Source organism: Hyaena hyaena, unplaced genomic scaffold, assembly GCF_003009895.1.
Source record: "Hyaena hyaena isolate Hyena2069 unplaced genomic scaffold, ASM300989v1 scaffold_760, whole genome shotgun sequence".
NCBI lineage: Eukaryota > Metazoa > Chordata > Mammalia > Carnivora > Hyaenidae > Hyaena > Hyaena hyaena.
Window position 1 is genome coordinate 827,962 of NW_024081391.1, and position 135,745 is coordinate 963,706.

Sequence of the window (135,745 nt, forward strand, 5' to 3'; positions counted from 1 at the left end):
GTCCTGGGACCACTGCATCAGATACAAAAAAAAGAAAATGGTGGTGATAAGGGGAACCATATTGTCAAACCGGCATCCTCCCCTACCCCTTTTTCCCCAGATCCCCAAGAGAATTGGAGGACTCTATCCACTCTCCCAAGCTCCTCTTCATGTTGAATGTGAGCACACATTCAGGAAGGCATGTGAACCAGCTCCTCATACATTTATCTCCCCTGCTTTTAGGCAGCAAATATTTCAACTACCTGTTTCAATTCTCTATTGGACAGTTACTCTGAGGATGAAATGCAACATGATTTGTTCATTTGATGTGATATCTCTTTGCCTACTGTTGGACACTATGAGCTATAAAGTGTATCCCTTGGTGTGAAGAAATGTTACTCAGTGGCCCAAAGTGGTACAATGTCTTCTGTACCAGTCCTTTAATAGCATTTTTAGCATTTGGGTCTACTACCAAGTATGCAAAACCCAGTCCAGCATAAGTGTCTATTCTTGTTAGGACCCATTTATAGTCCCCCAGGCTACCAGCCAATGTAGTCCACACATCAGCTGTGTACAGGGCCTTCCCCCCGGGGCATCTTTCCAAGAGCCATCTGCAATCTCTATCCCTCTTGTTAGCACTTTGTGCTGCAGAGAGTGTGAGAGGAGTATGTCTAGATTCAGCCCACCTCTGCATTGCTGCAGCACCCACATGTCCACTCGTTTCATACAACTAGTTGGCCACCTCAAGGGAGGTGCACCAAAAGGTCTACCTGGTGGTTTCAATCACCTTCTAAATCTGGAAGGGAGTTTGTCCAATGGGCATCAATATGCCATGCTTTAATGTGTTCCTTAAACTCCCAGAGTGATTTCCACATGGCCTCACCCTGTTCAGGCAGCTCCTTCATAGTCCAGTTTTCCCTTGCCCGTCTAGCTTGACCATATGGCCAGGCCATCAGCTACTGCCCATGATTCCATAAAAATCCAACCACAGGGGCTTTTAACCAGTTTTCAATACTTCATCACAGCTGGAAAACAGCATGCAATTCACCCCATTGAGAGATGACCTTCTACCAGTCTTTCCATCGGACAGTCTTAACACAGCAGCTTTTCAAACAGGATACTGGCCATTTGTTTTGGAACCAGCATCAATCTCCATCCCAACTTTCATTTAATTCCATCAACTACTGCACCTGCATATCCTCCTAATCTGATCTTAGGCCCTGTTAAGACTTCACCAACAGGTTTTGGATTCCCAGTGTACTGGGCTTCTGTGTCAAGGAGCATCTTGTCATATGTCAATGGTAATGGCATAGTCAGCAGGTGAACATCCTGGTCATCACAAAGCCAGTCCCATGTGGCTTATATATGAAACATATCAGCTGCTTCACCTGGGGTGTTCCACTTGCATTTATAGGGGACATTGGGTACTCCATCTTCTCAGGATAAATACACTTTCCAGTGGTTTCTGTCCAGTCCACCATGCTGACTGTTGCCTCTTGAATAATTTCCTGTGTATTCTTGGATCATGTATCTCTACCTTCAGTGGTTCAATGATAGCTGCAAGTCTTATGTCAATCCAAACATGATCTTCCACTTTGCAGCATTCAAAACCAAGGACACAGCCCTCAAATTAATTACTTTCATAATCCACTTCAGTAAAAGTTCTTCAGGAAGCCAATGATAACAATCTACAAAGTAAGACAACTCCTTCACACTATGCTCCTGGTTTCAGTAGTGTCTTGATTTCATCCTCCCCCGATCTTGACAACAGTTGTGGTAAGCAGACAACTTAGAGCATAATTTTCCTCCTTGTAGGCAGCTTTGAGGCTTGAGGCTGAAGCTCAGACTTTGAGGCTAGTGGCTAAAGCTCGTGACCAAGTATCAAAGGTCCGACCCACCACTTTCTTTTACTTTCACTTTGGCTCTTATAGATACTAACCAAGAGACTGTACATTTAGCATACTTCTCATTATTTTGCATTTCTTTATATATTTAATAAGCCTACTCCTTGAGAATCAAGTTCAGCACCATTTCCAAATTCTGTTAATAACTGATCTCAACACAGCTGTAGTTTCAGACCATGGGGGACTAGGTGGCCATCCAGGGATCTAAGCTTCCTTAATCCCTGCTCTTTCTTACTTTCTTTTCCCAAACCATAAGTTTCTGTGAACTGGAGCTGTTTTAGCAAATCCCACTTGTCTGACACCAATTAGTAGGATCTGTTTCTACTGACAACACTTGTGACACCAAATGTGTGGGTTTTCCACACCAAGAAATTATCCAATTCTCTGCAGATACCAAATTAATGTCCTAACTCAATTTTGACACTAACTACACAGAGCTAGTATGCTATGTACACTTCTGTCCAACTTGTCCACAAATCAGGGGTTCCCAAACCCCCCCCATTCAACTACAATAATTTGCTATAACACCTAATGAAACTCAAGGAAATACCTTACTTACTAGTAACAGGTTTATTACAAAGGATATTATAAAGGATACAAATGAGCAACCAGACAAAGAGGTACCTAGGACAAGATCTGGAAGAGTCTAGACCTTGGAGCTTGGGGTGCTCATAGATGCACTCATCAACTTGGAAGCTCTCTGAACTCTCTGAACCCCATAGTTTAGAGATTTTTATGGAAGCTTCATCATGTAAGCAGAACAGATTGTTAACTTTCTCTCTAGCCCTCTCCCCTTCCTGGAGGATAGGTGGGTAGGGCTGAAAGTTCCAAGCTTCTAATCATGGCTTAATCTTTCTGGTAACCAGTTCCCACCACGAAGTTACGCAGGAGCCCACCAAGAGTCACCACATTAACACAAAACACACTTGAGAGGCGCCACGTGCAGGAGGCCTGTAGGTCGGATGTGAGCACAAGCTAAGGGCACTGCGACTCCTGCCGGCGGCTCTGCCTCTGGGTGAGTGCGCGCCTTGTGGTTCCTGTTCTCTCCCGGCTGTGGCTGCAGCTCTGGCCTTGCCTGACACAGCCAGACCATGACTTCAGCTTTGGAAGAGCTGTAGTTTAAAGATCTAGAAGAGGTGAAGGTGCTGCTGGAAAAGGCCACTAGTAAAAGAGTACATGATGCCCTTGTAGCTGAAAAATCCAGGATTGTGGCTGAAATCAATTGTAAGATGCAGCATAAATCACAGAGAAAGGCAGAACTTCTTGATGTTGAAAAGCCAGCCACTGTGGTTGCTCCCATTACAACGGGATATGCAGTGAAAATCATTAATTCTGGATGGGATCAGTCAGATGAGTTTGTGAAAATCTACGTTACCTTAACTGGAGTTCAAGTCCCAGCTGAGAATGTGCAGGTGCATTTCCCAGAGAGGCTATTTGATTGTTTGATAAAGAATCTAAATGGCCAGAGTTATTCCATGATGGGGAACAATCTCTTGAAATACATCTCTGTGGAAGGCAGTTCAAAAAAGAAGACAGATACAGTTCCTATGTAGAAAGAAAGCAAAAAACATATGGTGGGACTACCTGACTCGGGTTGAAAAAGAATGTGAAAAGAAAGAAAAGCCCTCCCAGGACCCTGAAACAGATCCTAGTGAGGGATTGAGGAATGTTCTAAAGAAAAATTTATGAAGATGAAGATAATGATATGAAGTGAACTATTAACGAAGCCTGCATGGAATCAAGAGAGAAGCAACCCAAAGGAGACACAGAATTTTGAGGTTTTTTTTAAATCACTGGGAAATGGTGATGTGGAAATATTGATGTTTCTAATAAGGAAATGCTGGTGAGCTGAACACATAAATTTAACAAATAACAACTTCCAAAGCCTTCTAAGTAAAGGTAATGAATTCTCCCATTTCCTACTGGAGGACTTACTTAAATAAAATATGTTTATTAAACACTTCCTCCAAAGATGACTTCCATAGTAATGTGGGCATTTTGTTCAAGAAAGGATAACATTGCATTCATGTATGAAATGTAAAAAAAAAAAAAAAAGCAAGTCTTGCCTAATGATAATGCCATACTGTGTGTATATTTGTTCAGCCAAACAAAACAAAACCTATTGTTTGCCTATAAGTTCCTGACATCAGCTTCCACTAATGTAAGAATAAGTAAAAATAAAATCTGAATTTTTGCATAAATAAATAAATAGAAATAAAATTTAAAAACACCCCTATCAGGAAATTACAAGGGCTTTAGAAAGCTCTCTGTCTGGAACTGAGGGTAGAAACCAAACATATATTTCTTATTATGTCACAGGAGTGGCGAGAGAGGACATCCTGTCTCGTTCCCAATCTTCACACAATCTGTCACCGTTAGGTTTAATGTTATCTTTGTTAGGCTAAGGAAGCTCCCCTCTACTCTTTGTTTGCTGAAAACGTTTATCATGAATGAATGTTGGATTTTGTCAAATGCTTTTTCAGCATCTAATGAGATGATCATATGGTTTTTCCTACCTTATCTGTTAATATGATATATTTCATAGATTTTTCAACATTTAATCAATCTTGCATTCTTATAAATTTCATTTGGTCATGATGTAGTCTCCTTTTTATATATTACTGGATAGTTTGTTGAAGAGTGATGCATCTATGTTCATGAGGAATATTGGTATTGGTAGTTTTTTTTTTCCATAACAACTTGTCTGGTTTGGGTATATGTTAATGGTAGTTCTATTGGGTAGGGAGTGTTCCCTCTTCTATTATCTGAAACAAATTGTGCAGAAATCTACGTTTTCTTCCTTAACTGTTTGGTATAATTTATCAATGAGTTCATCTCAGCCTGGAGTTCTATTAATTGGAAAGTTTTTAGCTACAAATTCAATTTCTTTTGGGTTATCTATTTTCCCATGAGTGAATTTTAGAAGTTTGTGTCTTTCAAGGAATCAGTTCATTTCATCTAAGTTATCGAATTTATGGCAATAAAGCTGTTCCTGGTTTTCATTTATTACATTTGTGAGAGCAATACAAGTGATCCCTCTTTCATTGCAGTTATTGGTAATTTGTGTCTTCTCTCTCCTCTTTTTTTCCCCATTAGTCAGTCTGGTTAGTTGTTTATCAAGTTTATTGATCTTTTCAAGAACCACTATTTGGTTGAACCAATTTTTCCCTATTGTTCCATCAATTTCTACCCTAATCTTTAATTCTTTCTTTCTGTTTGCTTTAAATTTAATTCATTCTTCTTTCCTTTTTTTTTCTTAATGTTTATTTATTTTTGAGAGAGAGAGAGAGACAGAGCGCAAGCAGGGGAAGGTCAGAGAGAGAGGGAGACAGAATCCAAAACAGGCTCCAGGCTCTGAGCTGTCTGCACAGAGCCTAATGTGGGGCTCAAACCCATGAGTCGTGAGATCATGACCTGAGCCGAAGTCAGACACTTAACTGACAGAGCCACCCAGGTGCTCCTAAAATATACATTTTTAACTACTTGAGTACACCTTCAGAGAGTACTCTACTACTTCATGTGTGGTATAAGGATCTTAGAGCAGGATGTTCTCAGTTCCTTTCCTTCCATCCTTGGGCCACTGTTGTCATACATTTCACTCTTATCTATACTATAATCATACACAACATTATTGTTATCATTGCTTTAAGCAGGTATCTTTTACAGCAATTAAAAACAATAGAAAATATTATATTGATCTTCATTTATTTCATTTCTGATGCTTTTCATTTCATTGTATAGATTCAAGTTTCTGGGTTTTATCATATTTCTTCTTTCGGAAGAACTCCCTTTAACATTTCAGTAGAGTAGGTCCGCTAGCAATGAATTTCCTGCTTTTGTTTATCTGATAGGCTCTTAATTTTTCCTCTACTTTTGAAGGATATTTTCCGTTAATATAGAATTTAGGGTTGACAGTATTTTTTTTTTCTCCAGCACTTTAAAGACATCACTTCATTTTCTTTTTGCCTACATGGTTTCTGACTAGAAGTCTTCTGTACTTTTTAATCCTGTTCCCTTGTAAGTAATGTGTTTTCCTCCCTAATACCTTCAAAATTTTTTCCTTAGTTTTTAACAGTTTGAATATGATATGTGTAGATATGGGGATTTAAGGAGGTTTTGTTACTGTTGTTGTTTTGGTGTTTATACTGCTTCCTGAACTTCTTGGATCTGTGGTTTGGTGTCTGTCACTAATTTTGTATAATTTTAAGCCATTATTTCTTCAAACATTTCTCCCACCTGTTCTTTCTTGCTTCTCCTTTTGGAATTCCAATTAACATGCAAGGTAAACCATTTGGTGTTTGTGGATACTCTATTTTTTTTTTAAATAGAATACTATTTTTTTAATTTTTTAATTTTTTTTTATTTATTTCAGAGAGATTGAGAGAGACCGCATGAGCAGGGGAGGGTCAGAGAGAGAAGGAGACACAGAGTCCGAAGCCGAACCAGGCTTGAGCTGTCAGCACAGAGTTGGATGCAGGGCTCGAACCCACAAACCGTGTGATCATGACCTGAGCCGAAGTTGGATGCTTAACCACTGATCCACCCAGATGCCCCTTGGATACTCTATTTTTTAAAATTCATTTCTCCTTTTGCTTTTCAGTTGGGTAATTTCTAAAGATTTATATCCAAGTTCACTGATCCTTGCCTATACTATGTCTACTGATGAGCCTGTCAAAGGCATTCTTAATTTCTGTTACCGTGCCTGTATTTCATGTCACATTTCCAATTGATCCTTATAGTTTCCTCTTTTGAAAGTATCCATCTGATTTAGCATGTTGTCTACCTTTTCCATTAAAGCCTTGAACATAATAATCATAGTTATTTTAAATTCCATGTCTGATTTCATATCTAAGTCTGTTTCTGAAACTTCTTTGTCTCTTCAGACTGTATCTTATTTTTCCTTTTTGAATGCCTTGTTTTGAATGCTTTTATTAAAAGCTAGATGTGCTATACAGCACAGTAGATACTGATGTAAATATTTTTTATCCTCAAAGATGAGCATTCCTTTCCTTCTGCCAGCACTTTAGTGGGGTGGGGGTGTCTATTCATCTAGTCAGGAGCTGGGCTACGTTTGAAGTTTGCTTTTGCTATGGTTACCTGCAGGGCACTGGGGCCTCAAGTTCTTCTAGTGATACTTTGTGTTTGTCTTCCCCCTTGGCTTTGCATCTTCCCTTTGTGCTGTTCCTGAAGATAGTCTCTCTCTTGTAAGCTCTCTCAAGTTATCCCACTATTAATTTGACCAGATGCCTGTTAGTTGAAGTGGAGAAGGTTATGTGTTCTCTGGTGTTGATTAAGCGACAGTCTTAGGTAGACACTATCAACCTTGATCTTTGGATTGTGGACTTCACATGTGTCCCTGCCTCTCCTCCACATGTACTGCTGGGCCTATAGCAACTTTTCCTATCCTCTCTTGAAGGAAGGGCTTCTGTTTCTCCTTTTCCACTCTTCCATCAGTGCCCTTAGACTTTGGGTTTTAATGACCTTCCTCTTGCAGATTAAGTCTTGCCCCAGAGGGGTGGAGTTTTGACAGTGGCTGCTGTCTGTCCCCTGCACCTACTCAGCACCTCAGAGGTTGGGGAGGAGGGCTTTCTCCAAATCCTCCCTTGTTTCCTCTATCTACTTGTTGGTGACTGGTAGAGCTCCTGAAGGAAAAGCCTGTATGAGTCCAAACCTATCTGTGTCTGTAGTTCCCAATGGCTTCACCCACACTATGTCTTTATTAATTTGTTAAAAATTGTCTAGTTTAATCGTCTCTCAAGTAAGCAAACACTCAAGTCCTAGCTCTCCCTGCCAGTGCCTGTGGCTGTTTGTCTTATTGACCTCAACTCTCTGATTTGACTAAGAAAAGGCATTCGCTTACAGTTTTTCCAGCTATTTTCTTCTAGTACAGCTAGAAGAAACACTCTTGCCAAAATTTCATTTAGGATCAGAAGTCCATGAACAAGTTCTAAGCAGAGGAATGAAATAATAAGATTTACAACTTTAAAATACTGCTCTGGGGGCACCTAGATGGCTCAGTTGGTTGAGCGTTTGACTTCGGTTCAGGTCATGATCTCACAGCTCATGAGTTCAAGCCCCGTGTCAGGCTCTGTGCTGACAGCTGTGCTGACAGCTCAGAGTCTGGAACCTGCTTCGGATTCTGTGTCTCCCTCTCTCTCTGCCCCTCCCATGCTCATGCTCTGTCTCTGCCTCTCAAAAATAAGTAAACATTTATAAAAATAATAAAATAAAATACTACTCTGACTACAGTAGAGAGGAGGTGTGTGGAGAAATCAGGAGGAACTTGCTGCTCCTCCTGAAGGAGATGATGATCGCCTGGGCAAACTGGTGGCAGTGGGAATAAAAGATGGATTCTAGAGATATTTGGAAAGTAGAATAATTAGAACTTGCCAGCTTACTGGATGTGGGAAGTAAGACAGAAAAAAAAAAAAAGGATGACTCCCAGATTTTAGGCTTTACCAACTGAGTGTGTGGTAATATTTACCGAACTAGAAAATTATGAAAGAATAATAAATTTGATTACATTAAAATGTAAGAATTCTGTCCACTGACAGACAATATAAACACAGGACAGACTGGGTGGAGATACATACAATTCATGTAATTGATTAAGAATTACCATCCAGATGGCCAACAGACACATGAAACGATGCTCAGCATCCCTCCTCATCAGGGAAATACAAATCAAAACCACACTGAGATACCACCTCACGCCAGTCAGAGTGGCTAAAATGAGCAAATCAGAGAACTCTAGATGCTGGCGAGGATGTGGAGAAACGGGCACACTCCTACACTGTTGGTGGGAATGTAAACTGGTACAGTGCCTCTGGAAAACAGTGTGGAGGTTCCTCAGGAAATTAAAAATAGAACTCCCCTATGACCCAGCAATAGCACTGCTAGGAATTTACACAAGGGACACAGAAATGCTGATGCACAGGAGCACATGTACCCCAATGTTCATAGCAGCACTCTCAACAATAGCTAAAACATGGAAAGTGTCCATCCACGGACAAATGGATCAAGAAGATGTGGTTTATCTATACAATGGAATACTACATGGCAATGAGAAACAATGAAATCTGGCCATGTGTAGCAACATGGATGGAGCTTGAAGGTGTTATGCTTAGCGAAATAAGTCAGGCAGAAAAGGACAAATATCATATATTTGCACATATAGGAGGATTAGGAGGAACTTAACGGAGGACCATGGGGGAGAAGAAGGGGGGAAATGGTGGGGGAAAGGGAGAGAGGTAAACCATGAGAGACTCTTGAATGCCTAGAACAAACTGAGGACTCATGGATGTGGGGGGAAGGAGGGAGATGGGCATGGAGGAGGGCACTTGTGGGGATGAGCACTGGGTGTTATATGGAAACCAACTTGACAATAAACTATTTGTAAATTTAAAAAAATTTTAAAAAAAGAATTATCATCCAGAATGTTAAAAAAAAATTAGTAAGAAAAAGACAAATGATCTGACAGAAAAATAGGCAAAGAATATGAACAGGCAACTCATCAAGGAAGAAAACTAATGCCAAAAAAATATTATAAAAAGATACTCAACCATAGACTCTTAACTATAAAGAACAAACTAATAGTTATCAGTAGGGAGGTGGGTGGGGGAATGGGTGAAATAGATAATGGAGAGTAAGGAGGACACTTGTGAAGGGCACCGAGTGTTGTATGGAAGTGTTGAATCACCATATTGTACACCTGAAACTAATATTACACTGCATGTTAACTAACTGGAATTAAAATTAAAACTTAAAAAAAAAAAAGATGCTCAGCCTCACCAGGTGTCATGAAATACACATATAGACTTAGCAACAATTAAGAAATCTGATGAAACCAAGAACTGGTGAGGATTTGGAGCAACTGGCTCTTTCATGCATAACTAATGGCAAAATAAATTTAAATCATTTTGAAGAGAAATTTGGTCATATCTTGCTAAACGGAAGATACATATTCTTACAGATGATGCACATTTCATATCTAGGTGACTAGATATCTAGTCTCGAGAAACTCTTGTTCACATGCACAAAGGAACATAAACAAGAAAGTTGATTCGGGCATTGTTTTCAATTAGTTGAAAAAGTGAAAACCACATCCATAAATATAATGGATAAGTACATTGGGGCTTGTTTATATAATGTAATATAAATATAATGCCATAGTAAAAATAGTAAATTACTCATTTTGATACATGTAGCTTTAGTTCTTTCATTCTTACAATGTAAATATACATATATATTTGAAATTTACCCATGTTGATACATGGCACATGATATGTGTGTGTGTGTGTAGAGAAGTGTCAAAATAAAGCCAGTTGCTAAGAAGATACATACAGTTAAATATCACTTACATGAAATTAAGAAACAAATAAAATATCAAAGAAGATTATAAACATATTTGTAGAAAAATTGTTAAAATATGCAAGGAAATGATTAAATCAAATTCAGGATATTAACTTCTTCTAGAGAAAAGGGAGAAAGGGATTTACAAAGGGCCTTAATTTTACATGCACTGTTTCACTTCTTAAGCAGAACCATGGTTACACATGTGACTAGTTATATTATTACCTATTCTTTTTTATATGCCAGAAATATTTCATTAAAAATAAATTTTTATGGGCACCTGAGTAGCTCAGTTGGTTAAGCATCCAGCTCTTGATTTGGGCTCAGGTCATGATCTCACAGTTCCTAACAGCACAGAGCCTGCTTAGGATTGTTTCTCTCCCTCTCTCTCTTTGCCCTCCGTCTCTTGTCTCTCAAAAATAAATATACATTTTAAAAAATAATAATTTAGGGGGCACTTGGGTGGCTCAATCGGTTGAGTGTCCAAATTCAGCTCAGGTCATGATCTCATGGTTCGTGAGTTTGGGCCCCATATCGGGGTCTGTGCTGACAGCTAGCTCAGAGCCTGGAACCTGCTTCAAATTCTGTGTCTCCCTCTCTCTCTGCCCCTTCCCTGCTCACACTCTGTCTCTGTCTCTCACTCAAAAATAAATAAACATTAAACAGTTTTAATAATAATAATTTTTTAAGGAAACCAATAGAAAACTTCCAGTTTCCAGTAATAACAGACTAGCTCTTTCAGTCTAAACTGGCTGAAAGCAATTAAAAATAATGGATACTTTTTATAAATCATGGAAAAAACACCAGAGAGATGACAATATCATAATAAATTACCCAGAAGAGACAGTAAGAATCCAGACATAGAGATGCCAAAAGCTTAAACCCTCACTTCACCAAAAAGGAAATCCAAACAGCTAAAAAACACATAAAAAGATGCTCAGTTTCATTAGACCCCAGAGAAATACAAATAAAACCACACTCACCAGATTAGCAAAAATTCAGAACTCTGAAAGTGCATAGTATTAAATATTGGTAAGCGTGTGAAGCAACCAGAACTCCCATACACTGCCCAAGAAGTGGAAATTAGTTCAATCACTTTGGATTGGCATCAGTTTGGCATTATCTGGTAAAACTGACAATAACCTGTGGCCCAGCAAGTCCTCTCCTATGTATATACCACGAGAGATGTATGCATATTATTACAAGGATTCCTGCACAATAGAGTCAACAGAATCAGTGTTGATAATTCCAGTTCCAAGAACTGGAAATAAACCTAATGTTAATCATCATAATAATGGTTTAGTCACACAGTGGGTTATATAGTAGTGAAAACGGATGCACTATAGTGAAACATGACAATAAGCATGAATGTCATAAATATTTTGTTGAGAATAAGCAATACAGAAAAGAAAACATACAATGTGACTCCATTTGTAAAGTTTAAAAAACTAAACTACATTGTTCAGAGATGCATATGTAAGTGCTGAAACTAATGTAACAAAAAGCAAAGAAATCATCATCACCAAAGACCATGCAGTCATTGCTCTAGGAAAGAGAAAGTTTGATTGTGACTGGGGAGGGGCACATAGATGACTTCTGTGCTTCCAATGATGCTCCATGTCTTGACCTAGGTGGTATTACATCGTCATTTCACTTTGTAATTATTCACTAAACTATACATACACGTTTAATGCAATTTTTTCTTAGGAGATACATGTCACACATAAAGTAAAATAAAAGGGAACAGGTTTGGGTTAAATATGGCGACAGACCTGAGGGATCCCATTTTGAGCATTTTGAGTGTAAGATGCCTGTGAGACAATCAAATGTTGGTGCAAATAGGTCAACATCATGCAGTAACATCTTGTGTAGTACACTTATTACAACTAATGAGCCAAACTGATACATTATTACTAACGAAAGTTCATAATTTACATTAGAGTTCACTCTGTGTTGTACAGTTCTGTAGGTTTTGACAAATGTTGTGTATCCATCATTATAGTATCATACAAAGTAGTTTCACTGCCCTAAAAATCCCCTATGATTCATCTCTTCATCCCTCCCTCTCCCCAAGCCCCTGGCAACCCCTGATCTTTTCACCGTCTTTATAGTTTTGCATTTTCTAGAATGTCATAGCTGGAATCACACAATATGTGGCCTTCTCAAACTGGCTTCCTTCATTTAGCAATATGCATTAAGATTATTCCATGTTTTTGCAGAGGTGAGCTCAATAGCTCTTTTTTTTTTTTTAAACTGCAGAATACTATCCCATGATCTAGATGTACTACAGTTATTTACCCATTCACCTATAGAAGAATGTCTTGGTTACTTCTAAGTTTTCGCAATTATGAATACAACTGCTAAAACATACACATGCAGGTTTTTGTGCAGATGTAAGATTTCAACTCATTGGATAAATACCAAAGTATGCAATTGCCAGATCATATGATAAGACTATGTTTAGCTTTGCAAGAAATTACCACACAGTCTTCCAAATTGGTTATGCCATTTTGTCTTTCCATCAGCAATAAATGAGAGCTCCTGTTGTTCATATACTCACCAGCTAATTGGTGTTTGGAATTTTTCCTAATGACATATGAGGTGGAGCATCTTTTCATATGCATATTTCATATGCTTATCTGTATATCTTCTTTGGTGAGGTATCTGTTCAGAGCTTTTTGCCCATTTGGGGGGTCCATTTTAAATTGTATTGCTGGGACACCTCTCTGGCTCAGTTGGTGGAGCATGCAACTCTTAATCTTGGGGTCATGAGTTCAAGCCCCATGTTGGGTGCAGAGATTACTTTTAAAAAAGAAAATAAGTTGAGTGGTTTATTTTCATATTGTTGAGTTTAAAGAGTTCTTTGTATTTTTTTAACATGAGTTATTTATTAGATTTGTGTCTTGCCAATATTTCCTCAGTCTGTGGCTTGTCTTCTCATTCTCTTAACAATGTCTTTCACAGAACAGATGTTTTTCATTTTAATGAAGTCTCATTTATCAATTTTTACTTTCACAGATACTACTTTTGCTGTTGTATTTAAAGTCATTGCTAAGGGGTGCCTGGGTGGCTCAGTCAGTTAAGTGTCTGACTCTTGATCTCGGCTCAGGTCATGTTCTCATGAGTTCGAGCCCCACACTGGGGCTCTGTGCTGATGGCACAAATCTGTTTGGGATTCTGTCTCTCCTTCTCTCTACCCCTCCCTCTCTGTCTCTCTCTTTCTCTCTCTCTCTCTCCCTCTCTCTGTCAAAAATAAATAAATAAACTTTTAAAAAAAGAAAGAAGTCATTGCCAAGTTCAAGGTCTCCTAGATTTTCTGCTATAATATCTTCTAGCAGTTTTATAGTTTTGCATTTTACATTTAGGTCTACAATCCATTTTGAGTTAATCTTTGTGAAAAGTATAAGGTCTGTTCTAGACTTTTTTTTTTTTGTATGTCCAATCATTCCAGTACCATTTGTTGAAAAGACTATCTTTCCTGCATTGATTGCCTTTGTTCCTTTGCCAAAGATCAGCTGATTCTATTTCTGTGGGTCTATATCTGGGCTTTCTATTCTGTTCCATTTATCTTTCTGTTTATTCTTTCGCCCATCTCATACTATCTTGATTACTGTAGCTTTGTAATAAGTCTTGAAACAGGTAGTGTCAGTCTTCTGACTTTATCCTTCTCCTTCAATACTGAGTTGGCTATTCTGGGTCTTTCTAAACTTCTGACTGGATTTTCAATGTATACAAAATAACTTGCTGAGATTCGGGTTAAGATTGTGTTGAGTCTACAGATCAAGTTGGGAAGTACTGATATATTAACAACATTGAGTGGAAGGTATTTTTTTTAAGATGAGGAGAAATTTTGGCACATTAAAAAGTTTTGGGGGAAGGAAGGAGTTAATGTGGAGAAGAGGTTGAAATCTCAAGAGGGAGGGAATAATCAATATCATAAGATTTTTGAACAGGCTGTACGAAGTAGGGTTTGGGGTGCCTGTGGAGAAATTGATAGGAGGAGAGACCTTTGTCCAGTGTAGAGGAGGACAGGGAGTGAGGATATGTGTAAATTCACGCATATTTGTAAATTTAGTGGTATTTAGTTTTTTGGTAAAGATGGATGCCAGGTCAGCTGTTAAGGACAGGAAGATGACGTAGGACTTAGAAGTTTGAATGGAGGGAGTATGAGTAGTCATTACCTGGAAGGAAAGGGTATGTTGGCTAGAAGGCTGGAGCAGTATCACCAGGCAGTGATGAGGACTCGGTGACCATAAACTTGAAGTACCAATCTATGCTAACATGTGAAACTGCCCAGTGTTACTCAGACAGACCCAGTTATATGCATACAAAAGTCCATCCAGGATGGATGTGGACCTTTGTTTCCACAAAGGTGTGATTAAAGCTCAGAGAGAAGATTTTACAATATCAACAAAAGAGCGACAGAAATCGCGGTAACCTGTAGGATCTCAGATGGAAGTGAAAGTGGAAGGAGTTAATGGCTGAAAGTCAAGTGCAGAGACAGTGCCCTGGCAGTCCTGAGTGCAGACCAGGCATAGTGGGAGTGATTGAGTAAGAATTGGAGGTTGTGGTCAAAGAGTTTCCATATCTGTAGGGTGGGGGAAATAACAGAGTTTTAGTGATAATTAAATGTGACCGAATATGTGCTGTGCAAACTGTTAAACACTACACCAATGTCTGTTTGTTTGTTTCCTAGACCATAAACTTGAAGATAAGAATCAGGTGTCAGACATTCCTCCTGCTAGCATAAGGTCTAATATCTACTAGGTGCTTTAGTGAACTTATAGGAGTGTGAGGAGGATGAGTGAAGAGCTGATTTCCCTTTAAGATGTAGGCTCTGCAAGAATTTTGAACTTCCTAGCCCAGAAAGCAGTGGGTCCTTCAATATTTTTCTACACAGACTAGTTGAAGTCTGACAATGAGGTTAAAAATCAAGCTGCTCTGATAATGTCAGAGTAACTTGTATTGGAATATATATATATTCCAATATATTAGAATATATATATTATATATATATTAGTCCCTCCCTTATCCACAGTTTCAGTTTCTGTGGTTTCATTACCTGTGGTCAACCACAGTCCGAAAATAGATAATCCTTCTTTTGATGTGTCCTCAGAAGGTAGCCTACTGCTATATCACAACGCCTATGTTATTCACTTCACTTCATCACATCATGGAGTCATTTTATCATCTCACATCATCACAAGAAGAAGGATGAAAAGAGTACAATAAGATGTGTTTTGTGTTGTGGGTGGGAGCGGGGGATGGGAGAGAGTGAGAAAGAAATAGAGAGACCATGTTCACATAACTTTTATTACAGTATATTGTTATAATTGTTCTATTTTACTGTTAGTGATTGCTATTAATCTCTTACTGTGCTTAATTTATAAATTAAACTTTATTATAGGTGTGTATATATAGGGGGAAACATAGTATATATAGGTTCAGCACTATATGTGTTCTCAGGCATCCCCAACAGATAAGGGAGGACTACTGTATATATTTATAAACTCTGAACAAAACATAAAAGACAGTTGTTTGAAGATATTGGAGAGTGACCAAAAGGGTAGAAACTGGGAGAGATTTAGTGCTTAAAAAAAGGAAAACAAGGGCACCTGGATGGCTCAGTCAGTTGAGCATCCAACTTTGACTCAGGTCATCATCTTGCGGTCTGTAAGTTCGAGCCCCATATTGGGCTCTGTGCAGACAGCTCATAGCCAGGAGCCTGTTTCAGATTCTGTGTCTCCCTCTCTCTCTGCCCCTCCCCCACTTGTGCTTTGTCTCTTCCTGTTTCAGAAATAAATAAACATTAAAAAAGTTTTTAAAAAAGGAAAACATACTGAGTGAGTTCCATATTTATCCGGCATTTTGAGGTTTTCACAATATGCACGGGGAGGTGGGTGGATAGAGCTCAAGAGAAATTGGCACTTTTGTTAATGAGTCCAACTTTGGCACACTCAGTTGAGCTGGAAATTGAAAGGCACTCTCAGTAAAGAAGGAAGAAGAGGACAGCTCCCCAAATCAGCAAGCTCCTTCAAATTCTTAGCTGACTGAGGCACCTGGGTGGCTCAGTCAGTTAAGCAGTCCAACTCTTGGCTTCCGCTCAGGTCATGATCTCATGGTTCATGAGTTCAAGCCCGCATCAGGCTCTGCACTGACAGTACAAAGCCTACTTGAGATTCTCTCTCTCCCTCTCTCTCTGCCTCTCTCTCTCCCAAAATAAATAAATAAACATTTAAAAAAATTTTTAATCCTTAGCTGACTCCTGAACTATGGAGTGATACTCCAAGGAGCCAATCACATGAAGAATGTCCATCCTTCATCAGGCCTAGTCTAAGACTAACCCAGGACTAACAAGGGTCCCAAAATAATTCAAATGGAAAAAATAAATAGTCTTTTCAACAAATGGTGCCGGGACGCCTGGATATCTATATGCAAAAGAATGGAGTTCGACCCCATCTCACTCTGTATAAAAATTAATTCAAAGTAAATAAAATACCTAAATGCAAGAGATAAAACCATAAAACTCTTAGAAGGAATATAGGTATAATCTGTCTTACCCCTGTTGATTAGGCAATGGTGTTTTTAAATATGGCAATAAAAGCACAAGCAACAAAAGAAAAAGGCATAAAAATTTGACATCATCAAAAGTTAAAAGTTAAAAAGAAGCAAAAAAAAGATGAAAAACATTTGTGCTTCAAAGGACACTATCAAGAAAGTGCAAAGACAACACACAGAATGGGAGAGTACATTTGAAAATCAGATATCTGGGGCCCCTGGGTGGCTCAGTCGGTTAAGCGTCTGACTTCGGCTCGGGTCATGATCACATAGTTCATGGGTTCGAGCCCCGCATTAGGCTCTGTGCTGACAGCAAGCTCAGAGCCCGGAGCCTGTTTCAGATTCTATATCTCCCTCTCTCTCTGACCCTCCCCTGCTCTCTCTCTCTCTCAGAAATAAATAAAACATTAAAAAAATAAATGAAAATCATATATCTGATGAGGGACTTGTATGTAGGATATATAAAGGATTCCTATGACACAATTTTAAAAACAAACAGTTCAAAAATGAATAAAGGATTGGGGTGCCTGGAGGGCTGAGTCAATGGAGGGTGCAACTCTTCATCTCAGGACTGTGAGTTCCAGCCCCATGTTGAGTGTAGAGCTTACATAAAAATAAAATCTTTTTTAAAAAGTGGGTAAAGGACTTGAATAGAGATTTCTCGAAAGAAGATATACAAATAGCCAACAAGTATATGAAAAGATTTTCAATATCATTAGACTTAGAGAAATGCAAATAAAAAGCACAATGAGATACCACCAACTAGGATGACTATAATTTTTAAAAGACAGATAATTAGAGGTGCCTGGCTGGGTCTGTCAGAAGAATGTATGACTCTTGATCTTGGGGTCATGGGTTCAAGCCCCACATGGGCTGTAGAGATTACTTAAATAAAACTTTTTTTAAAAAGGCAGATAATAACTAGTGTTAATGTATACTGCTAGTGAGAATGTAAGATGCCGCAGTCATGTTGGATAAACAGTCTCACAGCTCGTAAAAAAATTAAACATAAAATTACCACATGACCCAACAATCCTGCTTCTTTTGTGTGTGTGTGTGTGTGTATGTGTGTGTGTGTGTGTGTTTTACAAATAGTTTATTGTCAAATTAGTTTCCACACAACACCCAGTGCTCATCCCCATGAGTGCCCTCCTCCATGCCCATTCCCCCTCCCCCCTACATCCATCAGTTCTCAGTTTTTGTTAGCATTCAAAAGTCTCTCATGGTTTGCTTCTCTCCCTTTCCCCCACCATTTCCCCCCTTCTTCTCCCCCTTGTTCAACAATCCTGCTTCTAGGTATACACACAAAAGAAATAAAAACATATGTCCACGCATATGTATACGAATGTTGACAACAGCATTACTCATAACAGCCCAAAAGACAAAACAATCTAAAGGTCCATCAACTGATAAATAAAATGTGGTCTAGCCATGCAATGAAATACTACTTAGCAATACGAAGGAATGACATACCATATGGATAAACCAAGAAAACATGAAGCTGAGTCAAAGAGGCCAGTTACAGAGGACTACACATTATAAGATTCCATGCATATGACATGTTGAGAATAAGCAAATCCATAGAAACAGGAAGTAGAATGCCTATTGCTTACAGCTGGGAGTGTTTGAGGGAAAATGAAGGGAGATGGCTAAGAAGTGCGGGCATTCTTGTTGAATTGTATGGTATATTAATTATATCTCAAAAAACTGGTTTTTTAAAAAAATGTTATGTGGTACAGTCATACAATGGGACATTATTTGGCAATAAAAAGGAATAAAATACTAACGCACAGTATGGTACAACACGGATAAACCACAGAAGCATTACACTAAGTGAAAGAAGTAGTCACAAAGAACCACATGTCAGATGATTCCATATATACGAAATGCCCACAACAGGCAAAGCATAGAGACAGAAAGTAGATTAATGGCGGCCCAGGGCTGGGGAGATGGGAGCAATAGGGAGCAGCTGCTAACGACCACACAGTTCCTTGGGGGGTGACAAAAATGCTCTAAAATTATAGCGATGGTCGCACAACTCGGGGAATATGCTAAACACCATTGACTTGCACACTTCAAACAGGTGAACTTTATGATATGTGATTTATATCTCAAAACCATTTTTTAAAAAATTGAGCCAAAGCACACATGTCCATATCGCCACAGGCAAGAGAGGACCCATAGTTCAGAGCCTACAGAGGGGTTGGGTTGACTTTCCTTGAAGTATGGGGTGGAGGGTGACATAGGGTAAGACGTCTCCCCATGCCTCTGCCCTTTTGAGCACTGGAGAGTGGAGGCAGCACCATGTAGTAACATGAGCAGAGGAGAAACTATCCACAGCCCACACATAGGACTGAAGCCCACGGCTTGGCTGTGAGCCATATTAATATCCCAGAGGCCTGAACATGTCCAACTTGACAGTCTCCCTAAACCAGTGTATCAGCACTGTTCTGGTGGCAGGGATCCACAAAGGACCAGGTCTGGTCTGGGTCCCCACCCAGATGGCACTGCCAGGCTCACTGGTCCAAGGCACTAGAAGGGGACTCAAAATTTGTGAGGAAGGCAGTCCAAAGCACAAAGTCCCCCGGGGTGGGGACCCTGGACAGCCTTGCTTCTGTCTAAGGGCAGTGCTGCATTAATAAAGCACATGGCTAGGGGCACCTGGATGGCTCAGTCCATTAAGCATCCCACATTGGCTCAGGTCAGGGTCTCACAGTTCATGGGTTCAAGTCCACATCGGTCTCTGTGCTGATGGTTCAGAGCCCGGAGCCTGCTTCAGATTCTGTGTGTGTGTGTGTGTGTGTGTGTATCTCTCTCTGCCCCTCCCCTGCTCACACACTTTCTCTCTCTCCCTCTCTAAAATGAATAAACATTAAAAAAAATTGTAAACACATGGTTAAAAATAAATAAAAACACATGGCTAGTTTTAAATAAATACACCTCGCTACAATTTTAAAAGCTGACAACCACAAATCCTAGCAAAGGTGTAGAAGAACTGGAAGGCTCATAAATCACTAGTGCACATCCGAAATGTTACAATTACTTCGGCAAATTCTTTGGGAGTTTCTTAGAAGGCTAACTATACACCTACCCTATGGCCAAGCAATTCTACTCCGAGGTATTTATTTAAGAAAAATAATAACCTATGTCCAAAGCACTTTGATAAGAATGTTCACAGGAGCTTTGACATGATTGGTCAAAAACTGGAAACAACCCACATTTCCACCAACAAGTGAATGGATAAACAAATTGTTGTATATTCACATGGCAGAATACACTTACCAAAGAAAAGGAATTATGGGTACAGGCAGCAACATGGATGAATCTCAAACATCCTTGAGATGTTGCCATGAGGTTGGGCAAAAGAAGTCAGACAAAGTGCACCTGGGTGGCTCAGTAAATTAAGCGTCTGTCCGACTCTTGGTTTCAGCTCAGGTCATGATCTCACAATTCATGAGTTGGAACCCTGCATCAGGCTCTGTGCTGATAGTGAAGAGCCTGCTTGAGATTCTCATTCTCCCTCTCTCTCTGCCCCTCCCCTGCTCACTTGCTCTCTTGCTCTCTCTCTCAGTAAATTAAAAAACTAAAAAATATATATTAAAAAAAAGAAGTTAGACAAAAATAACAATTCTGTGTACATGAAATTCCAGAACCAGCAAAACTAACTATGGTGATAAAAATTAGAACGATAGTTGTATTTGGTGGGATGGGGGAGGCATGTTGGAAATGGGCACACAGGAACTTCCCAGGGTGATGGAAATATTCCATAACTTGATTAAAATTGTTTAATGTGTGTGTATGTAATTGTCAAGATTCATCAGACTGTACACTTAATAGCTATGTGTTTTATTGCATATACATTACACTTCAAAATAAATGTCAGCTTCTTTAAGACAAACAAGAAAAAAATCAAGCTCTTTTCAGATGTCTCTGCATCCTGCCACACTGCATGTGTTCTCAGAAAATGCATCAAAGACAAAGAATGCGTAATCATTATCATTGGGGCATTAAAGTTATAGGAATCCTACTGCTAACAAATCAATTAAGCAGCCAAAAGGGGTTGGATTCAGCTGGCATAGGCTCACATGCTGTGGGGCAGCCCGATATGTCATAGCAGGAGACAATTTTGGAAGAGGAATATGGTCCAGAGATCACCACCAACTGCTGCAGACTTGGGAAGCAGTGATAAGATTGGATAAGGTCTGGCTTTGGAAACAGAATCCCTAAGCTGGGTAACAGCTTGGGGAAAGTGGTACAAAGGGTCAAGGGGGATGTGTTCTGGTAGGCAAGACCTCCACCAAGGTAGTCTCAAGAGAAAGCAGAATTCTCAGTTGGTGTGCGTTCAGGCTGTGTGGACAAAGACAAAGACTGACTGGGCCTTCATGCCAATCATAGGCTTAGTGGGGCTCTCCAAGGAGCCCCCAGCCTTCGAAGCCCCCTCTCCCACTCCCAGGCTTTCACCTGGCATCTACAGCTCCAACCCAACGCTCTGGGACTGAATTTGACATTAGCAAGGCCAGCAACTGGCCTGAGAACTGAGTCTCCACTTCATTTTCTAATCTCTAACTCTGCCTCCCATCCAAAATTTGTTGCTGACGCAAAGCCTCTTACTTGGACTGTGTCCTGGAAACCAAAATCACAGCTCCAGCCAGTTCTTTCAAGTCCGGGCCCTGAATCAGAGCCAGTAACAGTAGTTGTAGTGATAGCCATGGTGTGGGGGTAGTTCAGTTGCAATAACAGGATTAGTAATTAGAGTAGCAGTGGTAGTTAATGCCATAGTGATTAACATTTAATGATGCTTAACTATATGCCAAGCCCTGTGCTGAATGTTTAAATGCCTTATCTTATTTAATCCTAACAGATACCCCCATCTTACCAGGGAAGATATTGGAACTCTTTGTAAAATACCCTGTTATAACTTTGTTGTTGTTACATAAGTAAGACCTATTCATTTTAGGAAAAACTTGGAAGATTCAGGTTAGCAAAAAATACATAAAAGTCATTCATCATCATGTATCTTTTTTAAATTTTTTTATTTATTTCTGAGAGGGAGAGACAGTGTGAACAGAGGAGGGTCAGAGAGAGAGGGAGACACAGAATCTGAAGTAGGCTCCAGGCTCTGAGCTGTCAGCACAGAGCCCAACGCGGGGCTCAAAACCACAAACCGCGAGATCATAACCTGAGCCGAAGTCGGACACTTAACTGACTGAGCCACCCAGGCACCCCACGTATCTTTAAGTTAATCACTACTATGCCCTACCAGTATAAATCCCTCAATATCTTTTTTTTTTCTAGGAGAGAGAGAGAGAGAGACAGCATGTAGGAGAGAGAGAGAGAGAGAGAGAGAGACAGCGTGAGCAGGGGAGGGTCAGAGAGAGAAGGAGACACAGACTCTGAAATAGGCTCCAGGCTCTGAGCTGGCAGTCAGCACACAGCCCGACGTGGGGCCCGAACCCACGAACCGTGAGATCATGACCCAAGCGAAAGTCATACGCTTAACCGACTAAGCCACCCAGGCTCCCCCTTCAACATCTTTATAAAAACAATATTACACAGTATGTAGTTTAATCTGCTCGTTACATTCAATAATGCACTGAGCCTGTTTCTCTATTAATATAGCTTTAAAACATCATTTTAATAGCTATTTTATATTCTTTTTTTTTTTTTTTTAATTACAGAGAGTGCAGACAAGCAGAGGAGCGGGGTAGAGGGAGACAGAGAGAATCCCAAGCAGGCTCCATGCTCAGTGTGAGCCCAGCACAGGATTTGATCCCATGACCCTGAGATCACGACCTGAGCCGAAATCAAGAGTTGGACACACAACCAACTGAGCCACCCAGGGGTCCTGATAGTCTACCATTTTTAATACAATACACTTACCCAATCTCTTATTGTTGGACATTTAGATTATGTCCTTTTTTTAATGTTTTGTTGTCATAAAAAATTTTTCACAGAACATCCTTATACCTTTGAACACATCTTCATTTATTTCCTTAGGATAGATTCCTAGAACTGGGGTTGCTGAGCTAAAGAGTGGGCATTTTTAAGTCTTTGAAGTCAGACAGCCCTGACCTTGAATCCTGCTCAGGGCCTAGCCTGTGGCCTGAGGCAAAGTGCTTCTGGGTGCTGAGTTTGTGTCCTGTGCTCCTTATCACATTTCACTGTTCCTTTTTTTTTTTTTAATGTTTGTTTATTTTTGAGACCTAGAGAGAAACAGTTGAGCAGGGGAGGGTCAGGGAGAGAGGGAGACAAAAATCTGAAGCAGGCTCCAGGCTCTAAGCTGTCAGCACAGAGCCTGACATGGGGCTCGAACCCACAAACCGTAAGATCATGACCTGAGGCCAAAGGCTTACCCAACTGAGCCACCCAGAGGCCCCTCACAATTCCTACTCTTTGTAGGTCTTGCACTCTTCCCTGATTGCAAACCCCGAGGCATGGCCTGTACATATTCCTCACTGTGTGCTCACCAGTACCCAGCCCAGAGCTCACGGTCTAATCAGAGGCAATTTGGTGCTGCGAAAGTCAATGGTCTGGAAGGAAGATGCCCAGATCTCATTCCCAACAGTCCTGCTCTTGGCTGTCAGGACTCATCACCTCTCACTCTCCTTCTACACTAGCAATGCTGAGCCAATGCTTTGCAAAACTACTAGTTCTCAGGACACACCCTGCTCTTCTACATTTCTATGCCTTTGCATCTCAGGATGTGGAGGCCCATACTGTGCCTTTGTGCAAAATAGAAAAAGGCACCTCTTCTTCCCAGTGGAGCACAGGCTGGATTTCAGGCCTCACCCCCAACTTGGCCTGGCACCATATTGCATTGGCCAACCTGGATGCCATTGCTAAGGGCTGGAACAAACACAGCTAGGCCACCTAGCAAACCTCCAGGCATCCATCAAGTTGCAGACTCAAATGCTACCTCCTCTATAAAGTCATCTTACTGTAGCAGATGTAATTGCTTTTTTGCTAAGCTTGCCCTGATTTTTGAATAGCCTCCATTAAAATAATTAATTTTATTGGATTATGGCCATTTACCTATATACATCTCTATCCCAGTAGATTATCCTCAGTGTTTTTCCTCTTTTATTCCTCATGCAAAGCCCAGTTCTTGACACATTGGAAGTGACTGATAACCTTGAATGAATGAATGAATGAATGAATGAATGACATTTTATATCGCTGGTCTTCATGTTGCTTGTCTGAGAATAAAAGGATCAGAACAACAGATACCTAAAGTTCCGGCCAACTCTAAAACCCTCTTCTCCAGGGTGTCTGGAAGGCTCAGTAGGTTAAGCAACTCCCTCTTGGTTTCAGCTCAGGTTATAATTTCATGGTTCATGAGTTTGAGCCCCAAATGGGGATCCACGCTGACAGTGTGGAGCCTGCTTGGGATTCTCTCTCTCCCTTTCTCTCTGCCCCTCCTCTGTTCACTCTCTACCTCTCTCTCTCAAAATAATTAATTTTTTAATGTTTATTTTTGAGAGAGTGTGTGAGCAGGGGAGGGACAGAATCCCAAGCAGGCTACAAGCTCTGAGCTGTCAGCACAGAGCCCAATGCAGAGCTTGAATCCTGAACTGCAAGATCATGACCTGAGCCGAAATTGGACACTTAACCAACTAAGCCACCCAGGACTCCCTCAGAATAATTAAATAAACATTAGGGGGGGGGGGAAGAATTGCCTTAGGAAACCCTTCTAGAAAGTGGCATGCCTTTCACCTCATTATGTGAATCACCTATTTCTATTACTTGTCTTTCTCAGACATGTTCACAAAAGGAACATCTGTTTCTCAACACAAGGCAGCCTCTTATACATCTTGAAGCTAATGATGTTACTTCTCTTGTGAAAAGAAGTTTTACCATGTTCTTTCTCTGTCTCCAGATATCTCGTCCTTATGTGGATATTGTTAATCTCTGAAGGACAGCACATCATTTGAGGGCATCAAGCCTTTGAAATACTAACAGAAGCAGAAGTCGAGATTAGAAGTTTTTCGAACTGTAGGCATTCCTGGATCCCAAAGGGTTCACTAACTCCCTAAAATTCTATTCACAATATTGTATGCTCATGCATTTTCTGAAGGAAGATCCCATCTTTCTTCAGATCCTAAGAGGAGACCCCTTGACCCCAAAAAAGCTAAGTAAGAGCCACTGATCTGCAGCCTGGGCTAACATAGGCTGGAAATTACAGGGGCTTTTAAGGTCACATAATACTCTGGCACACTCTTTGAAATTTTATTAAAGACAGAATCCTCAACAACTACAGACTGGAGTCTTTGGGACTAAATCCCTCCTCTCCTATCAGTTGACTTCACTTAGGGGCTTCCCCAAATCCCTAGGACTCACTGAAACCCAGCCTGCACCACAGACACAGAAAAGCTTTGGGGAAATGTCAGATGACTGACACCTCTGCCCTTGTGTTTTAACAGTTAATGGCCTTGGGGCCAAAAGATTGTGTTCCTGTGAGGGCGTGGGACTCTCAGAAGACAGAATCACTATTTCACCACAAGGTGGCACCCAAAGCCCAGACAGATGGGGCAAAAAGCATCTTGCCTCGGCTCAGTAGGACTCAAGGGCAGAGTTCCCCAGGCACTGAGCTAGAGCTTGAGCTCCTGGTTACACCATTGGTCCACAAAGCCCTTCTACTCACACCCAGTTTCCCGCAGGGGGCCTTGTTGCTCTTTTTAATGCAAGGTCTGTGTGTGGTTCTTGCTGACCTCAGTCTTTTCCCTAGGTGACCCTGATGAAGATTCTGGTCCTGGATATGCACAGTGCACACACCTCTGCTCTCCGTGCCCTCCCTGGGGTCACTCCAGGGGCTCTCCAGGATCCTAACCCCTGCCTGGAGCCCTTAGTATGATTTCCTGGTCATGAGCCCAGCCCGATAGGATATGCAGATGGGATGTCATTAAAACATCTCTACAGTTGTGACCCAATCAGCCAAGAAAAAGGAAAGGATCAATATTCACTTAGGCCACAGGGAAGAATTACCAAGAATAGCTGCAGCTTGAGTGGGGATCCCAGGCTGCCATGTACTCCAGTGAGTGTGCAATTTGGATACAGAAGACAGGAAGCAAGTCTAAGACCATCAGAAGAGTATGAACATAGACAAACTTAAAAATATTAAGTTTATAAATGGCGTTGAAAACATTTAAGTCAAGAAGACTCACCTGGACCGTTTGTGGGCCCTAGGTCTGGCATCCCAAACTCAGCTCTCTGGGAAATAGACAACTTTAGCCATCATGAGACAGTAATCACAGATCGTGGTCATGCATCATCCACATGAGATAGGAAGACTGCTGCCTTAAGTGGAGAGATGTCCTTACACTCCAAGGGGGTTTGGAATTCAGTATGGTGGCTTTGTACTATGTCAGCTTAGCTAAGATGAAGCCATATTTTTTGGATGGCTCACGGTTAGAGTTGGCCACAGGAGAAATGTGTGAGAGGTTGGAAAGGTAGAAAGGCAGAACCGAAGCAGCAGCCACGATGCTGGAAAGGTCAGCTTGGGGTGCTAGCTGCTACTGCAGCTTTTACATCTCGTTGCTGCTCTTCTGGTTCACTTTGTGGACGTGGGTAGCAGCCAGTCCTGCAGATCTCTTCCCTCTAACTCCCTTCAGGCTCTAACTCCATGTATGCAGGTCCCTCTGCAGACAGCCCAGACTACAGGTGGGCGTGGTGAGGGACAGATACAGATTCCACTTGGCCCTTGCTCTCCCCCACTTCACATCCAGTATTTCTTCCCCACTGACCGGTGCTGATTTCAGGCCCACCACAGATGCAGAGGCAACAGACATCCAGAGATCCTTCACCGGCTCCACAGTCCATGTCACTCACAGTGGTTTTTCTTCTGTGGACAAACCTTCACTGATACGAATCAAATGTGATGCAGCAAATCAAACTCATGCCAAGTTTCAGATAAGTCTAAATCACTGGGAAAATCTATGTATATTTGCTATTTAAAGTCTTCATAATGCTGGGGCGCCTGGGTGGCTTAGTCGGTTAAGCGTCCGACTTTCGCTTAGGTCATGATCTCGCGGTTCGTGGGTTCGAGCCCCGCGTCAGGCTCTGTGCTGACTGCCAGCTCAGAGCCTGGAGCCTGTTTCAGTCTGTGACTCCCTCTCTCTCTGACCCTCCCCTGCTCACGCTGTCTCTCTCTGTCTCCTAGAAATAAATAAAACATTAAAAAAAATTTTTTAAGTCTTCGTAATGCTTAAAAGAATTTAACATAGCAGTGTTATAAGATTAGCCTCATTATCCTATTAAAAATGTGTAATTGATATGTGGAATCTAAAAAACAAAACAGAACCCAGACTCATTGTTACAAAGAATAGATGGGTGGTGGCTGGGAGGCAGGGATGGGGGGGAGGGTTGAGGGGAAGAAGAAAATAGGTGAAGGGGATCAAGAAGTACAAACTTCCAGTTTTAAAATAAGCCATGGGAACATGATGTACAACATAAGAATATAATCAATAATATTGTATTCATTTTGTATGGCAACAGATGGTAACGACATTTATTGAAGTGATCATTCCACCATGTATACAAAGATTGAATTCTATGTTGTACACCTGAAACTAATAATGTTGTATATCTATTATACTTCTAAATAAAGAAATAAATGGAAAGAAACAGAGGAGAAAATATAATTTGTAAGTGATAACAATAAAAATCTGAAATTTAAAAAAATGTGTACTGATTTTCAATTAGTGATTCTAAGTTGAAGCATGTAAAAGGTGTTGACTATAAACAGAATTACAATGTTTGAGGGAACTTATGATTCACTATGCCTAAGCATTTATTAGATTTACAAAAACTATTTAAGTATTTAGGAAGTTTTTCTTGTTAGGGTCAATATGCTTATCCAGTCATGCATCTAAGCACCAGAGAGAAAACCGGATATTTTATTTTTTTATTTTATTTTTTTCTGGAATTGTGATGTTTCCAACTTTTCTTTTCTTTTTCTTTTTTTTTTAATAGTTTATTGTCAAGTTGGTTTCCATATAACACCCAGTGCTCATCCCCACAAGTGCCCTCCCCCATGCCCATCATCCCCCCTTCCTCTCCCCCAACCCCATCTGCCCTCAGTTTGTTCTAGGCATTCAAGAGTCTCTCATGCTTTGCCTCTCTCCCTCTCCCCCACTATTTTTCCCTTTCTTCTCACCCATAGTCCTCTGTTAAGTTCCTCCTAATCCTTCTTTACGTGCAGACATATGGTTATCTGTCCTTCTCTGCCTGACTTATTTCGCTCAGCATAACACCCTCAAGCTCCATCCATGTTGCTACACATGGCCAGATTTCATTCTTTCTCATTGCCATGTAGTATTCTATTGTATAGATAAACCACATCTTCTTGATCCATTTGTCAGTTGATGGACATTAGGCTCTTTCCATGTTTTAGCTATTGTTGAGAGTGCTGCTATGAACATTGGGGTACATGTGCCCCTATGCATCAGCACTCCTGTATCCCTTGGGTAAATTCCTAGCAGTGCTATTGCTGGATCATAGGGGAGTTCTACTGTTAATTTTTTGAGGAATCTCCACACTGTTTTCCAGAGAGGCTACACAAGTTTACGTTCCCACCAACAGTGTAGGAGGGTGCCCGTTTCTCCACATCCTTGCCAGCATCTAGAGTCCTCTGATTTGCTCATTTTAGCCACTCTGACCGGTGTGAAGTGGTATCTCAGTGTGGTTTTGATTTGTATTTCCCTGATGAGGATGGATGCTGAGCATCGTTTTATGTGTCTGTTGGCCATCTGGATGTCCTCTTTGGAGAAGTGTCTGTTCATATCTTCTGCCCATTTCTTCGCTGGGTTGTTTGTTTTTCGGGTGTGGAGTTTGGTGAGTTTGGATATGTGGAATCTAGATTTTGGATATTAACCCTTTATCTGATATGTCATTTGCAACTATCTTTTCCCATTCCATCAGTTGCCTATTAGTTTTATGGATTGTTTCCTTTGCCGTGGAGAAGCTTTTAATCTTGATGAGGTCCCAGTAGTTCATTTTTGTTCTTGATTCCCTTGCCTTTGGGGATGTGTCAAGTAAGAAATTGCTGCAGTTGAGGTCAAGGAGGTTGTTTCCAGCTTTCTTCTCTAGGGTTTTGATTGTTTCCTGTCTCACATTCAGGTCCTTTACCCATTTTGTTTATTTTTGTGGATGGTGTGAGAAAATTATCTAGTTTCATTCTTCTGCATGTTGCTGTCCAATTCTCCCAGCACCATCTGTTAAAGAGGCTGTCTGTTTTCCATTGGATAGTCTTTCCTGCTTTGTCAAAGATTAGTTGGCTGTACACTTTTGGGTCCAAATCTGAGTTCTCTATTCTATTCCATTGGTATATGTGTCTGTTTTTTTGTCAATACCATACTGTCTTGATGATGACAGCTTTGTAGTAGAGGCTAAAGTCTGGGATGGTGATGCCTCCCGTTTTGGTTTTCTTCTTCAATATTACTTTGGCTATTCAGGGTCTTTTGTGAAAAACGAATATTTTAGATTCAGATATACAGTTTAAAAAATCTAAAAGACTCAGTGGGGCTGGGTGGCCCTGTCAGTTAAGCATCCGACTTCGGCTCAGGTCATGATCTCACAGTGCGTAGGTTCGAGCCCCACGTCGGGCTCTGTGCTGACAGCTAGCTCAGAGCCTGGAGCCTGTTTCAGATTCTGTGTCTCCCTCTCTCTCTGAGCCTCCCCTGCTCACACTGTCTCTCTCTCTCTTTCTCTCTCTCTCTCTCTCTCAGAAATAAATAAAACATTTAAAAATTAAAAAAAAAAGACTCAGTGAGCTATAGTTGTAGCTCATGAATTTAGAGTGTTCAGTTTAAGTTAATCAAACGTTAATGTTGAAAAAGTGAAGATTATTGGAGGGATTCTGGGAAGATAGTAGAGTAGGAAGCACCAGGAATCTGGCTCCTCTCCTAGACAACATCTGCGCTGGCAAAATCTGTCTGATGTAACTGTTTTGGAGTCTGTTGAAGGCCTGCAACTTCCAGGGGAAGACTTGGATGGTAAATTATGGTTAATTTTGCCCAATTTCAGCTACTATCACAGTAGCAACTATCCATTTCCTATCCCCAGCCACATGACAGGGAGCTGTGCACATGTTCCTGGAGCAGGTTGCACACAACTTAGGGGAGCCAGGCCAGGCAAAAAAGACAGCGTCTTCTAAATAGCAGCAATCTATGCTCTGATAGCTGACTGCTACTTCTGATCACAGAGGTACAGAGCAAGGGGCAGGAGGCTGCTGTTTGTGCAGCTCCCCCAGTTGTTGCAAGGTCCTCCCTCTATGGATGAAATTGTTTCAAGGGGACGTAAAGGGCCAATGCCCTTCTTGCCCTCTTCATTTTTGGCTTTTTGTCCCTTTCAGGAGTCAGGTCCTAACAACTAGCACATTTAACAACAACTACATATTTGGGAAAAACTGGAAAATGACAATGTGTGCCCAGGTAAATGCTCAGAAAAGACCTGAGGAGACTTTAGGTTTATACCTCAGGCTGATACTCAGTGCAGAGAAAGCTAACAACAATAAAAAAAACAAACAAGAACAAACAACAACAATAACAACAGACCCTGAGGAAGGGAGAGAATCTGATTTCCAGAGTTATCACATTATTAGATTCAAATGTCCAATGTTCAACCAAAAAAAATCACAATACATATAAAGACACAGCAAAGTATAGCCCATTCAAAAAAAAAAATATATCAATGAAAACTATCCCTGAAAAAGACCTAATGGTCAAAGAACTAAAGGAAGATGTAGAGAAAGTCAAGAAAATATGTTGTTGAATAAAATGAAAATTTCAATAAAGAGATATAAAACCTGAAACCATGAAGAAATTCTGGAGCTGAAAAGTACAATAACTGAAATGAAAATTTCACTAGAGGGATTCAAAGACTGATCTGAGTAGGGAGAAAAAAGAATTTATCAACTTGAAGATAAAACAATAGAAATTATCAAATCTGAGGAATGGGGGGGGGGAATTATGTCCTGTAAGACACCATCAAGAAGATCAAAATATGCATCAACGGAGTCCAGAAGGCCAAGGTGGAGGGAGAAAGGGGCAGAAAGAATATTTAAGGAAATAATGGCTAGTAACTTCCCAAATTTGATGAAAGACATAAATACCAACCTCCAAGAAACTCAACGAACTCCAGGTAAGATAAACTTAAAGAGACCCATAGGACACATATAATCAAACTTTCAAAAGCAAAAACAAAGAGAATCCTAAAAGCATCAAGAGAGAACCAAATCATCCCATACAGGGAGTGCTCAATGAGATTATCAGTAGATTTCTCATCAGAAATTTTAGAAGCCAGAAGGCAATGGGTCAATACATTCAAAGTACTAAAAGAAAAATAATCAACAAAGAATACTATATCCAACAAAACTATCCTTCAAAAGTGAGAGAGAAATTAAGACATTCTTAGGTAAACAAAAACTGAGTGAGTTCATGACCACTAGACCTGCCCTGAAAAAGAGGGAGTCTGGCAAGGTGAAATGAAAAGATACTAGACAGTAACCCAAACTGTATAAAGAAATAAAGATCTCAATAAAGGTAAATACATGGGTAATTATAAAAGCTAGTATTATCATAAGAGTGGTTAATAGCTTCACTTTTTGTTTTAAGAGATTAATACATTTAAAGAAAAAAGCGATTATTAGTGGAAAGGCTAATATTACTTTCACTGATGGTTTGTGACTTTAAATCTTGTTTTCTTCATGATATAAGAAATTAATGCAGTTTGAAAAGTTATTAGTTTAGGGGCATCTGGATGGCTCCGTCAGTTAAGCATCTGACTTTGACTCAGGTCATAATCCCATGGTCATGAGTTCAAGCCCCAAAATAAATAAGTAAACCTAAAATAAAGATTAGCTTATGTTTTGGGGCACACAGTGTATAAAATGTAACTCTGTGACAGCAGCAACTGAAAGGAGATGAGCTCTAAAGGAGCAGAATTTTTTGTATGTTATCTAAGATGGTATTAAGTTCAAACCAAAGTGTTATAACTTTAGGATGTTAAATATAAGCCTCATTTCACTATTTCACCATTTCACTAAATATTTCTCTGTATAAAAATCAACTAAGCACAAAAGAAGGCAAATCCAGGAAATAAAGGACAAAAAGGTTATAAGGCATATAGAAACCACATAGCGCAATGACAAAATAAACCCCTCCTTATTGGTGATTGCTTTCAAAGTAAATGGAGGGACGCCTGGGGGGCTCAGTCGGTTGAGCATCCGACTGCAGCTCAGGTCATGATCTCGCGGTTTGTGAGTTCAAGCTCCGTGTCAGGCTCTGTGCTGACAGCTCAGAGCCTGGAGCCTCCTTCAGATTCTGTGTCTCTCCCTCTCTCTGTCCCTCCCGTGCTCATGCTCTGACTCTCTCTATGTATAATAAATAAAAATGTTTTAAAAATATTTTTAAGTAAATAGATTAAAGTCTCCAATGAAGAGTTGGAGATTGGCAGAATGGCTGAAAACACATGATCCAACTCAATGCCGTCTATAACAGAATCATTGAGATCCAAAGACACAAACAGATTGAAAATGAAAGAATGGAAAAAGATATTTCATGCAAATAAGCAATCAAAAGAGAACAAGAATGGCTATGCTAATATCAGACAAAATAGACGTTAAACCAGAAAAAAGATTACAAAAAACAGAGGATACTATATATTAATAAAAAGTTCAATATTTCAAGAAGTTATGACAATCATAAACATTTACACACCTAATGACAGACAATCAAAATATAAGAAGCAAAAACTAACAGAATTGAAGGGAGAAATAGACCATTCTACAATGATAGTTGGAGACTTCAATATCCCCCTCACAATAATGGGTGGAACCAGACAGAGTAAGGAAGTAGAGATTTACACAACACAATAAACCAACTAGAACTAACAGACATGTATAGAATATTCTACCCAACAATAGCATACACAGTCTTCTCAAGTGTATATGGAACATTCTCTAGGATAGACCATATGTTAAGCTGCAGATTAAGTCTCAATAGATTTTTAAAAGTAGATATCATACAAATTATATTTTCTGACTACAATGGGATGAAGTTAGAAATTAATAACAAAAAAAATGTAAAAATTCACAAAATTGTGGAAATTAAACAATACACTATTAAACAACCAATAGATCAAAGAAGAAATCACAAGTGCAATTAAAAAATACTTAGAAACAAATGTAAATAAAAACACAACGGGGCAGCTGTGTGGCTTAGTTGGTTAAGTGTCTGACTCTTAATTTTAGTTCAGGTCACCATCCTATGGTTCATGAGATTGAGCCCTGCATCAGGCTCTGTGCTGACAGTGCAGAGCCTGCTTGGGATTCTCTCCCTCTCCCTCTCTCTGACCCTCCGCTGTTCATTCTCTCTCTCTCTCTCTCTCTCTCTCTCTCTCTCTGTAAAAAAGTGAACTTTTAAAAAAAATGCAACATGCCAAAACTTTGGTTTTTGGTATGTGTGTGTGTATATGTTGATTTAAACTTTTCTTTAGGGGAGGGAACATCACACTTCTACTCAATTAAGAGGAACTTTTTTAGAGTCTAGAGGTCTTTTTTTTTTTTTACACTTACCATGTCATGAATTCATAGGGAATGGGTTCCAGTGGCTAAGGCTTCTTTCTACTGGTTCTTACAAAGTATGCTTCTCTGGGTGTAGCAGGCTGGTGCTTCTGTTGACCCCAGGTACCTTTCTCTTTGACTTCCTTCTTTTTCTGATCATTTTTCTTCATATGTTTCAGGAAGCTATCTCAACTCTCAAAGTGCTTAATATTTAAGCTCAACACATACATTAAAATTCTCATGGCAAGAACCAGATCCTTAACATGTTTGTTTACAACAATGTCAACAGCATGCTGGGCAACATTGTAGACTCTTCCAATTTGCCATGGTAATATTTGTGGGACATTCCTTTTTGACTAGTGCCTATTCCCTTGATGTCTACAATGTCACCTTTCTTGTAGATTCACATGTATGTGGCCAAAGGAACAACTCTGTTTTCTAAAAGGCCTAGAAAACATTGTAGCAGGTGCCTCATCTTTCTCTTTGTGTTGGTCATTCTAGCAAATTACCAGAAGATGGTGGTTCTAGCCAAAAGGCTCATACCAAAACTTTGAGATGCAATGAATGTGGTACTAAGAGGTAAATTTATAGCTGTAAATGCTTACATTAAAAAGAAAATAAGATGGGGCGTCTGGGTGGCTCAGTCGGTTGAGCATCCAACTTCAGCTCAGGTCATGATCTTGCACCCATAGATTCAAGCCTCGCATTGGGCTCTGTGCTAACAGCTCAGAGCCTGGAACCTGCTTCAGATTCTGTGTCTCCCTCTCTCTCTGCTTCTCCCTTGCTCGCACTCTGTCTCTGTCTCTCAAAAAAATAAAATAAAACATTAAGAAAATAAGAAAAATCTGAACCAACACCTAACTTTACAACTTAAGTAACTAGAAAAAGAAGAACTGGATGGCTCAGTCAGTTAAGCGTGCAAATCTTGATTTCAGCTCAGGTCATGATCTCACGGTTTTTGCTGACAGCATGGAACCTTCTTGAGATTCTCTCTCTGCCCCTCCCCTGTTCTCTCTCTCTCTTTCTCTCTCTCAGAATAAGTAAATAAACTTAAAAAAGGAAGAACAAACTAAACTCAAAGCTAGCAGAAGAGAGGAAATAACAAAGATTAGAGCAGAGATAAACTAAATAGAAATAGAAAAACAATAGAGAAAAATCAATGAAACCAAAACTTATTTTTTCAAAAAGACCAACAAAATTGACAGTTTAGATAGACTATGAGGAAAAGACAGAAAACTCAAATTACTAAAATCAGAAATGAAAATGGAGTGTTACTACCTATCTGACAGAAAAACAGGCTATAAGAGAATACTATGAACAATTGTACACCAGCAAGTTGTATTACCTAGATGAACAAATTCTTAGAAACACAAGATCTATCGAAGACTAGAATATCCGAATAGACCTATAACTACTAAGAAGGTTGAATCTGTAGTCGAAAATCTCCCAACAAGGCACCAGGCTGGCTCAGTCAGTAGAGTGTGCAACTATTGATCTTGGGGTTATGGGTTCAAGCCCCACATTGGGTACAGATTGCTTGAAAATAGTATCTTTTTAAAAATCTCCCAATATAGGGGCACCTGGGTGGCTCAGTCGGTTAAGCGTCCGACTTCAGCTCGGGTCATGATCTCACAGTTTGTGGGTTCGAGCCCCGCGTTGGGCTCTGTGCTGACAGCTACCTCAGAGCCTGGATCCTGTTTCATATTCTGTGTCTCCCTCTCTCTCTGACCCTCCCCTGCTCACGTAGTCTCTGTCTCTCTTTCAAAAATAAATAAAACATTAAAAAAAAGTTTTAAAAAAATCTCCCAATATAGAAAAGCCCCGGACCTGATGACTTCACTGATAACTTTTACCAAACATTTAAAGAAGAATTAATACCAATCCTTCTCAATTTTTTTTATTTAAGAGGAAGAAAGGTTACTTTTATTTCCTTAAGATTTTATTTTTAGGTAATCTCTACATCCAACATAGAGCTGGAACTCACAACCCCAAGATCCAGAGTCACATGGTCTACTGACTGAGCCAGCCAGGTGCTCTAAGGAGGAAACGCTTCTTAACTCATTCTATCAGGCCAATATTACCCCGACACCAAAGCCAAAGACATTACAAGAAAAGATAACTACAGACCAATATCCCTTATGAACACTGATGCAAAAAAATATCCTCAACAAAATGTTAGCAAATAAAATTCAGCATATTAAAAGGATTATAAAGGTGCCTGGGTGACTCAGTCGGCTGAGCATCCAACTCTTGATTTAGGCTCAGGTCATGATCTCACAGTTCATGAGGTCAAACCTTATGTCAAGCTCTGAACTGACAGCAGAAAGTCTGCTTGGTATTCTCTCTTTCCCTCTCTCTGCCTCTCTCTCTCTCTCTCTCACTCTCAAAATAAATAAATAAATGAACTTAAAAAAAAAAAAAAAAGGATTATACACCATGACCAGGTGGGACTTATTCTTGGAATGCAAAGTTGACTCAACATATGAAAATCAATCAATGTAATATGCTACACATCAACAGAACAAAGGTGGAAAAAGATACATGATCATCTCAATTGATGCAGAAAAAGCATTTGACAAAAATCAACACACTTTCATGATAAAAACACCCAAAAACCAAGAATAAAGGAGAACTACCTCAACATAATAAAGTCCATGTATGAAGAGTCCACATAAATACCATACTCATGGTAGCTCAAAACTTTTCCTCTAAGAGAAGGAATTACCTAAGGAATGACCACTTTCACCACTTCTATTCCACATAGTACGAGAAGTTTTAGCCAGAGCAATTAGGCAAGAAAAAGAAATAAATGGTATCCAAATTGGAAAAAAAGAAGTAAAATTATTTTTATTTGCAGATGACATGATCTTATATGTAGACAATTCTAAAAATTACATACACACAAAGTTGTTAAAACTAATGAATTCAGTAAAGTAGCAGGATACAGAGTCAGCACGCAAAAACCACTTGCATTTCTATGCACAAATGATGACTAATCTGAAAAACCAAGTTACAAAACTTATTTCATTTACAATAGCTTCAAAAAGAATAAAATACTTAGGAATTAACGTAAGCAAGGAAGTAAAAGACTTGTACAATGAAAACTACAAAACATTGCTGAAAGAAATTAAGGACATAAATAAATGAAAGCACATTCCATGTTTGTGGATTGGAAGACTTAATATTGTTAAAATATCAGTATTACTCAAGGTGATCTATAGATTCAATGGAATCCCTATCAAAATCCCAAAGATATTTTTTGCAGAAATAAGAAAACCATCACTAAAATATATATGGAATCTCAAGAGACCCAAAGAGCAAAAACAATCTTGAAAAAGAACAAACTGAAGAACTCACACTTGCTGATTTCAAAACTTACTACAAAGCTAATGTAATCAAAACAGTGTGGTATTAGTGTAATGACAAACATATAGACCAATGGAAGAGAATAGACAGCCCAGAAATAAACCTTCATATGATTTAAACCTTCATATAAACTTTCAAATTATTTTGACAAGGGTGCCAAGACCACTCAATAGGGAAAGAACAATCTTTTGTACAAATGGTGCAGGGAAAACTGGATGTCCACATGCAAAAGAACAAATTAGACCCCTACCTGTTAACTCAAAATGGATCAAGGACCTAAATGTAAGACCTAAAATAATAAAAAAATCTTAGAAGAAAACACAGTAAAAAAAAGCTTCACAACACTGGTTTGGTAATGATTTTTTAGATTGACATCAAAGGCATAGGTAATAAAAGAAAAAATAAACACACTGAACATCATATGGTCACAAAAAGACAAATGCTGTATGATTCCACTTACATGAGGTACTTAGAATAGACAAAATCATAAAGACAAAAAGTAGAATGGTCATTGCCAGGGGTTGGAAGTAGGGGAGAACGGAGAGCTTTTGTTTAATGGGTATAGAGTTACATACAGTTTTAAAAGATGAAAAAGCTTATAAAGATGGATAATAGATGGTAAGAGTTACACAACAATGCAATTGTATTTAATACGACTGAACTGTACACTTAATGGTTAAGATGGTAAATTTTGTTATGTGTACTTTACCACAATAAAAACGTGCTCTCCAAAAGTGAAGATCATTGTCTTTGTTTTACTATATTATAAAAAATCAAACAAAATGTATAGGCTGAAATTAAAGAAAAGCCTATACATTTGAAAAGTAAGATTTTCAAATTTATTTAGATCCAAAATAGAAAAATAAGAATTGTAATTCAAACTTAAAAAGCATGAGAAAAATTAGATTTTGACATTGATTACTTTAATAAACTAATATTTGTTTAAAATTCTAGTAACTATGCATAGCCTTTTTTTCTGTGCCCTCAAATATAAAAACATACAAACTTGCAACATGTTACTTCTTGCAACCGTCCCTGGCTAGTCTGTCCCATATCTGTGACATGAAATGTAATGGGGTCTCCTCAGCCCCAGAACCCTCTGCAGTGCCCATCTTAAAGCTCCCATTGCTAACTCGGAGCTCTAGTAAAGGAGAAATTTGTCCCATATGCCTTCTTTATACCTCTTCCTGAAGGATTTCTCTACCCTTTCCCTTCCATTATTAGCTCTGTGACACTTCAGGAATCCTGAGCTCTCACATTGCCCCAACCCCTAGAAGGAAACAGCTTGATGATCAACTCCAACTCCTAGGAATATTTACTAACACCTTCTGTGGCAAGCCCTGGGCAGGGTGTGTCCCCATGTTACCACACTTAACCACTCACATCCACCCTGTGAGGCAAGCATCAGCATCCTCATGTTACAGTGGAAACAGACTCACAACTTAAGCAACTGGCCCAGCTAGCAAGTGATTTAGAAGAGAAATGGCCTTGGACACAGAGTAGGCAGCACAGATATACCTTGACTGGTCTTCCACTTCTCAAATTTTTACCATCTGGTTGATCTTTACACCCCCTCCCCAGATTCCTCTGACCCACCCCCTTCCAGCTTCCAGGACTCTGACTGTGCCTGTCACCCTCAACATCTCTCTGTAGACAAGATGCTCACCAAAGGAGGGAAGATTCTGGCCCAATTTGCAGGTGAGAGAGAAGGCTGTCACAGCCCTTGCTCTTCAAGAATAACTTCAGAGGTGCCCTTAAAACCATGAAGGTGAGGAGAGTCAGGAGACGCAGGTGTAAGAGAAGGGGAAGCCCCACCACCAACCCACTCTCTTCCTCTCCCAGTCGAGGAAGCCTTCAGAAGCAGAGGGAGTGTGGGAAAGATGAGTCAGATATATTTCCCTTTGCGTCACAGAATCAAACTCTCCATCTGTGACTTCAGATAAATCCCAAGTAAGCCCAAGCAATCACTCACAGGGTGTGAGAGCAACACGCCTACAACACAAGGCATCCCTTTCCGACTCTGGGGAAAACCACTGCCTCTCTCAAAAGCCAATATGCTGCATGAACAATGAACAATTAGAAAATGAAACTAAGACAATGATTTCATTTACAATAGCACAAAAAAAGAATAAAATACTTAGGAATAAACTTAGTGAGGAAAGTGTAGGACTTGTACACTGAAAACTACAAAATGTTGAAAGACAGTAAAAGGGACCTAAATAAAAGGAAAGATAGCTTGTGTTCATAGATTGGAAGACTTATTAGTATTAGGATGACAATACTCCCCCAAATTAATGTACAGATCTAACCCAATCCCTATAAAAATTCCAACTGCCTTGCTTTGCAGAAATAGACACAAGCTAATCCTAAAATTCATATGGAAATGCAAGAGACACCAGATAGCCAAAATTATCTTGAAAAAGAAGTCAGAGGACTCACACTTTCTGATTTCAAAAATTAATACAAAGCTACAATAGTTAAAACAGTGTGGTACTGACATAAAAACAGATATATAAATCAATGGAATCAATTCAACATTCCAGATATCAACCTATATATCTATAGTCAATTGATTTTAACAAAAATGCCAAGGGGCGCATGGGTGACTCAGTTGGTTAAGCATCCAACTTCAGCTCAGTTCATGATCTCACATTTTGTGAGTTCGAGTCCCACGTCAGGCTCTGTGCTGACAGCTCAGAGCCTAGAACCTGCTTCGGATTCTGTGTTCCCTTCTCTCTCTGCCCTTCCCCTACTAGTGCTCTGTGTCTCTCTGTCTCTCAAAAATAAATAAAAGTAAAAATTTTTTTAAATATTTTTAATCCCAAGGCCATTCAGTGTTAAAAGAAATGCCTTTTCAACAAATGGTGCTGGGACAATGAAGATCCACAGGCAAAAGAATGAAGTTGGACCTCTACCTCAAATTGTATACAAAAATGAACTCAAAATCAATCCAAAAAAATAAATGTAAGAACTAAAACCATGAAAATGTTAGAAAGAAACAGATATAAATCTGCTTGACTTTGGATTAGACAACAGTGTCATCCAACATTTTCTTTCTTTTGGAAATCTTTGGATTTCTTTTGATCCAAAATCAAAAGAAAAAAATGACTACAAAAGAAATTGGACTTTATCAAAATTAAAAATTTTATGTATCGAGGATACTATCAGAAAGTGGAAAAACAATCCACCAAATGGAGAAAATATTTGCAAATCATATATCCAATAAGGGTCTAGTATCCAGAATATATAAAGAATCTCTTACAACTCAACAAAAAAGACAAATAGTCCAATTTAAACATGAACAAAGGAATAGATATTTCTCAAAGAAGATATATAAATGGTCAGTAAGCACATGAAAAATGCTCAGCACCATTAGTCTTAGGGATATGCATATCAAAACCATAGTGAAATATCCCTTCATTCTAACTAGGGTAGCTATAATTTTTTAACGGAAATTAACATGTGTTGGTAAGCATGTAGAGAAACTAGAATCTTCATGTACCATCAATGGGAATGCAGAATGGTTCAGTTGCTATGGAAAACAGTTTGTCAGTTCCTCAAGAAGTTAAACATAGAGTTACCACATGACCCAGCAATTCCAATCATAGGTATATACCCAACATATGTTCACACAAAACTTGTACATGGATGTTGATAGCAGTATTATTCATAATAGTCAGAAAGTGGAAATAACCCAAATGTCCATCAACTGATAAATGGATAAACAAAATGTGGTATAATAATGGAATATTATTCAGCCATAAAAAGAAATGAAGTACTGCTGATATATGCTACAACATAGATAAACCTTGAAGATATTGTGCTAAAGTGAAAGAAGCCACGTACAAATGGCCACATATTATACAACCCCATTTACATGAAATGTTGAGAATAGGCAAATCTATAGAGGAAAAAAAAACAGCTTAGGGGGTTGGAGGAGGGCAGAGAGTGAAGGGAACAAGTGGGACTAACTGCCACTGAGTATGAATTTTCTTTTAAGAGAGATGGGAATGTTCTCAAATCAGATAGTGGTGCAATTTGCCCAACTTTGTGAAAACCCTAAACACAACTGAAGTGTACATTATAAAATCGTTAAACTTTTTTTTTTGAGAGAGAGACAGACAGAGAGAGAGAGAGAGCAAGAGAGAGACAGACAGAGAGAGAGAGAGAGAGCAAGCAGGAGAGGGGCAAAGAGAGAGCGAGAGAGAATCTTAAGCAGGTTTCACGCCCAGTGCAGAGCCTAACAACCTTACAACTGTGAGATCGTGACCTGAAACAAAAATCAAAAGTTGGACACTTAACCAACTGAGCCACTCAGGTGCGCCCATCATAAAATAGTTAAAATGTTTAATTTTATCTCAACTTAGAGTCAACATGCACCAAGGAGTCCTTCAGTCTGGGCTCAAGGTGAGTATAGATCTTAGAAAGGCATCTAATGCTGAAACAGAGGAGCCAAAGGTCAGCCAAGTTCCAACTTCCAGCTCACAAACAAGCTAAGAAAGACCACCTTTGAGCAGGTCTGAAGTGTCCTGAGGCTTGTTAAGGTGGGGAGACAGGAATGACTTCCCCTGCCACAAGGAGGCTTTTCTCAGCCCCTAGGGCAGATGGCGAACATCTGAAGGGAGCCACGGGATTGGCAGAGGCCCTGCAGGTTGAGTCATAAAGCAGAGGACTTTGTAAAGAGCCAAGAGTGGACTTTAGAACGCTGGTGGCGTCACAAGAATAAAGATGTCACCAAAGAGGAGATACAGCGGCCAATGATGGTAGAAGATGGTGATTGCCCTCACTGGCAATCAAAAGAACATACCCGAAAACAACAATGAGATGGCATTTTCCCCCAATTAAATTGTCTGAAATGGTTTGCCAAAATGAAATTTGGCAGGATATGCGGAAATCTGTGTTCTCACTCCGCCGCTGGTGGGTGTGTGAGTTGGTAGAGACACTTTGGAGGGCAACTTGCCAGTACCTATTAAAGTGAAAAATATTCATACCTTATGACTCAGCGATTCTAATGCCCAGGATTCTGAAGACACACTCCCACATGCACAGGGAGGTACGAGATGTTTATATGACACCATTTGTTGTAATGAAATGTTGCAGGGGGCAGCGCAATGGTCATGAACAGGAGAATGGCTAAAAAGCCTACGTACATCCATTGTCTATTTAACAAAATGAGTATCTTTATAACATAAAATGATCTCCAAGGCATGTTACTGGATTTAAAAAGCAAATTCTAGGGGCGCCTGGGTGGCTTAGTCGGTTAAGCGTCAGACTTTCGCTTAGGTCATGATCTCGTGGTTCGTGGGTTCGAGCCCCGCGTCGGGCTCTGTGCTGACTGCCAGCTCAGAGCCTGGAGCCCATTTCAGAGTCTGTGTATCCCTCTCTCTCTGACCCTCCCCTGCTCACGCTGTCTCTCTCTCTCTCCTAGAAATAAATAAAAATATTTTTTAAAAAAGCAAATTCTAGAATGATATATATGATTTATGAGAAAACAAAACCAGAAACACAAGTGTGCTGAGGCCCTTGGAGATTTCTGAGGGGAAGGCTGAGATGCTAGGTCAAGTAAGAGTCCTTTCTTTATCCAGGACACCTGGATGGCTCAGTTGGTTAAGCGCCCAATTCTTGATTTCAGCTCAGGTCATGATCTCACAGTCATTAGATTGAGCCCCTCGTTGGGCTTCACTGAATGCATAGCCTAAATAAATAAATAAACATTAAAAAAAAAGAATCTTTTCTTTATCTGGACAAAGATAAGCTTTAAAAAGCAACACATGAAGAACATAAAATCGCCAGGCTAGGGGTAGTTTCATTTCCAAGAGCTAATTTTTTGTTGTTTGTTTCATTTTTTGTTTTGGGGGGGCTATCTTTTAGCTTCTTTTTTTGTTAAGTTTTATGTATTAGGTAATCTCCACACCCAGTGTGGGGCTTGAACTTACAACCCCGAGATCAAGAGTCGTACACTCTTCAATCCGAGCCAGCCAGGCATCCCCCAAGAGATAATTTTCTAATAAGTGGAGAAAACCAATGCATGATTTGTTCCTCAGGCTTTATATATAATTCTGTGTTAGGAGAATTACTGCCGATTGTGTAATATTTCCTTTAGAGAAAAGAGGTAAACTACCATGTCCCAAATAAGAAAGGAAAAGTTGAAATCAGGTGTCCTCACTGTCAATTATCTCAGGTATGAACGAGGGGCATAAGCCCTTGCCAGGGAGAAGTAGTGACCCCCTGAGGCACATGAGGCTTTTCACCCACCTTCTGGGAGACAAGGGTCTTTTATATTGCTCAATGATATGGCTTTATTTGCTTATATATTTTTTACTGTGCTAAAATTGCATGACATGAAATTTACTATTTTAGCTGGTTTTTAAGCACACAATTCAGTGGCATTAAGTACATACACATGGTTGTGTGATATTGTGTCTTTGAGACTCCTCCGTGTTACTGGGTGTAGCTGCTTGTAGGCCATTTGTTTTCATTTCTCCAAAGTGTTCCACTGGGTGAATATTCCAGTGGGTGAACATACCACAATTTATTATTCAAACTACCATTTATGGACCTATGGGTTCTTTTTTTCCTTTTTTTTTTTCTTTTCATTTGTTATTACAAATAGTTGTGCTTGAACATTCTTGCACCTGTCTCCTGGGGCACATGTGCAAGAATTCCTAGTGCATATAACTACTGGCAGAATGGATGGGTTTTACTTATTTAATTTTCTAGAAAGAGACCTATAAATGTATTTCTTGTATAATGAAATTTCAATTTAGAAAAAGGAAAGCAAAGAAAGAAATCAGGATGGTTTCATAAAGCAAAAGAGCAGGGAACAATCTCTGTGAGATAGGAAGCAGAAAGGAAGAGGAAGAACAACTGAGACGTGTCCACAGGCTGAGCTCAGAAGGTATCATCAAGCATAAATTCAATCCAACACATGTACCGCATACCAAATATGTGTCTGGCTCTGTAAGTGCTAGAGTGAGCAGTGGACTGGAATTCAGAAGACCTGGGCTCTCTCTCAACTTTGCCACAAAGAGCAAGTAATTTCTCCTTGGCCAGTGGTTCTGACATCTGTAAGATGAGGAGATATACCTGGAGGATCAGAAACCTTTCATCCAGCTCTGCTGGTTTGGGATCCTAAGCTGGTTGAAGTAGGAAGACAGAGGCTTGCCAGGAGCAATCTAGGGTCCAGACAGAAAAGAACTCTGCCTTTCCAGGATAAAAAAAAATAAAAAAATAAAATAAAAAAATAAAATAAAATAATAAAATAAAATAAAATAATAAAATAAAATAAAATAAAATACCAAAGACAATTACTGGGTGCAGCTCTAGTGAGCCAGCAGAAATGATGTGATGGTAAATCTTTAACAGCTGACTCTCTGGGACAGGGAGCCCTTGGTTTGTAGTGGCATTTACTCATTTATGTGGTTGTAAATGCTCCAACCAGAGTCAATTTCCAGCTACCAATGTGTTCATAAAGTACCAGCTCATAAAACCTTTGACAATTTAACAATCAGGCTTTGGCTCGACAGTACTAACTAGCTCTAGCACACCTCTGAGAAGCAAACTAGCTCTGAAAGGTAGGGCTCAAATGACACCCCCATAGGCCAGAAGGAGAAATGAAGACAAATCACTCATAGGACTCAGTGCTTTAGACTCAGTTAAAGTCTGGGGAGATCGGACTTGCCTCCCCTTACTGGGAAGATCACTAGATTGGTTGTGTGTACAGTCTTCATGGGTCTGGGTAGGCAAAAAGAATCACTCAGGAAAAGAACAAGAGGAAATCTCAGGGCCCAGGAGCCCATGGTGAGGGGAAACATCTCCCTTGGAAAATCACTCTTCCACCTTATGAAGAACCTCCTGAGAACGAGTGATACTTGGAGCAGACACGCTGCACACAGCCTGGTCTGTTCAGCAAGTGGTTCTATCACTTCCATGCTCCTTTGATTCCATTCCCAGGTTAACCGGCTGTTCTTCCAATCCCCTTTCTTGAGATTTGCAGCCTCAAACACCAAGAAAGGAAGGAAAGGAATAAACATTTTTTGAGTACCCACATGAGGCAAGGCACTCCATTTATGTCATTACTCTTAAGTCTCTCAACATGCCTCATAGAACGTGACACCAGTCCCAAGTAGAACGAGACTCAATTTAGAGAGATTTCGGGACTCACCCAAGACGATGCATCTTAAGTAAGAGCTGGCAGACATGCTTCTGGACCACCCATGTGTGTGACTCTGAAAGCCGTGCTCTCTCCAACTAACCTGAGACCCTCCATTCTCAGTGGGTTGGGGGCCCAGGACCCCTCACTGTCTCTTCCCTTGCCCTGGTGTCTTTGAGAATTTCCCTTTGCTGGTTTTGCCCTTTGCTGACTCCATGACTGACAGAAAACCCTAGTAAGCGCTCCAATCTTACACATGTCAGTTTACATAATATCTGATTTCAGAAACTAGCTTTACCCTAAACCAAAATTAATTCTTTAAAGGATATATCAGAGAAAATCAGGAGAGGCAACAAGTTCTAAAGAAAATAGAGCACTCGGGAAGGGGAGGCCGACCACAGCACCCTATGAAACTGGGATTTCCAGCTCCTGAAACAACAACAAAAAAAGCCTTGAAATGCTATATAACATTCTTTTACACGCAGAGTTAAGCTCTCAACAAATAAAGGAAAATCCCAGATGCTAGAGAAGCAGGCAGGCAGAACTGGAAATTACTGGGGTAAGGGCATGAGCCAATAAGGGACTCTGGTCACCAGGGACTGAAGTTTTAACGCCCACATGGGTCCAGGAGAGAAGACATTGTGCCCCACCACACCAGAAATTGGAAAAGACACACTCCCATACAATGCTAGAAACCTTTAAGGGAAATCTAGAAAACCCCAGTCTGGAACACAGAGCCTCAACAAGGAAGCTTGCCTGCCTCTATCTCCCTTCAGGGTGGACAAAAAATTATCTTGAAAATTTGTAACTATAAGTTTGTGATCACTTAGGTTTAGGGTTCAAATTTATATAATTGTGATTGAGAAACCCCCTTCACCTCTGAGAAAATAATAGATAAATTGGTCTCAGGTCAGTACAATTCCCTAGAATGTCTGATAAAATCAACTGCAAAACCAGCTTGAAGAGACCTGCTCTCAACCTGGGCCACCAAGTATCCCAACAGAAAAAGTTTTGCTGAAGATAAACTCGTGATTCAAAATTAGAAAACACACCCAACTGGGGCACCTATGTGGCTCAGTCAGTTGAGCATCTGACTTCAGCTCAGGTCAGGATCTCACGGTTCATGAGTTCAAGACCCTAATCAGGCTCTCTGCTATCAACACAGAGCCCACTTTGGATCCTCTGTCTCCCTCTCTTCTCTGCCCCTTTCCCACTCATGCTCTTTCTCTCTCAAAACTAAATAAACATTAAAAGAAAACACACCTAACCTAGAGTACCTTTTTCATATAAATAAGTCATTAAAACCAAACATTTGAACTTAGACCCAGATCCACTGGTCACTGTATATAAAGTGTTGAAGCAATATTTTGTGAAAATAATAAAGCATATTAAATCATATTACTTTTACTAAATATATTATTACTAATGCATTGTTATACTGTGTAAAATGTCATTGTATATTATTTTAATGAAAGCGAATCTTTTATGTTGTAAATAAGTAATTATACTATTATCTTTAAATATTGTTATCCCTAACTTTACCTCATCATTTTTGTATTTTTATATGTGACTTACGTCATTTTGTCTCATCCTTTTTAATGTCTATATACTTATATAGAATTTGTATTTAAACAATGATCTATGAACATAATATACTTGAAAATATTGCATATATTTGGGGATACATGCTCAAAATCATTTGATTGATGAAGTACAAAATCAAAAAAGTTTGGAGACCACTGAATTAGAAATATACATATTTTTTTTTCCTGGTGCGTATGGGACATTTACAGCCACAGCCTAGACCACAGAGTAAATCCCAAACCAGAGGATCTATATGTATTAGTTTTCTATGGCTACTCTAACAAATTACCACAAACCGATTAGCTGAAAAGAATCCAAATTTACTATCAGAGCTCTGTAGGTCAGAAGTTGTAAATTATCATACTAGGTTAAAATCAAAGCATAAGCAAGCTGCGTTGCTCCCCAATTCTCCCTGGAGGCTCCAGAGAATCAGTTTCAGCTCCTGAGAATCAGTTTCTAGTTTCTGGAGGCCTTCCACATTCCATAGCCCATGACCTTCTTCTTCCAACTTCAAGCTCAGCAATAAGTTTGGCTGACTCCTTCTCCTGCTGCCACCCCTCTGGTTCTCTCCTCTGCCTCTCTTTCCACTTATAAGGACCAGTGCTGTTGTAATGGTTCCACTTGGATAGTGTAAGATAATCTCCCTATCTCAGGGCCAGCTGATCAGCCATCTTGATTCTGTCTGCAACTTTGATTCCCCTTTACCATGAAACATATTCAGTTCTGATGATGTACACATCATTGGAGAGCCAGTATTCTGCTTACCATATTATACATACAACTGACATTCTCTGACCACAATGAAATAAAACCAAAATTGATAAAAAGGAAACATTTTAAATCTCATTGGTCTGGAAATTTTTTTAATGTTAATTTATTTTTGAGACAGAGAGAGAGAGAGCACTCAGAAGTGAGCAAGGGAGGGGCAGAGAGAGGAAGAGAGAGGATCAATCCAAAGGAAGCTCTGCGCTGTGAGCATACAGCTCGAAGCAGGGCTCAAACTCATGATCATGAGACTGAGCTAAAATCAAGAGTTGTCAGATGCTTACCCAACTGAGCCACCCAGGGACCCCTGAAAAAAATTATTTTAATTCTATATATTACATAATGCTCACCACCAAAAGTATAGTTACCACCCAACACCATACAGTGTTACTGCAATATTATTGACTATACTCTGTATGCTATACTTTTAATCGCTTGTAAGTTATAATTTTTAGTTGTATTAGAACTGGAAGTTTGTACCTTTTAATCCCCTTCACCTATTTCACTCATCCCTCCACCCCCATCCCCTCTGGCAACAACCAGTTTGTTTTCCGTATTTCTAAGTCTGTTTACATTCGCTGCTTGTTTTTTAGATTCCACATATAAGTGAAATCATATGGTCTTTGTCCTTCTCTGCCTGACTGACTTCATTTAACATAATACTCTCTAGTTCTATTCATGTTGCAAATGGCAAGATATCATTTTTTTTATGGATGATTAATATTCCATTGTATATATATGTCACATCTTCTTTATTCATTCATCTATTGCTGGACACTTGGGCTGCTTCCATATCTTAGCTATTGTAAATAATGCTGCTATTAAACACAGGAATGCATATATATTTTCAAATTAATGTTTTCAATTTCTTGGGTAAATATCCAGAAGTGGAATTACTGGATCGTATGGTACTTCCATTTTTAATTATTTGAGAAACCTCCATACTATTTTCCATCGTGGTCACACCAGTTTACCTTCCTAAAGGAAAGTAGTGCATGAGCATTCTCTTCTCCACATCCTCACCAACACTTGCTATTTCTTGTCTTTTTGATAGCAGCCATTTTGACAGGTGAGAGGTGATATTTCATCATGTTTTTGATTTGCATTTCCCTGATGATTAGTGATATTGAGCATCTTTTCATATACCTGTTGCTCTTCTTTGGAAACATGTGTAATCAGGTCCTCTTCCTATTTTAAAACCAGATTATTTGGAGTTTTTAGTGTTGAGTTGTATAAGTTCTTTATATCGATAAATATAAAGAACTGATTGGATAAATCACTTGCAAATATCTTCTCCCACTCAATAGTTGCATTTTCATTTTGCTGATGGTTTCCTTTGCAGTGCAAAAGTTTTTTATCTTGGTATAGTCCCAGTAGTTTGATTGTTTGTTTGTTTGTTGTTTGTTTTGAGAGAGAGTGGGGAAGAGGGGCAAAGGGAGAGAAAGAGAATCTTAAGCAGACTCCACACTCAGCTCAGAGCCCGAGACAGGGCTCAATCCCATGACCCCGGGATCATGACCTGAGCCAAAATCAAGAGTCAGACATTCAACAGACTAAGCCACCCAGGTATCCCTCATTAGCTTATTTTTGCTCTTGTTTCCCCTGCCTAAGGAGAAATAGCCATAAATGTGTTGCTAAGGTTGATCTCCAAGAGATTATTGTCTAGGCTTTCTTTTAGGAGTTTTATGGTTTCAGGTCTCACATTTAGCTCTTTAATCCATTTTGAGTTTACTTTTGTGTATGATGTAAGAAGTGATGTGGACATTTTAACACTTTTTTTAGGTGTATTTATTTTGAGAGAGAGAGTGAGAGAGAGTGTGATCGGGGAAGGGGCAGAGAAAGAGGGAGAATCTCAAGATTCTCAAATCATAAAACCATGAGATCATGACCTAAGCCAAAATCAAGGGTTGGACATTTAACCAATCAAGCCACTTAGGCACCCCAATGATGTGGAAATTTTAAAATGTACTTATAAATAATATATAGTACAAAACTAAATAACAAAGGGGAAAAAATAAGTCAACATAATGAAGACACAATATAGCAAACTTATAATGTAATATGTTTTATTATTTTCACAAAATCTTGCTTCAGCTTAAGCCAAAATAGTTCTTGGGGGGAAATTTATAGCCTTAAATGCAAACATTATAAAAGAAAATTTTTAATTAATGAACTGAGTATCCAATTCAAGAAGTTAGAAAAAGAATGGTAGAATAAACCCAAAGAAAGTAAAAGGAAAGAAATAGTTTAAAAATTACACCAGGGATGCCTAGGTGGCTCAGTCAGTTAAGTGTCCAACTCTTGATTTTGGCTCAGGTAATGATCTCATGGTTCATAGATCGAGCCCCATATCGGGCTCTCTGCAGACAGCACAGAGCCTACTTGGAATTCTCTCTCTCTCTCCCTCTCTCTCTGCTCCTTTCCCATTTACACGTGTGTTTGCTCTCTCTCTCTCAAAATAAATAAACATTTAAAATAAAATAAAATATTAAACAATTAAAAGAAATAAAAAATTACACCAAAGTAAAATATAACAGAAAATAATAATAATGGAAAACCACAATGAAATCAAAATGAATTGAAGCAATTAATAATTAGATATATTTCTTGCAACTCTATCAAGAAATAAATGAGGAAATTATAAGTAAACAATAATAGAAATGAAAAAAAATAACTGTGATCTATTGGTGATTTTAAATATTTCCACCCACAAATCTAAAAGAGATTAAATAGATAATCTCCCAGAAAAATATAAACCACTAAACTGACTTTGAAGAAATTGAAAACCTGAATTAAATCAGCAGTGGAAAACTTACACTCAAAATACACACATGTGCACAACACACACACACATTCTGCCAAGACTTCAAGGACCAGATCACCCCTATTTTACATCAGCTGTAGATAAGAAAAGCTATTATGGCTCAAGAAGAGAAGTGGTCAAATCAAAAATAGGGTGGTGCCTAGAAACTTAAACCAAAAGAACAAACAGTTCTCAGGAAGTTAGAGAGCTGTCAGACCCCACATACGTCCTGGCTGAAGCTCTCCTCACCCCTTAAGGGAAACGCATCTGTATTGCACCCTATCTCTCCCCTTCATGGTGCTGCAGTAATGGCCTTTACTAAAAACTTTACATTTGTCTTTGAGATTATTTGGTCAATTTCTGATTCTGTCAATTACATGAGGGCAGACGTCACTATTTTTTTTTTCATCTTTGTGACCTGGCATAGAATGGACGTGCAAAAAATTCTCATTGAGGAGTGGAATTTAGGAGGTCAATGTGCCCTTGGGCTCCCTTAAATTTCAAATTTATAATTGTGGATAGAACTATCAAGGAATAAGGCTGAGGAAAGACCACCTAATTTTCAGCAAGTACCTTAAGTGCCAGGAGATGCCAGGAGCTGGAGATGGGAAACTGAAAAGTAGTAGAGGTTGGAAGAAATGCCCACAAATGCTTGGTCCCCTTTGAGACACAGACTGAGGAGTCCCAAGAATGCAAATTACAGAACCGGGAAATGAGCTCACCCCACTGCCCTACCCACTTGGCCACTTGGTCTCTCAAAGAGAGGCTGGGAAGGAAGATCTAAAGTGGTGGGCAGGCAGGGAGGGAGGGGAAGAGGGTTGATGTTATCAAAGAAAGGCGGGAGTGGAGGACAAAGGAATGGAGACAAATGGAATGGGGGACAAAGAAGGCTAGAAAAACTAAGGCCTTTGGCTGATAAGGATCAGGAACAGTGATTTCTGACGCCTATGTAATGTAACAGAACTTCCTTCTAATGAAAGATCTCAGAGAGAGTTTGTTCTGCTGAGTACTTTGACTGGCCATAGATTTATAAACGGCCAAATCTGATTTGGAGATTAGGGGCTGAAGACAGATGAAGTATGCTGCCAGACAGAACATTTCTAAAACGCAGTCTGTGACAGAGAAGGGCAGGGTGGCAGTGTCAGCAAGATAGCGCCTTAACTGCCTTGTAAGGTAGCAAGATCACTGATTAATCTCTGGGGGAGGAAGGACCATTGAGAATAAGAATATCCAACACAATTTTAGGTTGTATCTTTATGATATATAAACCTTCAGGGGCTCCTAGGCGGCTCACTCAGTTAAGTGTCCAACTTCGGCTCAGGTCATGATCTCACGGTTCAAGAGTTCAAGCCCTGCATGAGGCTCAGAGCCCCCTTCAGACCCTCTGTAACCATCTCCCTCTGCCCCTCCCCCATTGGCTCTCTCACATGCCCTCGTGCTCTTGCTCTCTCTCCCTTTCTCAAAAATACAAATTTAAAAAAAAAAAAAAAAAAAAAAAACCTTCAGTAAAAGCTTTGCCACACCTAGCAGGCTTCTGTTTATAGTTGGTTTGGAGGAAAATTCAAGAAAGCCCTGTGTTCCAAATTTGGAACTTGTGGCAAGGCAGCAGTGAGGCAACAACCAGAAGCACAGAAGCAGAGACAGGACTTTAGCTGAGAGAGGAGTTGGAGTGAGAGGTGACCATAACAGTGGACCCATTGGAATTTATCCAGTAGACAGTCCTGTCTCCTCCCCACTCTGTTCAGGACCTGCCCTGATTGGAAGGTGAGCAGTGTCTTGTCTGCATGTCGAGGAGCAGAGTGGCCCCAGCTGACATCCAGGCTATGGTCACTGCTCCAGACTGAGGGTGAGCCAGGCCTTCAAAAGTAATGAAAGTTAGGGGTGCCTGGCTGCCTCAGTCAACAGAGCATGCGACTCTTGATCTCAGGGTTATGAGTTCAGGCCCCACATTGGGCATGGAGCCCACTTTAAAAAAAAAAAAAAAGTAGCAAACATCATCAAAAGAAGTCTTCTGTGAATGTGTCTCTGGAGATTCAAGAAAAGGAAGATGTTGAGAAGAGAAGATGTATCTCTGTGCCAGCAGGTGTGGAGAGAAGCTGCACCCCAAAAGAGAATGTGGTAGTGGAAGATTCTGGAGGAGAGGGCAGCAGGCTGCACTCACAGGGCCTGGGGACAAGAGGAAGGACCTGGCCAGGGAGCCAGGCCAGGAGAGGCCAAGACTTACCAGAAATTGATGCAAACAGCACAGAAGACAGGAGATGAGGTCATTCCATTTGCCCAGAGGAAAGTGAGGTCCCGAAAGCTGGCTTTCCTCCTTCTGGCCAGGGTCCTCCAGCCAGGACAGCCAGGCAGAGCCTGCTCCTGCCCTTTCCCCCACGGAGAGGGGACAGTGGGCCCTAGCTCAGAGCACAAATGCCTCCCTTGCATGGCTGAGTAGCTCACAGCTAGTCAGTCCTCCCAGAGCCCCCCAGTTCCCTTTTGGGTAAGTTCTCCCTAAAGGTCCTAACTCCTCATTGTTCCTGCATGGGGTCATCCAACCCCACAGGCCCCATCTCCCCATGCCCGCCCAAGGTTTAAGATTCACAGTGAAGGGGCACCTGGGTGGCTCAGTCCGTTGAGCGTCCAACTTCGGCTCAGGTCATGATCTCACGGTTCATGGGTTCGAGCCCCGCGTCAGGCTCTGTGCTGACAGCCAGCTCAGAGCCTGGAGCCTGTTTCAGATTCTGTGTCTCCCTCTCTCTCTGACCCTCCCCTGCTCACACTGTCTCTCTCTCTGTCTCTCAGAAATAAATAAAACATTTTTAAAAATTAAAAAAAAAAATGTTCACAGTGAAGACAGTGACCATAATCTGCGGAGGGGGAGGGCTGGTAGTGGCATCACAATCCTCAGATCCCACGGTTCCCACTCTGAGGAGGGAATTCAGGCACCCTGCCACATAGGGAAAAGGATGGCTGGGTATAAGTAGTTCTTCAGATCACACTCATATATGGCTTCCCACTTGTGAGGACCCTCTTGAAGAGAGGGGGGAAAGGCAGGAGAATGGAAAATATGAAGAGAAAGGAAACAAGAGTGAGACAGAGAACAGACCTAACAAGTGAGATCACAGGAGTGTGACATTTTGCAGCCTTGTTTCCGTAGTGTAGTGGTCATCATGTTCACCTCGCACAGGAGTGTGACATTTTATGAGCAGAATGGAAAACAACGGCAAAGCCCCTGAATGAAAAGTGTCCTGGAGAAATAAGCCGTGTGTTCCCAGGACTCAAAGAGAGGAAAGTCCAGCTAGTTCCAGTATCCCCAGGTCAGAGGAAGAAGGGAAGCGATGACCCAGAGGAATCTAATCCCAAGTGCCAACGCTGGGAAGGGAGATGTCCCAGGTGCTCCAGGACACCAGGGACGGACAAAGGTGGATAAAGACGGTAGTGAGATGAGGAGGGAGGGCCGATGGACAGGCGTGATACCCATCCCACAGGTTGGCAGGAAGAGTAGATGAGATCACATGTGATCTCCTAGCAGAGTCCGGCAGAGAGGACACAGGTTTAAGTCCCTTGTTTGCAATTTTAAACAATTCTGTGACAGACTTTTGGCCATAAAACCAGACCTTGGTCGATGCAAGGGTTAGCTACAGTCCTTATTCATCCCCACTTAATTTTTTTTTCGGGGGGGGGGAGGGACAGGGGAAGAGAGAGAGAGAATCTTGGGCAGGCTCTATGCCCAGTGCAGAGCCTGACACAGACAGCTCAATCCCACAACTGTGAGATCATGACCGTGAGATCATGACCCTCGGAACATGACCTCAGCCAAAATCAAGAGTCAGACGTTCACCCGCTCAACTGAACCACCCAGGTGCCCCAATGAAACTTAGTTTAAATATTCAATAGTTTTGCTGCAGAAATGTTGTGCTTGAGTGTCAGTGCTACCCTGTCCCATGAGGCATCTTGTGATGCTTCTCCCCCAAATATGAAAATTTTATCTGATTCCAATTGTTTCAGAGAAAGGTTTGTGGACCTGTACTCAGTTCAGGTTCCCCTTCCTTCTCTAAATTGTTAATAGCTTGTAAGCTGTGAACCCGGAGTGATGTGGGCATAATGTGTACAAGTGTGTGAACAGGAGAAGTGGGTGCCCCGTGATCCAACATTCTGTAAAAGAGGAAGGCACGATGGGTTAAGTTCTTAGTGAACACAAGAGCGAGCTGGAAACCCTAGAGAGGCCAGCGTGTCAGAGGTGGTGGATGTCTTAGAAGAGCAGCAAGTCTTCCGACAGAGCGTGCCCTTTAATACTCTGCCCACACCCAGCACCCAGCACCCGACACATGGAAAAGGGGGAGGGGGTGGAAGTCACTGCTCTGAGAAAAAAAAAAACAGCCACAATAGAGCTTCAGCTGCCATCAAAGGTAGGTTTGTCACCTGGAGCCAGCAACTCAAAGAGGACCTGCAGCCGTGCCCAGAGGTGCAGCGAGCAGGTGCCAGCACCCAGCTGGGGGTGGCGGCCCCGCAGAGGCCAGCAGTCAGCCACTGGAGTGCAGAGAGAGCTCCCTGGGCAAGAGCCATGGACCGGCCACCCCTCTGCTGGCTGTGGATTCTGGGGATCCTGACAGGGCTCTCGGCCACCCCAGCCCCCAAGTGCTGTCCAGAGAAGCACTACTGGGCCCCGGGAGAACTGTGTTGCCAGATGTGTAAGCCAGGTAAGAGAGGAGCCCTTGCCAGGGGGTTGGGGTGAAGGGCGGCGGAGAGTGCATCTGGGTTGCAGCAAGGAGAGGAATCCGGTAGCACCTTGAAGAGGGCAGAGAAGTGGCCTTCCTTGGGCCTTGACCCAGACCTCTGCTCACAGGGACTTTCCTCGTGAAGGACTGTAACAGACATGGAGGGGCTGCTCAGTGTGATCCATGTATACCGGGCACCTCCTTCTCACCAGACCACCACATCCGGCGCCACTGTGAGAGCTGTCGGCATTGTAACTCTGGTGAGATGGGCAAACTTCTGGGGGGGCAAGGTGGCAGAGCCAGTGGTGGTGAAGCAAAGAGGAAGGAGGTCAGAGCTTGCCACTTCAAAGTCACTGCCAGTGGAGCCAATGCTGGGAACTGGGGTGCTCTGGACAGGGCACATACCGATGTGAAGAGAGCTCTAGTGTTACAGGGAATGGGGGAAGCAGAATTTGGGGGACTACAGAGAATGAGTGCACAACTCAGATCATGACAATATAAAGGGGGAAGTGAACAAAAGGGAGGTGGCCCTAGGGCCCAGATTTCAGATGAGCAGACCCCCCATTGATGAATTGGCTGTGTCTGAAGTGCACACTCATTTGGAACTTGGAGTACATCCTTCCTTCCTTCCTTCCTTTCTATGTTTGTATTTATTTATTTATTTGAGAGAGAGAGAGAGAGAACAGGGGAGGAGCAGAGAGAAGGAGAGAGAGAATCCTAAGCAGGCTCCACACTATCAGCATGGAGCCAGATGCAGGGCTTGAACTTACAAACTGAGAGATCATGACCTGAGCTGAAATCAAGAGTCAAACGCTTAACTAACTGAGCCACCCAGGTGTCCCATTCTTTTCTTTTCTTTCTTTTTTTTTTTTGTAATGTTTATGTTTATTTATTTTGAGAGAGAGAGAAAACAGGGGAGGGGCAGAAAGAGAGAGAGAAAGAGAGAATCCCAAGCAAGCTCCAAGTTGTCAGTATAGAGCCTGACTCAGGAGTCAATCCCACAAACCATGAGATTATGATCTGAGCTGAAATCAAGAGTTGAAGCCTCAACTGACTGAGCCACCCAGGTGCCCCTAAGGAAATAACAATACCAGCCAGTGAGTAACACCCTTTTTTTTTTTTTTTGCACAAAAGCCAATTTAGGAAAATGAATATGTTTGTGGCCTATGTTTATTTTGCAATTTTATCTTTTTTTAAATGAAGAAGTGTAACATGTGCAGCTGTTATGAATTCTTTTATTATTTCTACATCTTAGCTAGAATTTCAGAAACTGTATGCCAGCCCAGATAGAGCAGCAGATTTTAAAGTGGCCCCTTGGGGTGCCTGTGTGGCTCAGTCAGTTAAGCATCCAATTTCAGCTCAGGTCATGATCTCTGGTTTGTGGGTTCAAGCCCCACATCGTGCTCTGCACTGACATCATGGAGCCTGCTTGGGATTCTCTCTCTCCCTCCCTCTCTCAGTCCTCCCCCTCTCTTTTTCTCTCTCTCTCAATATAAATAAATATTAAATAAAAAAACAAACTAAAAAAGGTTTTGCCATTGCAAATAAGTCAAAAAACAACATCTCGAATACACAATACATATTCCTCAGTCCGCTTAACTTAAAAATATATTAATGGATGCTTTTCTCTTCTTCTCAGCAACCTCAGCAGGGTTGGAATTATTTTATTCATTTTTAATGTTTATTTTGAGAGAGAGAGAAAAGGATAAGGAGAGGTAGAGAGAGAGAGAACACGAGTCGGGCAGGGGCAGAGAGAATGGGAGAAAGAAAATCCCAAGCAGGTTCCACGCTCAGCACGGAGCCCTACTCGGGGACTGACCTCAGGAACTGTGAGATCATGACCTGAGCCGAAACCAAGAACTGGATGCCCCACCAACCAAACCACTCAGGCGCCCCTGGGAGTATTTTAGTCAAAGCCTCTCCACTCACTGTGCAGGCCCCACCAGAAGGCCTTTTCCCAGTACTGAGCCAGCCCAAACTCCCAGACCAGGCAATTCATAAGACTCAGCCCATAGGCCCCCAAAGCACTCGGGCAACAGTTGGCTGTGGGACTCCAGGCAACAGTGGCCAGGGGTGAGGTGATCAGGTGGAGGCTGAGTGAGTTTGCCCCCTCTGGACCTCAGTATTCCCATGGGTAAGATGGAAAAGTCAGCCTGGAACCTGGGACACAGGTTAAACATGGTGAAGAGAACTCCCAGGTCTCTGGATCCTCATCACTGAAAACAAGGGCACTCCTTCCACTTGTAATCAAGCCCAGCCCCTCCTTAACCCTTCCCTTCTCTTTGGGCAGATACCCTCCTGCCCAACCTGCTTCGGGGTCTGAGGTGATCTTCCTCCCCCATCACTATTCTCTTCTTGCAGATTCTTGTCCAGCCCGGCACACAATTCCTGGTAAGCCACAAGGAAACCAAATTCTAGTAGCAACTACGAGTCAGAATTCAGAAAGAAGCAGCCATCGGAGCATAAGGATAGGAAGAATTCGTGTCCCTCTCCCTTCCCTGACAAAAGGCATATGCTAAAGGAATGTTAGAGTACTAGTAGTCATGTTCAACATCTTCCAGCCTTCCTTTCTGCACCCCTCTTCTGCCTGTGGGGGCTCTTCTCCCTGGTTCCCCATGAGCGCACTGTCCGAAGGCCCCACCAGGCTCGTGCGCAAACCTGGCCTATGTCCGGGTGCTGATGCCTTCCCCAGAATCACCCTCCTCTTCTTAACCCCAACCACCTGTGAGCCCAACCGAGCCCAGAACCCCTCACACCCTCCTCTACTATAATTTATTGGCAGTCGTTCAGCACCCCACCTCTACACTTGAATAAAATTTCTATTTTAAAGGCAAAGTAGGAGCACCTGGGTGGCTCAGTCGGTTGAGTGTCCAACTTCAGTTCAGGTCATGATCTCACGGCTTGTGGGTTCGAGCCCTGCATCAGGCTCTGTGCTAGCATCTGAGTCTGGAGCCTGCTTCAGATTCTGCGTCTCCCTCTCTCTCTATCCCTCCTCCTCTTGCACTCTGTGTCTCTGTCTCTCAAAAATAGACATTTAAAAAAATTTTTTTAAATAATAAAAGCAAAGTATATTGGCAATCAAGTAACTCTCTAGTAAAGTTAAAAACCTAACAGAGGGTGATCTGGGCGGCTCATTTGCTTAAGTGTCCAAATCTTTTTTTTTACAAATAGTTTATTGTCAAATTAGTTTCCACATAACACCCAGTGCTCATCCCAAGTGTCCTCCTCCATGCCCATCTCCCCGCCCCCCACATCCATCAGTCCTCAGTTTTTGTCCGCATTCAAAAGTCTCTCATGGTTTGCTTCTCTCCCTTTCCCCCACCATTTCCCCCCTTCCTCTCTCCCTTGGTCCTCCATTAAGTTCCTCCTAATCCTCCTATACGTGCAAACATATGGTATTTGTCCTTCTCTGCCTGACTTATTTCGCTCAGCATAACACCCTCAAGGTCCATCCATGTTGCTACACATGGCCAGATTTCATTATTTCTCATTGCCATGTAGTATTCCATGGTATAGATAAACCACATCTTCTTGATCCATTCGTCCATTGATGGACTTAAGTGTCCAACTCTTGATTTCGGCTCAGGTCATGAGCTCATGGTGTGTGGGTTCGAGCCTGCGTCGGGCTCTGCACTGACAGCCCAGAGCCTGCTTGAGAGTCTCTCTCTCTCCTCCCCATCTCAAAACTAAATAAACATTTAAAAACAAATTAAAAAATAAAAACCTATCAGGGACCATAGCAGCACAATTCCTAATTGCTTAAAAACAGGAAACTACCCACTGCCATTAGCAGTAGAATAGACAACTGCATCATGGGATATTCATCATCCAGTGGAAGACTATAGAGAAGAAAGAACAGTCTATGGTTACAATGTAGATGAATTTCACAGAGTTGAGTAAGAGTGCCTGATACAAGTGAGTACACACCCATGACTACACATACGTGGTACAAAAAGAAGCAAAATCAACTCGCAGTGTTAGGAAGTCAGGCTAGATAGTGGTTATATGTGGGTGGAAGGAGGCAGTGACTAAAAAGAAACACGGCTGCTCTTGTCTGTGGGTCTGATTTGTAGCGATTCTGAAGCTTCATGCTTCTGATCTGTGTCCCTCTCTGTACATATATGAATAAAAGAGAAAATCATGCAAGCTGTTTCTATTGTTTACAGTTTGTATTTCCAAACCATGAATTTTCTAAAAGGTTTTTGTTTTTCCTTTCATGGCGATAGTAATACAGGCAGAGGCGCCGGATGACAGCAGGGAGGGGCAGGCCTTTGTATGGATGGGGCAGTCGTTCCTGGAGCCAGGTTGGGTCGGGATGGGAGCTCAAGCTAGGATTTAGCAAGCGCACCTTGCTGGTCACTGAGGCCCGAGTTTCTCGTGTTCCCCCTGCCCTCCTCTGTTGCCAGGTCTCCTCATTCGAAACTGCACCCTCACCGCCAATGCAGAGTGCGCCTGTCCCAAGGGCTGGCAGTGCAGGGACAAGGAGTGTACCGAGTGTGATCCTCCTTCAAACCTTTCACTGCTGCCTCGCCCATCTCCTCCAGCCTCAGACCCACACCGACAACCCACTCACTTACCTTACGCTGAAAGTAAGTTCCAGGCAACGCTTTGCCCAGTCACAGCGGTGAGGGTCACACCCCCAACCAGCACCCTCCCCACATGAGTGGCCCGGCCAGCTGGTCAGCCTTCCCATCTCACCCAGCGCCTCTTAGGCCTCAGGCCTTCATTCAGTCCACACTTGTGCGCTGGGCGGCTCCCTCCTGCTGCTCACCCTGTCTCTCTTTCCAGAGATGCCAGAGGCCGGGACAGTCCGGCAGGTGCAGACTCTAGCTGATTTCAGGTGGCTGCCTGCCCCAGCTCTCTCGACCCATGGGCCACGTGAGTTTCCTCCCCATTCTCCACCCCCAGAGAGAATGCATACGGGAGAGGGAAGTCAGCCAGAAAGCTCCTAGGAGTAGGGGTAAGAAGGGGGAGCAGCAGAGTCTAGGAATTAGGCAAAGACTTAGTCCAATGGTAGCCGTTGGGGGCGGAGTAAGAGAGAGTTGTCAGGATGGGTGACAGGTAGCCTGGGCTGAGGGGAGTCAAGACCTAGGCCCTCCCCAATACCCCTTGTGTGGCCCCTGTCTGTCACAGCGCAGCGGTCCCTGTGCAGCACGGACTGCATCCGCATCTTTGTGGTCCTCTCTGGAATGTTTCTTGCTTTCACCACGGTCGGAGCCCTGTGCCTCCATCGACAAAAAAAACATGGACTAAGTAAGAGACAAAACGCAGGTCTCCAGTCCTGCGCCTGCAGCCTCCCCCACTACCTCAGCCCCGCCACCCACGGCTGGGACCTCCTGGAAGCCTCCCTCGCGCCATCTTTACCCACCCTTGTTCCCCGCTTCTCTTCCTCTCCTCTTAGCCGGAACCCCCCGACAGCCCTCCCCCAAGCTAACCCTCCTTCGCTCACCTGCACTCTCCTCACCATCCCCCACCTTTACTGCGTCTGATTCTCCTCCTGCAGACAAAGAAGAAAGTCCAGTGAGACCTGCAGAGCCGTGTCCTTACAGCTGCCCCAGGGAGGAGGAAGGGGGCGCCATCCCCATTCAGGAAGATTACCGAAAACCAGAGCCTGCTTCCTACCCCTGAGCCTGCTGGGGGGCAGGGAAGTCATCACTACAACAAAACCCCAGCCTCCATCCCACCCTGTCGCCTTCCGGGGTGGGGGGTGAGACCTGGCACCCCCAGTTTCAGTACCATCCGCTCATCAGGACCCTCTCCTGTGTGCAAGCCTTGAGAAAGTGCCTTTTGGAGACTGGCAGTGACAAGGACGCGAGGGAGTGCGGTGGTGGGTGGGTCACAGGAGCCCCGGCTCCGCCAGCTTCACCCCTGCGCCGCCCTGGAGGGCTGCGGCCCTAGCTGGAAAACACGTTTTCTGCCTATGAAACCCCACGTGCTGTATCACTGACAGAAATCCGGCAAAATAAAGTGACGGCCAGCCACACGCAGAAGCTCTCCGCGCGCGCGCTCTGAAGTTCCAGTCTCAGGGCGCCAGCCACGCCGGCCTCGCGTCCCAGGTCGGAGCTGAGGCAGGAGCTCTCTCCCGGGCGGACTAGCGTCGGGGCCCATCCAAGTCGCGGAAGTGGGACCGCCAGTGGGTGTGGCACCAACCGAAAATGAAGAAAGGTCCCCAGGCTCCCGGGGATCCTGCTTCTGGCTTCGGTCTCCCCCTCCCCCCTCCCCCCTGCCCCCGACTCGGGCTCCGCTCTCGTGGGTGGGAGTCAGGGGGTGCGGGCCGTGAAGTCAGGTCTCGAAATAACGGGAAGATGTGCGGGAGGCGGGGGCAGAAAGGAGAGCCGTGAACACGACGCTGGCGCGAGCACCTAGTTAGGGGTCTCGCTCACGGGCAGAGGCGGCCGCGGTGACGCTCGCAGCGAAAGCGAAAGCGAAGCAGGCCAAGGACTGAGGAGAACGCAACAGGCGGGAAGGGCGGTTGGGAGAGCGAGCGCCCCCTTCTCCAGCCGGGACGCGCCAGCCGGCGCTGTGGAGCGGGGTGGCGAGGCGGGAGGGGTGGGAGCGCAGCCCCCATGGGCGCGGGGGAGGGGTGGGACCTGCTGCTGGGCCTGGCCTTGACCCTGTGCGGAGCTGCGGCCGACCCAGGTGAGCGGGGAGCGCGGGCCCGAGTGTGGGGAGGAGTGTTGGGCCCAAGGCGTACCGGGGAGCCACCCACCCCGAGATTCCAGAAGGGGAAGGGGGTGGGGGAGGGCCCGGCTTCCAGCAGCCTCCTAAGCCCAAAAGGAGAAAGGCCGGCAAAGTAAGGAACCAATGGCGTTGAGAGGGGGCGGAAGCCTGCGGGAAAGGCCAAAGGAAGAGAGGTCTCCTCCGTGGATGCGGTGGGCGGCCTACTGGAGACGTCACTGCCGGGGAGCAGACACCTTCCCAAGCGGAAAGCTAGGAAGTCCCCGGGGAGGTGAACCCCGGGGGTGGAGGAGGGGAAGGCCACCTGTAACGGCTGAAAGTAGAGCAGACCCAGTGGGCTGGCTGGGAAATCGGGAAGATGGCTACCAACTACCTCCCCCGCCCCCCCAAACACACACACAGGCGGCCTGTCTCCCCTTCCAGTGGCAATTTTGCTTATCTGCTTTTGCTGAGAAGTCCTTTGATAGAAGAGTTTCTCAGCTGGCTGTTGTAATAAGAATAAAAACATAAACTCCCCTGGGCAATGCAAATCCAAGATTTTGAATAATTCATACCAGGTATGTGCCTGGACTAGCAGGTGCTTCCCAGAAAGCTGGTTTGAGAAGAGAGGGACACAGAGACAGCTAGGGCCCTGGAAGAGAACTTCACTCCTTCCTTGATGATTCCACAGTTGGGGTGTGAGGCGAGTACAGAAGCAAGTCTCTGGGCAAGAGGGTGCTCACCCCAGTCTTTCACCTGCAGCAGAAAGGCAGTGGCGGGCAGTGGATGTGGTCCTGGACTGCTTCCTGGTGGAGGAAAGCAGACACCTTGGAAGTCTTGCTAGCAGCAGGACCATGGAGGACGCCCTGCTCGTGCTGAGGCAGGTACCAGTGCTGGACGATGGCTCCCTGGAAGCCTTCACCGATTTCCAAGGGGACACACTGGCCAAAGACACGCCACCTGTTACCTTCGAGGCCTCAGGTAAGAGCTCTCCACCCTACGTCCCAATCTTTCTGGGCTCCCTCCGCTGGGACAGCCCAGTTCCCAAGTACACCCACTGCCCCTGTTTCCCATGGCCCCAGGTGTTCTCAATCTAACTAGATCTCTGTGCTGCCCTTCTCCCCCAGTGAACTTGGTACAGATTCCCCAGGCCGAGGCCTTGCTCCATGCTGACTGCAGCGGGAAGAAGGTGACCTGTGAGATCTCCCACTATTTTCTCCAGGCCACTGAGAAGACAGTTTCGTTCATCACCAACGTGCAGGTACCCGGAGGGGGACCTAGTGTCTCCATGGTGATGAAGGTTCTCAGGGACGCTGAGAATGGGACTGTCTTGCACCCCACACTGAAGCTGCCCCTGAGCCCCCAGGGGATGGTTCAGACTGCAGGTGAGAAAATTAATAGTAGCAGAAATAAAGTTGTGGGTTTTGTCAAGTGGGCAGTTTATGAGGGACTAGAAGGAAAAGGAAGGGAAGAAGTCCATATCCATCCATATCAGTCATCCCAGGGTGTCCCCTAGCCTCAGTCCTTTCCCCTAAAGACTCAAAAAGAATTGGATTGGGATCATTTTCACCTCCCTTGTGTGAGGAAATGACATGCAAGGCTCTATTCACATATGCTGTCCATAGTAGTCTTATTAAGCCAAGCACCAGCTGTATCCCAGGGAAAGCCAGCCTGTTCTGGTGCTTCAGGATGATTAGAGTGATGCACATGCATTGACTCTTAGCAAAATCTGGTCCTTCCTCTGTCCCATCTGGCACATCCCAGAGGGCACAGGAAATTGAGAACATGATGATGGGCTTCTCCAGAGTTTCTCAAATCCAGTATTTTGCCTTCAAAAAGAAGACAACTAAGCCCAGATTAGGGAGCTAGCCTCTTATCCATAGAAAGCCCCAGAACACTCAAGTTTATCCTGCCATAGCAGAAAAGAGGGGTTCTCATGTCTGTCCAGTGCCAGCCAGAGTCCTGACATGGCTAGGTACTCCCCTTTTCTATCTTTCTACCTTTTGTAGGGATATTTCAAACCTACAAAAAAACGGTGACAGAATAATGGAATGAGCACCTATGTACCATTCACCTAGGTCAACCTAATTATTTTTTTAATGTTTATTTTTGAAGAAAAGAGATACAGCGTGAGCAGGGGAGGGGCAGAGAGAGGGGGAGACACAGAATCCAAAGCAGGCTCCAGGTTCTGAGCTGTCAGCACAGAGCCCAATGCAGGGCTCAAACTCATGAGCCATGCATGAGATCATGACCTGAGTTGAAGTCAGATGCCTAACCTACTAAGCCGCCCAGGCGCCCTTATATCAACCAATTATTAATGTCTTGCCACATTCTCTCTCTTGATAGATGGAAGGATAGATATCCCCCCCACCGTGAACTGAAAGTAAGTTGCAGATACTCCAGCACTTCACCCCAAATGTTTCCATGTATAGCGTGTATTGGTTTATAACACAAAGTTTATAACCAAAAACAAGGATATTCTCCTTCATAATCACAAAACCATCACCTTGGCAGCAAACCAAGGTGGGGAGCAGTATAGGGTGATGCAGGCAAGATGGGGGTACAGTGCGTAAAGACTTTAAGAAAATACTCTCACCATTACGCCACCACCATATTGGCAATTCTGAACACCGTCAGTAATAGAACACTCCTCCCTGCCAGGGCAGACCATTCTCACCATTGTTTGGTACACCACTGAGCATCAGACTTAAGAAAGGTTTTTTAATGTTCATTTATTTATTCTGAGAGAGTGGGAGAGGGAGAATGCGTGTATGCGCACATGCACAAGTGAGAGGGCGCAGAGAGAGAATCCCAAGCAGGCTCCACACTGCCAGTGCAGAGTTGGAGGTGGGGGGCTTGAACTCACGAACCATGAGGTCATGACCTGAGCTGAAGTCAAGAGACGCTTAACATCAGAAAACACCCAGGTGCCCCCAGACTTAAGAAATTTTAAAGTTGATGTAGTATTACTGTTGATATAGAGTCCAAATTCAAATTTCTTCAGTGGCACCAATAATGTTCTTTATAGCTTTCTGATTTATTTTTAAGTCCAGGATTCAAACAAGGGTCATACGTTTAGTTGTCCTGGGCCTTTAGCCTCCTTTCCTCCAGAACAGTCTTTTCCTAGCATTGACATTTTGAAGAGTCCAGGCCTGCTGTCCTGTAGAGTATCCCACCATTTGGATGTGTCTGATTGTTTTCCTCATTTGATTCAGGTTTAGTATGTTTGGCACAAATACTACCACTGTGGGCTTTTTAAAACTCTCATTCCTGGGGCGCCTGGGTGGCTTAGTCGGTTAAGCGTCCGACTTTCGCTTAGGTCATGATCTCGTGGTTCGTGGGTTCGAGCCCCGCGTCGGGCTCTGTGCTGACTGCCAGCTCGGAGCCTGNGCTTAGGTCATGATCTCGTGGTTCGTGGGTTCGAGCCCCGCGTCGGGCTCTGTGCTGACTGCCAGCTCGGAGCCTGGAGCCTATTTCAGAGTCTGTATCTCCCTCTCTCTCTGATCCTCCCCTGCTCGCTCGCTCTCTCTCTCTCTCCTAGAAATAAATAAAAGAAAATATATATTAAAAAAAAACCTCTCATTCCTATTTAGTCTTCACAGCAGCCTTGCCTTAAGCAGATGACCTTGGCAACCCTTACTGCCTTGGCCAAGGTCACAGAGCTAGTAAATGGAAGAAGCAGGGTTCCAAAGCTTTTGCTGGTATTCCAGTGGTCTCACCTGAGGGTCAACAGTAACCCATAATTTTGCATGTGTAACTTTCTGGTGAGACATCCATAGCTTTCGTCAGATTATCCAGGGGTAAATGACTCCAAAATAGTTAGGATCACCATGTGTGCCATGCTGCCTTTCCAGAACACCATTTCTTTGCAGTTCCATCTTTTTTTTTTTTAAATTTATTTATTTTGAGAGAGAGAATGAGAGAACGTGCACATAAGCAAGGGAGGAGCAGAGAGGAGAGACAGAATCCCAGGCAGACTCCATGCCATTGGTGCAGAACCCGATGTGTGGCTCGAACTCATGAACTGTGAGATCATGACCTGAGCCGAGATCAAGGGTCGGATGCCCAACTGACTGAGCCAGCCAGGCGCCCCACTTTGTGGTTCCACCTAATGGGAAATTAGCTCAGCTGGCCTCACTGTCCAAGAAGGGAGGCAGGGGGCAGGCATATGCCCACAACATGCCCACAGCTCAGAGAGCAGGTGGACTCGAGGAGGAAGTAACCCCCAGTTACCCTTCTTTTTCTCACTACAGTGGAGCTCCAAGTGACAACACAGACCCCATCGCTGAGTTTCCTGCTGGGGTCCTCAGCCTCTCTGCACTGTGGCTTCTCCGTGGCCCCAGGCTTAGACCTAACTGGCGTGGAGTGGCGGCTGCAACATAAGGGCCACGGCCAGCTGGTGTACAGCTGGACCACGGGGCAGCACCAGGCCAAGCGGGAGGGTGCCACGCTGCAGTCGGAGCAGGTACTCCTGGCTGGGGATGCCTCCCTCACCCTGCCTAGCCTCACTGTGAAGGACGAGGGGACCTACATTTGTCAGATCACCACCTCTCTGTACCAAGCCCAACAAATCATCCACTTCCACGTCCAAGGTAAAGTCATACTCAGTGCTCCACGGAGAGGGGAAGGGATATGCCTACGGAGGTGTTTTCCAGGACAGAATCCAACTCAAGGGCAACTTCTTGAGAAGCAGACTAAATGGCCACAGCCTAATAACTGCCATCTCCACCCTAGAAGTGCAGACTGTTCTCTGTCAGACTCCAGGATAATTTCATCAAGCAATTTCCCAGCCCAGGATCCTGCTGCCCTGCCCTGGCTGGCTGTCTCCAAGCACCCCTGTCCTTTTGACCACATCCTAAGAAGGAGCAGCAGCAAACCAAGGAGGGGGCCATCTGACTGGCAGCAGTATTTCATCACTGATGTTGTTTAAAATCGCAGGCTTAGGTGATGATAAGCAGCGACCCTTTAGTTGGTTTCACGGTTGCTTTTCAGTTACCTGTGGAAGATGCACCCCGTCCTGGCCTGCCTCTGGCCAGCCCTTTTGGCACTGCACTGAGCTTCCACACCCTGCTCTCACTCCCAGCAGGAAGAGAAGGCTTTGAGCAACCCTGCTGTCCAGCTAGATCCTTCTGGAATCTGATCCCTCGTTCTTTCTTCCAGCTTCCCCCAAAGTACGACTGAGCTTGGCAAACAAAGCTCTGCCACCCAGCCTCATCTGCAGCATCACTGGCTATTATCCTCTGGACGTGACTGTAACATGGACCCGAGAGGAGCCAGGTGGAGCCCCAGCTGCAGTCTCTGGGGCCTCCTTCTCCAGCCTCCGGCAAAGCCCAGTGGGCACCTACAGCGTCTCCTCCTTCCTGAAGGCAGAACCTGGCCCTGAAGGCACCACTTACACCTGCCAGGTCACCCACGTCTCCCTGGAGGAACCCCTTAGGGCCAGCACCTGGGTTGGTCCACCAGGTACCAGGAGTGCTTGTCTTTGGCCTTGTTCTGCTTCCACAGCACTTGGTTCAGCCTCCACAGCTGCCACTGCATCCCGAGATGTCATTACACGGGCTCTAGAGTACCAGGCAATGTACTAAGAGCTGGAGATCAAGGGTGATTTGTTCCTGCCCTCAAGGAGGCTTATTCAGGTCGGAGGAACAGACTAGGCAGTCAGGGAGGATGGCCTGGAAGAGACATTCACACCAAGCTAACATTCACACTAGCTCAGTGGGAAGGGAACACACAAGATGGAATTAAGGGCACATGTGACAGCCAAATTATAAGTCTAAGGAGAATGTGGGGAACTGCACAGCTAGGGCCAAGGGGGTGTAGGAAAAGAGAGAAGTGGCTCTGCAGCTTGAAAGTAATTACATTTATTGAGCATTTACATGAATCAAACACTGTGCTACAGCACTTAGCTGTGTGATCACATGTATTATCATGACCCCTATTTTACTGATGAGCAAACTGACACAGATGTTAAGAAATTTGCCCCAAGGTCACCTACCTAGTAGATGGTAGAAAAGAAAATATGAAAAATGAGCTCCCCTACGGTCTTCAACCCTCTTGGGCTATTAGTGGGCAGATCACAATGGGCCTTCGAGCTGGAATTTCATCCTGAAGTCACAGAACATCATTAAAAGGTTTTAAACAAGAGATGCAAACATTCTGGAACACTGGGCATCATTTGGTGGCTCGCCAGACTGCCAAGTTTCCCCAAAACTGGGGTTCTATCTCAGCTTACATCATTCCCCAGCTAGTCGCAAAATTCTAGTTTACCTGTCAACAATTAATCTAACCTCTCACGTGCACGCGCGAAGTAATTAAAAACGTCCCAGGTGGGAAGAGGTAGGAAACCTCGTGTGGAGGAACACATGGACATCCAACAACCTTCAACAAGTATGAGCACTGCAGCGCACGACACAAGCAGGGCACTTGCTAAGAGCTCCTTCACCGGGAATGGGGTGTCTGGGTCTCTCCCTCCCTCCCCGCTGCGTCCCTCTTGCTGGGGCAGGTGCGGGATCTGACTTGGGCTCAAAAAGGATTCCTGTCTACTAATTCCTGCCCGTGCTGCTTTCACTCTACAGAGCAGGAAACGACCTTTGGAGTCCTCTTTGCCAGCAGCCTCTTCCTTCTTGCGCTGTTGTTCCTGGGGCTTCAGGTAAGGTCCCGCTGGTCCTCAGCCCTGCCCCAGCCCCTCTTCACCTGAAGGTCAGCCAGCTGTAGTCACCTCCCCACCCAGATCAGGGATGAAACCCAAGTGTCCCGAGTCCCAGCCCATCCCCCCACCACTTTGGGGGTCACGCCAACTGCAACCAACCTCCTTCCCCTTGTTTTCTCCCAGCTCCCTCACCGAGGCCTGCCGAGACGCTGAGGCCCTCTGGGTAACCACTCTCCTGCCTCAGTAAGAAGGAGTAGCCACGTTCTCCCAGAAGGACCCTAGCTAGTGTCAGAAGTCAAAAAGGCCTGAAGAAAGGCATGAGAAGGCACAGGTCACAGGAGCTCTGGCTCTGTGCACGTCTCTGTCTGCCTTCATTGTGTCCCTGGGCTGAACACCAACGGAGAAAACATGAAGAGGTTGGGAGGGTGGTAGGAAGGCAGAGTGTCTGGGTGGAGGTTAAAAACAAGCCTGTGGTAGGAAAAGCAACTGGGAAGATGTTAGGAAAGGAGCAAGTGAGGGGCGGTGGGGCAGAGGGTGGGGGTTGGACCATCACACACAAGCCTCTGAACTCTAAATAAAACTCCTTGTGTGCTCAGAAACAAAGCTTTTCCTCTCTCCTGTCTTTCCCCACACTGGACGCAACTGAGCCCTGTCCCCAAGCCCAGCCACACTGACTTGCAGAGTGTTCAGGGTGTCACACGAAGGCCCTCAGCAGCAGCCTTGGGGCTCCACGCCAGTTGCTCTGTGTGTCCTTGAGCTGCAACTGAGGTCATGCCCCTTTGGGCATTTCAGGTCACCTACAAACTGCTCAGTCCCTCAACTGCAGGGGCATCTCGCTTCATCCATTTCTAAATTGTCAGTACAGTGGAACTCGGCCTAAGGAAACCGTACGTACTGAGGCTGCTGGGGAATGGGCATGTTTGCTGAGGCCTCACCTGCCCACCTCCCCCCCAAGATAGGACAGGCAGCCTGAGAACCTAGGAAGGAGGCAGACTGGAGGCGTCTGAGAAAGCCTGCAGTTGTTTGTGAGGTGATGTTTGAGATGCTCGCTCAGCTTCCTGCCATCGCTTCCTCTCGCTGGTACCTGGAAGAGCTGGGCTGCTCCAGGTATGAACACAGAGCAGAGACCACTTCCTCTGCCAACAAGCAGATCTTTCATCTCGAGAAGACCACACGGCACACATAAGCCAGCCTTCCGGCCTCGCACAACATCAGGCTCGAGAAGGAAAACCACCCCCCCGCCCCCAGCCCCTCCTCAGTGACTCCAACCCAAACAGCAACCAAGTCGGTTTAGTGGTAGGAATTTATATTTTTTTGCCTTTGTTCACAATACATGAAATTGGTAAATATGCCACATGCCTTTGGTGGAAGTACAACTGTTATTATTCTATACAAGTATGGGGTTAGGGATAGGAAAAAAGACAGAGGTGATGACAGACACACAGTGGAAACCCCACATCGCCTCATGGCAAACCAAAGAAGAAGGGGATGTGGGAAGCTCAGCTTCATTTGACTGCAAAGTCCCAGGGTTTGGTTGCATATTTGCTCATGCACATGGGGGGTGGGAGGAGGGGGACAGCAAAGACACAGAAGAGGGTACAGGGTGGGGTGAGAAAGAAAGTAGGAGGGCAAACATCCCCAAAAGAACAAAGCCAGCTACATCTGGTGGGCCTCAGAGGGACAGAAACCCAGGAAAGAATTCCCGTGACAGGGCTGGGTGGACCAAGAGGGTGAATTTGCTCCAGGCTTGGGACACATCGAGGACACTGGTGGTTCTTCTCCAGCGGTGACCCCCTGCATTAGGCAAGGAGGAGCCCAGAGGAGAGTGGAGACCTTCGAGGGGGGCCGTTGGGAGGGTACACTGACTGCTTTCTTCCAGCTCTTCAGTCCTGCCCTGGGGCAGGACGAAGGGAATGCAGGAAAAGGGGCGAAGGGAGAGGAAGGATGGTTTTGCGCCGTGAAATGCTGCTGCATGGAGAGTGAGCATCCAGACCCAGCCCAGCCCGCCCTCTGCCTCTTCCTGCTCGTGGGCCAGATGAGAGGAGGAATCAAGAGTCATGGGTGCTCCCCCTCCTGTTCCCAGCCTGCTCTCCTCCCCTCACACTGGGTCTGTTCCACTCAACGCCCCAGCCTGAAGTCCAGCAGCGGCCGCCTTGGCGTCTGAAGTCTGACCCCACACAGCATGCGGAGAGGAAAGGAAAGGAGGCAAAGTGGCATTCAGATGGGTGCAGGTGGTTCAGAAGGGGGACACAGTGCAGGAAGGACAGACAGGTGGCTCTCGGTGACAGGGCCCCATGACACAGCAGTACACAAGCACACCTGTCTACGGACTGTCCTGCCTCCCACGTGAGACTGGGCTGGCAGGGATACCAGACTTCTCTGAACACTCAGAACTGACTACCCTCAGGAAGGACTTCCTGCCTCATCCATGCCTTTGGCAAGTAGCTGGGAATAGTGTAGAGGAAAGGAGTTCCTGAGGGTCCAAGGATCCTCATTCCTAACACTTCACACTTTATCCACGGGAAGGGAGGAACAGGACCCCCCTCAATAAGCAGGCGAGAAAACTTCCAAAACTTCCGAGCTTGTTATTTTCAAATTAGGCCCCTGACTCATTGTCTCTCTAGAATTAACGTGCACTCTCCCTTTATCTATGCCAACAATTAAAATGGAGAGTCCCAAGCTTTGGCTCTATGGAACTGTCTGGTACTCTCAGAAACAACCCAGAATGCTCCAGAACATGTGGACGAGAGACAGCTCCTCGTAGTCATGAGCTTATGGGGCTGCTTCTAAGATAGGAATGAAGCCGGTACTTTTGCAATTAATGTGTGTGCTCTAGGTCTCCCAAAAACAAAGCAAAAGGTTGTAAAATCCCTGACAACATAGAGAATCTTGGACGAACAGATCAGAAACTACTGCAAAAACAAGCTTGACTTCCTAAAAGGGTATCATCGCACCAGGACCGAGTCGGCCTCTGGGCCCACCCCAGGATCCTCTGAGGGCCTGGCCTAGGGGAAGAGCCCCACGTGGCCAGGGCGGTCTTGAGCGAGCTGCCATTCTGCGAGCTATTCGCAGCCTCTTCCTGCCACTGGCCTGGCCTTTCCTGGTGACACCATGGGCACCAGACACCCTTCTCCTCCCCCGGTCTTGGCACCTTCCTGGGCACATGACCCCAGCCACACCCCTTCCTCTTCTCTTGGCCTCCCATTCTTTTCGGCTTTGGGGGAACTTGAGAGAGTACATAAGAAGGGGGTAGGGAGGAGGTGCCAGCTGTTGCTCTTCAGGTAGTTACTCTAGGACCACACCACGAGCAGCATTTCTAGTGTTGAGGGACACGGTGCAAATGAAAGCAACAGAAAACGAGGAGTGGGCAACGGAGAAGCCTGGACGGGGTGGAGGAAGGCAGATGCGGACGTTTGTTGAGAGAGCAAACAGAGGGAAAGAAACATGAGACTGGATGGCAATGGAGAACAGGGAAGGGGTGGTACATTCTCAAGTAAAAAAGTAGACTGGACACAGGAATCAGGAAGTCCCAGATGGAAAAGAGAAAGAGACAGGAGAAAACAAGAGGGCAAATTACATCAAGTTACTAGACAATCAGGCCTTTCCGTTGCATGTGTTCTATCCCCATGGTCTCCCTCTGACCCCAGCCAGTGACAAACAGCATAGCCCCACTTCCTCAGGACAGGGAGGACCATCTTCCCACAGTATCTTGCAGAGGGAGGGCTTGTGCACCAAGGAAGTCCCTTGCCCTTGCCCTTCCTCCCTCCCAAACCAGGTGATGACCCCACAGCAGCGATCTCCATACCTCAGTCAGAGCAGCCCCACTCCCCAGGCAGGCAGGCAGGCAGGGCTGGGAGAAGACTCCAGGACCTTCCCACCTCTTCACCCCACCAGCAACCTCAGCGATACTTACTTACAATAACTACCACGATGATGGCACAGATAGCTCCCAGCATGATCATCATCTGAGGAAACATTGACCGAAAATGGGCCCTTGGATTTGGGGAAGGAGGAAAGACATATTCCCACTAAAGATGTGGGATCAGAACTACCTCTGTCCTTGGGACAGTGGAAGAAACCACACGTCACCCAGGAGATCCACAGGCAGGACTCTCTGGGAGGACCCCCCTCTCCTAGTCCCCATTAGACAACCGCCCTGGTCCCACACCTGAAGCTTCCCAGAAACATCCCAGCATCTGCAGCCTGCTCCGTTTTGTTTAGCTCCTGTTGCCTGAAGGCCTTGAAAGAAACCCAAGTGGAGGTGTAGACAGACGGGATCTTTAGCCAGCTGGTTCGATTTTCATCATGAAGTGTTCAGCTCATTGCTAAAAGCTGGCGGGTATTTAAATATATATCTAGCCAAGCCACCATGTTGATGTTAGCTTGGGGGGGGGGGGGAATGGCCGGGGAGGTTTTTCCAGGGGTCTTTCGGGGAAAAGCAGCTTGACTGACCATTTCCAAGCTCAGTGTATCACTGTCCCCCAGTTAGTGGTTCTGAATACTCTAGCCTACCCTGGTGGCCAGCGCCGGTAATGCATCTCAAGGAGGCGTTCAGATTTCCTCCCCAGAGTTCTACAGGCAGAGATCCTGTGCCACCAGAGGCAGGGAGCACCCGAATGTATGTAGCACCTGAGGCCCAGGAAGTAAAGGCAGAGAGAACAAGAAAACTCACCTTGCAGTTTTTCCACCAATACTTCCTCTTTAGCTTGGCAGCACTGCTCTCAAATCGTGATGCTCCCACCTGCAAGGCGTCAGCTCGGTCATCCAGCTGTGACAGGATCTCATCCCTCTTCAGGACCTTGTCCACATTTACACGCATGATGTCCACCACCTGAGGCGGGCGGCAGAAACAAGGCCAGTAAGCTTCCCTGCTAGAGACAGGGGTGAGAACAGGAAGGGAATCATAAGTCCGGCCCCGTGTAACTCAAGAATGCCTTGCCCTTCTGGTTGAAAAAAAAAAAAAGGAAAAGAAGTTTCTAAACTTCTATCAGCTGGAAACTCCCAGAGACAAAGCTCTCCACTTACTTCCTCCACTTGTGCCTGGGTTTGCTGTAGTCTTCTGTTACTGGTCGTATTAGGAGGAGGGCCAGGGGGACCCCCAGGGGGGCCCCCACCGGGGGCAGCCCCTTCTGCCCCTTCAGCGGGTGGCTGAGCTGGAGCAGACCTGTGGAGAGAAGTGGGCCAAGCACACAACGTAACCGAGACAGAAAGGAATCACATGCATTCTCACCCCCGTCACCAACGCAATGATGATTAGGTTACACGCAACTACAAAGGATTCTAACTTTTTGACCGACACCAAGTAAGAAGATGCAGCATGGAGGAAGAAGCAAAAGACGAAAGATCCCATAACAACACTTCAGTGGAGCTCAGGGACATCCAGGATGGCATCAAGAGATCCTGCTTGGGGCTATCCTTCGACCCAAATTCAAATATCCTCTGGCACAAAGGCTACAGAGACAAATGTGCCAGCCTTGGACTAGATGGCACTTTCCTGTCAGAAGCCTTTCATGTGAAGTCAGACTGGAAAATTCCTATCCAGATTAGGAGAAATTCACACAAAAGACTAAGCCCTCAGGACAAGTCTGTTAGGAGCAGCTCTTTTACACAAAGCCTGAAGAAAAGGGGATCTAGTTAACAGTTGTTTCACACAATGATTGGCATATTGGGACTGCCCAGGGACAACCTGGGAGAATCACCGAAGGCAAAACTTCTGTAGGTGGAGTTAAGTCAGGGCTGTTCACTTGCTTTGTTTGGGGCAGAGAAGATAGGAGTTCTACTTCGGTAGAACTGGGGGCCCAAAGTAATTGTGTCAGTTATGAAACTGTTCCAAGAACACAGACAGGAAGCAAAAATATGGGTAATGGTCCCCAATGTACATGCATCACAAACATCATGTCCCTTCCTTTTCTAAATTTGGCATCAAGTCCCAGGAGGCTCCCCTAGTTCTTTATGTCCCAAAGAGAAATCTTGGATTATACTACTATACACAGAGATGGTTCTTACTTTCCCTTAGCCTTAGAAAGGATGAATCCAGTGTGAGGTCTTCAAGAAAAGCTCCTTTCCACGTCCCAACAATGGAGGCTAAATTCATCTCCTAAAGAATTTCTGGAAGTCTAACCTAGGGCATGAGATTTTTCTCTCCCAAGGAGGAATCCACTGGCAGTGGGAGATTCTCAAACTTGATGGAGAATAGAAGTTATAGTAAGAACTCAAACAGAAGTAGAATCTCACAAAACATACCTCACAGGCCCAGTCCAAGAGCAAAAGCATTAGGAATTAAACCATCACAAGTCACCAAAAAGGAAATGCCCTGACTATTCACAATAGAAAACCCAAAAGTTCTTCCTCCCTAAGTGAATTTCTTTCGGTCTAAAAAAAATAGAGAGTAACTCTTCAGAAAGGCTTTACCCGCTGATTATACCCGGCTCATCCCCATTCAAGAAATGGCTTTCTCATTTCACTCTAAAGCCAAGGGAAGCAAAGAAATACACGAAGCCATGAGGGCCACAAGACTCTTGTGTTACTACTGAGCTAAGCAATCTAGTTCTCTGAAGGTGGAAAATTCACTGAGTATGTAGCAGCCGGTATTTGGTCTTGGAAGCAGTCCAGGACAGTGGACCAATGACAAGATTAAGGTCAGAAATCTTGTGATGCCCTGCTACTCACCATGCTCCCTCCATCTCCTCCAGTTCATCCCACATGCCTGCTATTGGGAACCAGTCCGCTGAGAAGGATCCCCCTTTTCCCCAAAGTGGGAGAAAAAAAATGGAATCTTAGGGCTTGGCCAAAATCCATAAAATATCACATATGGTTAAAACTGTAGAAATCAAATAAAGAAAAACGAAATGGTTATAAAGCATCTGAAGGGACCATTTCACTTACTATTTGTTGGGAGTTGGTAACACTCAGCAGTAAAATATCCAGGAGTAGTCATAACCCATATGTAACATTAAGTAAATCTTCTCCCTTTTTTGTCACTAGGAGAAGCAACACAAATATTATCTAGGACCAAGCCCGAACCCCAGACAGTAATAAGAATGAAAAATCTTGTTTTTAATTCACTGTGGTCCTGACAGGGAAATAGTTGATTCGTCTAGCCACAGTGCTCCCTCAGGATCTTGGGAATGAGACTGATGTTGAAGACGGTCAGACACTAAATTGAATTGTGGGGATCCTCGGTTCCATTTCTCTTCCAAATACTTGGCTAAGAGTCAACGGCAGGAAAACACCTCCCCTATACAGGTGGCCTTGAGATGAATGGCTGCTTGGAATCACATGCCACTGCCCCTTGGGTCTTTCTGAGCTGCTCGCCTGGCGCCAAAGAACTGTCAGGTAAGTTTCGGGACCTTTGCTCACTGCCAAGAGGGGCACGGGGGAGGTGGCTAACACGTCACAGTCGGGGTGAGGGGCCATACATAAATCCAGAGGCTGCAGAGCAAGCCAAGTTACTAACTGGCAAGTGCACTACTCATTACTGTTTCCAGAGGCCGTAAGTACAGATTCAATCAGACAACAAGAAAGGGTCCCAAACCCCCTCCCCAGTGTCTCCACGCCCCAACTTCGCCCAGTCCCGGGCTTCACTACTATGGAGACCTGAATGAAGCGCCCCGCAGGCGAGAGAAGACAGTGCAACGAAGGTGGGACCCCCGCGCCCCGACCCCGCCCGTGGGGTGCTGGCTGTGGCTGCTGCAGGAATGGGGGTACTACCCTTCCTCCCCAGGGGTGGCCAGGTCTGGGGGCGATGCGCGGCGGTGCTTCCCCGCGTCGCCGCAGCTGCTGCAATGCGCCATTTTTCGTCCCGCAGAGTCTGGCGCTGAGGGTGGGGAGTTGGCAAAGAGATGTCGAGCCCCCCACGCCAGAGTCAACTCACATTTCTGTGGCGGCGGAGGGCTCCGTCTTTTCTCCCGTGGCTGCGACGAGACAACAGACGGGGGTTACCGCTGCGGGTGAGGTGGACGCAACTGCCGCGCTCCGCCTCCCCGTGACACCAGGGGCTCTAGCTGCGGTGGAACTGACCGCAGCTGCCGCGCGGGTCCCACACTTTATTAGTGTCGGCCACGCCTCCCAGTAACGTTAACAATCCCGAGGCCCAATCCGAGCCCAGGACAGGCGCCAGTCCAGAAGCCACGCCCGAGTAAGGCCAAGCCCGCCCCCGTCCCTGCAAATTGGCCAATCCCAGCTCTCCCCTCTCATTCCCGATTCTGGAAAGGGGCCGTTGCTGAGGGGATCGGTTCTCTGACCACTTCAACTATAGTTTGCTTACCAAGTCTAACTAAGCGACTGGGCTGGATGGAAATACGCGCCAGGTCTCTGGAAGGGAGGCCCCAACAGTGATTTGGGGTACCTTTTGGGTACCTACCAGCCAATCGCTGAGCAGTGTCTGCAGCCCGGGCCCGCCCCCGGCCCCCGGCGCTCGCAGCTCCAGCCAATCACAGCCGTGGGCGGGCCCCGGCTCGCAACGGCCAGGAGCCCGGAGTGCTGGGTGTAGAGGCGGTTCGGCGGTCAGCTCGCAGCCAGGGGTGCGGACCTGGCCTGCGCCCGCCTTCCCTACCCACCTCTCACAAACAACTCCGAAGTGCAGAGTCCATAAAGGCTGAGCCGCAGATCCTCGGGATCCAGTACCAGGAGTGGGGTTTGGTCCCTCCAGAGCAATTATGAGGGATAGCCAGCAAGCTCCTCATGCAATGAATTACCCTAAATCGAATTCCTCCTGCAATCCCACCAGGGTAAATTACCATGCGGACTCAGTTGCCCAAACCAGAAACCTAGAAACCACTCCAGATTTCCTTCCTCGTTCACCTGTACCCCTCCTCTGATAATTCACCAATTTGAGTGGATCTTTCCTTCTTAGTTTTTCAAGAATTCGTTTCCCTCTTATAACTGCCCTTCTCTCACTTTAGACTATTATCCCTTGCCTGGATGCCATCTGTTGTAAAATTTACCGTTATTTTACCTCCTGCTAAGAAAAAAGATAACAAACTGACACAATGCTTTCTTATCACTTAGAATTTTTATTTCGTATTTATTGGAAGTGTAGAATTATATAGATACCGATTTACTCTTGTAAAGTTCACTCTTGTGCATACATAAAAAGGAAATTTAAAAAGAGCAACGTGATAACAGTATTCCCAAAACTTAACTTCAGAGCCCGACTCTTCTGATTCTTTCTTTTTCTCTTTTCTTTTTTTTTTCTTTTTTCCTTTTTTTTTTTTTTTCTTACTCTTAAATGTACACGATTTTCACACAACGTAGTCCTCTGTGCATGGCATCAAGGGCTTTGGTGATGCAGCATTTCTTAAAGGAGTGTTCCTCTTCTGTCTCCAGAATTTTCTTCCAAGCCTTAGGCACCCATTTGGCAAGTTTTGATTCTTTTGAGTAGGTGTGACAAATACAGGATGACTACCCTCTGGCTAATAGTTACAATGAAGCATTGCAATTTAGATTTTTTACCATCTTTTTTTTTTTAATTTTTTTTAATGTTTTTATTTCTAGGAGAGAGAGAGAGAGAGACAGCGTGAGCAGGGGAGGGTCAGAGAGAGAGGGAGTCACAGACTGAAACAGGCTCCAGGCTCTGAGCTGGCAGTCAGCACAGCCCGACGCGGGGCCCGAACCCACGAACCGCGAGATCATGACCTAAGCGAAAGTCGAACGCTTAACCGACTAAGCCACCCAGGCGCCCCATCAACCATGTCTTCTGTATCTACAGATTTTCATACAAGCTCTTCTATCAGTTATTGAGAATGAGCTATTGAAATCTAGAAGTACTAAGTTGTCTGTTTTGTTTAATCTTTTCATATTTGCTTTGTGTATTTTGAAGCTCTGCTGCTGGGTATATAAACATTTATNCGAACCCACGAACCGCGAGATCATGACCTAAGTGAAAGTCGGACGCTTAACCGACTAAGCCACCCAGGCGCCCCTTACCATCTTTTTTTAAGTTTATTGATTTTTGAGAGGGGGAGAGTGAGAGAGAAAGACAGAGCGTGAGTGGGGTGAGGGGCAGAGAGAGAGAGACACAGAATGTGAAGTAGGCTCCAGGCTCTCAACTGTAAGCATAGAGCCCGCTGCGGGGCTCTAACTCCTGAGCCATGAGATCTTGACCTGAGCTGAAGTCAGATGCTCATCTCCCCACCCCCCCACCTCCTGCCCCATTTAGATGTTAAAATTAAAAAAAAATGCCTCCTAGAATCCATGAAATATATCTTTCTGCTTCTAGTCTTGTTCTCCCTCATATCCATCCTCTTAAGAAACCAACAGGATGAGTTATCCAAATGTCACAACCCTGCTAAAGCCTCAAAACCCCACCAAATCTCCCCTGGGGGAAAAAAAAGCCTTAAAATCACTGAGTTTTTAAAAAATTAAGATCACTGGAAAAAACTTAAAATCACTGAATTTTTTAAAAAATTAATATATTTTGGGGCATCTGGGTGGCTCAGTCGGTTGAGTGTCCAACTTTGTCTCAGGTCATATCTCATAGTTTATGGGTTTGAGCCCCATGCCAGGCTCTGTGCTGACAGCTCAGAGCCTGGAGCCTGCTTGGGATTCTGTGTCTTCCTCTCTGGTCCTCGCTGCTCGTTCTCTGCCTCTCTCTGTCTCTCTCTGTCTCTCAAAAATAAATAAACATTAAAAAACAAATAAAAATAAAAATTTGTTTTTAAATTTGTTGAAAACAGAATTATAGATTCACATGAGGTGGCCCTCAAAAGAGCACGGGTCGGGTTCCCCCATCTCCCTTCACCTTGCTCTCCCAGTGATAGCAGTACAGTATTAAAGCCAGGAAATTGACATCGGTGCAATCCACAGAGTTAATTCAGATTTTCACCAGTTTTACATGCATTCATGTGTTTGTGTAGATTCTTAAATTTAGATTCCTGTAACGACCACCACAATCACGATACAGAACTGTTACATTACTACAAGACTCCCTTGTGCTATCCATTTATAGCCACACCTACCCCCATTCCTAATCTTTTTTTCCCATTTTTGCCTATGGATGTCCCATTGCTCCAGGACCATTTGCAGAAAAAGCAATCCTTCCTCCATGATACCCTTGAGATCCATCCAGTTTGTGTGTATCAGTAGTTTTCATTGCTGAGTAGTATTCTGTGGAATGGATATGCCGTAATTTGTTTAACCATCCACCTGATCAAAGGTCATTTGGACTGATTTCAGTTTGAGGCTATTCCAAATAAGGCTGTTATGAACAGTCATGTACATGTGAGTTTGCATGAACACAAATTTTCTCTGGGACAAAAGCGCAGTTACTGGGTAGGAAGGTAATTGCATGTTTGGTTTTAGAAGAAACTGCCTAACTGCTTTCCAGAGTTGCTTTACCATTTAAAATTCCCACCAGTAGTATAAGTGGGATCCAGTTTCTCCACCTTTTCACCACTGTTTGGTGTTGTCACTATTTCTTTTTTATTGTAGCGACTCCAATAGGCAAGTAGTGATATATCACTGTAATTTCTTTCTTTTTTCTTTCTTTTCTTTTTTTTTTTTTTTTTTTTAAGTAGGCTCCATGCCTAGTGTGGAGCCCAAAATGGGGCTTGAACTCACAACTCTGAGATCAAGACCTGAGCTGAGATCAAGAGTCAGACACCCAACCCACTGAGCCACCCAGGCACCCGGTGTCATTGTAGTCTTAATTCTCATTTCTGCGATGGCCGATTATGTTGAACATGTTTTAATCTGGTTTTTGCCATCTATATATCCTCTTTGATGAAGGGTCTGCTCCTATCTTTTGCCCATTTTCTTTTTTTTTATTTTTATTTTATTTTATTTTATTTTATTTTTTTAATATTTTTATTTATTTCTAGGAGAGAGAGAGAGAGAGAGAGACAGCGTGAGCGGGGGAGGGTCAGAGAGAGAGGGAGACACAGACTCTGAAATAGGCTCCAGACTCCCAGCTGGCAGTCAGCACAGAGCCCGACGCGGGGCTCGAACCCACGAACCGTGAGATCATGACCTAAGCGAAAGTTGGACGCTTAACCGACTAAGCCACCCAGGCGCCCCCTTTTTTTTTATTTTTAAAAAATGTTTATTTATTTATTTTGAGAGAGAGTGCACATGAGCAAAGAAGGGGCATAGAGAGAGGAGAGAGAGAATCCCAACCAGGCTCATGCTGTCAGTGCAGAGCCTGACATGGGGCTTGATCTCACGAATCATGAGATCATGACCTGAGCCTAGATCAAGAGTCGAATGGTTAACCTACTGAGCCACCCAAGCACCCTGCCCATTTTTAATTGGGTTGTTCATTTTTTTACTATTGAGTTTTGTGAATTCTTTAAATATTCTAGATAAAGTACTTTATCTGACAAGTGCTTTCTCCTGGTCTGTTATTTGCCTTTTCATCCTCTCAAAGGGATCTTACATAGAGTGAAGGTTTTCAGTTCTGTTTATATCTAATTTATCAACTTATACTCTGATGGATTATACTTTTTGTGTGAAGTCTAAGAACCTTTGCCTGGCCCTGCATCCTGATGATTATTTCTTATTTTATTTTCTAAAAGTTGTATATTTTTGTGTTTCACATGTAAGTCTGTGATCCGTTTTGAGTTCATTGTCATATAAGGTGTAAAGTTTAGGTCAGAGTTCATTTTATTGCCTATGGATGTCCATTGCTCCAGGACCATTTTGAAAAGCAAACCTTCTTCGGTTGAATTGCTTTGGCACCTTTATCAAAAATCAGTTTGGTATATTTGGGCAGATCTATTTCTGGGTTCTCTTCAGTTCCACTGAGCTATGTGTCTTTCCTTCTGCCAATAACACACTGTCTTAATTACTGTAGCTATAAATAGTAAGCCTTAAGAGTTATTTCTCTCACTTTAGTGGGTTTTTTCCCAAAATTGTTTTAGCTATTCTAGATTCTTTGCCTCAAAAGTTATCTTTAAAATGCATTTATGAGCTGACAAGAAGATAAAGACTGTGTAGACCAAAAACTAAGTCAAAGCTGCTATCCAGGAAGGTAAGCCGAGCACTGAAGCCTGTTTTGCCTTGAGGGCATTTGCTAAAAAGTTGAACTTAGGCATGCTGATGGCCTCACCAGGTGCCACCAAGGCGTGGAGACAGAGCTCAGGGCTTTTCTAGGATTGGAATCTAACAAAAGATCCCCACCATTAAGTCAGAACCCCTATGTCCTTGTTTAAGAGCGGATTTGAAATATTCTTACACCCACACTGACCCTAGGGGACTTCATAGAAAATTGCTTGTCTAGGGTTGCCTGGATGGCTCAATCAGTTAAGTGCTGACTTGGGCTCAGGTCATGATCTTGGCTCAGGTCTTGATCTTGCGGTCCATGGGTTCGAGCCCTACATCGGGCTCTGTGCTGACAGCTCAGAGCCTGGAGCCTGCTTCAGGTTCTGTGTCTCCCTCTCTCTGCTCCTCCCCCACTCTTGCTCTCTCTCTCTGTCTCTCAAAAATAAATATTAAAAATTTTTAAAAAAGAAAAAGAAAATTGCTTGTCTGGAGCCTAGGTGCCCAGTGGAGAACTTTTTAATTTTATTTTTTCTTGTAAACACTAGTAAAGAATTTATAACCATAAGCTGTGACTTTACTGTCTGAATTTTTTGTTGATCCTAAGAAAAAAATGGCAAGAATTGAAGGTGGCTCTAGGTTGACAGTCCCACCAAGCACCCGGCAAAAGTGATGCAATTCTCCCTGGATAAGCTCATCTTCAATCTAGGCCTTGGGGAATTTCCACAGATACAGTTCCAAAAAATATAAATTGTGGTCAAAAATTGCAAACAAATAAGGAACAAAGTTCCAAGAGCCAGAGCCAACAGAGATAGGGATAGAAAATAAGAAATAAAGTTAGAAAATCAAGCCAAATAGCCCAATGTCTGACTATATAGGAGTTTTAAAAAGAGAAAACAGGATATGAGACAGAGAGACATTATAAAAGAAATGCAGGGACTCCTGGGTGGCTCAGTTGGTTAAGCGGCCAACTTAGGCCTGGGTCATGATATCATGGTTCATGAGTTTGTGCCCCTCATCGGGCTCTGTGCTGACAGCTCAGAGCTTGCAGCCCACTTCAGATTCTGTGTCTCCTTCTCTCTCTGCCTCTCCCCCGCTCACACTCTGTCTCTCATTCTCTCTCAAAATAAAAAAAATTTTTTTAATTTAAAAATAGAAGAAATACAATAAAAAAATTCCTGAACTGAACAAGTCTTTCTGGATTAAACAGTGCGCTATGTGCCCAACACAATGAAAGAAAAAAGAAGAATATCAAGACACATTTTTATGAAATTCAAATATTATGGAAAAAGAGAAGAAGCTAAAAGAATTCAAAAAGGGGGGGAGTGAACAGGAGTCAGAATAGCATCTCAATACTGCATTAGAAGATAGACGACAATGTGGCAGTGCCTTTAAAATTCTGAAATTTAAGGGACACCTGGGTGGCACAGTCGGCTAAGCGTCTGACTTCGGCTCAGGTCATGATCTCACGGTCCATGGGTTTGAGCCTCGCGTCGGGCTCTGTGCTGACAGCTCAGGAGCCTGTTTCAGATTCTGTATCTCCCTCTCTATCTGACCCTCCCCTGTTCACACTGTCTCTCTCTCTCTCTCTCTCTCTCTCAGAAATAAAATTTTTAAAAAAATTTTAATTTTAAAAGAAGAATATAGAATTCTTTCAGCATCAAAATTCTTATGTCTCTATTTAAATAGGCTACTACAAGATGCACTCTGACAAACAGGAAGGAAAAAGGCAATCGATGTAGGGAACAGAATCCTGGATCCACACACACAATTAATGAAAGAAAACCCTTGGTATGAAAGCTGTGCTACAGAAAAAAAAGAAAGAAAAAAAGAAAGCTGTGCTACAGACCCTGAAACAATGTGTCCTGACTGAAGTAAGATGATGGAAAAACTGCAGGAAAGTCTCTGGAGAAAAAACTGATAAAGTATCAACCATGTTTAAATATTTGAAAAATAAGGGGCGCCTGGGTGGCTCAGCCTGTTAAGAGTCCGACTTTGGCTCAGGTCATGATCTCGACCCCCATTTCGGGCTCTGTGCTGACAGCTCGGAGGCTGGAGCCTGCTTTGGATTCTGTATCTCCCTCTCTCCCTGCCCTTCTCCTGCTTGCACTCTGTCTCTGTTTCTCTCTGTCTCTCTCTCTCTCTCAAAAATAAATAAACATTTTTTTAAAACTTTAAAAAGAAAAGAGTCTGACTCTTGTTTTTGGCTCAGGTCATGATCTCACGGTTCATGAGTTCGAGCCCCACACAGGGTTCTATGTTGATAGTGTGGAGCTTGCTTGGAATTCTCTCTGCCCCTTCGAAACTCACACGCTCTGTCTCTTGAAAACTAAGGGCTGCCTGGGTGGCTCAATAGGCTAAGCATCTGACTAGTAATCTTGGCTCGGGTCATGATCTCATAGTTCATGGAATCTAGCCCTGGTCAAGCTCTGTGCTGTAAGAGCCTTTTAGGGATTCTCTCTCTCCCTCTTCCTCTGCCCCTCCGCAACTCACAAACACTCACTCTCTCTCTGAATAAATAAAAACTTAAAAAAAATAAATAAGGGGCACCTGGGTGGCTCAGTCAGTTAAGCATCAGACTCTTGATTTCAGCCCAGGTCATGGTTTCACGGTTCATGGGTTTGAGCCCCAAGTTGGGCTCTGCACTAGCAGTATGGAGCCTGCTTGGGATTCTCTCTTCCTCTCTCTGACCCTCCCTACTCAAGCTGTCTCTGTCTCACTCAAAGTAAAAAAATAAAAAATAAATCTTAAAAAAATTTTATGTAAATAAATATTTGAAAAATAATAAGAACACGTATTTAACAGGTCCAATGGGACGTAAGGAAAAAAATAAAACTAGATACATAGAAAATTATACAAAAGAAAAAGAGGCAATTATTAACTTAAGAAAAAGCAAAAAGTTAAATAGGAAATATAAGTTACTTTACATTATGTCAATTGATTTTCAACAGGGTGAGAAGACCATTTAATGGGGGAAGGAATAGTTTTTTCAACAAATGGTGCTGGACAACTTGATGTCAACCTGCAAAAAGATGAATTTGGATGGCTGACTCCCTCCCACCATACACAAACATTAACTCAAAGAGTACCAAAAACTTAAATGTAAGAGCTGAAACTGTAAAAGTCTTAAAAGAAAACATAGCTCTATGTCTTCATGACCTTGGATTAGGCAGTGATTTCTTTGATATGATAACAAAAGCACAAACAACAAAAGAAAAAGTAAGCAGGGCATCAGCAAATGATGAAACTTTTGTACTTCAAAGAACATGATCCAGAAAGTGAAAAGAATTCACAGAATCAAAGAACATATTTGCAAATCAAATGTCTGATATGGTAATTGTATCTGGAATATATAAAGCACTCTTCCAACTCAATTATAATCTTAAAAATTTGAAAACAAAGGATCTAAATAGACATTTCTCAAAAGAAGATATGCAAATGACCAATAAAGCACAAGAAAAGATGCTCTATATCATTAGCCATCAGGGAAATACAAATCAAAGCCACAGGGAGACACTACTTTATGCCTACTAGGATGGCTATAATGAAAAAAAAAACAGATAATACCACATGTTGACGAGCATGTAGAGAAATTAAACCCTTATACACTGCAGGTAGAGATACAAAATAATGCAGCCAATTTGGGAAAAGTTGGCAGTTCCTCAAAAAGTTAAACATAGAGTTACCATGTGACCCCGCAATTCCACTCCTTGGTATATACCCAAGAGAAATGAAAATGTCTACACAAAACCTTGTTACACGAATGTCCATGACAGCATTCTTTCAGATACCCACCAAGCACCTGGGTGGCTTAGCCGGTTAGACGTCCAACTCTTGACTTTGGCTCAGGTCATGATCTCATGGTTCATGAGTTCAAGCCCCACATCAGGATCCACACTGACAGTGTGGAGGATGCTTGGGATTCTCTCTCTCCCTCTCTCCCTTCCCCTCCCCACTTGTACTCTCTTTCTCTCTCAAAATAAATAAATAAACTTAAAAAATTTAAAAGAATAACCAAAAAGTAAAAACAACCTAGATGTCCACCAACTGATAAATGGATAAATATGAGGTGGTATATCCATACAATGGAATATTATTCAGCAATAAAAAGGAATGAAATACTAACATATGTTTCAACATGGATGAACCTTGAAAGCACTATGCTAAATTTAAAAAGCCAGTCACAAAGGATTAAATATGGTATGATTCCATTTAGATGAAACATCCAGAATAGGCAAGAATCTATAGGGGCAGACAATGGGTTTGTGGTTGTCTACAACTGGGAGGAAGGGGGAATTGAGGTGGCAGTTAAGGGGCATAGGATTTCATTTTGGAGTAGTGATGAAAATGTTCCAAAATTGAGTATGATGATGGATGTACGACTCTGAATATACTAAAATCCACTGGATTGGTTGAATTGTATTTCAGTAAATATGTAGAGGTTTTCTGTTTAAGTTTTTTTCTTTTTTTAATGTTTATTTGTGTTTGAGAGAGAGTTAGGGGAACAGAGAGAGAGAGAGAGGGAGAGGATCTGGAATGGGCTCTGAAGTGCTCACAGCAGAGAGTCCCATGTGGGGCTTAAACTCATGAACCATGAGATTATGACCTGAGCCAAAGTCAGACACCCAACTGATTGAGCCACCCAGCCACCCCAAGACATAGAGTTTTTAAATAAGAAACATTAGTTATCCCACAGTACATTAAGTAGTAAACAATATTTACATAGTCCTAATAAATGTAAATACTGTCTACTAATTTAAGCCAAAATGCTGATATAACTATGATAAAGAGGAATGAGGGAAAGGGCTATAAGAAAGGAGAGAATTGCAGAGTGTAAGTCCAGTTTTCTGACAAGATAACTAACTGAGGCCACTGACTTTCTTTTCCAAAATCAAACCTGGAGAATCTATAAAAGGTAAAAGGAGGCATGAATTTCAGGAAGTAACAACAAAAGCACAAGAATGTCTTGGGGACACCAAGTCTATTGTTATGGGTTGAATTGTGTCCTTCAAATATTTTTATATTGAAGTCCCAAGGCACCTGGCTGGCTTGGTTTGTGGAGCATGTGAATCTTGATTTCAGGGTTGTGAGTTCGAGTCCCACACTGGGTGTCGAGATTACTTAAAACTAAAATGTTTAGGGGGGCCTAGGTGGCTCAGTCATCTGACTTCAACTCAGGTCATGATCCCGCGCTCCATGAGTTCCAGCGCTAAGTCAGGCTCTGTGCTGACAGCTCAGAGCCTAGAGCCCGCTTCACATTCTGGGTCTCCTCTCTCTGCCCCTCCCCCACTCACGCTCTGTCTCTCTTAGAAATAAACATTTTAAAAATTAAAAGAAAGAAAATGTTAAAGAAAAACATTTTTATGTTGAAGTCTTAACTCCCAGTTGCAGATGTTGATTGCAGATGTAATTAGTTAAGATGAGGTCATATTGGAGTAGAGTGGGCTGCCACTCTGGTATAACTAGTATCTTTATAGAATGGGGAAATTTAGAGAGACACACACAGGGAGAATGCCATGTTGACATGAAGGCAGAGAGTAGGCTGATATGTCTATAAGATAAGAAACATTATAGAGCGCCTAGGTGACTGTCGGTTGAGCCTCCCACTTTGGCTCAGGTCATGATCTCATGGTTCCTGAGTATGAGCCCCACACTGGGCTTGCTGCTATCAGCGGGGAAAGCCCACTTCATATCCTCTGTCCCCCTCTCTCTCTGCCCCTCTCCCACCTGTACTCTCTCTCCCAAACTAAATAAACGTTAAAAAAAGAAAAAAACAAGGAACACTGTAGATTGCCAGCAAACCACCAGAAGCTAGGAGACAGGTATGAAAGAGATTTTCCCACACAGCCCTCATAAGAAACAACCCTGCTGACACATTGATCTCAGACTTCTAAGCCTCTGGAAATGTGAAACAATGCATTTCTATTGCTTAAGCCACCAAAGTTGTGGTATTTTGTTATGGAAGCCCCAGAAAACGAGCACGTGTAGCTATCCTAAACTACTTTATGTCATGTATCCCAAACCAGCAACAAACATTATACATATACTTTACATATTCATTATACATGACTATGTAGTAGATCTGAGACTACCAAAAGGTACTTAAGGGTTCGTAAAATTCCATTTGTTATTTTTAAAAAACTGATAAATGTAAGAAACCAACAGAAGTAAATAAATGTGAATGTTTCTTAGAGTATGAATCCCCCTAGGGGCACCCGGGTGGCTCAGTGGGTTACGCAGCTTTTGGCTCAGGTTATGATCTCCCAGTTCATGGGTTTGAGGCCCGCATCGGGCTCTGTGCTGACAGCTCAGGGCCTGGAGCCTGCCTCAGATTCTGTGTCTCCCTCTCTCTCTGACCCTCCCCTGATCACGCTGTCTCTCTCAAAAAATAAACATTAAAAAAGAGAATAAGAATCATCCTAAAGACAAAAATAGATTATTGTTTTTCTGAGAGACCACATGATTTTTATCCATCAAAAGATATTTTGTTTCATTTTTTTCTTCCTTTGTCCCCTATGCCCCTCCTGAGCCATAAATATTAGAAGTTGTTTGAGATTTATAATTCTGTTTTTGCAAAATGTGTGCTATTTCTGTGCATGTTTTTCTAATTTACATACATGTTTTTAAATCTCATTCTATTTCTTTGCCCCACTCAGATCTATGTTTGTTTTTTTAATGTTTATTTATTTATTTTGGTGCATGCAAGCAGGGGAAGGGCAGAGAGAGAGGGAGACAGAGAATCCTAAATAGACTCTGTGCTAGCAGAGGCACCCAGATATAAGTTTTAAAGATTCTGGTTTAGGGGCACATGGATGGCTCAGCCTGTTAAGCGTCCAACTCTTGATTTCGGCTCAGGTCATGATCTCACGGTTCATAAGATCAAGCCCTTGAGTAGGGCCCCACACTGAATGTTTGGGATTTTCTCTCTCCCTCTGTCTGCCCCTTTCCTGCCTGCGTGCATGTATGCACACGTGTGCGCTCGCTCGCTCTCTCTCTCTCAAAATAAATAAACAAAATTTAAAGATTCCTATTTTAGGAGCACCTGAGTGGCTGAGTCAGTTGAGTGTCCAACTCTTGATTTCGGTTCAGGTCATGATCTCACACCTTGTGAGTTTGAGAGCCACGCTGACAGTGTGAAGCCTGCTTGGGATTCTCTCTCTCTTCCTCCCTCTCTCTGCCCATCCCCTGCTCACACTCTCTCTCCCTCAAAATAAATAAACATTAAATATTTTTTAAAAGATTCTTGTTTTAGACAATGAAAAATCATGTAATTTGTAAATGATTACAATTTGATAAACATTAAAAATGATCACAATTTGATCTCTTTTCTCTTGATCCTCATTTCCACTCTTTGTTTTCTTTCTTTCTCTCTCTTTTCTTTCTCTCTCTCTCTTTCTTTGTTTCTTTCTTTTGTTCGTTCTTTCTTTCTTAACATTGACTAGGATGTTCAATACTAAGTGTAGCAATAATAGTAGGCATCCTTGTCTGGTTACTGATCTTTTTTTTTCTTTTAAAAAATTTATTTATTTAAATTCAACTTTGTTAACATATAGTATTGGTTTCAGGAGTAGAACCCAGTGGTTCATCCCTTACATATAACACCCAGCGCTCATCCCAACAAGTGCCCTCCTTAATGCCCATCACCCATTTAGTCCATCCTCCCACCCGCCTCCCCTCCAGCAACTCTGTTTGTTCTCTGTATTTGTCTCCTATGGTTTACCTCCCTCTCTGCCTTTGTCTTATTTTTCTTCCCTGCTCAATGTTCATCTGTTTTGTTTCTTAAAATCCATATATGAATGAAATAATATATTTGTTTTTCTCTGACTTATTTAGTTTAGCATAATATGTCTTATTACGGATCTTAAAGGGAATGCATGTCTATTAAATATTTGGTGTTGATCTCTAATACATAATCTTTACCAAGTTAAGGAAATTTCCTTCTGTTCCCAGTTTAACAGGTTTTCTTTTTTTAAAATCATTGAGCTAAAACCTTCACCTTACATAACAGGAAGTTAATAAAGTCTAAAGCTGATAAATCACAAAGAGGAGCAGGGCATATTTTTTCAAATTATGATAATAAATACCAGAATAGTTCAAAGAAGTGAAAGTCTTTCATTCTGGGAAGCTAGTTTGGAGGGTAGAAAGGTGAAGCGGGGGACTGTTTTTGTCACACAACTTTCCCTTCTTTTTGATTAACTATATGCATGTTACTTTGATTTTTTTAATGTTTTATTTATTTCTGAGAGAGAGAGAGAGAGAGAGAGAGAGAGAGACAGAGTGAACAGGGGAGGGTCAGAGAGAGAGAGGGAGACACAGAATCCAAAACAGGCTCCAGGCTCTGAGCTGTCAGCACAGGGCCCGACATGGGGCTCGAACCCACGAACCGTGAGATCATGACCTGAGCCGAAGTCGGACACTTAACCGACTGAGCCACCCAGGTGCCCCTTACTTTCTTTTTTTAAATAAAGCTTAGTTTAGAAATATATCAAGTCTCCTACACCATTTATTAAATTGAGACATAATGCATATACCGTAGAATTCCCTCAGTTAGCATACACTTGTTTTTTTAGTGTATTCACAGGTCGTGCAACCGTCACCGCTAATTCCAGAACTTTTTTTTATCATCCCTAAGAGATTTGCATCTGTTACCAGTCATCTCTCATCCCTTATCCCTTATCCTATCCCTGGCAACAACTAACCTACCTTCTGTTGTAGCAGGATTCTCGCACACAGAGGCTTTTCTTTCCAGGAAGCAACTTTTTTCCTGCCGGCACTGCTCAGTTGGGTTCATATGCAAAGAATTGAGCCCTGAATGCCATGTGGGCTCAATTATTTTAATATATCTTCTACTTTTTTTGTCTCCCACATATGGTAATACCACAAACATGCAGTCTGATTAAGTGGTCTCATGTTATAAGGTCATGAGGGATGTTGTCGCATACGTGCATAGCCAGGTTACCTTGAGATTTTTTTTGTTTTTCTATTTCCTTAGGGTGGGGACCCTGCCACACTCTCTGTAGATTTGCCTATTCTGAACATTTCATATAAATACATGCCTTTTATGACTGACTTCTTTGATTTATTACAGTGTTTTCAAGATTCAGCCATGTTGTTAGATGTAGCAGTACCTCATTCTTTTTTATGGCTGACTAATATTCCATTGCATGAATATACATTTTATCAGTTGATAGATATTTGGGTTGTTTTTTCTTTTGGGCTATTATGAATAACAATGCTATGAATATTTATGTACCACTTTTTGTATGGACATATTTTCATCTCAGGTGGGTATATATTTAAGAGTGGAATTGCTGCGTCATATGCACCACTGATCACTCCTCTTCCCCACTTGAAATGTTCTACCACTTCTTTCTTTCCTTACTGAAATCCAACATCTTTTAGGAACCTCTCCCGATTACGCCAAATACAATCTCTTATCTAGATCATTTATCTCCATACCAGTGGTTTCTAAACATGGCTAATTAAAATCACCTGAGATTTTACAATTAAAATTGTCTAAAATTATGAGTCATACTGTGGAAAAGTAAAAAGCAGGAAACAATCTAAATATTAAAATGGAACTAGTGAAATTATTATGGTATAGAATGTGAGGATACAAAATAATCCAAGTTGTATTAAGTGACTAAGCAAGGTGCAGAACAGTGTGTATAGAATCCTCTTTTCAAAAGGAGATATATAGTTAATACGTGAGTATACGTGTACTGTTTATATCCAAAGGACTAAAAAATAAAAAATAAAAAAGAATAGTGGTTGCCTCTGCAAAGCACAAAATAACAGGCCATGAGAAAAACTCTTCACCTGATTACCCTTTAGTAATTTAAAATTTTTCCATTGTATGTATGGATACATTTTTTAAATGTATTTTTAAAAAAGTAGATGTACAAGACTCAGCTCAGCTCTACAAATCACAAATCTTTGGGGCCAGGGACCAGGCTTTTGAAATTGTGAAACTCATAAGGTGATTCTGATGATCAGTCAGGCTTAAGATGCAAACCATTCATATGATACTCAATGCCTTATATTAAAGTGTACATGTGAAAATATAGCTTTCTCCCCTAACTAGAAAAGCATGCTATCTATTACATTTTTCCTGCATATCTCAGCTTAGAAAAGGTACCCAATGTTTTTGATTATAATAATGAACGAGCATATTTCTATTTATGTTACACTTCATTCCAGTGTGAAAATGTTTTCAAAAATACACTTAACAGCATTATAGCAATTAAAAATTACCACTTTCAACACATGAAAAGCCCAAAAGTACCAACAATGTTTTTCTTTTTTTTTAAGTTTATTTATTTTGAGCGTAGTGGAGGGGCCAAAAGACTCTCAAGCAGGCTCCACGCTGTCAGCACAGAGCCTGATTCCGGGCTCTATCTCATGAACCATGAGATCAGGACCTGAGCAGAAATTAAGAGTCCTACGCTCAACCAACTGAGCCACCCAGGCACCCCTTTTCTTTTTTAAAGGCTATAGGTATGGCTAGTCTGCAATGGGCAAGTGGTTAAGTACAAACCTAAGACTATAAGACTTAGGGATGAGCCAGAGTTTGTAGTCTACCTGAATGAATAAAAGTAGCATCTAGAGTAAAATAAAGTGTGTGCATAACAGATTCCAAAGAAGCCCCATTTTATTACAGAGAGTATACAAATCCTTTTCCTTAGAAGGAAAAATACTGTTCCCCTTCCCCCTCAGTGACAGATGTGTGTCTTCCACATTTCCCAGCTTTTCTTCTACCGGTGCTTTCCATGTCGGTTCAAGTGTTTGTAGAGGTAGCTGATGCGTTTGTTAAGCTTATGCAGGTCATCAAGGAACATTCGATTTCCAACCATTTTCTTCTTTCGGATACAACGTTGTAATTCATTCCCCTTCCAGCCTCGAAGCCATCTGGGGCCCCTGATAAGTTCTTTGGGGTGCATTTCAAAGTCTCCTGTGTAATGTGAGAGAAGATGTTACTTCCAAGACAAGAGGGAACCCAGCCTCTCCACCAGCTAAACCTTTAGCATGCAGTTGCATTTTCCTGAGCTGAACTTATAGACAAGTTGCACCTACGTGATCAAGAGTACAGACTCTGGGGGCGTCTGGGTGGCTCAGTCGGTTAGGCATCCGACTTCGGCTTGGGTTGTGATCCCACAGTTCGTGGGTTCCAGCCCTGTGTCGGGCTCTGTGCTGACACCAGCTCAGAGCCTGGAGCCTGTTTCGGATTCTGTGTCTCCCTCTCTCTCTGACCCTCCCTTCCTCACGCTGTCTCTCTCTCTCTCAGAAATAAATAAAAACATTAAAAAGAAAAAAAAGAAGAGTACAGACTCTGGAGCCAGACTGCTTATGGTTCAAATTCTGGCACTGCTACTTATTTGCATTGGAAAAATCACTTAACTCCTCTGTGCCTCAGTTTCCTTATTTATTGTAAGGATTAAATTAATACATGTAGTGCACTCAGAACAGCGCCAAATACAGCGAAAATACGCATGTTAAGTGTGTGCTCTTACTACTGAGCACATTACCATTCCTACACTGGTGAAAAAAAGACAGTCATTATGGAAGAACTGCCATTCTGAAATTGTGTACCATGATCCCATGCTGTCATACCCAAAATCCCAATGTTGTCATACACCCCGAACATGGCCCTCTTCTCATTCCAACGATCAACCACTTTGGGAGGCGGGAGGGTGAGCCTTACGTGGAACATTCCAGGAATACCTAGGGATGGGGAACAAAGGGAATGAGTCTGAGCCGCTTACTGGCAAGCAGTTCTCGGGGCGATTTCTACGTCGGCCACTTACCCAGAGAGAAACTTCTGCAGGATAGGGGCACCCGGCCCCACAGGACCCTACCTGCCCCCAAAGAGAGGCTCCCTGCCATTGCTCTGGTCTCTGTCCTACAACAGCACACCGCACAAGCCTAAGAGTAGGGCCACACGTGGCCTCCGAGGAGCTGACAAGGCCCTTCCGCACTACCGGCACAGGACACTACATGGAAGGCGCCATCTTTGACCTCACGGATATCTCCCAGCGCCAGGCCCGACTTGCCCCTCCTTCCCCAGCCACAAGCCCCGCCCTCCTGGTTCCGGTGTAGAGAGGCCTTGACACCCCTCCTTCCCTTCCCGCCCCGGGGCTTCCGGTTGGCGCGCCGTAATCTTTAAGAGTCGGAAGACCTTAGGGATGCGTTTCGTCGTAGTCCAGGACGCCCCAAAACTGAATTTCAAGAAAACTCACCCTTTTCTGGGGCGTCCCTCAACTGTGAGGGAGATGAAGGTACAGACTCTGGAACCCAAAGCCTCCTTTTTCTGTGTCTCACAGCAGTATTGTGCTGTAGCTGTTTTTATTACCCCTCTTCTACTGGGGAGGAAATGTGAGGCTCAGAGAGTGAAGTAACCTGCTGGACGTCACATAGCAGAGGAGATGGAGGAACATGGATTAGAGCCTAAACCTTCTAACTCCCGGCTTGGACTTGCCTCCCGCCCTAGGAGGGGTGACTGAATGGGTCACTAGCCCAGGGGCGCTATTACCGCCTAACTAGAGCAACAGAACCAGGGAGCCGCAGAGGAAGTGGGGCGAGCAGGGGATCTAGGCCCCGCCCCGCCCCGGCGGCGCCGCCGACTTCCTGGCTCCTGAGGTGTAATTGGCCGTCACTGCAGAGAGTGAGGCGATTGGCCTCCTAGCGGCCGTTGCGATTTGAACTCTACGTTTGTGGCTTTGCCCGCGCGGCGCCTGGCCCGGAGGCGGGTTTTTACCTCCGCCTGCCGGGGATTGGCCGGTTTCTCTGCCCGCTTGAATGCCGCGGTGCTGATTGGTGCGTCTTGTGCAGGCCCTGTTTTTTTCCTTCATTTCGGCCCTACGTCCTGAGTCGGAGGAGCGGCGGGTAAAGTTCTTTTCCGAGGTGTGGTGTTAATGGGCAGCGGGGAGTGAAAGACTGGGAAGACGGGGGACGGGGCACTATGACGCGGTATTAGGCTGCGATACGAGAGGCAGGGAGTTCCAGTGCGTACGTTCTGGCGGTAACATGCAGTAGAAACAGTTTTACAGATCCGTACGGAATATGGGCAAATCGCTTAACCTTTTTTTAACTTCAGTTTCCTCATCTGTAAATTGGGTTCTAGTATTACGCATTCCATGAGATTGGTTTTTGGAGAACTAGATCAGATATGATATATTCAAATAGTCTTATAAGAACGTGACACGAGTAAATAGATGTTAAATGTTAATACTCTCCCATTGTGGCGCCAGGACACGCACTAGCCCATGCTGGCCCACTGCTCTAGCTTTGAGTGAGCAGTACGTAAGCTTTGTCCATAAAAATGGAAATGCTAACTTGATGCATTGATATACCACTTTGCATATTTAAATGTTCCTTGAACATTTTCATATCCTTTGACTCATTTGATCCTCAGAGCAACTTGGTAAAATAATCAAAGATTGGTACCTCCGTTGTGCAGGTGAGGTTCAGGGGGTTACATGATATGACCAAATAGCAGAGTCACAACTAGAATTAGATTCTAGTCCAGGGTTGCCTCACATCCTTTTAAGGTAATGTTACCACGGTGGTATAAGTTTTGATATAAGTGTCATATATTGGAGGGCGGGGGAATAGCAGAACCAGATAAAAAGACAGGCCTTGGATATAGACCTTGACCTGTTTGCTGTTTGGTTTCTAGCCCTGTGAGCCAGTGGCAGAAAGATGGCTCCCCAAATGTATGAGTTCCATCTCCCTCTAGCCCCAGAGGAGTTGTTGAAAAGTGGAGGAGTGAATCAGTATGTTGTGCAAGAGGTACTGTCCATCCGACATCTTCCATCACAGCTTAGAGGTAAGACTCCATAGCTGCTACTGTGCCTGGCGCTTCAGAACAACCACCCCCCATGTAATTATATTATTGGCCTTTTGCATTACACCACTAAGCTCCGAGAGGGCGATGAACGTGTCTTTCCTATTCACTGTTTTCCTCCTAGCATTGCTTGGGATGGATTACATAGAGTATACACATTGACCTCCTTTTCTCAATCATTCAAAAAAGAGGCTTGGTGTACACAGCTACTCTTTAGAGAAAAACTTATTTTAGATCTGTACTTCTTACCATGAGCCAAAATTAAGTTCTGATGGATTTTAAAGTTCTAGGAGAACGTAGCTTTCTCAGAATGTGTGGGGCTTGACACAGATAATACTTTTTTAGAGTCTAGATATCTTGTTTCCAAGGATGTGCAGTAATCATAAGGAAAAAAACACAGCTACAACACTGAACAGTATATCTACAGTGCAGTTTCCCATTGAAACCTGCAGACGAACAAGATAATTTATACATTAGCAGCAAGACCGTGTAATGTCACTGTACTTACTGGAAGTGGTCTTGTACCAGCTTGTTTTGGAGAGGCAGAGGTATATAGAGTAGAGATTAAGATTCTGGAGCCACGCTCTCTGAATTTGAATCCTGGCTCTACCACTCTCACCTTGGACGGGTTGCTTATTGTCTACCTGTTTCCTCATCTGTTAAGAGAGGGACGCTAGTGTACTTCATTTATTATTTCCTACAACAAGAAGTGTTGGTTAATGCAGCAGCTTGGATAATTTAACTCCAGCTTGTCTCCCTTAGCCATCAGGGTTGCTAGATGCCAGCTCCTTGCTCTGATGTCCAGAGGTAGTAAAGGTGATTTTTTTTTTAATCTTACGCTTTTGCCTTTCTTCTTTCTTTTTTTAAAACTTTACCAGAAGCCTCTCAACAGACTTAGCCAGAATTGGATTTTGCCTATTTCCCTAACTAATTACTGGTAAGGGATATGGATTTACCCAGATTGTCTAAATTGATAAATATTATTATCTAAGAGCCTCCCTAAACCTAGACATATCACTATTTCTGCAAAGAAAGCAGAGTGTAGAGGTCAACCAGTAGCTGGCAAGTCAACAGAATCCACTATGGTGGAGATAGACTGTTTTTCTGTATTGTGTCGACATACGCATCACCAGTTGCACAGGCTGCACAATGTAGTAAATTATTCTTCAGCTATTATAATGCGTCATTCTTTAAATGAATAATTACTCTAAGAGTTCTTTTTATAATAATTGCATCGCTTTTGGCGTTTAGTACCCTAACTGTAAGTTCTGCAAGATCAAATCATTTAATTTGTTCAATAAGTATTTACTAACAATACGCTGTATGCCAGGCACTGTTCTGGGTACTGGGGATACAACAGTAAACGCAACAGACAAGTTGACAAAATTCATCTCAAGGTTCTCAACAAGGAGTAAATAAATAAGGACGATGTCAGATGGCTGTAAGTGCCAGGGAGAAAAGTAAGCAAGATAAACAAGATACAGTGTCGCAGGTTAGGAACTGCATTTTATGTTGGATGTTCAGAAAAGATCAGTGACATTAGAGCAGAGACCTTAAAAGTGGAAGACATGAACTATGCAGATTCTCAGAGGCCTTCTAAGCAGAGAGAAAAGCCAGTGCCAAGACTCTGAGGGTGGGAAAATGCCAATATGGTTGGAGTGGAGTAAGCTAGGGAAAAAGAAGTTAGATGTGATTTGGTGCAGATTATTCTAGAGTCTTGTTCCTCACAATGTGGCCTTCAGACCAGCAAATTAGAATCGTGATTTAGGAATTTATCAGGAAAAAAAAAATCCAAGATAAAAACCATCCCAGGAGTACTGAATCTGAAAATCCATTTAAGAGCATCCCTAGATGCACATTTAAGTTGGAGAAGCACTAATCTGGGGTCTTGTGGATCATGGTAAAGGTTTAGCTTCAGTATGAGCACAGGAATGATACGGTCTGATGTTTTAAAAGTATCACTATTGTATTGAACAGAAGAGTGTGACGGGCAAGGGAAGAAACAGGGAGACTGACTGAGAGGGTAATACGGTAGTACCGGCTAGCCTGCCTTGCCTGGAGTGATAACAGTAGAGCTATTCATAAAACGTTAGGTTCCGAATAGATGTTTTTTTGGTTTTTTGTTTTTGTTTTTTATTCTTGAAAGAGTGCAAGCGGGGGAGGGCCAAAGAGAGGGGGGTACAAAGGATCTGAAGCAGGCTCCATGGTAACAGCAGTGAGCCCGATGCAGGGCTCAAATTCAAGGGCTATGAGGTCATGACCTAAGCCGAAGTTGGATGCCCAACAAATGAGCCACCCAGGCGCCCCAGGTTCTGAATAGATGTTAAAAGTAGAGCCAACAGGATTGTTGGTGGATTGCCTTGGATTTACGCAGTGAGAGAAAGAAGAATCTAGGATGATTACAAGGGTTTTGGATCTGAGCAACTAGAATGGAGCTACCGTTTATTGAGATGGGGTAGCATATGAGAGGAGCAGCTTTGGTCTGTTGGTCGTAGAATTGTGGAGTCCGGGGAGAGGTGCCTGCTACAGCTATATGTTTGGAGTTTAATATTCAGCATGCAGAGGGCATTTAAAGCCATGAAATTTGAGTGTAGATGGAGACGAAAAGCAGTTTGAAGATGTAAGGTCTGAGACAGCCCAATATTTAGAGGCTGGAAAGATAACAAAGAACCGGTAGGAGAAACTGAGGACCAGTCATTGAGCAGAAAGTGAACGAAGGCACTAAATGGAGGCTAAAGTAAGAGACTCGTTTCAAAAAGAAGTGGAAAGCTCAACTGCAGATTAATTACTGGACTTCACAGTGTGGTGATTACAAACTTGGGGAAAGCGCTTTCAGAGAGGTGGGGTGGGCAAAAGCCTAACTGGAATGGGTGGGTTTATGAGAAAGTGGGAGGACAGAGTTTAGAAAACTCTTCCTGATTGTTTTGCTTTCACGAATAACAGAAATGGGGTGGTGGTAGAGGAGGAGGTAGAGTTGAGGGAGGATTTTTTTTTTTAAGTTTACTTACTTATTTTGAGAGAGAGCAAGAGCAGGGGAGGGGCAGAGAAAGAGGGAGAGAGATAATCCCAAGCACAGAGTTCAACACGGGGCTCGATTCTACAGACTGAGATCATGACCTGAGCTGAACTCAGGAGTCAGACACTTAACCGACTGAGCCACCCAGGTGCCCTGAGAGGATTTTTTATAAGATGGGTGGCATTACACGGGTGTGTACTGAATGGAAGCCGTTAGAGAAGGAAAAGTTGATGATGCAAGAGGGAGAGGGGACAGAGTGCTGGAGCAGTATCTTTAGTAGGTAAGAGAATGTGTAATCGAGTGCACAGAGGAGCAGGGAGGTGGTTTTATTAGAGGTGGGACAGTTTATCTGCAGTAGCAAAAGAGAAGGCAGAGTAGCTGGGCGCAGATGCAGGTAGTGAGGGGAAATACAGATCTTGGGGCAGCTGGAAGTTCTCTTCTGTGTGGCTCTTAATGTTTGTTTATTTTTTAAAGAGAAAGACACAGGGGCGCCTGGGTGGCTTAGTCGGTTAAGGGTCCGACTTTCGCTTGGGTCATGATCTCGCAGTTCGTGGGTTCGAGCCCCGCGTCGGGCTCTGTGCTGACTGCCAGCTCAGANGAGTCTGTGACTCCCTCTCTCTCTGACCCTCCCCTGCTCACGCTGTCTCTCTCTCTCTCCTAGAAATAAAACATTAAAAATTTTTAAAAAAATAAAAATAAAAAATAAAGAGAAAGACACAGAGTGCAGTTAGGAGAGGGTCAGAGAGAGGAGGAGACACAGAATCTGAAACAGGCTCCAGGTTCTGAGCTGTCCACACAGAGCCCGACATGGGGCTCAAACCCACAAACCGTGTGATAATGACCTGAGCCAAAGTTGGCCGCTTAACCAACTTGAGCTACCCACATGCCCCTCTTATATGTGATTCTGTTGTCTCAGTGAGATAGAAGATGAAGCCTTTAACTAAGAGGAAGTTGGGGAGGAAGGCCTTGATCTTATGAGCAGAGGAAAGGTGTGAAATAATTGCCTAGAAGAAGGTGAGTAGGCCTAGGAATTTTTAACAGGCTTACCAATAAATACTAAGGGCCCACTTGAGATTAATGGTCATAAGTTTAAAGTGAGAATAGTTAGCATGATTATATATTTTTGTGAAGCCATTTTTATTTGTGTGATTACATGAATGGAGTAAGCAGTCAGCTGGATTTAACCCAGATTTACCAAGGGAGTAGATGTGAGTTTTAGTGGAAAAAAATTAGAAATACCATATTGTCTAACTGGGGCACCTGGCTGACTCAATCAGTAGAGAAGGCAACTCTTGATCTCAGGGTCCTGAGTTCAAGCCCCACGTTAAACATGAAACCTACTATAAAAAGAAAAGAGGAGCACCTGGGTGGCTCAATCAGTTAAATTTCCAGCTTCAGCTCAGATCGTGATCTTGACATTCATGAGTTTGTGCTGACAGCTCAGAGCCTGGAACCTGCTTCAGATTCTGTGTCTCCCTCTCTCTCTGCCCCTTCCCCACTCATAACTCTGTTTCTCTCTGTCTCAAAAAATAAACATTAGAAAAAGAAAGTAAAAAAAAGGAAAAGAAAAGATACACCGTAATGTCTAACAACAGAAGAATAATAAATAAGATATATGTATTTGATGGAATATTATGTGACCATTAAAATTATTTACAAAGACTTTATAGTATGCTTGTTGTAAAATTAAGTTTTATTTGTTTATTTGAGAGAGTGAGTGGGGAGACAAGCAGAGGGAGAGGGGGAGAGAGACACACAGAGAGAGAATGAATCCCAAGCAGTCTCCATGCTCTGCATAGAGCCCAGTGCAGGGCTGAGTCCCACAACCTTGGGGTCATGACCTAAACCAAAATCAAGAGTCAGATGCTCAACTGCCTGAGCCACCCAGGCACCCCATAATATTAAGTTTGAAAAAGCAGAACAGAGAAGTGGATACATGATATGACCTCAACAGCAGAAATACTATGCATAGAAAATAGATGGAAAAAATTTAGGTACATGTTAACAGTGCTTATGTCTTTCTCTCCTCCATGTTTCTATATTTCCCACATTATGGAAGGAAGTTTGTAAAGAGTGGTAAATAGCTGAAGCGCCTGGGTGGCTCATTTGGTTAAAGCATCTGACTCTTGATTTAGGCTCAGGTCATGATCTCACAGTTCATGGGATTGAGCCCTACATCAGGCTCTGCGCTGGCAGTGCAGAGCTTGCTTGGGATTCTCTCTCTCCCTCTGTATCTCCCTTTCTCTCTGCCTCTCCCCTGCTCACTCGTTCTCTCTCTCTCAAAAAATAAATAAACTTGAAAAGAGTGATAAATAGCTTACATATACTGAGTTACATTTTGTGCTAAGTATTGTTCTGACTGCTTCACAGAATTATTTCTACTTAACCTTTCCCAAAAATTTCTGAAAAGCCCTATGATGTGCAATCTCGTATTATTCCCCACTTAGAGAAGAGGAAACAGACCTGGTAAGCTAAGTAGCTTGGACAGGGTAAATGTGCAAGCCAAATGTAAACCTAAAGCAGTCTGACTCTAGATCAGTAGGTAATGCTTCAAAGAATCAAAGAGATAATATGGACCAAGAAAATCATTGGTTGTAATTTAAAAAAGGGGGGGGGGTAGTTGGTAATCTTTAAGAGAATAGCTGTTAGGTTGGTAAATCCCAGAAAGAGATCAGGAAATTGAAAGAGGAGACACAGTTTAAAAAGGATATGATAGGGGCGCCTAGGTGGCTCAGTCTTCTGACTTCAGCTCAGGTCATGATCTCATGGTTCATGAGTTCGAGCCCTGCATCTGGCTTTGTGCTGACAGCTCAGAGCCTGGAGCCTGCTTCAGATTCTGTGTCTCCTTCTCTCTCTCTGACCCTCCGCCACTTGCACTCTGTCTTTCTCTCTCAAAAGTAAATAAATATTAAAAAGGATATGATGGCAAAGTCAAATGAAAGGCATTGAGCATTTTTGTTTTATTTTAAAGAAGGGAGGCCTTGGGCACCTGTGTGGCTCAGCCGGTTGAGTGTTTGACTTGATTTTGGCTCAAGTCATGATCTCAGGGTTTGGTTGGTGGGTTCGAGCCCTGCATCAGGCTCTGCAATGGCAGTGCAGAGCCTTCTTGGGAATCTCTGTCTCCCTCATTTTCTGCCTCTCCCCCCACTTGTGCTCTCTTTCTCAAAATAAATAAACAAACCTTAAAAAATAAAAATATAAAAGGGCTCTTGGGTAGCTCAATTGGGTTAAGTATCCAGCTTCAGCTCAGGTCATGATCTCACGGTTTGTGAGTTTAAGCCCCTTGTCGGGTTCTGTGCTGACGGCTCAGAGCCTGGAGCCTGCTTCAGATTCTGTGTCTCCCACCCTCCCCCACTTGTGCTCGCTCTCTCTGTCTCTCTCTCAAAAGTCAATAAATAAACATTTTTTTAAAATTTTAATAAATAAATATATAAAGAAAGGAAGCCCAAGTGTGTTGGCAGGATTAGATCAGTTCCTGGGCAGGATAAAACCAAAAGTGAAAAAGAAGAGATACATCTTTGGGGCAGTGGGACAGGTTAGCTTTTTGCTTGAGACTCCAGCAAAGACTGGGAAGATGTTGGCAGAGGTTTGTTGATAGGGAGGCAGGATCACGAAAGAGCTTGCACTTTGTTTCTCATTCTTTTTTTAAAATAATACTTTGAATGTTTGTTTTTTTATTTAATCTTAAGAATCTTAAGGTTCTCCCTCTCCCTTTGCCCCTCTCCCCCACTCAGTCACTTTCTCTCTCACACAAATTAAAAAAAAAAAAAAAGGAATTGTCTATATACTCTGGAAAAAAGAACTTTACACAATTATTGTAAGTTAAGTTACTAAAATATTTTTTTACAGGAATATGGGTAGGAATTCTGAAGCTGCTTTATGTTTATAAGAAGATTAATATGTAAATGAACCCTTATGTAATATATAACTCTTATTTGTAAATATGTAAATAGTATGTAAACTCTATATTTTTAATATATAAACAGATCAAAATAGATACAGAGGTATGTATATATATACATATACATACCCTGCTCTTCTCTACTGAGAGATACAGTGATACACTACAGTAGCAGTAAACTGAACTAGTACCGAGAACTTGGTTTCTCCATGCCATACTTCCACAAAAGAAATGAGGACTCTGTTGAAAATGGTTGATTACAGGACTGGGCCAGGGGAAAGTCCGAGATGAGCCTGGAACTTCGTGTACTAGAAAGTAAGAGAGCAAAAGTGGAGGGAGGATGTTGAACAGACCTCAGGCAGAGCCAAGTTGAAGGAACTCCCAGTGGTCAAGGATGGGATCATTTAAGCAACAAAATAAATAGTAGTAGGAATGGATTAAAACAGAATAAAAGAAATATCCATGAATCTGTTCCAATTTCAATAAATAATTGGGGGGGAAGGGACTACTCATCCTTAGAGTAGGATTCCCATTAATAAGTGTAGAAGGAATGATGGGGATAGAAATATCACCATATAGGGGCACCTGACTGGCTCAATTGGAAGGGCATACAGCTCTTGATCTCAGGGTTGTAAGTTCGAGCCCCATGTTGGGTATAGAGTTTACTTTAAAAAATTTTTTAAAGAAAGAAAAAAGAAAAATCATATAGCGTGTACTAACACCTCAGTAATAACGGTGGCAGACAAGAATCAAGGACAGACTCGTGGGCAAAATGTGAGGAGAAACGATGTTTATACAGTTTCAAAGTATCTTTGAAACTTATCTTTGAAACTTACTTACTTGCTGCAAGATACTTACTTGCTGCAAAGGGGAAAATAGTTACTTTACAGGGGAGTTAGCTGGCAAGCACTAGCAGGTAATCAAGGTTAACATAGTAATAAGGCATGGATATCATGTACTTCTTGGTATAATGCTTTCAAAGGAGGCTCCCGGTCATTCTGCCAAAAATACATAACCCAATCTAATCACGAGAAAATAGCAAACAAACCCAGATTGAAGGACTTCAAAAGTGTCAAGATTGTGAAAGACAAAGATGGGAGGAGACTAAGGAGACATGACAGCTGAATGCATTGTGGGATCCTGGATCGGATCCTGGACGAGAAAAAAAATATCAGTAGAACAACTAACAGACTTCAGATAAGGTCTGTAGACTTTCTTATAGATTCTCGTGCCATGATTATAGAAGATGTTAACATTATTAGAGTGAAAAGTACGAGAAAAGTCTATTGTTTTTGCCGGTTTTGTAATTTCACAATTTTAAAAAAATAGATCCTGAGTTTGTGTTTGCTGTTAAGCCATGCTGGGCAAGTCACACAACTACTCTCGAGACTTAATTCCTTTTCCCATAAAATGGGCATAATAATACCTAACGCAGATGTGGTAAAACTCAAATCTTTCGTTATAAAACACAAGTGTAACATTCTAATAGGTTACATTGAAAAATGAACTGTCTCTTTTTGGTATTCAGCCAATAAAAGTGATTAACTCGATTTTCTGCTATGAATAGAATTTACCAAAAAGACCTCTCTCCTCTGTGTTGATTCGTTTCTTTCCTCTTTGTAGCATTTCAGGCTGCCTTCCGAGCTCAGGGGCCCCTGGCAATGCTGGAGCACTTTGATACTGTCTACAGCATCCTACAGTAAGTAGGAACCACCTGCCTGATGGCTGTTTCCCTTAGCGTTGCATGTTAGTCCTGAAATTTCCAAATTCTAGGCTCACTGATAAAGCTTCTGGGTGCTGGTTTCTCTACTAATGAGCATTGACCCCGACTTCACACCACATTTATTCAGTTGAGCAATTTCACAGATGTGTTGAAGTCTTAGATTCTTCAGGTTTGAGCTGATCTAGAATGGGCTCTGCAGTTTCCTGTCTCACCCCCCACACTTTCTTTCCCTCATAGTCACTTTCGAAGTATAGATCCTGGCCTCAAGGAAGATACTCTGGAATTCCTGATGAAAGGTGTTTATGGGTCAGGGGGTAGGGGATGGAAGGTGTTGGTTGTTGTTTGTTTGTTTACTGTTTCCTACATTTTATCAGCCACGTGATGATATCAAGGCTGTGGTGATTCAGTTGGTTTGGCTAAGCCTGGGGACCTTTGACCTATGAAGGTCTGTAATCTTGGTGGGCAATAACAGAGTCGTGTGTGTTCGCTGTAAGGGCAGACCAACACGAAGTATGTCCCACTTTTGAGCTGCCTCTCTCTAATAGAGGTGGTTCTTCCAGTTGCCAGGGAGAAACTGGGGTAGCTGGCCTGAGAGAGTGGGGACAGGGTGTGTTCAGCGTTTTGGGGTCAGGGGTCCCGAAGGACTTGGCTTGTGTTGTGGCCACTGAGAGATGAAACACAGATCTTTGGTAATCTGATGGCTGCTGGTGCCTGGTGTTTGGAAGCTGGGGTAGATGAGGAAGGTGAATGAAGCTGACTCTGGACTCTGCCCCTCGCAGTGGTATCCCGTCATTCCCAGGAACTTCCCACTGTCCTGGACGATGCAGCCCTGAGTGTGTCAGACAGGAGCGCCCACCTAAACGCTCTCAAAATGAACTGCTATGCTCTGATACGCCTCATGGAATCCTTCGAGACCATGAGCAGCCAGACAAGCCTCATGGACTTGGACCTTGGGAAGGTGATTTGGACTTCCTGGCTCACTCAGCGTGAGGCCTGGAGAGATTGGGGGATGGATGGGAAAGAAGGAGTCCAATAATTCTGGGAATCCTGTCTGTCCTTATTTAGGGTTTATGAGGAAGTACTCAAAAATGTCACAGCATATCCCTGACAAGCAGCTCTTTTTATATTTTGTAACTCGTCATATGTCTGCCATGTTGGCTTCTACCTTATCTCAATGCTGTATAGTTTGGGCACTCAGATTAACAGATCTTGACCCGCTCTGTTTCCTTATTTTTCCCTAAATGTATACGTGATCCCTTTTTAGGGGAAGAAAGCCCGGGCCAAGGCTGTCCATGGCTTTGACTGGGAAGAAGAGAGGCAACCAATTCTTCAGCTTCTAACGCAGCTGCTCCAGCTGGACATTCGTCACCTGTGGAACCACTCAGTAATTGAAGAGGAATTTGTCAGGTGGGTGGTTAAGATGGTCATAGCTGTGAGGAACGAGGGCTCTGTCACTAGATGTGTCTTCTTTCTGAGCACTTCATGCCTCACTGCAGTACGTGAGACACACAAGTGTGCTCAACACAGAGTTGTCAGTAAGGAGATAACAAATGTTAGAAACTGCCCTGTGTTTCTTTAATGCCCATTTGCTCATTCATGACATAGTATTTACTGAGAATCTCCTGGCTGCATGGCTGGTATTATTACATAAGGTCACTGAAAACACAGGTTTTTGCCCTCTTAGAGTTTATATTATAGAGCAGAAGATGATTTTGTTTTAATGTTTTTATTTATTTCTGTGAGAGAGAGAGAGAGACAGCGTGAGCAGGGGAGGGTCAGAGAGAGAGGGAGATACAGAATCCGAAGCAGGCTCCAGGCTCTGAGCTGTTAGCATAGAGCCTGATGCAGGGCTTGAACCCACAAACTGTGAGATCATGACCTGAGCCAAATAAGTAAAAATACATGGTGTGTTTTATAGTTTATTACTGTGGAGAACAGTAGAGGAGAGGATGCGGAGTTTGATGGAAGAGAGTTGTGATCTTAAATCAGCTGTTCTAGCAAGACCTCTTTGAGGAGATGGCATTTGAGCAAAAACCCAGAGGAGGCCATATGAGCCACGAGAATATCTGGAGGAATAGCAGGGGCAAGGGACAGAACAGCAGGTACAGAGAGCCCGAGGAGAACATGTGTCTGGCACACACAGGTGGTAGTGGTGAGGCCAGAGACACGGCGGCTGAGCAGGTGAGAGGATGGGCTGTGAAATCCCAGAAGCAGCGGGGAGCCGACTGTGCAGATCCTTGGCCATCACAGTGACTTCGGCATTTTCTCAGGGAGATGGGGCCACGCAAGGGTTCTGAGCAGGACAGTGAAGTGGTCTGACCAGGGCTCTAACAAGATCTTGGCTGTTGTATTGAAACAGACTATGAAGGGAAAGGAAGAAAGCAGGAGACCAGTTAGGAGGCTGCTGCAACCACCTTTGGCAAGAGATGATGGTAGCTTAGATCCAGGAGTAGCAGTGGATATGGGGAGAAGCAGATGGACTCTGTACTTTTTTCCTTAAGGTAGAGCTCACAGGATAAGCTGACAAGGTGTGTGAGATTTGAGGGAGAGTGCAGTCAAGGATGACTCACCCAGGGTTTTGGCCTTAGCTTTCAGAATAAACCTTAAAAAGGGTGGGGAGGGGGGCAGGTGGATGCTTGGTTGGCCCATTGGGCTAAGCAACCAACTCTTGATTTTGGCTCAGGTCATGATCTCACATTTCTTGAGATCAAGCTCCACATCAGGCTCTGCACTGGCGGCACAGAGCTGGGCTTGGGATTCTCTCTCTCTCTCTCTGCCCTTCCCTTGCCCTCCCCCCCACCGTCTCCTCTCAAAATAAGTAAACATTTTTTAAAATGCTTTATTTTTTTTTTTTTAAATATATTTTTTTAATGTTTTATTTATTTCTAGGAGAGAGAGAGAGAGACAGCGTGAGGAGGGGAGGGTCAGAGAGAGAGGGAGTCACAGACTGAAACAGGCTCCAGGCTCTGAGCTGGCAGTCAGCACAGAGCCCGACGCGGGGCTCGAACCCACGAACCGCGAGATCATGACCCAAGCAAAAGTCGGACGCTCAACCGACTAAGCCACCCAGGCGCCCCTAAAATGCTTTAAAAAAGAGAGAGAGAGTACAAAGTTTGAATACAAAGAGAGTATACAAAGATTGAGGTGCTCATCAAACATCCAAGCAATGTTGCCCAGTTCCAATGTTGAATGTGCAAATCTGGAGCACGAGAGAGAGGTCTGAGATAGGGCACCTGTTTGGGAGCTCAGTGTATTTATATTAATGGTGTTTATGCCCCAGGTCTGAATGAGATTACTAGACCAGTAAGGATAGCTAAAGGAGAGCAGGGATCCTCACCATACTCCGGGGAAGGCGGTCTGGCATCTGGGAAGCCATATGAAGTATGTTTCCAGGAGAATGATGTGATCAGCTGCATCCAGTGCAGCTAAAAGGTTGACCAAGATGAGGACTGAATTAACCATGATGTTTAACCATGAGAAGTCATTGGTCACTTTCTCCTACCCTTTATCACCTATTTGGGTTCCGTGTAAGTATCATAACTGGCTGAAAGTTGGTAATCTTGAAGGACAGAGCACCTGTCTAGGGTCAGCAAAGCACAGCGCCTTGGTGTAGATGTTGATCGATAGACTCAAGAAAGCTAGGAGACCCTGACTTTGAGGGCACGAGAGGGAGAATGAATGCGCCAGGGCCCCGTGCAGGTGAATCCACACACCTGACTTCATCGTCTCCCTCCTGCCTTTTCTCAGTTTGGTTACTGGCTGCTGCTACCGCCTCCTGGAGAACCCCACCATTAGTCACCAGAAGAACCGCGCCACCCGGGAAGCCATAACACGCCTGCTTGGTGTCGCTTTGACACGTTATAACCATATGCTCAGTAAGTTAGCCCAGTGCTTTGCCCTGCGTTTTTCACTTGGCCCATCATTTCTCATGGTTAGTATTCCCACAGGCGCCACTGTGAAGATCATCCAGATGCTGCAGCACTTCGAACACCTGGCGCCAGTACTGGTGGCGGCTGTGAGTCTGTGGGCAACTGATTATGGAATGAAGAGCATCGTGGGAGAGATTGTAAGGTGACTCTTGTCTAAGTTTCTGTTCTCTCCCTTGGGGGAAGATGAAAGAAAGATTAGGAATACATTGTCTGTACACACTAGGTTTCTTTAGATTTTAGATACCAGACTTCCCTTACTGGGGACTGAGTTATCTTGCTCTGGCTGTGCTTTGTTTCCTGCACAGAGAGATTGGACAGAAGTGTCCCCAGGAGCTGAGTCGGGACCCCTCAGGGGCAAAGGGCTTTGCAGCCTTCCTGACGGAACTGGCAGAGCGCATCCCGGCCATCCTGATGTCCAGCATGTGCATTTTGCTGGATTATCTGGATGGAGAGGTAGGTGGTCCCCTGGGAATCTCAGGTTCTTCTGGGAATTTTAAGGCTGTTTCTTACAAAGAAGATGGCTTTCCCGTGAAGTCAGGGTGTCTAAGCATAACTCAATGGCAGTTTCTTCCTACAGAGAAGCAGATAGAGTTTATTGACTAAAGAGCCATTTATTCATCTCCATTTCAGTGTTAGTCCGTTTTATCCATGTCTGGTAGGGGGATGGCAATTCCACGCCTGAGGCCTAGTGAGAGTCACTCAGCCATGGTTCTGGGCCCCTTCCATTCATCAGGACGAAGCTCCTTCCATTCTTCTTCCTACCATCCAGCTTGCCTGTGCTCTCTAAACAGTGCCAGCTCTCAGTTCTTTCTGCCTGGCTGCCTCCCACACTGATGCAGGGCACTCCAGGGTGAATGTCAAGGACAAAGACAGTCTCCTAGGTCCTCTAGTGTACTGTAACTTCTTGTGCAAGACTCCATCAACTCGCTTTTAGCCTGGCAGAAACCCCCAACCCCTCTTGCCCACATTCTGCAGTGGACTTGCTTGGCACCCTAGGGCTCACTTGTGCTTCTCCATGTTTCATTCTTTGTCAGTAAAATGTGAGAAGGAGTGGGAGGGAAGGGGGTGTTCAAAGGCTTTGAGGCTTCTGATGAAAGGTAGAAATTAATGCTTTTCAAACATATACAGATGTGATGAGCCTTATGGGGAAAAATTGGGGCTCTTGTTTATTTTGTCCCTGTATTCTCAAGCAGACAAGGCCCTTTCCAGTGACCTCAGGGGTGCATACCTAGGCAACTGACCAGGAAAAGTCAGTGAAGCAAGCTTACCCTTAACTTAAGGCCTCGCCCCTTCTTCGTGCCTGGACAGGCCCAAGAGTTTGGGGAAAGGAGAGTTAGCTTTTTTTTTAACGTTTTATTTATTTCTGAGAGAGAGAGACCGCGTGAGCAGGGGAGGGGCAAAGAGAGAGGGAAACACAGAATCCAAAGCAGGCTCCAGGCTCTGAGCTGTCAGCACAGAGCCCGACGTGGGGCTCAAACTCGTGAACCGTGAGATCATGACCTGAGCCAAAGTCGTACACTTAGTCGACTGAGCTACCCAGGTGCCCCGAGGAGAGTTAGCTTTGGAGTGAGGAGCCTCAGACCAGCCCATTTCTCCCGTAGAGTTACCTGATGCGCAACGCTGTGCTGGCAGCTATGGCGGAGATGGTCCTGCAGGTTCTCAATGGTGATCAACTGGAGGAAGCAGCCCGAGACACCAGAGACCAGTTCTTGGACACCTTGCAAGCCCATGGCCACGACGTCAACTCCTTTGTACGGAGCCGTGTTTTGCAGCTCTTTACCCGAATCGTCCAGCAGAAGGTGCATAAACTTCTGCATGATAAAGACATACAGTATTTTGTAGACAGGCTGAAGAAAAGAGGAACCCCGTGTCTCATCGGAGAGTCTAGAATTCACATTGTTAATAAAGGTCTTCCTTTACTAAAGACAAGGATGCTTGGCTGCATTTAAGGACTATACTATGTCTTAACTGCGACAAAGAGTAACTATTTTATATCCCATAGAAAAGTTTCTTTAGAAAGAGTACTCTCAGTCTCACGTAGAGTGTACTTCAAGATCATCTTGAATACGATGAACGGAATGGATAATGTGGTAGGTGAGCTCACCCTTCTCCTCCTACCCCACACAGGCTCTGCCCCTGACACGTTTCCAAGCAGTGGTGGCCCTAGCGGTGGGACGTCTGGCAGACAAGTCAGTGCTAGTATGTAAAAATGCCATTCAGCTGCTGGCCAGTTTTCTTGCCAATAATCCCTTTTCCTGCAAGGTAAGTAGGCTCGATCTACCCAAAAGAGAAGGAATAAATGGAGACAGGAATGAAATTATGTGACTTAATGACCCTGACACTCATTTTACCTTGGTAGCTTAGTGACACTGACCTTGCTGGACCACTGCAGAAGGAAACCCAGAAATTACAAGAGATGAGGGCTCAGAGGCGAACTGCAGCTGCTTGTAAGTAGTTACTGCCTAGGACTCCTCACCTAGACATCCTGCTCCCTGCCATCAGAAACTCCAAGAAAGGGTCTAAGAGAGACTTCCTCATTCAGCTGCAGTGCTGGACCCCGAGGAGGAGTGGGAAGCCATGCTTCCGGAGTTGAGGTCTACTGTGCAGCAGCTGCTGAAGCTTCCCCGGGAAGAAGAGGAGATTGCTGTGGTGATTGCCGGTACAGAGAGCGCTGAAGACGTGAAGGGACGCATCCATCAGCTGCTTGCAAAGGCTAGTTACAAGTACGTGAGAGAGTGAGATTTTCTCTAATGACCTTTTTAGGTTTAGAGTTAGCTTATTTATTTATGTTTGTATTTATGTATTTATTTGTATTAAGTTTATTTATTTTGAGAGACAGCATGAGCTGGGGAGAGGTCGAGAATAAGGGAGGGGGGGAGAGAGAATCCTGAGCAGGGTCCGCACTGTCAGTGCAGAGCCCGACACGGGGCTCCAGTTCACGAACCGTGAGATCACTGACCTGAGTTGGACGTTTAACTGCCTGAGCCACCCAGGCGCCTCCAACTTTTTTTTTTTATGTTTATCTATTATTGAGAGAGAGGGAGATATAGAACCTAAAGCAGGCTCCAGGCTCTGAGCCATCAGCACAAAGCCCAGCACAGAGTGCAAACTCAAAAACTATGAGATCACAACCTGAGCCGAAATCGTAAGCCCAACCGGCTGAGCCACCCAGGCACCCCTAGAATTAACTTTTTCTTTTTTACTGTTCATTTATTTATTTTGAGAAAGAGAGAGTGTGTGTGACTGCAGGGGAGAGGCAGACAGAGGGAGAGACAATCCCAACCAGGCTCCTCAGCTTCTTCTTTTTTTTTCAATTATTTTTTTAAATGTTATTTATCTTTGAGAGAGAAAGAGACAGAGTACTAGTAGGAGAGGGGCAGAGAGAGAGGGAGACACAGAATCTGAAGCAGGCTCCGGGCTCTAAGCTGTCAGCACAGATCCCGACAAGGGGCTCAAACCCACAAACTGAGATCATGACCTGAACTGAAGCCGGATGCTTAACCGACTGAGCCATCCAGATGCCCCATTTCTCAACGTCTTAAGCATGAGAAGTGTTTTCTTTGGAGCAGAAAGTCTAGGTTCCTGATGTAATGATGAGGTAGACTCCATTACCAAAGGCTCCAGTGACCCTCTTTGGGTGCCGAGCTGGTGACTGGTGGATGCTCTTCCAGACAGGCCATCGTTCTCACTCAAGAAGCCAGGCGCCACTTCCAGGAGTCTGAGCCTTTCAGTCATATGGATCCAGAGGAGTCAGAGGAGACCAGGTTCCTAAATCTCTTGGAGACTGTCTTCAAAGGTAATTCTTTTCCTTCTTTAAGTAGCAAACAAAACATTTCAACTAGTATCCGTGGGCTATTTACTTTATGCCAGATGCTGGCCTGGCACTGCTCTGGAATGGATACAGCCCATGGGCCTAAGATTGATAGTCATATGACGTGAAAGGGTACTTCCAAACCATAGAAGATGTTAGGAATTTTTTTGAGAAATGAACCAAGACATTTTAGAGTAGGTTCTAAGTGTACACCCTCCCATTGTGGAAAGAAATATCCAGGGATGTTGTAGCCGATGGATTTGCCCATACCCCTCGAACAATAACCGTCCTATAATTCTCTAACTCCTAGGCCCAGCAGCTTCCACACAGGAGAATGCCCAGGGGTCTGCAGGGAACGTGGGCCCAGGACAGACAGATGGGAGAGAAAAGCCCAGTGTGTCAGAGCCTGTGAAATCCAGGGAAAACGATGAGCTGGTGAAGCAGGAGATGCTGGTGCAGTATCTGCAGGATGCCTACAGCTTCTCTCTGAAGATTACAGAGGCCATTAGCATCATCAGCAGGATGATGTATGAAAATACATCTACAGGTAACGTCGGCTCCCCTCTCTGTAAGGACTGGGTCTTACGGTTGGAAAAGCCAGTCTTGTCCGTATTTTATTGGTAACTATCTGCTCCTTCAAAAGGCAAGGATTCTTTATTTCCGTTTGTATAGCTCTGTGGAGCAGACATGTTATGCATACAGTATTTCATGATAGGTCCGTCTAGGAGTTGATATTCTCAAGGAAAATGGACAAAGCTTCCATTTGGACGTTGCTACACTAAGAAAGGTCCTATCTTTAAGTATTGGGGGACTTTTGCCAAGCTGATGAGTGACATTCCTGTCTCTCCTCTCAGTGGTGCAGGAGGTGATTGAGTTCTTTGTGATGGTGTTCCAATTTGGGGTACCTCAGGCCCTGTTCGGGGTACGTCGCATGCTACCTCTCATCTGGTCTAAGGAGCCTGGTGTCCGGGAAGCTGTGCTTAATGCCTACCGCCAACTTTACCTCAACCCCAAAGGGGACTCTGCCAGGTATATGTGGTACCTTTGCCTTTGCCAGCTTTAACGGGGTCAGCTTCTCCGAGGACGTTTGGAGTCTTCTAGAGGGAATGGCGGGGGGGCAGGGGCATCCTTCTAGGGGAGTCCTGATTCTGTAATAGGGCTCAGGGCAGGGCTGGACTTCAGTGAAGTTATCTGACACTGTTACCAGTGTCAGGATAGCCCTAATCTGTTTGCCAGGCTTAACTTGCCAGTGTTTAATGATCTCTGATCTCTGCTCTCTGCTATTCCTACAGAGCCAAGGCCCAGACTTTGATTCAGAATCTCTCTTTGCTGTTAATGGATGCCTCAGTTGGGACCATCCAGTGTCTGGAGGAAATTGTAAGTCTCTTTCTTTTCTTTCCTTCCTTTCTTTTCTTTTTCTTTTCTTCCTTTCTTGTTTTTTTGTTTATGCAATCGCTACAGCCAACATGGGGCTCGATCTCATGACCCCGAGATCAGGAATCACACGCTCTTCTGACTGAGCCAGCCAGGCGCCCCCTTACTTCTACTGTCTTTGTTTATCCAACAAGTGTTAGTGATTACTATGTGTTTGGCAGTTTACTCAGCCCCACAAAGTATAAGATTGTTTTCAAGTTCCCAACTTAAAAGGAACCAAGAGTATAATGAGTAGCCAAGAAACATAAAGCAGTTACAGAACGATGTAACACATAGATAATTCCGTGCCAGAAAAATGGAGCTCAGGTAATGGATGAAGCAGCAATGTTAATAGAACGCTGATGACACGCCAGGCACTGTTTTTAGCAGTTTGCTCCTGTGAACTTGTATGGTCCTCACAACAACCTGGGAGGTCATACTGTTAGTGTACATTTTACAGTGAGAAGTTTAAGGCACTGAGAGGTTCAGAAACTTGGCTAATCACAGCTGGTTAGTGGCAGAGACTCAGGCAGTAAGAGCTCCAGAAAACATACTCATTGCTTGTATGTTACCCTGCTGAGTCCTGAGTGCACGGGAGAGCAGGGTGAGGTTGGATGGTCGAGGACAGCTTCCTAGAGGTGCTAGGACTTAAGCAGGGTCTTGATGAGCAGGATGTAGAAAATCAGAGAGGAGGGAGCATGTAGATGGAAAGCCATTTAAGAGAACAGAAAGTTGCGGAATGAAAAAGATCATGTTCTGGCTGGAAATGGTTATCTGCAAAAGATAAAGTGGGAGTATAGGTTGGAACTGAATTGTAAAGGTCCCTGAATGCCTTTCACAAGTCTGGGACTTTCACCTTGCTGGTCAACATTTTAGTGAGGCGGGTCTGCTTTTGAAGTTCAAGTATTTGGAGACAGAGGTGGAGGTGGTGCTGACCAACAGCTTCCACTAGGTGGAGCACTGCCACCAGCCACATTTTTCTCAAGGAGGAGCCTGGTGGCAGCTGCTGGGCTGAAATGTCAGGCTAGCTCCTAGTCCAGAGCCCCTACTGTAGGCAAAGGAGAGCCTTTCTTTCTTTCTTTCTTTCTGTCTGTCTGTCTGTCTGTCTGTCTTTCTGTCTTTCTGTCTGTCTTTATTTCTTTCTTTTCTTTTCTATTCTTTCCTTTTTTTTTCCTTTCTTTCCTTTCTTTCCTTCCTTTCTTCCCTTCCTCCCTCCCTCCCTTCCTTCCTTTCTTTCCTTTGCTGTTTTTAAGAGAGAGACAGAGCATGAGCAGGGGCAGGGCAGAGAGGGAGGGAGACACAGAATCTGAAACAGGCTCCAGGCTCTGAGCTGTCAGCACAGAGCCCAACGCAGGGCTTGAACTCATGAACCACAGGGTCATGACCTGAGCCGAAGTCGGATGCTTAACCAACTGGGCCATCCAAGTGCTCCAAATGAGAGCTATTTCTAAATGATGAGCAGAGGTGTGGCGTGATGAAGTAGATGTTTGGGAGACTGTTGGGGTCCAACAGGAACATATGTGTTGCTTGGAGCGGAGCCTAGGGACCAGAAGGTCTCCGGGCCTTCTGTAAGTGCAGCGTCAAGGGGCTAGGGCTGGGAGGAAAAGCTATGGAATTGCACTTAATGGAAGATAGGTATTAAAGGGAAAATAGATAAGATTAAGTGGAGAAAAAGTGAACTGATTGTAAAGTTTTAAGCCTACATGACCAAGAGTGTTGGTGCCCTGGGCAAAATGAAAAGGCAAGGGAAGATGGAGCCTTCATTTTAGACGTGTTGAGTTGTGGTCACAGCAACAACAGCTACTAGAAATCTCCAGAATGTAGTCAGAACCATGGACTCACACAGACTTCAGTATGTCGTCTTAATAAATGTAGTTGTTTTTTTTTTAATATTTTTTATTTATTTCTAGGAGAGAGAGACAGCGTGAGCAGGGGAGGGTCAGAGAGAGAGGGAGTCACAGACTCTGAAACAGGCTCCAGGCTCTGAGCTGGCAGTCACCACAGAGCCCAACGCGGGGCTTGAACCCACGAACCGCGAGATCATGACCTAAGCGAAAGTCGGACGCTTAACCGACTAAGCCACCCAGGCGCCCCATTAATAAATGTAGTTTTGAAGACATCAGGGTAGAAAAGTGACGGAGGTGCAAGTATGTCCCCAAACCCCGACATTACATTTCGAGCCTCCCTCTTCCTTTGCTGTTTAAGTATTGCTTTTACCCACTTGGGGCTTTTAACGTTCTCTTCAGGGAAGTGGACTAAGGATTGGGGGAAATTGGTACTTTTTGGCCTGAGCCCTTCCTCTTTTCTCTTCAGCTCTGTGAGTTTGTGCAGAAGGATGAATTGAAACCGGCAGTGACCCAGCTGCTGTGGGAGCGGGCGACCGCGAAGGTCCCCTGCTCTCCTCTGGAGCGCTGTTCCTCTGTCATGCTTCTCGGGATGATGGCACGGTGAGGCCCAGATCCAGACAGGCAGGAGGAATGAGAGGGGAAGGGAAGGTTCTGAGAAGTCTCCCTTTCCTTCAGTAACGGCAGGCAGGCCCAGCCGAATTGTGCGCATGAGTCCGCTACCTAAATGAAAAGTAAAATAGAGTACCAGCGCCCCCCCCTACGCCCCCCCTGCACCCCCCTCCCATCCGCACCCCACACAGCAGAACTACCAGGATTCGGTGCAACAGGAGGGGTTCCGAGGGGCCGGCCCTGGGTCAGAGTCTCTACTGTCTGCTCCAAGGCTCTCGCCTTGCACCGAGTGCTGTTACCTACCCCGCCTGGGCATCCTCCCCTACGGAGTCCCGTCCCAGACTAGCTCTGACTCTGTGGCTTCCTTCTCCTAGGGGAAAACCAGAAATCGTGGGAAGCAACTTAGACACTCTGGTGAGCATAGGGCTGGATGAGAAGTTCCCACAGGACTACCGGCTAGCCCAGCAGGTGTGCCAGGCCATTGCCAACATCTCTGACAGGAGAAAGGTATGTGGGGTCTCCAGACCAAGGAGAGTGGCGGCCCCCTTACCACTCTCGGCGCGTACCCATGTTCTGTCTCTTCTATTCTCGACAGCCTTCTCTGAGCAGACGTCACCCTCCCTTCCGGCTGCCTCAGCAGCATAGGCTGTTTGAGCGACTGCAGGATGTGGTCACAAAAGGTGAGCTACCATGAAGTCCTTGGATAGAACTGAGTCCTTTGTCCGCAGTGGGTGACTTCTCCCTTCTTCTCTGCAGGCTTTGTCCACCCAGACCCACTCTGGATCCCATTCAAAGAAGTGGCGGTGACCCTCATCTACCAGCTGGCAGAGGGCCCCGAGGTGATCTGTGCCCAGATACTGCAGGGCTGTGCAAAGCAGGCCCTGGAGAAGCTGGGGGAGAAGAATGCCACCCAGGAGGGCCCGAGTAAGTAGGCAAGAGGGTCCCCAGGGGGCAGCACCCCCTGACCGTCGGCAGACCAAACTGTCTCATTTCTGTCTCTCAGACTGGGCCAATCACTGCCACTGTCCCCCGTCTCCATCTCCTTTGCCAGCTTGTGTTTGGCACATGAGCAAGAAGCAGAGCCATCAAAACATCAGAACAGGGGCGCCTGGGTGGCTCAGTCGGTTAAGCATCCAACTTTGGTTCAGGTCGTGATTTCATGATTCGTGGGTTCTAGCCCCGCGTCAGGGTCTGTGCTGACAGCTCAGAGCCTGGAACCTGCTTTGGATTCTGTGTCTCCCTCTCTCTCTGACCCTCCCCTGCTCATGCTGTCTCTCTCTCTCTCTCTCAGAAATAAATAAAATAAAACATTAAAAATTTAAAAAAAACAAAACACCACCACCAGAACAGGATGCAGGGTCGTGTGAGACGTAAGTTTGCCTTTTCCTCCCTGTTTTCCCCTCCCCCCTCCAGAGGACGCCCCCACCCTCCCCACTTTCCTGCTGATGAACCTGCTGTCCCTGGCTGGAGATGTGGCTCTGCAGCAGCTGGTACACCTGGAACAGGCAGTGAGCGGAGAGCTCTGTCGGCGCCGGGTTCTTCGGGAAGAACAGGAGCAGAAGACTAAGGGTCCCAAGGAGAAGGTGAATGGAGCGGCTGTGCATTTGGGTTTGTGTCACAAGCATTTCCCGGACCTACTTCATGACCTTGGGTCACTCACATTTCCTTGTGGGAACCTCTGCTTTTCCACTGTTAAATGTGGAAGACACGCTAGGTCCTTGCTGCTGGAACTCTGGGAAAGCTCGGGGAGAACACAGATGGAGCATCTGTTGGTGATCACCCAGGAAGGTTTAGGGAAGCAGAGTGCCGAGTTCGGGCCCTCGGCATGAAAGCTCGGCTCCACCTGAGGCACCACTTGTGGGAATAAGCACACACACACACCCCCTTTCCCATCAGCCCTGGTACGGCGCCTGCCCTGATGGGGAACTTGTGTTCTCCCCACTAGAGGCAGTGATGTCTTGCAAACAAATAAGACACGGAGTGTCTGGCAGCAGTGGAATTAGGTCTGACCTCTGTGACCTTGAACCATTGTCCATGTGATCCGTTTATTGACTGTATACAGGAAATGACGCGCTTCTGTGAGGATGAGTTCAGAGACGTGGGAATGTGCTTTAGGAACTTGAAAATCATGCCATTTGTTTCACTTGGAATTTGCCAGTTCACATTTGGCAACTTAAAAGCAAAAGTACAAAGACCTAGTGTTTTACCTGTTTATTAGTTCAGGTGTCGTTCCTCTTTACAGACACATTTGAACATTGTAGGAACGGTTTTACAGAGTCTGCCTTTCCCCAGATGCATTCCCGCAAAATGAAACACAGGCTGGAGTTAAAAACGCTGTCTTGAGCCTGGGTGGCTCGCTCGGTTAAGCGTCTGACCTCAGCTCGGGTCATGATCTCACGTTTCATGGGTTTGAGCCCCACATCGAGCTGTCAGCACAGAGCCTGGAGCCTGCTTCAGATTCTGTGTCTCCCTCCCTCTGCCCCTGCTCATGCTGTCTCTCTTAAAAATAAACGTTAAAAATTAAAAAACTAAAAAAGAGTGCTGTCTTGGCTAAGCCATGATCCTGGTTTCTTCCCCATTAGAATGCAAGCTCTGACTCTGCCATGGAGGAGGAGATGGGGCTGGCGGGCGCTGCCGCTGATGACCCAGAGGCGGAACTCATCCGCAGCATCTGTGAGAAGGAGCTGTTAGATGGTAAGAAGAAATGCTGGGGGGCCTGCTCCCCGCCGAGAAAACCTGGCCCAGACCTAGAGCTCTTGTTCCGACAGGCAAACAGATCCTGGCTGCCTTTGTTCCACTTCTGCTCAAAGTCTGCAACAACCCGGGCCTCTACAGCAACCCGGAGCTCTCCGCAGCCGCGTCCCTGGCCCTTGGCAAGTTCTGCATGATCAGGTGGGCGCCAGGGGGCAGTACCACCCTCTCAGGTAAGATGGGTATGGCGCTTCTCCCTGACGGTCCTCTCCTGGCTCCAGTGCCACTTTCTGCGACTCCCAGCTTCGGCTGCTGTTCACCATGCTGGAGAAGTCCTCGCTGCCCGTGGTCCGGTCTAACCTCATGGTTGCTACCGGGGATCTGGCCATCCGCTTCCCCAACCTAGTGGACCCCTGGACACCTCATCTGTATGCTCGGTGAGAGATCCCTCACGACACTTGAGCAGGCCTCGCCAGCTCTGGGAGGCCGTAGTTCAGTCAGGATGAGAATCACTAAAACTCTTTCTCTGGTCTTCAGCATTACCTTGACATCTGCTTGGTATTTGGCCGGCGCAGGCCTTCACCAAGTGTGGCCCCAAAGGGATTGGCACCTCTGTCCAAAGCGTTGGCTCTGAGCTTGGCCTCTTACCCCAATCCCAGCTTTCTAACTGCTTCTAGAATGTCACATTAAGAGGGAGTGATAGAGGAGCACCTGGGTGGCTCAGTCAGTAGAGCGTGATCTTGGGTTCCTGAGTTGGGCCCCACGCTAAGGGGAGAGGTTACTTTAAAAAAAGAGGTTGTTGGGGGGAACATTCCTGCTGAGGGCCTTTCCCACCAGTGTCCAAGTGTAACCCACTGTTGGTGCCAGTGACTTAAGATTTCACTCCTAGGCTCCGGGACCCAGCTCAGCAGGTGCGGAGAACAGCAGGGCTGGTGATGACCCACCTGATTCTAAAGGACATGGTGAAGGTGAAGGGGCAGGTGAGCGAGATGGCTGTGCTGCTCATTGACCCCGTACCTCAGATCGCTGCCCTGGCCAAGAACTTCTTCAATGAGCTTTCCCACAAGGTGAGAGGCAGAGAGGCGGCCAAAGCCTTATTGCCAAGGGAGCAGGCACACCCCCGTGTTGATAACATGACTCTCTCTCTCACAGGGCAATGCCATCTATAATCTCCTTCCAGATATCATCAGCCGCCTGTCAGACCCCGAGGGAGGGGTGGAGGAAGAACCTTTCCACACCATCATGAAGTATGGTTCTCTGAGCCTTGGGGCACATTGTTCATGCAACACATGCTTAGGAATCAGACAGACCCAGATTATATTTGAACTCTAAGCTCTGCTGCTTTGTAGTGTATGACCTTCAGCAGTAACTTAACCTCTCTGTCTGCTCGTCGTCTCTACAGTGAGGCATCTGACACTTGCCCCTTAGTTCTTGGGAGGATTCAGTATCATAAAGTTCCCAGCATGACAGTAAGCACATAGGAGTCTTCACTACACGGTGGCGGCTTTTGTCACAAACTCCCATTCTCGGCGAGAACTTCGCAGGGGGGTGGGCTGGATTTTCTCTGAGTGTCTAGGAAGAGGGCAGGATGACGGATAGAAGGCGGGTGCTAGGGGAAGACAGGACTGTCTGTGACAGGGACAGAGCTGCCCCTGGGAGGCCACACATCCGCATGTCCCCTTCCTCAGGCAGCTCCTCTCCTACATCACCAAGGACAAGCAGACGGAGAGCCTGGTGGAGAAACTGTGTCAGCGCTTCCGCACGGCCCGGTACGCCGGCTTCCCGGGGCGTCCCTGAGGCTGGGGGGCACCGGCCCTCCCATCTCGCGGCCCCTTGAGACGCCTTTGCCATCCGCAGGACCGAACGGCAGTACCGGGACCTGGCCTACTGTGTGGCTCAGCTGCCCCTCACAGAGCGAGGCCTCCGCAGGATGCTGGACAATTTTGACTGCTTTGGGGACAAACTGTTGGATGAGTCCATCTTTAGTGCTTTTCTGTCGGTTGTGGGCAAGCTACGCCGCGGAGCCAAGCCCGAGGGCAAGGTGAGTGCAGCTGCGCTGCCCGAACCTGCCTTGCCCCCCTCTCCTCAGCTCGACTGCAACCAAGTAACAGCGCGGCCGAGAACAGATCTTTCTGTCTCCAGTTCCTCTTTCTTTGTTTTTCTCTTTTTTGAAAACAGACTTTATTTCTTAGAGCGGTTTTAGGTTCGCAAGCAAACACTGAATGGAAGGTGGAGTTCCTCCATGTGTGCCCTGCCCCCACACGTGCTCGGTCTCCCCCACTGCAGCGGCACATCCGTGACAATCAATGAACCTGTGTTGACACATCATTATCACCCAAAGTCCATAGTTTACCTTAGGGGTCACGCACTCATTCTGTGGGTTTGGACAACGTGTGTAAAGGCCCGTGTCCGTCACTGGTGTCGTACAGTGTAGTCCCACCACCCAAGTCCCCTGTTCCTCCATCACCCTCTGTCCCTCGACCCCTGGCAACCACTGATCTTTTTACTGTTGCCACAGTTTTGCCTTTTCCAGAATGTCATATACTTGCAGTCATGCAGTGTGTGCCCCCCCGCCAGGTTGGGCTCTCGCGGGGATATGCAGTTATGTTTTCACCGTGTCTTTCTTTCCAAGGCCTTGTCTTTTTCATCATAGAAATAGCCATTTCCAGGCCTGCTTTTTTTTTTTTTTTAATGTTTATTTTGGAGAGAGACAGAGCGTGAGTAGGGGAGGGACAGAGAGAGACCAAAACACAGAATCTGAAGCAGACCCCAGGCTCTGAGCGGTTAGCACAGAACCTGATGCAGGGCACAAACTCAAGAGCCGTGAAATCACGGCCTGACCCAAAATCGGACAATTAACTGGCTGAGCTCCCCCAGGTGCCCCTTCCAGGCCTGTTCTTAATCTCTTCCCCCCTCCAGGCTGTAATAGATGAATTTGAGCAGAAGCTTCGAGTTTGCCACAGCAGAGGGCTGGATGCAGCAGAAGACCTTGAGATTGGCCAGGGGGGTAGCCAGAGAGCCCCCTCAGCCAAGAAACCATCCACTGGTACGTGAGGCAGCCCCACAAGTGGAGGGACCAGGCCTTCCTCTCAAGAGGCTTGAGTTTTGGGGACTCGTGTCTGCCTTTTCCAGTCTCCAAGCGGCGCCAGCATCTGGCCTCTGCAGCCTCATCAGACGGTGACTTTGTCACCCCCGAGCTCCATCGCACTGCCCGTCGGCATCCAAGCACCCAACAGCAAGTTTCAAAAAAGAAACCCCGAATTGTCTTCTCGAGTGACGAGTCCAGCGAGGAAGGTAGGATGTTCCCTCCTGAATGTGGCGCACAGGGAGCATAGCTTAGGGGGGGTCGGTTGTGATGGGGTCCCGCGTGTGGATTATCTCCGCCCCCTCCCCCAAGGTGTGTTCCTCTGGGCACAGTTTGGGTTTTGTTTCTGCGGCCTAGTCTGGGGCTGTCCCACTTGTTCTCGGAGATTTACTTTTCACCATCTTTGTGACTCAGCTTTTTCTTCCTCCTCCAATCCTCTGAATAGAGCTTCTAGCAGAGATGACCGAAGACGAGACCCCCAAGAAAACAACCCCCATCCGCCGAGCACCTCCTCGAAGGCACAGGCCCTAGGAGGTCATTCGTCTTGCCCGTTCCTTTCCCTGCTGTGCAGGGTGTCTTGTGAGGTGACCTTGAACTCCCTTCCCTTGTAAAAGTTCCCTTGTAAAATGCTGTTTTTGCCTATTCTCTTGTCTTTTTAATATAGGATGGTCTTTATGGTGTAAAGCATTTGTCTTACCCGGGCCTTACTGAACTGAATTGAGCTGCTTTCACTGGAATATATGTCTGCCAGTCTCCTGGTTTCCTAATGAATAAATGTTTTTATATACTTTTAGACATTTTTCCTAAGCTTGTTTCATCTTTCATGAGCCCGGATGCAGGCAGCAGGGAGAGGAACCCAGATCCCAGGGCCTGCCTGAAGATCTGATGAGCTCTGTGCTCCACCAGTGTCTCACCTTCCCTTCCCCGCCTCCCCCTGCCGCCGGAGCACAGGATTGCTCTGCGATGGGGGAGCCCGCAGCAGCCAGTCTCTAGACCAGTGCGGCTCCACCCCGGGGGACTTCTGGCAATGCCTGCACATTATTGTTGTTGTCACAACCTAGGTGGGAGGGACGCGATCAGCATCTAGTGGGTAGAAGCCAGGGATGTTGCTAAATATCCTACAACGCAGGAAACAGACCCCCGAAACAGAATTATTCAGCCCAAAATGCCAATCAGTGGTGCTGAGGTGGAGAAACCCTTATCTAAACCCAGAACTAGTCTCTGGCCCCCCCTAAGGGACGGGCTCCCTTAGATGGGCTCCCTAAGCCCATCTCCAAGGCAGGTGACTGACCGAGCCGGCTGAGCAGATGGAAGGTCCTGATCCCCTCCAGCTCTAGATAATATCTGTGGAGACAGTCTGTCTACCAGGAGATTCCTTAACCGTTGCAAGGCCGCCCTCTGTGCAGCTGCTGCTTCAGCCTGCCCCCCCCCCCAGCGTCCATCTTCTCTGCTGAGTCACCTGGACCAGGAGGCTGTGAGCACGCTCTCCTGACAACACTGGTGTCTTTGCTGCCATGACAACGGCAGGCTGCATCAGGAACGCTCCCGTGGGCACCAAGCTGCCTCCTTTTGGCAGAAGACACTAATGAGAAATGACGTGCGTGAGGCAGAGAGAAGATGGTGCCTCCCACACGCACAAAGTGCTGGGCCGTGGAGGGGCTCCTAAGGCCCTTTCCATGGAAAGGTTAATGGTCCTGGTTGAGCATGAGCAGGAATGGAACAGGGACCGCTGAGTCCCCATGCCAGGCCCCAACAGACCGCCAGTGCCACTTCCCACCCCGTCACCATTAGGTGCCCTCTGGCCCTGCTCTTGGGGCTCGTCAGAAGCCTGGGAACCAACCACGCCCGAGGCTGCCAGACAGATACAGACTTGGCTCTGGGGCCTGAGGAGGGAGGGCAGGCCCAGAGAGAGCAGGGGCCAGGGATGGAGTCCGGGCACCGGAGAGCGTGCTCGGCCTTTTAAGCAAAGGTTATCACCAGGCGGGCTAAACTTAGCCACAGGCTCTTCAGCTAGAAAAGGGGGCTGGTCTCAGGTTACGCTGGGCCAGCAAAGAGGCCCCTGGATCCCGGGCCCCCAGCACCTGCTAACGGGCCACGTCCATTCCACCCCACCCCCTTCCAAACCCTCGATCCTCTCAAGCGTTCAAACCCTTCTGTCCTCAGCTCGCAAAACTGGCGCGGCCTGGGCTCCAGACTGTTGGAGGGGAATGGATCCCTTCCTCTACCTCGTGTGGGGCTGGGGGCCTGTTCCCACCACGTGCCCAAGACCTCCCAACTTCTCTCTTCTCTACTCCTCACCCTGCCCCCAACATCCCCTGGGCGCAGGCAGGGAAGCGGAGTCCCTGGCTCTGGGGCCGGCCAGCACGTCCCAGGATGGGGAGGGACTTCCGCCCTCACGTCCCGCTCTCTGCCCGGGGCTGGAGGCGATGAAGGGGGCACTGTCTCCGAGCCTGGGCGGCGCGGGCACTCAGGTCTCCCGGGAGCGACTTTGCGGGAGGCCCGGCCCCGCCTGGGGGAGAGCAGCTGGTGCACACAGGGCCTGGTTTGTCCGCCCCAATTATCAGCTCTCTGGGCTACCGAGCTGCAGGACAACTTGACCTTCAGTGCAGAAACCTCCCCCTCAAGCCGCCTCCCGAGCCTCCTTCCTCTCCAGGCCCCCACTGCCCAGTGCCAGCCCAGGCCCCCGGCCCAGAGAGGCCGGGAGCCAGGGCCTGGGGAGGGCGAATTGGGGGCTGGGCAGGGCCGGCCGACCGACCCCTCCCGGGCCTTTCCTCTGCGGTTCCCCAGCTATTACCGAAGATCCTGGAGAATAAGTTCCCCAGGCTTCCCGCCTCTCAGCCTCTGAAAGAAAGGGAATTGGGGGGTGGGGGGAAGTGGCAGTGCGCGGCCGCGAGCAGCCCGGCTCTGGCTCCAAGTCCCCATCCCACCGACTCCCAAAGTCCTCCCGTTTTATCTGTGCAGAGGCCCTGGCTCCCGGAGGTCTTCCGATGTCACCGGGAGCCCGGCCCTGGAGTCCACAGCCTCCTGCATACCCACAGGGCCGTCCGGGGTGCCATCAGCGATCCCCTACTCCCCTGGGCCCGGCTCAGTCCCCTCCCCCCACTCTGTCGCTAGCCCACATGCTCGGTGCGTGCACACTTGAACGGGGCGGGGGTGGTGGGGCAAAAAAAAGCAGGCCCTGCTACTCGCGGCTTTACGGGTGCACGTAGCTCAGGCCTCCGCGTCCTTGGGCCGTGACTGGGCCGGCCGGCGGGAGGCGGGGCCCGCACCCCCTCTTTTCCCCCCGCCCCGCCCCGCCGCTATAAATTGAGACTGCAGCCTCCGCCGGTGCTCTCTGCTCCTCCCCGTTCGACAGACAGCCGCATCTTCTGGTGCAGTGCCAGGTAGCGCCCGGCGAAGCCAGGCAGGGGGGAGCCACGGGAGGCTCGGGCACGGCTCGGAAGGGGGTCGGAAGCGCCCGCGGGCCAGGGGTGGGCGGCGCGGCCGCGGGGTCGGGCGTGTAGCTGAGCCCCCGCATTGCAGGGACGGGAGGACGGACGTGCCCGCACGCGGGGTGGGAATGGAGGCCTGGGGGAGGGGAGGGCAGCGGCCGGACTGCAGCCGCCGCCCGCCCCCGCGCTCTAATGCTCGCCTTTCTCTGCCCGCAGCTGCGTCCCCGAGACACGATGGTGAAGGTCGGAGTCAACGGGTGAGTTAGGGGGTGGGCTAGGGTGGGGCATCGAGCCCCGCGGCCCCGGGCGAACCGTGTCTGCGGGCCTTGCTTTGCTCAGGTCTTCGCAAGCGCGTGGGGGACGTGGGTGCGGTGGTCCTACCCCCCCACCCCCAAGGAGAACTCAAGGTCGGCGCTCTGACCTGGCCGAGGGGCCTTGAAGAGCCTCGTGGGCCACCCTCCCCCAAGCTGTGGCGCCTCCCGCAATTCCGCCCCCGCGGGGCCGAGCCGCCCGCAGCCCCCCGCAGCCCCCAGCGCCACCTGCCCCCGACTCCCGGCCTGGGACCCATCCCCTTAATCCCCTAGCTGGGGCTTCTTTCTTTGCTTTCGCGCCCTGCGGGGTCACGTGCCAGGAAGGAGCCCCTCCCCCACCAGCCCGCCGCCTCCCCACCTACCGGGATGCCTGGTGCTCAGCTGAGTGCAGAGCCCGCTAGAAGGGCTCATTTGCGGGAACCCGGCCGCCATGTTGCAACGGGGAAGGAAGTGAATGAACCACCGTTAGGCAACCTTCCTTAGCTCCTCACTGTTCCTCCTTCCTCGCCTATGACTAACCCTCCTGATTCTGCCTGTGTGGGGTGGAGTCGCCTTTATCCCGTAAGCCAGGTGAGGCAAGGCTTCCCCCGGGTTTGCTCTTAAAAGAGCTGGACGTCAGAACTCTGACCGTAGACCATCCCTTAAGCTGTCAATCACATTTCTCCTCAGGCTTGCTTTTCCTAGAGGATTCTCTGATGAATCAGAAACCTGGGTTTGGGGGAGTACTTGTGTCCTTTCCCCCGCCCCCCCTTTTCCGGAGAGGTGTGGTAGCACAGCTTAGTACCATGTTGGGGAGCTGAGTCATGGGTAGAAATTTTCCACCACAAAATGGCTTCTGTAGCAGCAGCCCCTTTCATCACACTGGCTCTCCTCGAAGCTCCTTTCTTCCGTCCATACCTAGAGCTGACCCGACCCTAAAGGCCAGGCTATAAAGGTCACTGGGAGGATTAGGTGTCTTGGGAATCCTGCCCTTCTCTCCGTTCTGTCTTCCAGAAATCAGATCCCCTTTCCAGTCTAATCTGGGGTTAAATATAGCTGCCTGACCTTTCTGCAGCTTGGGGCCTGGGCTACTACTCTTTTTGCCCCCACCCACCCCAGCACATCTGTCGCTCCCACTCCTGATTTTTGGAAGAGGGCTTGCAGGGACACGTAGCTTAGCAAACCGGAGCCTTGAGATTAGGGAGTTGAGAAGCACTCCTTTCCCCCCTTCTCTTTCTGTTTTGGAGGAAGAGATGGGCTTTCCCCATCCAGTTAATTTCTGACCTTTACTCTTGCCCTTTGAGCTTGGTGATGCTAAGTGTGCAAGTCTTTGCTCCCCGGAGGGTGTATCCTGACGCTGGGCCAGACAGGGAACAGGCATTTCCAGGGAGGGCAGAGATAGTGGGGGAGATAAATGCCATGTGCCAGGCATGTGTCCAGACTGCGGGGGTGGCCAGAGCCGAGCCCTGCACGGCCGTTGCTCCTTCGCAGCACTTCTGGTGGCTGGGGAGCTGGGCCAGCCTCTGAACCTATGCATCTCTTGGGCAGGCGTCACCTGGCTGTGCTGTACAGCAGGGGTGTCCTGGCAGAGTTGCTCAAGAAAGATAAAATTAGACCTCTTGGGACTTGACCAGAGGCCGGGAAGTGCCATCTTCTAAACCTCTGAAAGAGGATGAATTGGCCTAGGGCTATTTCCATGCCTGGGAGAATTCTCTAGACTCTTTTTTTCATTCTTTCACACCTCTTGTCTTTATCAGATTTGGCCGCATTGGGCGCCTGGTCACCAGGGCTGCTTTTAACTCTGGCAAAGTGGACATTGTTGCCATCAATGACCCTTTCATTGACCTCCACTACATGGTGAGTGCTGACCCCACAGCTGGCGTAGGGAGCAGAGCCTGGCTGAAGTGTAGCCCCTTGATGGCCTCACCTGTCCCTCCAGGTCTACATGTTCCAGTATGATTCCACCCACGGCAAATTCCACGGCACAGTCAAGGCTGAGAACGGGAAACTTGTCATCAACGGAAAGCCCATCACCATCTTCCAGGAGTAAGTGCAGAAGACAGAACAGGGTGAAATTTGCTTTGAGGGAGGTACTAGGATGGGGTGACTGCCTTCGGTGGCACATGGTACCCCCTATCCGTGAGCTTTCAACTTGTCTTCCGTTATAGGCGAGATCCCGCCAACATCAAATGGGGTGATGCTGGTGCTGAGTATGTTGTGGAGTCCACTGGGGTCTTCACCACTATGGAGAAGGCTGGGGTGAGTGGCAGGGAGAGTCAAGGTGGGGGTGGGGGTGGTATCCCGGGAAGAATGGGGAACCCTTGAGGAAAGGCAGCATGAATTACAATGACTTCTCTACCACAGGCTCACTTGAAGGGTGGGGCCAAGAGGGTCATTATCTCTGCCCCTTCTGCTGATGCCCCCATGTTTGTGATGGGTGTGAACCACGAGAAGTATGATAACTCTCTCAAGATTGTCAGGTGAGCACAGCAGAGGAGTGGGGAGGTGGCCAGATAGTACTGTGTGTTACCAGGCAGACATGTTCTTGACTTGCCTTCCTTTTTTCAGCAATGCCTCCTGCACCACCAACTGCCTGGCCCCTCTGGCCAAGGTCATCCATGACCACTTCGGCATCGTGGAGGGACTCATGGTATGGGCGATGGGGAAAGTGCCCACCGTGTTTATTTCTCACCCAGGACTCGATCCTTCTCCCCTCTTAGAACGTGGTCCTGGGCTGAGGGGGCATTGGGGCTAAGGGATTGGCTCAGGTCACTCTCTATCCCTTAGTTCTTCCCCAGGGAGGGGGGACATCGGGGTAGATGATGTGAGGAGTGCTATGCAAGGCCTTCACTCCCTCCTCCATATTTCCAGACCACAGTCCATGCTATCACTGCCACCCAGAAGACCGTGGACGGCCCCTCTGGGAAGCTGTGGCGTGACGGCCGAGGGGCTGCCCAGAACATCATCCCTGCTTCTACTGGCGCTGCCAAGGCTGTGGGCAAGGTCATCCCTGAGCTGAACGGGTAAGGTTCCTTGCTTTTCTCTGCCCTGGGCAGGGGTCTGGAAATGGGAGGAGCAGTACCGACCCTGCTTTCCTGTCTGTAGGAAGCTCACTGGCATGGCCTTCCGTGTCCCCACCCCCAACGTGTCTGTCGTGGATCTGACCTGCCGCCTGGAGAAAGCTGTGAGTACGAGTTGGGAAAGGATTCATGGGCTCAGAGTTTGTGTTGAGTAAAACAGCAAGATTGGAACGTGAATAACCAACCATCTCGTTTTTTTACCTTTTTAGGCCAAATACGATGACATCAAGAAGGTGGTGAAGCAAGCATCAGAGGGCCCCCTCAAGGGCATCCTGGGCTACACTGAGGACCAGGTCGTCTCCTGCGACTTTAACAGTGACACCCACTCTTCCACCTTCGATGCTGGGGCTGGCATTGCTCTCAACGACCACTTTGTCAAGCTCATTTCCTGGTATGGTGCCGCCAGGGTGTGGAGCAACACCTCTAAGAGTGTGGTTGGGAGTGTGGCGCCCTCTGGTGGCCGGTTCGTGAAGATAGCCCTTAACTCTTGATCTTCTTCCAGGTATGACAATGAATTTGGCTACAGCAACCGGGTGGTGGACCTTATGGTCCACATGGCCTCCAAGGAGTAAGAGCCCCCTGGACCACCAGCCCCAGCAAGAGGGAGAAGAGAGACCCTCAGCTGCTGGGGAGTCTATGTCCCAATTCATCCCCCAACACACCTGAGAATCTCCTGAACTCCAGTTTCCATCCCAGACCCCCTGAAGAAGGGGAGGGGCTTGGGGAGCCCTATGTTACCATGTACCATCAATAAAGTATACTGTATCCAGCCAATTCCTGTGAGCTTTTGGTGTGGTTTTGTTTGTTTTCTTAAGGTTTTTACAGGGTCTAGGGTAAAGGGGAGAGGAGCTAGGCTGGTGCCAAAGACAAACAGACCTTGCTGCAAGCACCCGGGAAAGGCTCAGCATACCCTGACCACACCTTGACTCCGCCGGAGGTCCTGGGCCCAACTGAGCATGCCCTACAAAAGCACGTGTGCATGGGCATGCGCTAATTAGAAGAGCCGCCTGACTGCACTTTGCCTCGCTCAGTTTCCCTCCCAAGGTTTCTAGGTGCTATGTGATGAGGCATGTCCACCTCAGAGGACAAGGCCCTTTTGTCACCAGGTCACCTGGCTGCCTCTACCTGAAAACTATCCTGTCCACTGCCCTGTAGAGGAGAAACACTGGCCCAGGGAGTTAGGGCTTAGGAATCGGGCCACCAGGTCCTTGCAGCCCTGCCTGGTTACCTGGTCACTCGGAAGCAAAGCCCTAGCAACTCGGGGCAGAGCGGAACCACCAGGGTGTGAACTCCACCCTGCCTCACAGCCTGGAGGTCTTGAGTCAGATATTTACCTTCCTGTGCCCTAGTTACTCTCCTCTGCAAAGTGATAACGCTACACCCAACCCCTAAAGCTTTTCCAGAAGGATTACAGTAGGTCGGCTATGAGCACCCAGCGCTGTGTAGTAAATGGTCAGGAAAAAGGGTAATGCCCACCGCCCGTCCGTGTTCTGGGCAAGTGTTAAGAGGATTACTGCCGTCGTGTGTGGGGGAGGGCCCTGCGGGCGGGGGCAGGGGCCCTGGGTCCGCCAGCTGCCATTCTACACGGGCCAGTTACCTACAACCTGGGCCAGTTACCTACAACCTCCGGGGCCTTACTTTGCACCTGCTCGGGTGTCAAGTGAGGAAAACCACTGTGCGCCTCACAGAGAGGATGGCGTAGCCACTACCAGAAAGTGCTTGAAACAGCGACACAGCGTTCAATAAATACTCGCCACTTTCATTATTATTAAAGACTCCATTCAAGTGTCCGCTCAGCACAGCTCCCCGCAGGCGGGTCTGCTGAGGGGCTTGCACTCACGGCCCCCCACCTTCTCCCAAGCTTTTCGTCCGGGACATCTTCTCAGCCTGCTGCTCTCAGTGAACGTACCACAGACACGGAGGAGGCACATCTTCAGCTGATGCTTGAAGAAACTGAGACCCTGAGCACACATACACGTGCACACACACACCACACGCACTCGCGGGCACACACACACACACACACACACACACACACACACAGGTAGCTTCACCTTTTTCTCTGCCCTCAGCGTTGGGAAACAAACAAGAGCTTCCGTCTCCCTCCCCAGCATGGCACCCAGGCAGATCCAGAAGCCACCGAGACCGGAGGCACTAAGGCCCCTACAATGCAGGGCACTTCCACGAGGGAAGGGTCACAGCCCCATCACCGCCATCCACGGGTGGATGACAACGGGGGGGGGGGGAGGAGCACCCAGTCCTGCCTCCCCTCAGCTGCCCCTCAGAGGAAGCCCCCTCCCACTGCACCTGTGGCACAAGCCCTGGAACGACCAGCCTAACCCACTTCATACCAGTGCCTGGGCCAGTTAGCACCAGTACAGAATCAAAGACAGTAAGCTGGCTCGAGGCCACAGAGATGGAAAGGAGATCTGACGACCACATTCCTTACTCAATGGACAAGTAAGGGGCCACCATGGCTCTGGCAGCATTCTGAAGATGAGAAGGTAGCAGACACCCACACGTGAAGGCGAGGGAGCCCCAGCTGTGGGGGCAGGGCAGTCTGGGCAGGGCGGGCTGAGCCTCACTCCAGACACCTCAGAGCCCTGGAGGCCAAGGACTAAGGCAGGAAATCAGAGGGGGAAGTGCCCAAGTCCCCAGGGGCGAGGCTTGGTGCGGCGGGTGGGACGGATGAAGTTCCCCTTCTGTGAACCCCCCACCCCTCTGCCTCTGCGAGTTCCCAGCAGGCTGGGTGGGGCCCCGGGGCGCCAGGCTGGAGGTGCGTCCCTATCTCATGGAGCTATCAGATGAGACATCGCGATCGGAGTCCTCAGTCTCGCTTGGTGGCGGCGGCGGCGGGTCGCTAAGCGGGACCGCAGTGAAAGCAGGAGACTTTCTAGAAAAAAACACCGGTTGTCACCTTGGGGCAGGCAGGAATCCTCATGAGGCTGGCTCTCCTCTCCAGTGGCCTGATTCTCTGGGAGGCCAGTGACCACCATCTCAGGCAAGGACAGGAGGCCCGCAGGGGTGAGGGCAGGTGTGGGGCGAGGGAAGCGGGCGGAATCCCTCCCGCCCCACCCTGATGGGGGTGTAGTCCCTGTCTTTATCTCGGGGACCCTAGGAGGCTCAGAGTTCAGAAGTGTCTCACATCACAGCACGAGAGGTGCTGCCTGAGCCTGAGCGCAGACCTGGCGGCCCCGGCTTTGTGTCTCTCTGTAGTACTTTTGTGACTTTTTAAAACTTACTTTTTTGTTGAGGTATAACTTACAGAGGGTCAAATGCACAAACTGTGCTTCTGACTTTAAATAAAAATTTGCCCCCAAGGTCCCTGCAGGGTCTTCAAGCCCACCAAGGGCCTCTGACGCCCCACCCCTCGCTTGCACCCTGGGAGGAGGCCAGAAGAGGGCGGGCCGCGCCCCACGCTCCAGCGGGGGGTCCTCACCGGTCCCCAGACTGGGTGATGAGCCGGCGGCAGGTCTCCATCTGCACATCCAGGCCCCGCTTCATGCTGCACATCTCCATGTACTCGTGCAAGTGCCGGTTCATGTCGTTCTTGGCCGTAGCCAGCTCCAGCTGCGTCAGGCGCAGGACAAGACCCCACAGGTCAGCAGCGCCCCTGCCCCCAGCCCCCCAGAGGCTAACACGCGAAAGGCGCACCACCAGGCACGGAGCCCCGGTGGCCACGAGTGAGGGCTCTGATTTAAACACAAGTCAGATGGCGGTGCCTGGGTGGCTTAGTCAGTTAAGTGGCCGACTCTTGACTTCATCTCAGGTCATGATCTCCCAGTTCATGAGTTCAAGCCCGGCATTGGGTTCTGTGCCCAAAGCGAGGAGCCTGCTGCGTATCTTCTGTCTCCCTCTTTCTGCCCTTCCCCTGCTCACTCTCTCTCTCAAAAATAAACATTTTTAGGGTGCCTGGGTGGCTCAGTTGGTTAAGCGTCCAACTTCGGCTCAGGTCTTGATCTCACAGTTCATGGGTTCGAGCCTCGCGACAGGCTCTGTGCTGACAGCTGGGATCCTGGAGCCTGCATCAGATTCTGTGTCTCCCTCTCTCTCTGCTCCTCCCCTATTCATGCTGTCTCTCTCCCTCTCTCTCTCAGAAATAAAACATTTAAAAATTTTTTTAAACATTTTTATAAAATAATAAAATAAAAAAATAAATGAGTCAGATCAAGCCAGAAGGCACCAATATACTATCATTCCTTTTAGTTTTCCTGGGGATCTTTGCCTACAGAGGAAGGCCGAGGTCTCTGCTACAGGCCTGCATTCTTGCAGACCCTCAGTGACAAGAGGGACATAAGTAGACAGGACAGAGAGCCCAGGGTGACAATCTATGCACAGCTTTGCACCCTCCCTGGGCTTCCTGCATGGCCAGGTACAATGCTGCACCCTGTCTGCCTCCCTGACTAATTGGGGTGCTCCTGGGAGGCGGCCATGGGCCTCTTTTTTTTAATGCTTATTTTTGAGAGAGAGAGAGAGCATGAGCAGGGTAGGGGCACAGAGAGGGGGACAGAAGATCTGAAGTGGGTTCCATGCTGATAGCAGTGAACCCCATGAGGGGCTTGAACCCACAAACCTCGAGATCATGACCTGAGCCGAAGTCAGGAGCTCAATCAACTGAACCACCCAGGCGCCCCTGCTCCCGGCCCCAGGTCTTACTCATCTCTGCACGTGCCCAGCCCCAAGATGGGAAACTATGCAATGAACCTTTCTTCAGTAGCGACAGCATCCAGCATCGTGGCCCAGAGGAGGGGACCTGCCCTGCGCTGTTGAGAGAGGCCCAGTCTGCCCTTATCACGCTGGTCTCCGGTGTGAGCCGTTCTCAGGGTCTAACAGAAAGACTTCTGCCACACCCGATGTCCTACCGCTGTTAAGATGTGTCCCGACTTAAGAAACATTACATGTGGCAAAAGGTGGGCTCAGACTCAAGGAAATACGGCCTCCCTCTGAGCTAGATTCTGCCACAGGCTTTGAGGCAGAGCTGAGAGGCGGGGCGATGTGGAAAAGATCTGGGCCAGAGACAAGTGCTGCCTCTCTTTGTCTGGGGTACAAAGGACAGAGGCCCAAAGGAGAGGCAGGATAATAGTGCCTGGAGGTGATCTGCTTCACTGCCTGGGAGCACAGGGAAGGGGAGGAGACGACCGTGAATGATCCACACTGGATGGAGGAAACCACCCAGAACTAATCCAAACTGCATTGGGAGAGGATGGGGACCCGGAGGGAGAAGAAACCGGGTCACAGGGCCAGACAGAAGGGATGGCCTGCACGGGTCATAAGCCCTGGTGAGAACAGCTCTGGTGGCAGCCCTGGCTCCAGAGCAGTGGGATGTGCTCAGTCCAGGAAGACAACAAGATGTCACCCCAGCTTCCCCACCTAAGCAGAGCAGCAAGGGAAGGGACTAGCTTCCGGGGCCCATCCCTCACTAGGATAGGGAAGAAGGAAATGAAGCAGCTGTATTCCATCCAAAGACCAGGCTGGGACCACCACCAGCGTCTGTGCTCATCTGTACCTGTCCCCTTACTTCACACACTTAAAGCAGGGGTGAGGGGGGCACCTGGGCGGCTTAGTCGGTTTGGCCTCTGACTTTGGCTCAGGTCTTGATCTCTCAGTTCATGAGTCTGACCCCCGCATCGGGCTCTGTGCTGATGGCTCGGAGCCTGGAGCCCGTTTCAGGTCCTGTGTCTCCCTCTCTCTCTGCTCCTTCCCTACGCACACTCTGTCTCTCAAAAATAAATAAATGTTAAAAATTTTTTTTTTTTAAATTTTAAAGCAGGGGTGAGGAGAGGCAGCCACCACTGTTGGGAGGTACCTAAAGACCTCCAATGAAATCCGCGGACTCACTGTCACCGGAGGGTAGGGCTGGGACTAGCCGGAGAGGATGAACTCCCTCCCACCCTCCACCTGGACCTTGGCTTTACCACCGACAATAGGAAATGAATGTTCCTTGCATCCATCCCAGTGACCCCAGGATGGGTCACCAGGGCCAGCGCTGCACCCAAAGACCCCACCCCCCACCCCGTCAGCTCTCCCAACACCTCTCCTAAAGCCAATCTGCTGCAAGAGAGAAGGAAGACTGACATGGTGTCAAGGAGCAAGCGGAGAGCGACTCTCCCTTCCCCTCTGGTCAGCAGAGACCAGAAACCCAGCTGCGCCTTGAAAACTTCGCACCTGTCTGCTTGGGCAAGCAACAAAACCAGGTTTGGCTTAAAGGAGCAGGACCACTTGGTGTGTGTTGGGAGGATGGGCACGTAGGAAAATCATCTGCCCACTTCTGTCCCAAGAAACGGGCAGCATGAGACAAGCCAGGGTGTCAATATGCTACGTGGGCTTGAGGAGAGGCCCACGTGTGTCCTCCCCACGCTGGGTGCTCAGGGAAGGGCGCACCCCACAAGCAGGAGGGCACCAGGAAGCGCAGCCCCTCCACCCAGGGTGCCACAAAGGCGGCCCTGCAGCCCCAGCGTCTGCCATCTCGAGAAGGGTCTTCGGGCTAGGGGGTGGCCAGGGGGTGACAGCGGAGCTCCCTCCGTCAGGTGAAAGGCTGAACTAAAGAAACAGCGAAGCTCACGCCCACTTCTTAGTGGACTCCACTACCACACGGCCAGTAGTGACACTACTACTAAAACCGCCCTGCAGTACGCCTACTAGGAGACAGACGCTGCCCTCAGCGCTACGTGTACCTCATTGCATCTGCTCTTCAAACATTCCCGTGAGGGACGTATGGTGAAGATCCCGCTTGAGGGGCCCCTGGGGGGCTCGGTCAGTTAAGCGTCTGTCAATTTTGGCTCGGGTCATGATCTCTCGGTGCATGAGTTCAAGCCCAAAATCAGGCTCTGCACCGACAGTGTGGAGCCTGCTTGGGGTTCTGTGTCTCCCTCTCTCTCTGCCCCTCCCCAACTCACTCTCTGTCTCTCTCAAAAAAACTTAAAAAAGAAAAGGTCCCACTTGACAAATCAACAGGCTGAGAGCGCGGAAGCAGCCTGTTAGAAGCTGGAGTGGTAGAAGGTAGGTAACAGGGCTGAGACTGGAGCCCACATCTGTCCTCCTCCCTTGAGAGCCTGCGATCTTAGGGTTCCACCCCCACAAAAGAAAGGGGGAAGGCCTGGTGTCTGGGATCCCGCAGCCCCGCTCACGACCTGTGCGCTTCGGCCTCAACCACAGCCTTACCTCTATTTGGTCAATGGTTTCCTGATATTCTTTCTCCCGGGTTTTGAATAGGGACTCAGTATCTTTAATCACCTTCTCCAAGCTGTCTTCCTGCTGCTGGAGCGGAAGGGGAAGCGAGGGAGAGGCCAATGGGGGTGGGGTGGGACAGGGGCATTCCACAGGGCCGAGGCGAGGTGGGGGGGGGGGCGCGGATGGGGGAAGAGAGAGTCCGGTTAAAGGAGGCTGCTGAAAGCCCAGAGAAGGATGACGGAAGAGGCGAGAAGCAGGTGAGCATGGAGGCCACAGAGGGAAAGCAGCAAGGAGTGCAGGCAGGGGAGGGAGGGGATGGGGCTCCCAGCTGGGGGGCGGGACTGGTGGGGCCCTGAGGCTGGGAGGGGCCGTTACCTCTCCCTGCGCCTCTGCGGCTGCCATGGCATAGCCTGAGAAATCCTCCCACAGCAGCAGAGTCTCCTCAGTCTCCTCCCAAGTCAGGCTGTCACAGTCGTCCTCAAAATCATACTCCCTCCTAGAGACAGGGAGCCCGCCGTCAAGGGGGGCGGGGGCCTCCTGCCTGCTGAGGGCCGCTGTCGGGGAGCTCCGGCCTCTGGGGGGCTGCTGAGGGTGGGCCTGGGGGGCTCGGGACTCACAGCTGGTTGAGCATGCGCTGCATCTCCTCGTTGATGCTGAGGGCTGTGCTCTCCTCCTCATCCCCATCGGGCTGGCGGGGCCCGTCACTCTCCGACAGGGAGGTGTCCTCCTCGATGGCCGCCTTGCGCTCCCGCTTCCGCCCCCCCATGGATGGGACCTTAATGGGAGACAAGTGCAGAGACTAGAGAGACGAGGCCGGGTGCGTGAGGAGAAGGGCGGGGGGGGGGGGGGGGGGGGGGGGAGAAGGGTGAACCAGCAGGGAGGGCAGGCGGGCAGAGAGAGAAGA

General features: G+C 45.6%; 7 protein-coding genes, 1 non-coding gene and 1 pseudogene across 16 annotated transcripts; 6 read left to right on the forward strand and 3 right to left on the reverse strand.

Annotated features, from left to right (window-relative positions):
- Window positions 1-2,974: 2,974 nt before the first annotated feature.
- LOC120221139 lies at window positions 2,975-3,660 on the forward strand (annotated as a pseudogene).
- A 50,745-nt stretch (window positions 3,661-54,405) lies between these two features.
- Window positions 54,406-60,708, forward strand: CD27 (CD27 molecule). The gene is made up of 6 exons (XM_039218388.1): window positions 54,406-54,703; window positions 54,850-54,981; window positions 59,128-59,310; window positions 59,510-59,599; window positions 59,855-59,974; window positions 60,225-60,708. Exons 1-6 carry the CDS (start codon window positions 54,568-54,570, stop codon window positions 60,347-60,349), a joined length of 786 nt encoding a protein of 261 aa, XP_039074319.1. The 5' UTR covers window positions 54,406-54,567; the 3' UTR covers window positions 60,350-60,708.
- A 546-nt stretch (window positions 60,709-61,254) lies between these two features.
- On the forward strand, window positions 61,255-68,627 carry TAPBPL (TAP binding protein like). Of its 3 annotated transcripts, none has more exons than XM_039218387.1 (7): window positions 61,255-61,360; window positions 62,141-62,359; window positions 62,506-62,763; window positions 65,632-65,970; window positions 66,539-66,841; window positions 67,954-68,027; window positions 68,211-68,627. In XM_039218387.1, exons 1-7 carry the CDS (start codon window positions 61,288-61,290, stop codon window positions 68,238-68,240), a joined length of 1,296 nt encoding a protein of 431 aa, XP_039074318.1. In that variant the 5' UTR covers window positions 61,255-61,287; the 3' UTR covers window positions 68,241-68,627. The 3 variants fall into 3 exon arrangements, with proteins under 3 accessions (XP_039074318.1, XP_039074317.1, XP_039074316.1); XM_039218386.1 differs by having other exon boundaries at window positions 61,281-61,360; window positions 62,144-62,359; XM_039218385.1 differs by lacking the exon at window positions 61,255-61,360 and adding an exon at window positions 61,574-61,670.
- Window positions 68,628-69,316: 689 nt separating this feature from the next.
- VAMP1 (vesicle associated membrane protein 1) lies at window positions 69,317-76,030 on the reverse strand. 4 transcript variants are annotated; one of them, XM_039218390.1, is made up of 6 exons: window positions 75,901-76,030; window positions 74,697-74,769; window positions 73,053-73,191; window positions 72,700-72,858; window positions 71,941-71,992; window positions 69,317-71,533 (listed from the first exon to the last, which is right to left on the reverse strand). In XM_039218390.1, the coding sequence occupies exons 2-6, from the start codon at window positions 74,729-74,731 to the stop codon at window positions 71,517-71,519; spliced, it is 402 nt and encodes a 133-aa protein (XP_039074321.1). In that variant the 5' UTR covers window positions 74,732-74,769; window positions 75,901-76,030; the 3' UTR covers window positions 69,317-71,516. The 4 variants fall into 4 exon arrangements, 3 of the variants coding, with proteins under 3 accessions (XP_039074321.1, XP_039074320.1, XP_039074322.1); XM_039218389.1 differs by having other exon boundaries at window positions 74,697-74,847; XR_005525739.1 differs by lacking the exon at window positions 69,317-71,533 and adding an exon at window positions 72,196-72,359 and having other exon boundaries at window positions 71,928-71,992; window positions 74,697-74,847.
- Window positions 76,031-91,635: 15,605 nt separating this feature from the next.
- Window positions 91,636-93,056, reverse strand: MRPL51 (mitochondrial ribosomal protein L51). Its single transcript, XM_039218395.1, has 3 exons — window positions 92,807-93,056; window positions 92,613-92,723; window positions 91,636-91,953 (listed from the first exon to the last, which is right to left on the reverse strand). Exons 1-3 carry the CDS (start codon window positions 92,883-92,885, stop codon window positions 91,757-91,759), a joined length of 387 nt encoding a protein of 128 aa, XP_039074326.1. The 5' UTR covers window positions 92,886-93,056; the 3' UTR covers window positions 91,636-91,756.
- A 678-nt stretch (window positions 93,057-93,734) lies between these two features.
- On the forward strand, window positions 93,735-121,665 carry NCAPD2 (non-SMC condensin I complex subunit D2). Of its 3 annotated transcripts, XM_039218392.1 has the most exons (32): window positions 93,737-93,902; window positions 94,678-94,827; window positions 103,386-103,461; window positions 103,723-103,781; window positions 104,265-104,443; window positions 104,750-104,892; window positions 107,233-107,360; window positions 107,433-107,556; window positions 107,720-107,867; window positions 109,016-109,213; window positions 109,542-109,676; window positions 109,774-109,861; window positions 109,957-110,137; window positions 111,086-111,210; window positions 111,536-111,772; window positions 112,080-112,254; window positions 112,518-112,602; window positions 114,952-115,085; window positions 115,469-115,601; window positions 115,690-115,774; window positions 115,851-116,018; window positions 116,508-116,677; window positions 117,677-117,788; window positions 117,863-117,986; window positions 118,067-118,222; window positions 118,675-118,852; window positions 118,938-119,032; window positions 119,474-119,554; window positions 119,643-119,826; window positions 120,705-120,831; window positions 120,918-121,079; window positions 121,316-121,665. In XM_039218392.1, exons 2-32 carry the CDS (start codon window positions 94,701-94,703, stop codon window positions 121,399-121,401), a joined length of 4,203 nt encoding a protein of 1,400 aa, XP_039074323.1. In that variant the 5' UTR covers window positions 93,737-93,902; window positions 94,678-94,700; the 3' UTR covers window positions 121,402-121,665. The 3 variants fall into 3 exon arrangements, with proteins under 3 accessions (XP_039074325.1, XP_039074323.1, XP_039074324.1); XM_039218393.1 differs by lacking the exons at window positions 93,737-93,902; window positions 103,723-103,781 and having other exon boundaries at window positions 94,689-94,827; XM_039218394.1 differs by lacking the exons at window positions 119,643-119,826; window positions 120,705-120,831; window positions 120,918-121,079; window positions 121,316-121,665 and having other exon boundaries at window positions 93,735-93,902; window positions 118,966-119,032; window positions 119,474-119,555.
- Window positions 103,859-104,188, forward strand: LOC120221158. Its single transcript, XR_005525743.1, has one exon. It is a non-coding gene; the product is annotated as a small nucleolar RNA U85 (small nucleolar RNA).
- Window positions 121,666-124,187: 2,522 nt separating the features above from the next.
- Window positions 124,188-128,445, forward strand: GAPDH (glyceraldehyde-3-phosphate dehydrogenase). The gene is made up of 11 exons (XM_039218398.1): window positions 124,188-124,253; window positions 124,518-124,558; window positions 126,349-126,448; window positions 126,531-126,637; window positions 126,760-126,850; window positions 126,956-127,071; window positions 127,160-127,241; window positions 127,463-127,614; window positions 127,697-127,775; window positions 127,881-128,062; window positions 128,174-128,445. The coding sequence occupies exons 2-11, from the start codon at window positions 124,536-124,538 to the stop codon at window positions 128,241-128,243; spliced, it is 1,002 nt and encodes a 333-aa protein (XP_039074329.1). The 5' UTR covers window positions 124,188-124,253; window positions 124,518-124,535; the 3' UTR covers window positions 128,244-128,445.
- Window positions 128,446-129,409: 964 nt separating this feature from the next.
- On the reverse strand, window positions 129,410-135,651 carry LOC120221138 (intermediate filament family orphan 1-like). 2 transcript variants are annotated; one of them, XM_039218381.1, is made up of 5 exons: window positions 135,459-135,651; window positions 135,217-135,337; window positions 134,833-134,928; window positions 131,111-131,241; window positions 129,410-130,564 (listed from the first exon to the last, which is right to left on the reverse strand). In XM_039218381.1, the coding sequence occupies exons 1-5, from the start codon at window positions 135,605-135,607 to the stop codon at window positions 130,456-130,458; spliced, it is 606 nt and encodes a 201-aa protein (XP_039074312.1). In that variant the 5' UTR covers window positions 135,608-135,651; the 3' UTR covers window positions 129,410-130,455. The 2 variants fall into 2 exon arrangements, with proteins under 2 accessions (XP_039074312.1, XP_039074313.1); XM_039218382.1 differs by having other exon boundaries at window positions 134,833-134,925; window positions 135,459-135,650.
- Window positions 135,652-135,745: the final 94 nt, after the last annotated feature.

Excerpts from the sequence above, each read along its gene's own strand:
- LOC120221138 (XM_039218381.1), bottom strand. The coding sequence starts at position 135,607 with ATGGGGGGGCGGAAGCGGGAGCGCAAGGCGGCCATCGAGGAGGACACC. Across the intron at positions 135,338-135,458 it reads CAGCGCATGCTCAACCAGCT|GAGGGAGTATGATTTTGAGG; the intron begins GTGAGTCCCGAG and ends CCCTGTCTCTAG. Across the intron at positions 134,929-135,216 it reads CCGCAGAGGCGCAGGGAGAG|CAGCAGGAAGACAGCTTGGA; the intron begins GTAACGGCCCCT and ends CTTCCGCTCCAG.
- NCAPD2 (XM_039218392.1), top strand. The coding sequence starts at position 94,701 with ATGGCTCCCCAAATGTATGAGTTCCATCTCCCTCTAGCCCCAGAGGAG. Across the intron at positions 111,211-111,535 it reads CTTGGAGACTGTCTTCAAAG|GCCCAGCAGCTTCCACACAG; the intron begins GTAATTCTTTTC and ends TCTAACTCCTAG. Across the intron at positions 120,832-120,917 it reads AGCCAAGAAACCATCCACTG|TCTCCAAGCGGCGCCAGCAT; the intron begins GTACGTGAGGCA and ends TGCCTTTTCCAG.
- MRPL51 (XM_039218395.1), bottom strand. The coding sequence starts at position 92,885 with ATGGCAGGGAGCCTCTCTTTGGGGGCAGGTAGGGTCCTGTGGGGCCGG. Across the intron at positions 92,724-92,806 it reads CTGCAGAAGTTTCTCTCTGG|GTATTCCTGGAATGTTCCAC; the intron begins GTAAGTGGCCGA and ends CCCCATCCCTAG. Across the intron at positions 91,954-92,612 it reads TGACAACATTGGGATTTTGG|GAGACTTTGAAATGCACCCC; the intron begins GTATGACAGCAT and ends CACATTACACAG.
- VAMP1 (XM_039218390.1), bottom strand. The coding sequence starts at position 74,731 with ATGTGGGATGAACTGGAGGAGATGGAGGGAGCATG. Across the intron at positions 73,192-74,696 it reads GAGGAGATGGAGGGAGCATG|GTCTGCTCCAGCTCAGCCAC; the intron begins GTGAGTAGCAGG and ends TTCTCTCCACAG. Across the intron at positions 72,859-73,052 it reads CCCAGGCACAAGTGGAGGAA|GTGGTGGACATCATGCGTGT; the intron begins GTAAGTGGAGAG and ends CGCCCGCCTCAG.
- GAPDH (XM_039218398.1), top strand. The coding sequence starts at position 124,536 with ATGGTGAAGGTCGGAGTCAACGG. Across the intron at positions 126,449-126,530 it reads TCATTGACCTCCACTACATG|GTCTACATGTTCCAGTATGA; the intron begins GTGAGTGCTGAC and ends CTGTCCCTCCAG. Across the intron at positions 126,638-126,759 it reads CCCATCACCATCTTCCAGGA|GCGAGATCCCGCCAACATCA; the intron begins GTAAGTGCAGAA and ends CTTCCGTTATAG.
- CD27 (XM_039218388.1), top strand. The coding sequence starts at position 54,568 with ATGGACCGGCCACCCCTCTGCTGGCTGTGGATTCTGGGGATCCTGACA. Across the intron at positions 54,704-54,849 it reads TTGCCAGATGTGTAAGCCAG|GGACTTTCCTCGTGAAGGAC; the intron begins GTAAGAGAGGAG and ends CTCTGCTCACAG. Across the intron at positions 59,600-59,854 it reads TCTCTCGACCCATGGGCCAC|CGCAGCGGTCCCTGTGCAGC; the intron begins GTGAGTTTCCTC and ends TGTCTGTCACAG.
- TAPBPL (XM_039218385.1), top strand. The coding sequence starts at position 61,589 with ATGCGGTGGGCGGCCTACTGGAGACGTCACTGCCGGGGAGCAGACACC. Across the intron at positions 62,764-65,631 it reads GGGGATGGTTCAGACTGCAG|TGGAGCTCCAAGTGACAACA; the intron begins GTGAGAAAATTA and ends TTCTCACTACAG. Across the intron at positions 65,971-66,538 it reads CATCCACTTCCACGTCCAAG|CTTCCCCCAAAGTACGACTG; the intron begins GTAAAGTCATAC and ends TCTTTCTTCCAG.